Below are 144,179 nucleotides of genomic sequence, written 5' to 3'. Positions count from 1 at the left end.
GGGTTTATCCCAGCATCAAGCAATCACTATAAAAGCTGACTAGACAATATACCTAAAGGGCAGTTCAAAAGAATTCAAAGGAACTGCTCAAAAGTGGAATATTATGCAAAACAAGGGTCTGAGCTAGTAAAAAGGTTTGAAGAAAAGGGTTATGATATGAGTTTAATTAATAAGGACTTTGAAGAGGTGTGGAAGATGAATACATTGGACCTTCTTAAGTACAAGGCAGAAAAAGGAATACATTCAGGAGGAGATATTAAACATGAAGTGGGAAATAAAAACAAATATGACTCAGAAATTAGGTTTATAACACAGTATAGTAGCTCAGCTAAAAAACGCAAATGTATTTTAACGAAACATTGGCATATACTCTCTACCAACTCACAGTATTTCAGCCCATTTTGATGAGATACACAATAGAGATTTTGGGGATCTCAGTTTTTTGGGCATTTGTATTGTAATGCCAGATTGCAGCCATCCCATATAGGAGGGTACTTATGAGTGTATATATGAGTGATTATATACACTACACGCTTAGAAGAACTTGCATTTAGTGGTACATTGCCAAGGTTTGATTTGCTGTATTTTACATATGGAATGAATATCTGTATCACTGTGTCATATATGAAAGTAAATATGACAACTTTTATGATGATGCAAGTATCTTCTTTCTTTGTAACATGAGAGTTTGCAGGTCTGATTATAGCATCTGGATGGACTCGAGTAAACAACATCGATTGTTACTGGAGGACGCTGGCTATTACCTAGATAAGGATTTTCTTCAATTACCTACGCAATGGGGGCATAACTTATACCTATATTATCGGTATTTTTATTTTTATTTATATATTTTTTGTCTTTTTACTATCAATATTTTCTCTGGGGTTCCCTGGTATATCATTTGTTTTATTACAGGAACTATTTTGAGACATAGATTGCCATGATATAAACTAGAGCTCCACTTCTTTTGAATTCTCCGAAATGATGATAAGGCAGTTTCCTTTCCATTCTGTATAGTGCCTACTAGTGTAAAATAGGTATCTTGTAGAGTCCATAGGTCCAAAGTAGGTTTTCGTATAAATATTGTCTTAGTGTAAATATGGAGGTCATCATTAAGAAGTCTACAGTTAAAGAAAACAATGGGGTATGAGTATTTTACAGATTAAGAATAAAAGAATCTTGGACAGGTAGAAATGCCAGCTGGGGCCATCCAATTGGTAACCAGTTGTCATTTCAGTCTCTGCCTTGGATCCCTCCTTCCTGTGGTTCTCACACAACAGTGGTCCAACAGACGTCTCCAAGCATGGTAAATATAATGACCTTACTATAAAGAGCAAGTGCAGTGGTTGTATAATCGCCTAATATCTTTGATAATAATTAGGGCGTCATCTGAGGTTATGTGTGTTTTCAAAGTCAACTTTTACCATTCTGAAAACTGGATGTTACAAGTAGGTTTATAAAATCAGAGCTGATTTTATAATATGAGAAGATTATTGTTTTATTTATTGAGTGTAGCAATCGTTGATAAACTAGGTAATAAATTACGTGAAATATTTAATTAGCATTTAAGATGATGGATATAAGGATATAATAAAGAGATCTTATGCTAAGCTGATCTTACAATTCTTTTGTGCTTTCTTTGAACATATATATTATGATTTATTTTAATTTATGCATTTTTTTGCATGGAAAGTGCAAAGGTTTTTGGTGCAGATCTATAATTCTGTGATGTGTGCAGCATTCCTGCCTGATATAATTAACCAAGAAATAAACATTTGTGATTCTCTTTAAATTCTTCTTGGATCTACATTGGATGGGGGAATCTTTCTTGCTAGCAACTTTAAAACCTGCAGAATTTCTCAGTTCTCTCCTATTCCTATTCCTTGATATCCCAAGACCATGCTGCAGCTCTCAGCTGCTCAACCAGAATGATGTCACATCATTGTGATGTCATCAAGTTGTTTTTATTTCTCCAAATTTTAGTTGTTGCCATTCTGATAACTTGTAGGATTATAAAAATGTTTGAACTGTTTGCTCTAGATTAGACTCTGTTAATATATTATATAATGTATTAGATAACAAAATAGATGAATAATGTTTAAGGAGAACAGCTGACTCATTATGATGGAAATGGTGTCTGTGTTTTTAGATATACGTATTAGTTCTTTACATTTTGTCTTCTCTCTTCATCATCTTTATTTTATCCAACCTACTTATTCAATCCAGAAGTTTTGAAGAACAATAAAAACAAGAACTTCAACAATTTGTTATCAGAAGTATAATATTTAATTACATGTAATGCAGTGTTCAAATTGGATTTTAGATTCATTTTAACACTATATAGTATAATATAAGACATATTAAATTATGTAAAGCTATTCACCCTGTGTCCCCCACCTCTCCCTCCTGTCTCCTTTGTGTACTTACATTTTCCCTCATATCTCCATAGTATTATAATAAAACTTTCCAAAAATATCTCCCTTATATTTTCCATGTTACACTTTATCTTTCCCTTATCTGTTTCTTTTCTCTGTTCCTACATGCCCCTATTCCAGGTATCCCAGTCTCTCCCTCCCTACCTGTTGTCCCCTGTGCCTCACATCCTGCTTCTCTCACTCCTCCCTCCTTGATCCTCTCTATCTATCCCTGTTCCTGCTTCTGTTATTCCCTTTTACTAGTTAATTCACACTTTTGCCCTTCCAAAATCACTCAGTAGCCACCTTCAACACACTGCACCCTCCTCCAACACACTGCACCCTCCTCCATCACACTGCACCCTCCTCCATTGCTCTGCACGCTCATTCATCACAATGTGCCCCCTCCATATTACACTGTGCCCCCTTCATGTCTCTCCCTGTGCCCCCTCTATGTCTCTCCCTGTGCCCCCTCCATATCACTCTCTGTGCCCCCTCCATATCACTCTCTGTGTCCCCTCTATATCTCTCTCTGTGTGCCCCCTCCATATCTCTCTCTGTGCCCCCATAAATCATTCTGTCCCTCTCCCTTCTATACTTACCTTTTTATGTACCTTCTTTCTTTTGTTGTCTTCTCTTTTCTTCTCTGCCTTCTGTGTTCTTTTTTTCAGTGGTGCATCCGGCTGCTCTTCTGGTTCCTCTCTGCTCCCTGCTTGTCTCACTGACTGTCAGGTGTGACATCCCGACAGTCAGAATTGAGCAGAGAGGAGCCAGAAGAGCAGCCAGATACAGCACATGCAGGAAGGCAGGCCGAGCGGAGCACCTCTCAGGCTGGCGCTCCCCCTCCTTGCCTATCTCGCTTACTGCTGTCAAGGCTGAAGAAGTGGGGCGGAAAAGTTCAGTTATGACATACCGGCACATACCGCCCCACTTTGTGTACTGATGTAATGGCAATTATTGTTTGGCAAGTAGGTATGGGTAACTGTTCTTAAAAGATGCATTTTAATATGCTGTATAGAAGAGCTTTATTAAATTTATTCAATTGAATTGAACTAGATGATATAATGTTCTATATTACCTATATTGTGTGACATCAACTATAGCCTGCCAGTGTTACTACTGTTATACTTATTGAATAAGGTTATCCATCTGTAAACAATAAAAACATGTCCTCTTAGATTGTTATGCACAAAACTATTTATTATTCTATTATATATAAAAATCATAACTTTATGATAGATTTTTATTAATTGTACATAACTATGTCTAACAGTATAATTCTATTCGTACTTTTGCAGTCAGTTAGAGAAATAATAAACATGCAGCACAATCTACAGGTGCCAGATATGCCTGGAATATTGCTATGCAGGAAATTTGAATGACAAAAGCAATCAGAACACTCCAGGCAGCGTGTCCAAGTAGCCAGTGAAGAAGATCCTAAAAACTTCAAATTGCTTATCATAGCCGACTACAGGACCCTGCAGGCAAAGCAAGCTAGAGTTTTTCAGGCAATGTTAAGAGACACAAAGAAGATAATTCTATCAAAGATTGAATACAAAGCAACAGTGCCAAAGATCGCCCTGATATTTTCCATAAAGTACTTGGCATTGACAAGGAACCAGAGAACACGAGACCTTCTCGTTGAAGCTCTAACAATTATAAAAAGCATTTTGAAAAAAAAAACAACCCAGAGAAAGATTCTATGACAAAACATGTCACCTTTACTCTCTAAAATGCTAAAGAAACAATGATAAAAGTTATTTAGATTGAAAGTTGCTTGGTTTATTCTGTTCTTGCTGTGTTTTAATGGTCTACAAACTAACAAGCTAACCACCAGCTCTATTAAAAGATGAGACTTTTGCTTTGATATCTAAAGTAAAACAGTATTTCGTTTTTTAAGAATTAATATGACACCATACTGTATTATACTGTTCTGGTGACCAATATACCACGCAAAGCCTTATTCTGATGACTATAATAAAAAATGTATTATAGTGGTGCATATTATAAAATGCAATATTTAAGTTTGGTGACAAGTATAGAACCAGGTCATTTCAATGACAAGTATACAATGCAATGCCCAGAGTGGTGACCAATACCAGGACAAGACCCATTGTGGTGATAAGTATACAATTACATGATTTATCCTGGAGACAAGTACATAATACAAGCATTCTATTGTGGTGACGAGTCTACCATGCAAACCCCATTTTGGTGACGGGTTTACCCTGCAGAATCCTATTGAATAGTGTACAATGATGAGTACCACTCTGATGACCAGCACATTACATTGAGAATCCTATAATATCTTTTAACTGCTTATGTTAATACACTACAAATATGTTAAAAAAGGCACTTTTCATACTAGAACACTTTTGAACAAATTCATAGAGAAACTGCATTTCTAGTTTGTGCCAATGTCAAAAGTACTCTTTGCATATATTTTTTTTCCAGTAAAGTTGTTATATCTAGCCCTATGTATCTTAATTATTTGCTGCATGTAAGCCCAGAGATAGTGTTGAACTGGGTCATGAAGCGCCCACCAGGAAAATCAATGGTAGAGGCCCACTTAATAGCATACATGGAGCATGGCCAGCCCGCGGAGGGCGCGACTAGCACACAGATCTAAGAATAATAATTGTAAAGAGGTCACATTGGTTTTCTCCAATCAGATCTTAGGAGGATAGTTTAGAAACAGTTCAATAAGGTCATATAACAATGTGGATAAAATGAATTACCACAGAGGGTCCTGGGAGACCTTTCCTGCTGCTTCACATGGCAGTAACTTGGACTCCTCTCTAAAAGCATGCAGAGGTTTTTTTTATGGCGCCACAGATGTCATGTGACCTAATGATGCTGCAACGCTTAATAAAAGAAGCTCTGCATGATAGATAGTATAGTAATGGTAAGGTGTATTGGGGCCCCAGGCAGTTGCACCATTCCTCCCATAAAATAATCTGCCTTTGCATGGGACACAGTGAGTGGGGCCCACTGGGAATTTCCCTGGTATCCCAGTAGTCCAGTCCTACACTGCCTGTCACCTCCACACTAATGCATGAAGCCCTATAATTCCATACTAGCATCTTGCACTTTTACACCCTTAAAGTCTGTGCAAAAAATTCTAGTTCCATAATAATGCATGGCACCCCTTCACTTATCATGTTAAAACTCTGCACTCCCAACTAACTCACTGGCAGTAAAATCCGTTGATCATAATGCAGTCATGTATTGTACAGCCATCAAATAAACACACTAAAACAATTTATGTTGAATCCTCCCCTGTCTTTTTTTGACCCCTCATCCTCAAATGATGACAATTCTTATCTTATATACAGTTAAACTGTTTTGCCACTCTCAAAAAATAAAGAATAAATAAAGCAATAATCTTCTAATAATATAAAATCAACCCTGGCTTTTTTTTTTTATAAAGCTACCTGTAACATCCAATTATCAGAATGGCATAAACTTGGCAATGGAAGAGGCACAAATAAACTTTGATGACATGACGGTTATGAATTCTTTGACTGGTTTATGCTAGGGATGTGCACCGGCGACTTTTGAGGTCTCCTGTTTTGTGTTTTGGATCCGGATTTTCGCGATGTTTTGGGTTCGGATTTGTTTCGCAAAACACCTGCCGAAAGGTTTTGGTTCGGATTTAAGGTTTTGGATTCTGATTTTTTTTGAAAAAAACCTAAAAAGTGTAAAAATCAAGTTTTTGGGCTTATTTTCACTCCTACGCTATTATTAACCTCAATAACATTCAATAACAATTATTTCCACTAATTTAAAGGCTATTCTGAACACCTAACACCTCACAATATTTTATTTTTTTTAGTACAAAACGTTGCAACGAGGTATCTTTCTGGACTGCGTAGAGGAGTGTTCCCCACAATATAATTAAAAACCCATCAACTGGTCTGAATTACACCCAAAAATAGTATCTGGACTGCGTAGAGTAGTGGGCACTGGGCACCACAATAAAATATAAAGAAAACCTTCAACAGGTCTGAATTACACCCAAAAATAGTATCTGAACTGCGTAGAGGACTGGCCACTGGCCACCACAATATAATATATAGAAAACCTTCAACAGGTCTGCATTACACCCAAAAATAGTATCTGGACTGCGTAGAGGACTGGCCACTGGCCACCACAATATAATATATAGAAAACCTTCAACAGGTCTGAATTACACCCAAAAATAGTATCTGGACTGCGTAGAGGACTGGCCACTGGCCACCACAATATAATATATAGAAAACCTTCAACAGGTCTGCATTACACCCAAAAATAGTATCTGGACTGCGTAGAGTAGTGGGCACTGGGCACCACAATAAAATATATAGAAAACCTTCAACAGGTCTGAATTACACCCAAAAATAGTATCTGGACTGCGTAGAGGACTGGCCACTGGCCACCACAATATAATATATAGAAAACCTTCAACAGGTCTGCATTACACCCAAAAATAGTATCTGGACTGCGTAGAGTAGTGGGCACTGGGCACCACAATAAAATATATAGAAAACCTTCAACAGGTCTGAATTACACCCAAAAATAGTATCTGGACTGCGTAGAGTAGTGGGCACTGGGCACCACAATAAAATATATAGAAAACCTTCAACAGGGCAGAATTACACCCAAAAATAGTATCTGGACTGCGTAGAGGACTGGCCACTGGCCACCACAATATAATATATAGAAAACCTTCAACAGGTCTGCATTACACCCAAAAATAGTATCTGGACTGCGTAGAGGACTGGCCACTGGCCACCACAATATAATATATAGAAAACCTTCAACAGGTCTGCATTACACTGCACATACGGCTGCTCCTCCATCCTCTCCATCATATACATGTTGGAGTTTCAGCATGTCAAAACCTCTTGTTTTTGATAATGACAGTGCATTTTGAATATTTTTCGATTTGCCCCACAACACTGAATGTACTTTATCTATGATACGCATCTATCTTTCTTGACTGCGTAGTGTGGTGGCCCCAGTACACAATTTGGTACCGAGGCCACAATATAATTAAAAAACCCTCCACGGGTCAGAATTCCACCAAAAAAGGGTATGGACTGCGTAGTGTGGTGTGCCCGGAACACAATTTTTTACAGCGCCAACAATATAATTTAAAAATTGGGCATCAACTGTCACCGTTGTTTAATATCTGATACACCTAAATATAGACTGCACAGTGGAGTGGCCCCGGTAGTAAATTTGGTGCCGGGGCCACAATACCTCCTCCAACTTCCAAGTGTAGTGTTTATAAAGACAGACAGCATCGAAGTGTTATTTGTTGACTTTCTTAACCCTAAAATTGTCCCTGTTGCAAATATTCGTGCAATGGAGAGTTACTTTTTCATTGAAAGACTCAAGCTTTCAAGTGTAGTGTTTATAAAATATAAACAACAATACAGTAGTTCTAGAGCACGTCAATCCCTCTTGTTTTAAATTATGACAGGGCATTTTACTTTTGGTTTAATTTCCTGAATTTGTTTAAATTTGGTTTTACTTTTTGAACATGGCAAACGACTGTTGATTGGTCATATAATGCAAAAAAAAAAGTTCCAAGATGGAATTGTCCTTGGGCCCTCCCACCCACCCTTATGTTGTTGAAATAGGACATGCACACTTTAACAAACCAATCATTTCAGCGACAGGGCCTACCAAACAACTTTGGCTGAAATGATTGGTTTGTTTGGGCCCCCACACCAAAAACATCATTTTTTCAACGTTGTGAGGAAGCAACCTCCTTCGCCGCTTACTGACCAGGTTCCCAGCTGCACTAAAAACTATTTCCGAGTACACACTGGAGGGGGGACAACTCAGTTAAAAAATAGAGCCAGTTTGTACAGGGGCTTCCAAACTGCCTTTTGGAGTTCTACCACGTCACTACCTCTAGTTAATTTTGATTGCAAGGCTTGTAAATATAAATACTTTGAAGATAAAAAAAGCAGGCTGCACAGACTGTAGAGCTAGAAAGTGTAATTAAATGGACCACGTTACTTTGGTGGCTATCTATACCCCCCCCCCCCGCCCTACACTTGTAGTTGAATATAAATAAAGCAGCCTGCATAGACTGTAGAACTAGAAATTCAAATATACAAAGAAATGGACAAAGGCAGTTTGGTATCTGTCTGCATCAGATCCCCTCTCCACTAGGAGTAAAACAGAAAACTATTCAGCCGTTATATAATCTAGAATATAAATAGAAATTGAGAAAGGCAATTTGGTATCTGTCTGCATCATAATCATCAACATCCTCCTCAGCGCCAGCTACATCAATATCCTCCTCCCGGTGTACAACATTCACACCTTCATTAGCCAAATCTGTAACTGGACTGTGGGTGATCCTTCCAGCATATGCAGAGGGCGTGCTGCAAATGCTGGATGGAGTCACCTCTTCCCGTACAGTGATGGGAAGGTCAGGGTTCACAACCAACAACACCCTTGGACTCGCCTTGGGGATTTGTGATGTCATCTGTTTAGAAGGCAGAGTTCTTTGCTGTTTTGTTGTTGTTGCTGACAGCATAACTCTCTTAAATTTTTTGTAGGGGGGGGAGGAGGAGGGCTTAGATCCTTGGGTGAAGCTGGACCACTAGTCATGAACACGGGCCAGGGCCTAAGCCGTTCCTTGCCACTACGTGTCGTAAATGGCATATTGCCAACTTTACGTTTCTCCTCAGCTGATTTTAAGTTTCTCTTTTTGCTATTTTTTGAGAACTTGGGCTTTTTGGATTTTACATGCCCTGTACTAGGAGATTGGGCATCGGGCTTGCCAGACGACGTTGATGGCATTTCATCGTCTATGTCATGACTAGTGGCAGCAGCTTCAGCATTAGGAGGAAGTGGGTCTTGATCTTTCCCTACTTTATCCTCCAAATTTTGGTTTTCCATTATATGTAGCACAAGAGAGCGTACCCCTAAGCCACACACACTCGGCAAAGCCTTTAAAAATTATATGCGGCACAGGAGAGTAGCACTGGACTTATACTGCTGAATCAGTGAACTTTGTAATAGCAGTACCACTGGACTTATACACTGCTGAATCAGTGAACTTTGTAATAGCAGTACCACTGGACTTATACTGCTGAATCAGTGAACTTTGTAATAGCAGTACCACTGGACTTATACTGCTGAATCAGTGAACTTGGTAATATTGCAGTACCAATGGGCTTATACTGCAGGATTGGTTTTGCAAATTTTGTTGTAATTAATTTTTTTTTAAATTATTTTTTTGTATTTTTTTTTTAAACTTTTTTTTAGTTTTTTAAACACTTGGGAATAATGGGGAAATAACTATGCCCTTAGAAGCACAGAGCACAGGACACAGCACCACTGGACTGAACAGGACACAGCACAGGACCCAGCAGCACCACTGAACTCAAAATTGACAGAGCACAGCACACAACACCACTGGACTGATACTGCAGAATGTGTGAACTTTGTAATATTGCAGTACCACTGAACTTTTACTGCTGAATGTGTGAACTTGGTAATATTGCAGTACCAATTGACTTATACTGCTGGATTGTTTTTGCAAATTTGGTTATAATTATTATTTTTTTTAATTTTTAATTTTTATTTTTTTTATAACTTTTTTTTCATTTTTTAAAAACTTGGGAATAATGGGGAAATAACTATGCCCTTAGAAGCACAGAGCACAGGACACAGCACCACTGGACTAAACAGGACACAGTACAGGACCCAGCAGCACTACTGAACTCAGCAGGACAGAGCACAGGACACAGCACCACTGGACTGATACTGCAGAATGTGTGAACTTTGTAATATTACAGTACCACTGGACTTTTACTGCTGAATGTGTGAACTTGGTAATATTGCAGTATCAATGGGCTTATACTGCAGGATTGGTTGTGCAAATTTTGTTGTAATTAAAAAAAAATTAAATTAGTTTTTTGTATTTTTTTAAATAACTTTTTTTTAATTTTTTAAACACTTGGGAATATTGGGGAAATAACTATGCCCTTAGAGAAGCACAGAGCACAGGACACAGCACCACTGGACTGAACAGGACACAGCACAGGACCCAGCAGCACCACTGAACTCAGAAGGACAGAGCACAGGACACAGCACCAATGGACTGAGCACAGCACTGCACAGCACAGAACTGAACAGCACGAGATATAGCAGGACAGAGGACCACCTAACACATCCTCCCTCTACCCTGATCAGTGCCCGAGTGAAGATGGCGGCGACTAGCGGGGAATTTATAGGATCCGAGTATCGCGAGATCCGACAACGGGATTATGAGTCATAGCCTCGGTTTCAGATTTGAATTTGGCGCCAATACCCGGATCTGTCTCGGAACCGACTCGGATCGGCAACGTTCGGGTGGGCTCGGATTTCAGAAATCCGAGTGCGCTCATCTCTAGTTTATGCAACCTCTTCACTTGAACACTATAGAGGGGTCCTGATACCCACTTTGACTAGAGACCTCTGCTGGACCGCTGCTGTGACAATGTGTAAGAGCCACACTAAGGAAGACTTGTTGGCTATTTTCTTAATATATGGCATCAGTTGACATTTCTACTTGCGCATTAGGCTCTTTATGTAACACTTAGGGGTTCATTTAGCATTGAAGATATGCCAGGAAATGCATTTCCGTACTGCACATGTGCACCAAAAATGCACACACATACATCCATATCGAGATTGTTGCATTGTTAATTTGCATCTCCTTGCTCCCTAAGAGGAGAAATAGGGAGGGGTGGCAAACGGTAAACTGAGTACAGTAAGGGCACGTTCAGGTAATTCATCATAACTAGACAAGGACACATCCAGATATACCTTTTAGGAGGTAGGTACTGGATTGCTGGTGCAATGATTATGATTGTTGTCAGCTACACTAGCTATTCACTTCTCATTAACAGATTGCATACTGACCTCTTTAGATGTTAGTAAGTAATCCATAAGCATTGCGGCTATATTAAATCAAGTAGCAGCCATATATTCTGATTACTTATTTGACATTTCTCTTTGGCTCTTGTATATATGACACTTTATTACCTTTATAGCCGGGAAAATCCACAATACCATAATGTTTATTAAAAAATATATATGGTTAAAACTAGAGATGGTCACTGACCCCCGTTTTTTGGTTTTGGATTCGGTTTTGGGTCTGGATTACCGTCGTGTTTTGGTTTTGGTTTTGGTTTTGCAAAACCGCCATTGCGTGTTTTGGTTTTGGTTTTGGTTTTGTTTGGTTTTGTTTTGCTATTTTTTTGGAAAATCCATGTTTTTGGGCCTAAATTAACCCAATTTAGTGCTCCAACTGTTTTAGAGACAAGTAATCTAATTGTTGAGGTAATAAATAATCCAAAAAAACAGTTTAATTCTTCGTTGGTAGGCCTATTCTACACATAAAACAGATTGTCTCCCTCTCCATCTATGCATATTGGCAATGCAGCCATCGTCTTTGAATGTATATTACACCCTACACTTATAGTTAAATATGTAAAGAAATGGAAAAAGCCAGTTTGGTTTCTGTCTCTATAGGCCCCCCTCTACTTGTATAAAATACCCAAAAATGCAGCCATTATAGACTGTACAATATTATGAAAAATGGACAAAGCCAGTTTAGGGTCACTCTGTCTATGACACCCTACCCTTAAGGATAAATTGCCCTAACAGCAGCCTTTCAATATGGAAATGCCACAAGTCCCTTTCCTCTTTGGGGGTAGATTGCACCCTACACTTACATAGAAAGTTTTAAAAAGATGTTATCGGCATCATCTTCAGCTTAATCCTCACCCTCATCAGTGTGTACGTCATCATCACAGACTATCAATTCATCGCTGCTTGAATCCGCCATTAGAGAACAGTCAGTGCTTGGATGTCTTGGATGGTGAAGGCCTTCCTCGTGGAAGATGTAGTTCATTTTTATAAACATCATTTTCTCCACATTTTTGGGAAGTAACCTTCTACGGCGATCACTGACTAAGTTCCCTGCTGTGCTGAACACTCGTTCAGAGTACACACTGGAGGGTGGGCAGCTTAGGTATTGCAAAGCAAGTTTGTACATGGGTTTCCAAATGGCCTGCTTTTCTTCCCAGTAAGGAAAGGGACTGTCTGACATTTCCATATTAACTACCTCTTGGAAGTAATCCTCCACCATCCTTTGCATGTTTATACTCGTATTGGATGGAGTTATGGGCAAAGTGACACATTTTTTTGAAAAATCCTTCAAACCAGCCCAGATGTTAAATTGTTCTGGTCTGCCCCCTGTGTCTTCCCTGCTTCTTTTTTGGAAATTTAATTTTTTACGAGCAGCAGCTTGAGAAAGTGAAGGAGGACACATCGTCAAGCCGAGGCCTAGTTCAGCGGCCAACTTGCTGAGCAATAGCTCCTTGCAAAAGTTCACATCTCGCTCATTTACAAGTAAAGACTCAATGTAGGTTTTAAACCTTGGATCAAGCACAGTGGCCAAAACGGACTGATCCGAGTTCAAGATCTTAATAACTCGAGGATCATTGTGAAGCGAATTAAGTACTTGATCGACAAGGCCAACATACTTTGCTGAATTGCTTGCTTTCAGCTCCTCCTTCATTTTCTCAAGCTGCTTTTCCAATAGTCTAATTAAAGGAATGACTTGGCTCAAACTAGCAGAGTCTGCACTCACCTCACACGTCACAACTTCAAATGGTTTCAGCACCTTGCACAGCACTGAAAGGATTCCCCACTGTGCAAGAGTGAAATACATCCCCCCTCCTTTCCCAATGTCATGGCTTGTGCAATATGCTTGGATGGCTTTGCGCTGTTTCTCCATCCTCTGAAGCATGTACAGGGTGGAATTCCACCGAGTTACCACCTCTTGCTTAAGTTGGTGGCAGGGCAAGTTAAACTGCTCTTGGAGCTGCTGTAATCTCCTACATGCTGTGGCTGAATGCCTGAAATGGCCTGAAATTTTACGGGCCACCGAAAGCATCTCCTGCACCTCACGGTTATTTCGTAGGAAGCTCTGCACCACCAAGTTGATGGTGTCAGCAAAATAGGGAATATGTTGGAAATCACCCAGCTGTAATGCTCGCACTATATTGTTGGCGTTATCTGAAATGACATACCCTGGGGAGAGTCCGAGTGGTATAAGCCATGCATCAATCACATCTCTCAGTTTGCGTAACAAATTGTCAGCCGTATGCCTGTTAGTGAAGCAGGTGATACAAAGAGTGGCCTGTCTGTGACAAATGGTACGTAGTGGTGTACATGCTGCTGCTGTTCCTGCTGGTGAAGGTGAATGACCAACCCAGTGGGCTGTCACAGTCATATAGTCTTTGGTTTGGCCACTTCCACTTGTCCACATATCTGTGGTTAAGTGAACAGTGGGCAGAATGGCATTTTTCAGCGCAATCTCTACATTTTTACACACTTTTTGGTATAGTTGTGGAATAGCTTTACGGGAGAAATGGTGTCGCGATGGAATTCTGTAACGCGGACACAAAACCTCAATTAACTGTGAAAAACCAGCTGCGTTTATTGTGGAGATTGGACGCAGATCTAACACTAACATTGCAGCCATGGCGTCTGTGATTCGCTTGGCGACTGGGTGACTGCTGTCATATTTGCTTTCCCTCGCAAATGATTGTTTCACAGTTAATTGCTGAAATGTAGGACTGCTCATTTTATTAACCTGCCTCTGGGATGACGATTCACCCCCAGCAGCAGCAACAGCAGCAGCAGGACTAACGCTTTCTTCAGAGGAATCAATAATAGTGCCGGAGTCATCCAGCCTTAAGTGGGATGCCGGGCTAACTCCGAGCGCTACTGAGGATATTGATGAGGATGGTGTGGTGGGTGTATTTTGTAGCCGTCGGTATGTCGGTGAGCGGAGGGTCTTAGCTGATGAGGGAGTGCTTGTATTCTTTTGGGAAGAACTTTCAGCTTTTCCCAACACTTTGCCTTGAACTCTTGTTAAATGGCGTAACATAGACGAGGTTCCAAGATGGTTAAGGTCCCTCCCTCGACTGACTGTGGCTTGACATACAATACAAATGGCTATACAATTGTTGTCTGGATTTGGGTAGAAATAATTCCACACATAAGAAGTGGATTTTTTTGTTTTATGCCCAGGCATGACAATGGCCTTTTTCTTGTCACGTGCCAGAACTGCTGCCACTGGTGCAGGACTTACACAAACAACCTCATCCTCATCAACATCCTCATTAGCGCCCTCGTCGCCTACACAAATCTCCCCCTCATCCTCTTCTAATTCCAAAGTGGCATCCTCAATTTGGGTATCACCGGCTACACTCGGGCTATTAAGGCACACATCAGCAGAATGCTCACGATTAGACATCCCACTGTTGGATGGACTCTCCACAGGAATTGTTGTCATTTGTGAATCAGAGCAAATATTCTCCTGTAATGCCTCACTGTTATCTTGCAGCTCGGCTTTGACGCGTAACAGTAGTTGTGCACCAATTGTAGGCTGGGTAAATTTTTGGGATCTGCCACTAATAGCCAAAGGTGAAGGCCTCATTCTCTCTTTGCCACTGCGTGTGTAGAATGGCATGCTTGCAATTTTTTTTTTATCGTCACTTAACTTTTGCTCAGTTACACTTCTTTTTCGCTTCAATACAGTAAATTTTTTTTTGGTTTTTGTTTTTTGCACTAATTTGAAAACACTCTATTGTTTGACATCGCCTTGGCCAGATGACGTACTGGGAACACTAACATCAGGACTGGTGACAGAACCTGGTTGCTCATTCAGATCATATGTGGACTGCTTTGAATCCATTCTGAGCGCAAACCACTGGGGAGTGCTAAAAATTATTTGGTAGATACTGCTGACAGATATGACTTTTGACAGCCAGAAATATTAATGCACAATAAGGGAGGACACCCCAAAAGCACTGAGGAGTGCTAAAAATTATTTAGTAAATACTGCTGACAGATATGACTTTTGACAGCCAGAAATATTAATGCACAATTAGGGAGGACACCCCAAAAGCACTGAGGAGTGCTAAAAATTATTTAGTAGATACTGCTGACAGATATGACTTTTGACAGCCAGAAATTTTAATGCACAATTAGGGAGGACACCCCAAAAGCACTGAGGAGTGCTAAAAATTATTTAGTAGATACTGCTGACAGATATGACTTTTGACAGCCAGAAATATTAATGCACAATTAGGGAGGACACCCCAAAAGCACTGAGGAGTGCTAAAAATTATTTAGTAGATACTGCTGACAGATATGACTTTTGACAGCCAGAAATATTTATGCACAATTAGCGCTGGGGAGTGCCAAATATTAAGAAAAAATAATAAACCTCTATCCTCCTCTCTGCACTAGCGATTTTGGTTAGAGCAATTGCAAGAACAATATTGTATTCTCTGTCCCTGCTCTAATCAGCGTATGACTACACCCTGCTCTCTCCCTCTGTCAAATGGCGATGGATTGCTGTGGAGGCGTGTATTTATAAAGTTGAAGTATCGCGAGAACCGAGCCCCGAGATCCGACGACGTCACAATGACGTTTGGCCTCGATTTGGATTCGGAACGGGCGAGAGAGTACCAAGCTGCTCAGCTCGGTACTCGGATACCCAAAGTTCGGGTGGGTTCGGTTCTCGGAGAACCGGACCCGCCCATCTCTAGTTAAAACGCAATGTCTACTTTATTTTTATTCATATCTATTATAGTTTTTGTGGGAAGAACAAAATACTGAATTACTTATATTAAAATTAGAAATGTATTTAAACAAAGCAATTACAAATGCAATAAAGATATCAAATAATATTTAAACTAAACAAGACAGATGAACAGTAAATACATATTATTTGATAATTAGTAAACTAAAATAGGCTGAAAGAGCAAGTCTTATAAAGATATGGCCAGATCCCAGAGGAGGATAACAATACTGAATATAAGATATTTAAATATTCACACATAAAACAAGAGATGAGCAGAGGAGGACAGAAGTGTTGCTTTAATAAAAAGGGGTTTTATTACACAGAGCTCTTCTCACTCATTACTAAGCCAAATAACCCAAGGCAGCAATTACTCTTCAGCCAGCATAAACCTCGCTGAGCAAATGGTAGTTGGGCTAGGGCGGGAATAGCAGATATGACGGGACAGAGAGGAGAGGGAGGAGCCAGCTCCACCTACTGACATCACCACACACCGCCTGCCAATCAGTAACATCCACTACATCACTGTTCCTCATTGTGTGTACGCATGGCCTCATATTAATAGCCAATAAAAAAAATACATTTTTGTTTTGTGTTTCTACCGATCAGGAATGTTTTAATGAAATAATGAATTCATGCTTCAATACTAATTTTGTGTCTACATGATTGGTGTTTTAATACATTTACTAAAGTCAATAAACTTAATTTATTTAGTTTTGATTTTTTTTTGTTTAGATTGTTATTGGTTGTCCATATGTATAGTGATTAGTGCTGCATGCAGGTAAACAGAATGCAAAGTAGATATTGTCCTTTACAGGACAGCTGCCAGCTGGTATAATATACATTGGAATTATTCTCTGCATTTCTCATATACATAGTACTTGCTACCTTACATATTACTTTTTTAATGTAGTTTAATTAACTGTAGTATCTCAAAATACATGCACAAACTCGGGGCATGGTGATTGCGGACACTTTATCTTCTTCATTTGCCAGAAGTGTCAGATGGTGAGTCCAGACTTGGACCTGGTAAATCTCTGCTTGCCACTGCCAGCCAGTGTCGCTGGGGAGCTGAGTTGATGAAACTGCCAGATTTACTAAAGGCTAGTAAAAGGCTAAAAATCACAATACTACAAACCACCACTTTACAAATCTCCATCCTGATTTTTAACATGATCAAAATACAAACAGACAGATTTACTAAGCTGCTGTTTGACAAACTGCCATAAAAGAGCCAGCAAAACAGTTAGAATAAAAGAGGTGTTGTTTGAGCTATTTTGACATTAAGAATATAGCATGAGGCACTATTGACTTATGAATTATGGGAACAATCATTATTTATTTATTTAGTGGCAAAATGTATTTAAAATTAACTTAAGGGGGCACATAATATTTTTCATTATGTTAAGGGGCAATATTATTGTATTATTATATTATGGGGGCAATATGTGTGCGTCATGAATAATTATTGCCCTCATTAGCAATCAAATAGTATTGCCCTCTTAATATAATTGTATATTCATATTGGTCCCATAATATAATACATTATTATTGGCCCCTTAATATAATGGGAAATAAACTTTGCACCATAAGCTAATTAAGAATTGATTATGCCCCTTAATCAAAAATTTCAATATAATTCATAAATCAGTGGTGTCTCCACTAATGTTCTGAATAGCTTAAACACCAATGTTTGAGTTATCTAGCCATTCAGGAACAAGCATTAAAATATCTGTCATTTTTATAGTGGTTTTATTAAACCGGTGGTTTGGTAGTTGATCTAGCTGTTTTCAGTCCGCCACACATCGCCAGGCATATAGCATCCCAGCCTCAAACTGTTCTATAATAAAATTGTATTAGGTGGTGGTTTTAAACTGCCACCTAAAACAATTTTTAATAAATCTATCCCTTAGTTTCTCACATATCGAATTCCTGTGGAGGTGTGAAACAGACGTTGTTATTTCTTTAGTTGATATTTTAACCCTACCCATTGTTTCTTTGACATCTTTTTAATATATAGTGGTAGGTTAATTGGCTGCTATCAAAATTGACCCTAGACTGTGTTTCTGTCTGTCTGTGTGTGTTAGGGAATTTAGACTGTAAAATCCAATGGGGCAGGGACTGATGTGAGTGAGTTCTCTGTACATCGCTGCAGAATTAGTGGCGCTATATAAATAAATAAATAATAATGATGATGATGATGATGATATTTGTCTGCTCACAAACTTAGCACTAACTTTTTACTTGAGTGTTTTTTTACATCTAATTAATTAAGCATAGTTTAATTCAAGAAATAAGTCAAAGCATGAGCAGATAAATATCACCTCGATAGATGAGTCATGTTGATTACGCATGGAAGAAAACAGCTTTCCTGAAATTAGTGCACTACTGTACCTCAGAGGAAGCCTTGCCAGCTACCCTTTAAAGATCCTGCTCTGGACTCTGATTCGTTGGCAATCCACTAACCATTTCAAATCATGTCCCTTATCTTTGAATCATTGGTATGGTCAACCAGAACTGTTATCCTATTGCCCCTAAGGAAAATGCAGTTATTATCTGTTACAGTAAACTTCTTTGAAAACCTTGTGAATGCCATCAGATTTGCTGCATGCTCTGAAAATATGTTTATGGTAGTTTCAATCATGTGCTCGGAAGGCATTTTTTTACACCTTGCAATCAACAAAATTGAAGTTTAAAAAAAAGCAGTTTTTTTTTTAGGAAAATTAAATGAAAATAACAAACCTACACTACCATGGTTGGATAAATGTGCTTTGTGAAAGTCCTTTTTTCTTTCATAGCTGTGAGTCTTTTTGAAGAAGTCTCTATCAACTTTGCACCCCTGTACATTGTATATTTATATATAATTTTGTAAATGTTGCCGTGCTGTAATTTTATCAAACTACAATATGTCATTCACGTATATGTGTGTCAGTTGTAAATATGCTTGGAAAATAGAGTCTTTCAATGTGAATTTCTGCAACTCCAGAATTATAAACATTCTTGAATTACACCCCAAGTGCAGAGTGAGGTGACATTATTATTATTCTTTATTTAAAAGGCACCACAACACAGGATAAAGGGCTTAATTCATTAAGGAAAGTAAAGCAAAAAAAATAGTACATTTTCTCCTGGACAAACCATCAATGCAAGGGGTGCAAAGTAGTTAATTATTTTGCACATAAATTAAATACTGGCTGTTTTTTCATGTAGCACAAAAATGCTTCATAGCTTTATTTTTACACTGAAATTTAAAGTTGATCTAGGACTTGCCCTACCCCAACTATAAATCAGTCCCCACATTTTAAATTTATGTTCCCCTCCAATGCAACATATTTTTGTCAAGGTGCAAAGTTAATCCTTTTTTTGCTTTCCTTTCCTTAATGAATCAGGCCAATAGACTCTCCCCCAGAGCTGTACCATCAACCACCGTAACATCACCATAATATACCACTTTCAACCATCATCCTTGATGCAACCAAACCTCTGATCTCCTTCCTAGACATGTGCAACATTCTCCTGATTTCGACCAAACACTTATTAGGTCCATCAAGGCTTTCTGATGACTACACTGGCCTCCCAACCCCACAAAAATGTCCTAATTTTTAAACTCAAGATACTTACATTCTTTAATAGCCTCCTCCTCTGGCTCCTCCTCCTGGGCGTCCTTCTGCGCCTCCTCTAGCTCCTCCTCTGGGGGTCTATTCCTGGGATTCCTTCTGGGCCCCCTCCAGCTCCTCCTCCTACTCCTTCTCCTGGGTCTTCTCCTGGGATTGCTCCTGGCCTCCTCAGCTCCTCCTCCCGCCCCTCCTCCTCGGATTCTTCCTGGGCCTCCTCTTGGGATTTCTCCCGGGATTCCTCCCTGGCCTCCTCCCTGTTTCACAGTTACATAGAGATAGTCAGATAATGTTAGACTACATTGTGAAATATGCATCTCCACACATAGACAATTGAGTGGCTTAAAAATGTAAAAACATCTACACCACTTACAGATGGACTTAACCAATGGATGAACTTGGGAAATCTCAATCACATGGTGATTTAGTAACATCATTATTACTGGATACAGTTTATGACAAAATAATTGACAGGTAAAGCAGACATATTACACATGGTATTTGTCTAAGGCTTTGTCAAATTAAGCCTATTAGCAGTTAGAGCATTGCATAAAACTAATCTAACACTTGAGCTATCAACTCTATTGAAAAATTGTGATTAATATAGAACTCACTTCTTTGGATCTCAGGCCTAAGATCCTGTAATAACTGCAACTGCTGCTTCTGCAAACAGCACAATAGAACACCTCCTGTTCTAGCGCAGTCTTATTTGCCATTGATAAAAAAGCTTATTCTCATTCGTATTGTACCGATACAAATCATCCATAACACTGGTTAGGATACCGTGCTTGCTTTGTGCGAATGTTGCACCTGCAAACAGAGGCAGCGAAACATCACGTCTTGGGAGATGGACATCCTGGTACAGCTGGTGGTGGCACTCTACCAACTGACAGCTCTCCGCCACCAGGATCTGGGAAGACATTGTCATGCAGGTCAATGCCATGGCTCCAATACATCGCACAATACAAGAGATTAAAAACCAGTATTTTTAAAAAAAAATTGGTCCAATAATTCATATTTTAGTATCTGCAACCCTAGTACAGGTCATGTTATTTTAACCATCTTTTTAAAATGTTTATAAGCATTTTTAGATTGTAGGAAAGTGCATTGTTAAATTTATATCTTACTTGTGGAAAAATCTGCAGCTACAAATGTTCATGTTCCATTTTTGGGTTAGCCTAAAATGCACTAGGAAAATGTTTGTTATTGTATATCTAACTTAAAATAATAAAAAATAAAAAAAATAGCCATATGACTATTGTAACAAAATTTCTTTTCTCTTTTCACTCAGCTGATAAGGCTTTAAGAGGTGCCTTAAAAATAAATTAAGCGACCAGCGCAGGCATGCGCAAAGAACAGGTGGAGGGTCCCAGCACACCTACAGCTCACTCCCCTGGACACCATGGCATTGACCTGCATTGACGAGCAGAGAGTGCAAAAGGTGGGCTGCATATACAAAGGCTGCAGCCCACCCCTATTAGAACCTCTTACTCCAATAGGTACATTGTAAATATTATACACTGAATCAGAGAATTCCATAATTGCCTTGAAAAAAATCACCCCCCCAACATCATCAGTCTTATTGATACATTTTACAAAAGATACATGACAAATCCTTGTCACTTCTCCTGCAACATAGTCATCCTAGTGTACATTCATTACACAGTGTATTACATAAATAAATATTTACTTTAAAAATCATATCAGGACCCAAATGATGCATATTTAATAATTCTCCCCTCATATGTGGTGGTTGGTACAGTGACATTTACTTTTGGCCCCCAAAATAGGAGATAATATTATAAAATTAGTATTCAACTACATGGTTTGCCAAACTTTGTCATTGTTTGACATAGTGTAAATGTCGGTATGCTTTGTAATACATATACATTTGTCTATATACTCTTTTTACAGGTCAGGAGGAGGAGGAGGAAAAAGACACCCATAAAGCAGTGGTAGAGGAAGCCCGTGATGTGGAGGAGCCTCAGAGGGAGGAAGCAGGGGTCATTTGGCAGCAGACACTTGTTCACTTATACAAGCACCAACACCACTCCAACGCACAAATTAGAAGCACTACCTAGGAAATCAGCACTACTGTCACCCATCTAGAACACACTTTGGACACAAATCCCACAACCATTAGTTCCACATTCACTGATATCCATAACATGTTTTCCTGCTTCATTGAAGCTGCTTTCCAAACATCTCACTTCAAACCTTCCTACGCAAATGTCCCAAGTTTCCTCTCCTTCCCAATTATCATAATTGCTTACTCCAATTCCCCACTTTTCACCTGCTCTCCCACTACCCTCTCCAATGCAAATCCAATATTCTGTCCCCAATCCATCTCTGCCCCCAGCCCACTCTGCATCCCCACCTACCACATCTCTGCCCCCCAGCCTACTCTGCATCCCAACCTACCACATCTCTGCCCCCAGCCCACTCTGCATCCCCACCTACCACATCTCTGCCCCCAGCCCACTCTGCATCCCCACCTGCTACATCTCTGCCCCCAACCGACTCTGCATCCCCACCTACCACATTTCTGCCCCCAGCCCACTCTGTATCCCCACCTGCCATATCTCTGCCCCCAGCCTACTCTCCATCCCCACCTGCAACATCTCTGCCCCCAGCCCACTCTGTATCCCCACCTGCCACATCTCTGCCCCCGGCCTACTCTCCATCCCCACCTGCCACATCTCTGCCCCTGCCTCCCTATGGCTAACCCCCCGGCCCCTTCTGCTTTCCCCCGGCCTCCTATGGCTACCCTTCAGCCCCCTACGGCTACCCCCTGACCCCTATGGCTACCCTCCCAGACCCCTATGACTACCCCCAGCCCCTTCTGCCTACCCCCTGGCCCCTTCTGCCTACCCACCAGCAACAGCTTTCCCTCCAGACCCTTCGCACTCCCTTTGCCACACCCTTTAGGCCCTTCAGAACACCCTCCAGGCCCTTCAGGAAAGCCTTGGTCACTTTGTGCTGACCCAATACCTCTGCTTCTTCTCCAGAGCCTTCCACATCATGGTTAGCCAGAAGCCAGGAAAAAAAGAACACACAATTGCGTGGAATACCGATGCCTATTTGTACCAATACGCATACATAGGTATTGGGTTAATATAAATATCTTTAGAGGCGTTCAGATATATGGGTTTGCGACAATTTACTAATATAATTTTTAATTTGTTTCCAGTTTTTTAACTGTTCTGTATTCATGGTACTATATTATAACCTTATGTCCAATTGGTTTTATTTAGTGCATGCTATAGCTAGGGCAATCTGAACTTAACTGCATGTTTATATGTAAACATATATTTGTGTTTAATTTTTAAACTGGTTTATTCATTTTTGTCATGAGTGCTTTGATGATTGGGTTCCATAACCCTATGTATAAGAGGACGATTTGAATAATTTTTAATTTTTATTGTTCTGATTTCTGGTCATGTGACCTGATCGGATTATAAATTAACTTGCCAGTGTAACAATTACCATTCCTCTGATGAAACCGGACTGCCCGGAGAAACGCGTCAGAATTGGCTACCTTGTATCAGCTGACTAGCTGACAAACTGACCCCGCCTATCTACCCCGGGGTACTGTGTGCTGGTCTGTTGTTTGTATCTCTCCTTCAATTACGGAGACAACGGGCACTTTCTTCTAATATACCAACTGTGGAGGACTTCTTAAAATCATTGGAGACCTGATGAGCTAAGTATCGCTATGCTCAATACAATATAAGCATTGTCTTGATACCCTGTACTAATACGCTTACATAGCTGCTGCCGCTTGGTCCCGCTGTGGCCGGTCTGTGGTGTCTGCACGATTCAAACTGCACTTTAGCGTTGGATAAATAAGTCTAATCCATTACAGGCTCCTAATCAGGAATTTAAAGGTTCCCTACCAGGAAATTGAAGACTCATGGGTGTATGGCTATATACCTAAACTTTCTACTAATATTCGATTTGCCTTCGTGTTATCATACACTTTGAACTGTCATTTTCTACTTTACATGTCAGTATTTAAACCAGAAGCGTTCCTGCCCAGTTTGGTTTATTATTTTTTACATGCTCATTTTTTGAGCTGAACTAACAACTTTGTTCGTTTGTGCTTGACCATATTTGCATAATCTTTATATGCTATGCTTAATAGCGTTATGTGGTTCTATGTCACTATATTTTGCACAATAATATTGGTTTGCCTATTAACCGGTTTGAATATTGTAATTTGATTGGTCCGGATCACAGCTTGGTTTAAATTTTCTCTTTACAGATTGATACCGCTATATATTGGCCAATTTTTCATTACTGGTGCACCAGTTTATATGATAAGTAATTGTATAATAGGTTGGCGATATCTTACTCATTTAATAATCTATGTATGTATGCTAGTCAGTTGTGCTATTTTTATAACTAGGCCCTTTGGCCTCAATTTGTATAATAAATCATTTTTACAGTTGAATCAGCGCTATCCTCTACTTTTTCCACATTATTTGTATTTAGTTAGTACCAGATATCTAACCAGAGGCAGCAGCGGCCAACTGTAATTAATACGGTTCTATATAGATTACCTAGCGCCCAGTTTTATTTTGACTTAAAAATAGATGTCTAATACATATTGTCTGTGTTGAGCTGCCTATACTGTTTAAGGAGGGGTGGCATGGAGGAAAAAATAAATAAATAAGAATACTGTAATTTTGTGAAGGTACAAAAAATACATACAAGCATCTTACAAAAAAAGGTACGCAATTTTAAAAAAAATAAATTATAGACATATATTTATATACACAGGCAAGCCGATAAATATACCCCAAAAATGAATCAGCAGAATGCCAATGTAGTGAAGCATGTGAAAAACTTGTCGACAGGCACATAAATGTAAGAATACAGTTTTGACAAAGACAAAAACAAAAAAAGCATGCAGTGCAAGACACATAAAACATACCTCTCAAGACAAATAAGCTAGGTAATAAGATTATTGGTATAATCTTCCACAATTCATTATCCACTCTAAACTCCCAACAATGTGCATCATTGAGTCTTTTAATATATGACAGAATTGTATGCAGGTGTATGGTTTGCTCTGGCATTAGATGACGAGCTCTATTTATCCAATGCTGTCAACATTGGTTTGGACTTAGACTAAACCCTGAGCTGGTGTAAGAGATATGACAGAAAGACTAGTTACATTCACGGCCCTAGAACCATGGTTTCGTGCGCTTGAGTTTGGCACACCCCTGTTTAGCAGCAAATATGGCAACATGCCTCTTTACCACCCAGTCCACTCCCCAAAATCGTATACTGTCGTAAATGCCCCTTACGCTCACTTTCGCATGGACATTGCTTGCATATACGTGTGTATCTCTTTGTTTCTCGGCTGTAACTACCGGTTGTGAGCAAGCACAGAATGGTTTTGAACAAGATACGCTCAAAATCAGCAGATACATGACTTGATGAATCAGGCCATTCATGTTGAAGCCGTTGTCCTCAAACCTGTGACTACCCACCAGATGTGGAAAGCCACCATAGTTTGCCAAAATCTAATGTGTTCACTGCTTGAGACCGACAATGCAACAGCTGGTAACAACAACAGAAGGTGCTGGCACTCCGCCTGCCTGAATTACTTCTCTAACAGAGGGTATATATATATATATATATATATATATATATATATATATATATATATATATATATATATATATATATATATATATATATATGTGCCAGAACAGAAGCAGTAAAAGTAAAAAATATTGGGGAAAAAACCATTTAATAATACAGGATATATCTGCTCACCTAGGATTTTCAATTAAACCCAGCATTTATATTCTTCCAAAGTACATAAAACCTTAGTTGACCCTCTGAACAGACACATAGTTTCAGGGAGGGAATGCTAATGTCAACCACTTTCCTACTTTATAGATTATTTGCTACAGACCATGGTCCTGAAAAAAAACATGTTACTTATGAGACATTATTGACATTTTGAATCAACGTTCAGACATTGACTGTTACTGGATAAAAAATATTTTTTGTAATAAGAATTTATTCTATCTCCAACTACAGGTGAGAACGATGGGGTCTAATGTGATCCCATTATATGACAATTTGTTTATGTTTGTGTCTGCTATGTTTTTAGGTTTGTATTTGACTGTGTTTTCTAAATACATTTTGTTCTGTTAAATACATAGCTGATCTTTTTTATTTGGACTGGCAGTGATCTCCTTGTGAATCTGTAGACTAACTAAATGGGCTAAATCATTAGGCTGGCATTGTCCTAAACATATAGTAAACTTAACTGTGATATCGACAAACTATTTTTTACATCAGTTTTTAGAAAAGTGACAAAAACGGTACTCTATGAGCACAAAGTCTTCACCCCCATACCTCTGAAAATTGAACTTCCATACTCACATCTTTTAAGGGAGACACCAATCACCTCTGACACTACAGAATTAAGGGGTACATTAAGAGATGTTGGTAATAGATTTCTTTGAAGGGGTTACAATTACTGAAATACATAGAGACATGGCTTCTACAGCAAATACTATTTTTGTACTGAAGTACTGCCAATTTTGAGTCCTGATCACATACTTGGTATCTGAGATATATAAAAGGTGCAGGTGGGCTTCACTTGGTCCTTTTTCTGCTTCCCACCAGCCATATGGTTTCCAGGGATGCTTCCGAGCAACTGGATGGGCCACAAGGGAGTCATTCCTAAATGATCACATGATGTGAAACATAGGTCTGCATCCATTTACTGGGGTTAGCAGTTATGATCAGCATTGGGTGTAATCATGATCATTGCACAGCAAATGTCCCTAAGTCAGGTGCCACTTGCAGTACTGGTTGCTAAGTGACTGCAACCAGCATTGCTTAAACCGGCGGTTCCCAAACTGTGCGCTGCGGCTCCCAGGGGTGCCGCGGCGCTGTCACTGAGGTGCTGCAGGCCAGCCATAAAAAAAAAGAAAGAGCACATAAACTTACCAATCCGCCAGGCACCGGGACCCAGCAGCCTCCTCTCTCCCGCAGCTTATCACTGAATATCGACGTCAGTGACAGCTGCGGGAGAGAGGAGGCTGCTGGGTCACGGCGCCCGGCGGATTGGTAAGTTTATGTGCTCTTTCTTGTTTTTTTTATGGCTGGGAGAAGCGGAGGAGGACAGTGGGCAGCGGAGGAGAACATAGGGAAGCGGAGGAGGACAGCGAGAAGCGGAGGAGGACATAGGGAAGCGGAGGAGGACAGAGGGCAGCAGAGGAGGACAGCGGGCAGCAGAGGAGGACAGAGGGCAGCAGAGGGGGACAGCGGGCAGCAGAGGAGGACAGAGGGCAGCAGAGGGGGACAGCGGGCAGCAGAGGGGGACAGTGGGCAGCAGAGGAGGACAGCGGGAAGCAGAGGAGGACAGCGGAAAGCAGAGGAGGACAGCGGGAAGCAGAGGGGGACAGAGGGCAGCAGAGGAGGACAGCGGGCAGCTGAGGAGGACAGCGGGCAGCAGAGGGGGACAGCGGGCAGAAGAGGGGGACAGTGGGCAGCAGAGGGGGACAGCGGGCAGCACAGGAGGACAGCGGGAAGCAGAGGACAGCGGAAAGCAGAGGAGGACAGCGGGAAGCAGAGGGGGACAGAGGGCAGAAGAGGAGGACAGCGGGCAGCAGAGTAGGACAGAGGGCAGCAGAGGGGGACAGCAGGCAGCAGAGGAGGACAGAGGGCAGCAGAGGGGGACAGCGGGCAGCAGAGGGGGACAGCGGGCAGCAGAGGAGGACAGCGGGAAGCAGAGGAGGACAGCGGAAAGCAGAGGAGGACAGCGGGAAGCAGAGGGGGACAGTGGGCAGCAGAGGGGGACAGCGGGCAGCAGAGGAGGACAGCGGGAAGCATAGGACAGCGGAAAGCAGAGGAGGACAGCGGGAAGCAGAGGGGGACAGAGGGCAGAAGAGGAGGACAGCGGGCAGCAGAGGAGGACAGAGGGCAGCAGAGGGGGACAGAGGGCAGCAGAGGGGGACAGAGGGCAGCAGAGGGGGACAGCAGGCAGCAGAGGAGGACAGAGGGCAACAGAGGGGGGATAGAGGGCAGCAGAGGGGGACAGCGAGGCAGCAGAGGGGGACAGCAGGGAAGCAGTGGGGGGCAGTGTGCAGCAGAGGGGGGCAGCGGGCAGCAGAGGGGGGCAGCGGGCAGCAGAGTGACAGAGGGCTGCAGAGGGGGCATAGTGCCTGGATGCAGAGGGGGCAGAGTGCCTGGATGCAGAGGGGGCAGTGTGACAGAGGGCAGAGGAGAGTGACAGAGGGCAGCGGAGGGGTACAGCGTGACAGAGGGCAGAGGAGGGGGACAGCGTGACAGAGGAGGGGGGCAGCGTGACAGAGGGCAGAGGAGGGGGACAGCATGAGAGGGGGCAGAGTGATTGGATGCAGAGGGGGAAGTGTGACAGAGGGCAGAGGAGGGGGAAAGTGTGACAGAGGAGTGGGACAGAGGGCAGAGGAAGGTGACAGAGGGTAGATGAGGGGTACAGCGTGACAGAGGGCAGAGGAGGAGGACAGCGTGACAGAGGGCAGAGGAGGAGGACAGCGTGACAGAGGAGGGGGACAGTATGACAGAGGGCAGTGAGAGGGGACAGCGTGAGAGATGGCAGAGGTGGCAACATCAGAGGGGGCAGAGTGACTGGATGCAGAGGGGGCAGTGTGTCTAGATGTAGAGGGGGCATTTTTGCATACAACTAAATAAGTATTTCTGTCCTGACCTAAATACTTATTACATTTTTTTGACCCAACTACTTCTAAAACAGGACTGCTCAGTAATTATTTTGGAGGGGTGCCTTGAAAAAATTTGGAGACTCTAAGGGTGCCGTGAACTGCAAAAGTTTGGGAACCACTGGCTTAAACTGATGTCTACTGGTCTCTTAACAACAGTCCACAATTTATTTAGAGGAGTTGCTAATTGCTTAGGTTAAGAGGCGCACTCATTAGGTGGATCATGTGATCAGGAGTCTTGTCTTCCAGACCTCACTTCATTGGCTTTCCAGACTTTATTAGGCTTCATCTCCTGTAACTTATGTTGGTGATTGTTTGTTCTCACCCAGTGTGCTGAACCTGTGCTAAGTGTGTTTTTCTGTTGTGACCCAAATTGTGAATTGGATCTGCTTCTCTCTTCTGCCCCTGACCTTGGATTGTTTATTGGACTCTGTCTTTGTACACTGGCAGCCCTTGACTTCAGATTTTTTCACTAGATTCTGCTTCTGTACACTTCCAGCCACTGACCCTTTACAATTTATTCCACTTTCCTCTCACCTCTAATAGATAGCAATTCATCAGATATCTGTTCTTGTTTCCTATTGCCTCCAACTGTGTTCTGTCCATCTTTAAACCTGCAATACTCAGACATACTAAGCCTTACTACTACGAGTCAAGCTTTGAGGGCCAAGTATTCACGAGTATATTGCATCTAATTAAAAAGGGGACTGTTTTAGCTGAAGACCTCGTGAAATGGTTCTAGGTGTCTCATTATCTCAACATGTACTTGCATAACATTAGCTTTGGCAATCATTTTCCATTAAAGCTGCAGTGTTTCTGAAGGAAGATGTTTTCTGTAATTCTGTTCTCCTTGACTCAGCCAATTTAATCCTCTGATCTCTGCCTGACCAGACTTTGCATGGATTTGACTATAGTAGCTTCTCAGCTTGCCTTGCATATGCCTGCAAGTTTTGCTGCCTGCCCTGACCTATGTCTAAATTTGACCACTGGATATTAACCTGTCGAGTCTCAGTGCCTCTGTCTTTGCTGACCTGTTCCCAAATCTGAACTCGTTCTTAGATACATTCCCTGAACCTGGCTTAGTTTTGTCTGGGCTCCTGTAGACCATCTTCTCCGGTTGCACATACTTTATTAAGTTAATAGTAAGTGTTTCAGGACTGTAACTTGTTCCTATTGACCTTGTTTCAGTCTTCTTATTTTTATCAACACAAAACCTGTGGATAACAGCCTACAGCTGTGTGCTGCGGGGTAACTGTATAGCATTAACTTCACAAACTATTATCAAATTTCACATTGCAGTCTTTATTAAAGATACTAACCAAGAAGGAATGATTGATGATGATGACAAAGAATAACAATCTTCCTCCTTATATTTGAAATCTCTATCATTGTCTGTGTACTTTATGTATTGTCTGTACACAGAAATCTAATATATTTTTTTATTTTTTTTAAAGGTAATATTATTAGAGTTTTTTCAAAACAAACAGTGAATTTGACACATACCAAGAGATAAACATTGTGTATACATATAAAAACTCCAAAATGCTTACTCTCAATAAAAAGAAAGGCTTGGAGTCATTATCTATAATCAGGTATGATATACATAAGAAGGAAAAATGTTGTTTGTTTAAGTTTTTAAAAGGGAGGGGGGAGACAAACAAAAGGGAGGGGAATGCTTTAAGGGAGGGAAGGGGTGAGGGGGAATGTTCTACTCATTGCTTTATGCATCAGATTACATGGAAAAAGAGCGTGAACCCTGGTAAATTTATGAAGGGCAAATTAAATTAGTCCTTTCCACTTCTCATATGCGTAAAGACCCTTCTTAGACCTAGTGGGGATATAAATCAAAACGACAGATACTTGTCAAACGGTTGACAGGGGAGGCTCAGCGTCATAGTAACTCGTCCAGGAAGACCATGTTTTTTGAAAGTTCACAGGTTTGTCTTTGAGAAAAGCTGTGATGCTTTCCATCCTATAGATTGACCATACTTTATTTATAGTGGCTGAGAGCGAGGGGGGAGAGTTATTTTTCCATAGGGTGGCAATTAAACATTTAGAGGCATTTAACGTATGATTGATTAGCTTTTGTGTAAAGCAACCAGTGTCCGGGATCTGTCTAGGAAGAAGTGAGTATAGTGGGGACTCGGGCACTTCAACCTGTGTAATATCCTTAATGAGATTATGAATTTGTTGCCAATAGGGTCGCAATTTAGGGCAACACCACCAAACGTGCAACAGGGTACCCCGCAGACCGAAACCTCTCCAACATCGGTCGCTAGATGCCAGGAAGATAGTGTGGAGACGAGAGGGGACCAAATACCACCTGTAGAAGATCTTGTAAGAGTTTTCTTTTATTCTAACTGATATGGATGATTTAGCTATGTTAGTTCTCACCTTTGACCATTCTTTGGTAGTCAAGGTCTCCCCGGTGTCCCTCTCCCAGACAAGCTCATAAGGGTCTTTTTCGGGCTGGCCAAAGTTATTGATCAATTGATACAAGGTGGAAATTAAGCCCCTCGTTGTCGAGAAATCTAATATATTTTTTATGTATCATACATTGTGGTGTAACCTGGTTATGCAGATATGATTTTTCTTTGTGCTTCCTGCTGTGTTCTGCTATTCGAAATATGAGGTTCATGACCAGTGTTCCTAGCTTACACACCACCTGCAGTGGCGCACGCAGGGGGGGTTTCTGGGTCTCCAGAAACCCCTCCCCTCCGCTAAGAAAGTGCCCCACATAGCGGCACTGTACTATACAGCAGCCGCGGCGCTGTCAAAGAAGCGTCCGCCGCGGTACAGTGCTGCCAAAATGGAGCTGCTGCGCATGCAGAAAACCCCCCCTAACAATCCTGCGTGCGCCCCTGACCTGAGGCCCTCCACTTCCTAATCCGTTCTGTTTTGTTCATATAGGTTTTGGCCTTCCTCAAAATTATTTGAAGACAGTGGGCAACCATACCTACCCACTCCGCCTTGTATCACCTTGCAACTCTATAGCCAAATCCAGCCAGATACTAAAGGCTACATGAAAAAAACAAATACATGTATAGTACTGGTCATTTCTGGTCAAATGATTATCAGGTTTGTTTGTATGCAGGCAGGTGTTAAAATACTGGGGAAATGTTTAGCTCTGTTCGCCCTGCCAGCTGATGTGAGTCAGCACGTAAGTCAGCACTATACGTCACCCCTGGTCTTCCTAGTACCTCAATGTGGGATGAATAAATCACCTACAAAAGGGGGTGAAAGACACACCTCTTATAATATATATATATAATAATAGCAGATATGCAACATATCCAACAATACCAAATCACTCATCACACTGAGACCTACACACTCCTATCACACCTACCAGCTGTTAGGCTATTTGATAAGCTTTTAGAACCCAGCTAGAAGAGGTCTTCACCTTTAGCAGCCACCTTTCCCATAGAACTAAAGGCATTCAGAGGTACTCGGATGCCCCCAGGACTTAACTCTAAGGTAGTAAAAGCTTATCACAGTGCAGGGTAGGGAACTGGAATACTGGACACATAAACCTGGGACAAGCCTAGGTCATGGGTCCGTGGCAAGCAGGAAGTATCCACAGGTACAGGGAAGCTGGTCAGCAAATTGTGATATACACTGAACGCTATAACCGACAGGGAAGCTAAGACCACCCTGCTTTATATATAGAAGTTAGCCAATCAGAGGGTAGGAACACACAGGAATAATAAGCCACCATGGCCTGCCTGCTTAATTAATTATATCAGCACACCTCCTATTGCCCGAGAAGGCTGAAGGTAATTATGCTTATCGCATACGCGCTTGGCTGCCCATCTGCCGGGACGTGGCTTTTTCACTAAGAGCGTCCCGGCCATTTCCACGTGACAAGTAGGACGAAAAACCGTAAGAGACGTGGACCACCGCGGCTCGTGACACCAGCATCTGTCACATCCATGCACAATCTCGGCTGTTGAACCACACTCTTCATTCCTCTACCACTATGGTAGGGGCTGAGCTCATTGTACTCCTGCTTTTGTCTGGGCCACAAAAAAGCACAGTAAACAGAGGTTTTAATGTCTGCACAGTAGTGACTCCTAGCCAGCACAGTCCTGAAGAGAGAACCCCACCATCTTCCTGTGTCTGCGTCTTTTAAAACCTCCCTCTCTCCCACAGTGGTGTGTCTCCAGATGGGCATTTCCCTAGCCCACAACCCCACCTCAGATTGGGTTTTCATTTAGCAGGCACTGCCTGTGGACCTCCCCTAGTTTTCAGCTCACTAGCAGACACCTTCTGGTGTGTGGCTCTAGCAAGTCAGTTAAAGCAGGATTTTGACTCAGTGGCATTTGCTGGCAGGGTGGCAAATTTTATTATTGCTGGGGAGCGAGATCAGCAGCCTATTAGAAAATATTTAAAGGAAACAAATTCAGATAGTCCAGTGACCCAGCCCAAGGTAGCCCACTATTGGACCGGCCCAGGGAGCAGATGCCCCCCAGCCCGGCCAGCCCCTGCTCAGTGAGACACCTGCAATCTAAAGCACGGTTTGGAAGAGAAGGGGTCTCCAGCAATCTAAACCTTTAGTTTCAATGTCCTGCCACTCCCATCTCACCACAACAAGCATAGATAATGGAAAAAAATATATGATAAAACAAGGGCAATTCTGTTATCCTATGCCTGGGCCTATGTGGCTTTTTCACAAATTCAAACCTGGGAGCCAGCCAATTAGTATTCATGTGTGCTGCATGCTCAGAAGCACAACGGAGAGTTCTAACAAAGGTTGAAACTGGAAAAGTGGTCACAGGTGAACAGTCTCTGTCATGGCCTAGCAACAGGGAGAGTGCTCCCAAATGAACCGTGAGCATTCTGAAACAGTGTAATTATCCTGTAGCATAGTCATACACTGCCTAACTATATTATAACCTCACATAATTACATTATAATTAAAGTGTACTCAATAATTCACTTTTCTAATATATAATTAACTACATCTTATAACATTAATTAGACAATTTCTTGTATATATCTACATACACCATTACACCGAGTCATGTATAATTTTCCTAACATATTTTGTTCACATGGAAGTGTTATCATTCTTTAATGGTCATTTCAGCATTTGAAAAAAAGTTTGTGAACAAATTAAAACCCAAGTGTACGAGTACTGTATCACCCTTATACTAAAAATATATTATTGTGTTTATTGATTAAAAACTATATACATAATCACAAGTGGGGAATTGTAGCTAAATGGATATGTTAGTTATTAGTTTCTTCAAATTTGTGTCCTGTATTTGAAAGCCACAAAAGCTGTCTGTGCTCAGCCTTCTGGAGTCAGTAGAACCTTCCGTGTACGTTTCAGGGGATAGGATTAATTTGTCTCTTCAGATGACAGTTAAGTTAGACCCAGGACCAACTGCTAGCGTAGGACTTCTCCTGCCACCCCACATTGCAAATGATTCTTCCTCACACTTCTTTCTGCCCTATTCAAACAAACGTAGACAAAGTGGAAGAGAAAATATGAGCTAGACTGTGATTGGCTCCTCTGCATTCCACAGATTTCGTCATGGCAGTGCGATTATGTAATACAGAGTTTATCACGGATTGCGGTGTAACATGGTAATGTGGACATGTCTTCTCTTTGTCCACCCTTCTGTGTTCTTGTGCACCCATCTGGAATGTGAGGCTAATGACCAGTGTTCGAAGCCTACAGAGCACCTAAGGTCCCAATTTCCTAGTCAGTTCTTTTTTCTTTAATTAAGAAATCCTTACAGAGATAGTTAACTAGGGTTAGACTTTACTTAATCTGGCAGTCAGTCAGAGCACTCTTATTGCCTGAGTAGATAAACACATTAATCATAGATCATTCACTGTGAAATTCTTTCTGCAGTCACTAAATGAAAGTGATCTGATAGTGGGAGAAGGTCTAAATAGTATCATGATGGGCTGGGTCCGGAGCCTTGGGTTAATAAGATCTATAAGGGTTTTTTTTTTATAAATGTGAATAAAAGATCAAATTGACTCAAAGCAGAGACACCCCTGACTGTCAAGACACTAACTTCATTTAAGATTTAGAAGTTACATAGGTTATTTATTTATATGTTACTATATGATGTTTTCCTGTACTTTGAAATAAATATTTGCCCAACCTGCTGAAAACCTGTCAGAATCTGATAAATCAGATAGTCAACTGGCTACTGAAGTGGTATTATTTAACCCAACAGTCATTTTAGAGGCATTCTGTACTATAGATGAGAAGGGACACCAGCCTCAAGCATTTTATCTGCTTAAATGTGCCTAGCACAGGGGAATGTACTGTATATGTCACTGTAAACGTGCTCAGTTTCCTGGAATGTGAAAAGTCACCATGTGCGTAGCCTTTCTCCAACACATGAGTAGTAATGAGTAAAAGGTTATGCTATATATGACAACAGCTCAGTAGCAGACATCAAAAGAAGTAGGTTATCCATACGCACAAATAACATCATAATTATAAACTGAGCTTGCCATGCTTTGTGAGATTAATTATCAAACAAGAATGAGGTTTGTCCAACACCTGCTTTTAAACACCAGGTAGTTATTCATACATCAGAAAATATAACTATGGTTTAATTCAATTAGAATGTTTATTTAAGTAAGTCATTGGGAACGATCCACTTACCACAGTGTATTTACTTTAGTCACCTCCTATATGCTTCTCTCGTGTATTTGTCCTACCCCTGAAAATGATGTACTTGTCACTGATTGACAACAAAATATGGTAATTTGTCTTATACGTGTAAACACATTTACTCCTGGCCTGGAAAACCTGTTTTCAAATATTTCAAGAATTTAATATTTCTACACTCCACTTATTAAGCCATATCATTCAGGAATAAAACAAAGTGCTTGGTGACGTCAGCAGGGCACGCATTCTGAGCGTAACTAGAGCTCAGAATTTCACGCCCGTATTTTGGCTTTGTAGGGGGTCGACTTCATCAAGCGATGGATCTCAAGATGCGTGGCCTGTACAAGTGCAGGGCTACTGTACTATAAAGGCGCTGTAGGTATGTATGTACCTGTCAGCTTCTGCTGATCCGGTGGATCGGCCGGCATTACATCTGGCGGATCCGCTGGCTCTTTCCTGTGTTAAAAAATATATTTAAAACAAAAAATGGTGTCCCCCCCCCTAATGTTATTAACCCTTGGGCTGACAGGTTAGTGCTGGTATCGGCAAAATTGGTGGAGACCCCACACTTTCCCCCCCCCCAATTACCATGAAACCAGCACAAGTCTGGCAGCACTAGGGTTAATATAATTAAGAGGGGGGACCTCATTCTTTTTTTAATTTTTTTTAATTTTTTTAATATTTTACAGAACCGGCAGGTCGGTCCGCTGTAATGATGGCCAACCCGCCGGCTGTAGAGCTTGCTACAGCCGTGGCAGTGTTTGGCATACCCACACTATACATTGCCTATGGCCACACGCATATAGCCTGAGCATAACACGCACCTCTGTGGTCAGCCCAATGCTGTTCTTCATCATGAATACATTTTCTCCAAACTAAAATAACAATATAATTTACATTAACATATATTCAAATAAAGTCTAAAACCGGAACACAAAGTTCTTTTGTGATATCACATATCTACTTTTTCACAACTGCACCCAGTATAACAAGAAAACACAAGGATATGTGAGCCAAGATGGTAGCATTTTTAGGTGTGCAAAAGTTTGCACTGGTTGATAAGAAGAGTTGGGTAGAATGAGGTAGTTGCTTGCACAAGTGTGCCTAGTTTAGCACTGCAGTTAAAAAATGAGATTTCATTTTGAGAGGTGCAAATATTAAAATAAGATAAAGGGATGAAAGGTGCATTTACTAAAGCATTCCCTACTATGTGGAAGGGAGCACAATTTCTTTAACCCCTGCAAATTACTTAAATTTTCACTCTTGACCGTTAATTGCAATTCTGCAGGAATAAGCATTTCTAGGTGTAGCCTCTGTGTTGCCGGGTGCCTCAACACACCTGGAGGTGATTACACACCTGTCTCATGTATTTTAATGTCTTGTAAACTAAAGGCCTGAAACCTGATAAATAGGGGTCGGTTTACAGCAAATAGTTTATTCCTCTTAAAGTGTGACAGCTTGCTCTAGCAATCCTGCAGCTCTCCCTACTACTGACAGCATTGGTGACTAATCTGGCAGCCTTTTCTGCAAGTGTTGCAGCTTTGTTTGTCAGTGTTGCAGCTTACTCTTGAGACCTGTAGTTCTGTCTAGGGGATGTTAAGCCCTACTCATCTCCTGTTGTCTCTACGTGCTTTGTGACCCTTCTGCTCTTCCTCCTGTCTCTAGGACTCAAGCACACAGTACTCACAATAACTGTGTATGTGTTTCTTCCTCTCTAGCAGGTTCAGCAGCTGTGAAGGCATTTGTTTCTGTGGCTCATCAGGGAATGAGTCAACCTGACAATGGCCATTGTTACTTCATCCTCTGCCACTCTCTGCATTTTCCTTCTGTTCCCTATGTTTTGGCACCGAAAGGCATGATTTTGGTGGGCTCTGACATCACATCCTGAGTGCTGGAAGCTTTATGGTCATGCTGGGAACTATAGTCAATGTCATTTTAATCCCTGTAAACAGAACGCTGCCTTGAAGTTTTTTTTAAAAAAAAAACTTACTTAGAGTCTTTTGCAGTCAGCTGTGCTTTCAAACCAAACTTTAAGCTGGGGACACTCCTTAGGATAAATCAATGCTTCTGTCAATTGTATACCAAAAATCCTTGAAGTAAGACACATCCTGCTTTACAGTAAGACTTTATAACTGGAACATCCACTCAGTTATGCATGAGTTATGCATTATGACACATGAGAAGTCTAAAACCTCTGTGTGGGCTGTACATAAGAGTTTATAGCAAAGTCAGCAGTATATATTTTTCCATAAAAAAATAACAAATTCAAATATTATTTTACTGTAATAAATCTGTTATTTAGTATTTATTATGCATTTCTTTATTTAATTTCTTGAAAGTAATTCTTAATTTTGTTTTAATTACAGGTAACTGCACTCAAAAAACTTATGCTGGGTACTAAAGTTGTACTAACTGTTTACTTAAGATAGAATGTCTTCCTAAGTGGAAAATAAGTGAAAACATTGAGAGTAGGAAATTTTAGTGGGTTAGGTGACGTTTGAAGGTCGGTGAATACTGTGGTGTTATGTATTATGAGGTTCAGAACACTGGTTATAAAAAGAACAGACCTGAACATATCACACAGGATACTGTGCAAGAGAAATGATTGAGCACAGATTACAAATGCTGAATAAAAACAGAACCTTGAGAATAACACCTAGCACGCTGAACAAGAAGAATGGTACTGTGCAATAATGTCTATATTCAGATAAAAAATCCTGATAATAAAATGAAGCTTACAGAACAAGAGGTGTGGTACTGTGCAAATAGGAGTTAAACTTGAAGCCTCACAGTGCTGAGTCATTGGATTCTCCATGAGTTTGTGTTGGATTTTACCCGGTGCTCTGCTTTAAACCCACATGACAAAGACATACAGGTAGGCTAATTGGCTTCTGCTGAAATATTCTTTGTAAAGCGCTGCATAATATAAAGGCGTTAAATAAATGTCAATAAATACACTAGTATGCAAACGTTTGGAATCACTAAGACATTTCTTAGTTTTTGAAATAATTCATACTTGTTTTTAATCAAGGTACGATTACATTGATTTAAAAATATAGTTAAGACATGACTAATGTTGCAAATGACTATTACTGTCACATATGGCTGCAAAGTCCCGTTTTCAGCAGCCATTACTCCATACTGGCCAACTCTCACGGAATGTCCGGGAGACTCACGAAATGTCCCGGACTCCAGGGAGAGCTGACAATTCTCCCACATCTGCTCACTTCCTAGTGAAGTGGGCAGATTTTTTAGCCTCCATGATGTGATTTTCCAGGAATCGCATCATTTTGAAACACCCCCATGGTAAAATGACTCATTTGCCTTACTACGTCATGGGGTGGGGTCAAAATGATGTGATTCATTGTGCCCTGCCCCCTTACACCCACCTCCCCCCTGAGACTCCCTGGGGGCCAATCTCTAAAGGTTGGCAACTATGCATTACTCCAGTGTCCATGTCTGGGTTATAATTAGAGATGGTCACTGACCCCCGTGTTTTGGTTTTGGATTCGGTTTTGGATCTGGATTACCGTCGTGTTTTGGTTTTGGTTTTGGTTTTGCAAAACCGCCATTGCGTGTTTTGGTTTTGGTTTTGGTTTTGTTTGGTTTTGTTTTGCTATTTTTTGGGAAAATCCATGTTTTTGGGCCTAAATTAACCCAATTTAGTGCTCCAACTGTTTTAGAGACAAGTAATCTAATTGTTGAGGTAATAAATCATCCAAAAAAACAGTTTAATTCTTCGTTGGTAGGCCTATTCTACACACAAAACAGATTGTCTTCCTCTCCATCTATGCATATTGGCAATGCAGCCATCGTCTTTGAATGTATATTACACCCTACACTTATAGTTAAATATGTAAAGAAATGGAAAAAGCCAGTTTGCTTTCTGTCTCTCAAGGCCCCCCTCCACTTGTATAAAATAGCAAAAAATTCAGCCATTATAGACTGTACAATATTAATTGACATGGAGAAAGCCAGTTTGGTTTCTGTCTCTCTAGGCCCCCCTCCACTTGTATAAAATACTAAAAAATTCAGCCATTATAGACTGTACAATATTAATTGACATGGAGAAAGACAGTTTGGGGTCACTCTGTCTCTCTAGGCCCCCCTCCACTTGTATAAAATACCAAAAAATTCAGCCATTATAGACTGTACAATATTAATTGACATGGAGAAAGCCAGTTTGGTTTCTGTCTCTCTAGCCCCCCCTCCACTTGTATAAAATACTAAAAAATTCAGCCATTATAGACTGTACAATATAAATTGAAATGGACAAAGGCAGTTTGGTATCTGTCTGCATCAGATCCTCTCTCCACTAGGAGTAAAATAGAAAACTATTCAGCCGTTATATAATCTAGAATATAAATAGAAATTGAGAAAGGCAATTTGGTATCTGTCTGCATCATAATCATCAACATCATCATTAGCGCCCTCGTCGCCTACACAAATCTCCCCCTCATCCTCTTCTAATTCCAAAGTGGCATCCTCAATTTGGGTATCACCGGCTACACTCGGGCTATTAAGGCACACATCAGCAGAATGCTCACGATTAGACATCCCACTGTTGGATGGACTCTCCACAGGGATTGTTGTCATTTGTGAATCAGAGCAAATATTCTCCTGTAATGCCTCACTGGTATCTTGCAGCTCAGCTTTGACGCGTAACAGTAGTTGTGCACCAATTGTAGGCTGGGTAACTTTTTGGGATCTGCCACTAATAGCCAAAGGTGAAGGCCTCATTCTCTCTTTGCCACTGCGTGTGTAGAATGGCATGCTTGCAATTTTTTTTTTATCGTCACTTAACTTTTGCTCAGTTACACTTCGTTTTCGCTTCAATACAGTAAATTTTTTTTTGGTTTTTGTTTTTTGCACTAATTTGAAAACACTCTGTTGTTTGACATCGCCTTGGCCAGATGACGTACTGGGAACACTAACATCAGGACTGGTGACAGAACCTGGTTGCTCATTTAGATCATATGTGGACTGCTTTGAATCCATTGCGTAGATACTGCTGACAGATATGACTTTTGACAGCCAGAAATATTAATGCACAATTAGGGAGGACACCCCAAAAACACAGAGGAGTGCTAAAATTTATTGAGTAGATACTGCTGACAGATATGACTTTTGACAGCCAGAAATATTAATGCACAATTAGGGAGGACACCCCAAAAACACAGAGGAGTGCTAAAATTTATTGAGTAGATACTGCTGACAGATATGACTTTTGACAGCCAGAAATATTAATGCACAATTAGAGAGGACACCCCAAAAACACTGAGGAGTGCTTAAAATTATTGAGTAGATACTGCTGACAGATATGACTTTTGACAGCCAGAAATATTAATGCACAATTAGAGAGGACACCCCAAAAACACTGAGGAGTGCTTAAAATTATTGAGTAGATACTGCTGACAGATATGACTTTTGACAGCCAGAAATATTAATGCACAATTAGAGAGGACACCCCAAAAACACTGAGGAGTGCTAACATTTATTGAGTAGATACTGCTGACAGATATGACTTTTGACAGCCAGAAATATTAATGCACAATTAGAGAGGACACCCCAAAAACACTGAGGAGTGCTTAAAATTATTGAGTAGATACTGCTGACAGATATGACTTTTGACAGCCAGAAATATTAATGCACAATTAGAGAGGACACCCCAAAAACACTGAGGAGTGCTAACATTTATTGAGTAGATACTGCTGACAGATATGACTTTTGACAGCCAGAAATATTAATGCACAATTAGGGAGGACACCCCAAAAACACAGAGGAGTGCTAAAATTTATTGAGTAGATACTGCTGACAGATATGACTTTTGACAGCCAGAAATATTAATGCACAATTAGAGAGGACACCCCAAAAACACTGAGGAGTGCTTAAAATTATTGAGTAGATACTGCTGACAGATATGACTTTTGACAGCCTGAAATATTAATGCACAATTAGGGAGGACACCCCAAAAACACAGAGGAGTGCTAAAATTTATTGAGTAGATACTGCTGACAGATATGACTTTTGACAGCCAGAAATATTAATGCACAATTAGAGAGGACACCCCAAAAACACTGAGGAGTGCTTAAAATTATTGAGTAGATACTGCTGACAGATATGACTTTTGACAGCCAGAAATATTAATGCACAATTAGAGAGGACACCCCAAAAACACTGAGGAGTGCTTAAAATTATTGAGTAGATACTGCTGACAGATATGACTTTTGACAGCCAGAAATATTAATGCACAATTAGAGAGGACACCCCAAAAACACTGAGGAGTGCTAACATTTATTGAGTAGATACTGCTGACAGATATGACTTTTGACAGCCAGAAATATTAATGCACAATTATGGGGGACAACCCAAAAGCGCTGGGGAGTGCCAAATATGAAGAAAAAATAATAAACCTCTATCCTCCTCTCTGCACTAGCGATTTTGGTTAGAGCAATTGCAAGAACAATATTGTATTCTTTCTCTGTCCCTGCTCTAATTAGCCTATGACTACACCCTGCTCTCTCCCTCTGTCAAATGGCGATGGATTGCTGTGGAGGCGTGTATTTATAAAGTTGAAGTATCGCGAGAACCGAGTCCCGAGATCCGACGACGTCACAATGACGTTCGGCCTCGATTTGGATTCGGAATTGGCGGGAGAGTACCGAGCTGCTCAGCTCGGTACTCGGATACCCAAAGTTCGGGTGGGTTCGGTTCTCGGAGAACCGGACCCGCCCATCTCTAGTTATAATATAGTCAAAACAAAACAGCTTTCTCAAGAAACACATCAGTCTATTGTTATTGTGAGAAATGAAGGCTATTCCGTGTGTCATACTGGCAAGAAACTGAAGATCTCATGCAAAAGTGTCCAGAATATCTTGAGAGAAAAGGGAAAACTGGATCTAACCAGGATAGTAAAAGAAGTTCCAGCTGCACAAGAGGAGAAGTAGATCAGAGTCTGCAGTTTGAGAAAAAGATGACTTACAGGTTCTTAAATAGTACACGTCATCTGCAACAGTAAAAAAAACGACTCAGTGATGCTGGTCTTAAAGTTGCAAAGAAAAATACATATTTGAAACTGGCTGTCACGAACACCCAGCCTGTCCCAGATACAGCAATCTGAACATCTGACCGTGACTGGTGTCACCTTAGTTAATTAACAATGAATACACCTTGTCTGCCACCACAAGGGATTTATTATGGTGTCCTTGCGTTCACCAGAACCACTTATTAATGTGTCACACTTAAATCACATACATATGTAGCATGAGCCTACCTGGGGGTAAATGTATCAATATGCGGGTTCTTCAACACCCGCGTGTTCAGCCTCTTCCGCGATTAAATTTCAAGCGGCGCTGCATTGTAAAGGGTTAACTTCCCTTTACAATGCAGCGCCGCTTGAAATTTAATCGCGGAAGAGGCTGAACACGCGGGTGTTGAAGAACCCGCATATTGATACATTTATCCCCTGGGCTTCATAAGTTCACAAAGAATCACGGAGAGTAACTAAGATAAAATATGTTTAATCTGAAAAATATTTTATAAGACTTATTTACAATAAGGTAATAAACAGACAATAGGGTGCACAAATGAGTTTCAGAAAATAAAATAGGAAATAAAACCAGAATCCCTACTTTCAAGTTCAGGAATTGTCGTGTGAGGAGTACACATTGAGAAGAATGTCACATTTCAGTTGTGGTAGACCCTCTTCAAAGAAATGGACACTGTACTATTGGTACAAGGGATTTTTAAACCATTTCTTGCTGGCTCTTCACCCCCCATAGGAATTTCATTTTTCACCTAAGTTAGATCGATGCCCAAAATGACACAGGGCTTTCGACTAAATTATGGATGTCCGTCACCTGGCATTTTCACATGACCTGAGTGCTCACCTCTGCTCGTTTGGCCTGGCTAACTCCTCTGCATACACAAACTACTCTTAGATTTTATCTGTCGGCCTGGCTACTTTCATAAGACCATTGACACTTGCCTAGATCAGACTCAGGAAAGTTAATAAAGTCAACAGAAAATAACAATCAGTCATTAGATATACTACATAATTGCCACACTGGCAAATAGGAAAAGAAAGGTTAAAATGTGCAGTAGAGCACAGACATTGAAATTGCGGAAGACTGAAAAGGATTATTATGGACCAATATAGTACAAATTTGTGGTGTTGGTTCGAAGATGAGAACATATGTGAGATGTATCATAAATGGAAGAATGCTGGAGGAGTGCTTGATGCCTTCTAACAAGCATGGCAGAGGAAATGTAATGATATGGCTGTTTTGGTGCTGGTAAGGTGGGAGATTACACAGAGTGTAAAGAATAATGAACCAGAAAGGTTCCTCTCTATTTTACAACATCCTGCCATTACCTGTGGACAGCACTTGATTGGGGCAAATTTCATCATGCAGCAGAACATAAATCCTAACAGGGGCGTATTGGTCATAGGCCTTACCAGGTCCCCTTCCCCAGGACCAGCCAACTTCCTTTGAGTGGCTGCGGATCTGCTGTCCTACCTCCTATGTGCGGCCTATCACAGAAGAACTAGATATCCCATGGGAAGCGCACCATGTGACTGGTACAGTCCCATGTGAGCAGAGAAGTGCCGCTGGAAGCTGCTGAAAGGTAAGTGCAAGCACAGCGGCTCAGAGTGCGCTGTTGACAATGTGTGTGTGTGTGTGAGGACAGCGGAGGCTGTTGGCAATGTTGTGTGATAGCAGCGGGGGGGGGGGGTGTTGGCAATTGTGTGTGTGAGGGTAGCAGGGAGGGCTGATGGCAATGTTGTGTGAGTGAGAGCAGCAGAGGTGTGTGTGTGTATGTGTGTGAGGGCAGTGGGGGAGCTGATAGCAATGGTGTGTGTGTGTGTGTGTGTGTGTGAGGGCAGCGGGGGGGCGGCTGCTGGCAATGTTGTGGATGTGTAAGGGCAGCAGGGGTGGCTGATGGCAATGTTGTGTGATTGAGCGCAGCAGGGAGAACTGATGGCAATGTTGTGCGTGTGTGGGAAGCGGGGGGGGGGAAGGGAGGCTGATGGCAATGATATGTGTTGGCAAAGAGGGCTTATGGTAATAGGGTGTGTTAAGAGAGCTTGTAGCAATGGTGTGTGTTCGCAAAAGGTGCCTGTGGCAATGGTGTGTGTTGGCAAAGGGGGCTTGTGGCATTGTAATATGGGTGTGAGGTAGGTTTTGACTAATGGGTGTGATTTTGTTTGTGGGGTGATGGTGGGGCAATTTAATTTAATAGCAGGGCCTATTAATTTATGATGAGGTAGTTTGGGGGCTATTAATGGGTGGCAGGTAGGCTATTAATTTAATGGAAGACTGTGGGTTGGCGCTAATTATTTAATGGTGGGTGTCAATAATTTATTTGTGCGGTTATTGTGGTGCTATTTAATTTAATAGTGGGCCTATAAATTTAAGGTGAGGTGATGGGACCTTTAATTTAACGGTGGGGGGGGGGGGTGGGGTGGGGCTATTAATTGAATATGGGGCTTAGTTTGGGAAAGAGGGCTATTTATTAAATGTGAATATGAATTATTTAATGCCGGCATGGACATGGAAAATATATTAAACATAATGCTATTAATGTATTGTTGGGGCTGTTTGGGGGAGGGAAATAGGTATATTTATTAAATGTGAATACTAGTATTTTAATGTTGAGACTGGAGGGAAGCCTATTTATTAAATGTGGGTGCTATTGATTTAACACCGGAGCTCGTTAAAGTTTTCTGAATTTCATGTACTCATTTTTTTCCAAATAGGGCTCCCAGCATTCCAGGATTCAGACAAGCAGCAACTGATCAATAGACACCAACAACCACAGGTGGGGAAAGCAACAGGTAGGGGATAGCAGGACAGTCTATTTTTCTATATTGGTAGTTCCTCTGCACCATGTTATTAAATAAACATGAATATGTATATTGTAATGACATTTTCTGCTACTGGGTTGCTATTGTTAAATTTAGTTGCTCATTTTATCCTACTTTCTATGTATTAGTGTACCCATCACTCATACACAGAGGAGGTTACCATTATGTTGGTGAACCAATAATCATACCTCCCAACCAGGCGCGGGCTGGGAGAGGGATGGCCGGGGGGCACACAGGCGGCCGCATCATATGACAGGGGATGCGGCCGCGTTGACGCGGCCGCATCCCCTGTCATGTGATGTGGCCGTCTGTGCGCTGACACGGCCGCATCTGATGTCATCAGATGCGGCCGCGGGGGGGAAACTATGTTTTTTGCATCCGGGGGGCGGCCGGCCGGCCTATCCCCCGGCCCTAATAGCCGTCTGACCCCCCCTGCCCCCCAGGCCAGCCCGCCCCTGCTCCCAACTGTCCCAATTTCAGGGGGATAGTCCTGATTTAGAGCTCTCTCATGAGTGGGAATGTTGGGGAAAGGGTGGTATGTAATAGGCAGTCTAGCACTTTAAAGCCCTCTAGAGGCATAGTCAACTTTGGACTAATCCCGCCTCCTTTTGTGTTTGCCCTGCCTACAGTTGATTTGGTCCCACCCACATGAGGCCACTTCCAGATTTTTTTCCAGGGCCACTTTATGTTCTCAAGGAGCCCCTGGATCATAAGCTTATTTCTAAGCTGTGTAAAAATTATTTGATAATGGGAACTGGAGTACTGTCTTTGATGTACTGGCTGGCACATCACCAACTCTCAACTCTGCCCAACAAGCCAATCACACCTCTGGGAAGAGCTACAGAAGCCGTGGATACAAATTTCACCTGCATAGCTTTAAAAGCTGACAGCTAGAATGCCAAACCGCTGCAGAGCTGGAATTGCTACCAATGGAGGATTCTTTGATTAATGTAACACTTGAAAAATAAAACAGTTCATATTTTGATCAAAACATTTAAGCTTGAAACCCTCATCATGGATTCTCATATTGACAAGTCCTACAAAACAACACATAAATGCAGTTAAAATCAAATGGACCCACCTCTCAGATGTGGGGGCTGACATGCAACAAATGACTGGTTTATTGAGGACACTTGATGTTGGGTTGCATGCTTAAATGTTTGATCAAAATAAGAATGAATTATTATTATTTGAGATGTGCGCTGACCCTCGTGTTTCAGTTTCTGCATCAGTGTCCAGATGAGATTGAAGGAAGTGTATTTCTAAGGACATGTTGAAGCCCAATTTCATATAAAATAGCAGCAGGTTACTTACAAGTTCTTTATAGTTATCTGTTCTGTTGTTCCCCAAAAAGTTGGTTGCTACATTTTTAAATACATGCCTAGCCATTTTCTTATCACCCTGGATGATCTGGTCAAAATTTTCGTCCTGGAGAAGCTCTCATATCTGTGGGCCAATGAAAACGTTCATTTGGCCGACTAAGTCTAAGGAATTTGTCCTTGAGGTAGCTGAATGTTAACTTTCAAATTGTGTCACACAGAAAACAACATGTGTGGCACTGACAGATGCTTTGCTCTCACAGGAGCAGAAACAACACATGGAAACAGGAAATAGTGTGACTCAGCAGAAAATGGCTCCGGCGTTGCCACACAAACTATGACATGGAGACAAATATCCCCAAAACTAAGCAAAACATGCTCGGAGTGAATGCACTTTATCATGAAATAAAGAGCTAGTAATCCATTTTAACTGTCCTATTCCTAATTAGCATATTACAATTAGTCAAAATAGATGGATTTCATTGCAGAAACATTTTGGCTCATCACCAATATACTTAAAATGAGTAATGTTCTCCTGTGTACAACACTTATATTGATCAGGGAACACAGAACCGAATATTGTATTGTCACTTAACACTTAAAAAGCTTTTGACCCACCTTCGATCATCTGTTCGAAACCCTTCGTAGATTTGGGTTCCCTGATGAATTTGTGAATACCTTATAAAAAAATGGTTATCTGTCTCATCTGTCCTGTAACCAAAAGAAGATCTGGCAAGGTTGCCCGTTGTCACCGTTTTTTGCGATTGCTTTAGAACCCTTGGCAATTGCTTAAAGGGCCAATAAGACATATAAAGGCATCAAGGTCAGTAACTTGGAAAACTAACTGGTGTTATTCGCTGATAACATCTTATTGCTGGCCTCTGACCCTGAGCATTGCATTCCTGCTATACTAGACATAGTTCAGTTGTTTGAATCATTCACTGGTTATAACATTAATGCTGATAAATCGGAAGCCCTCTCCCTCACTAGTCAAAAGCTATCTTACACTGTCCACTGCATACTATCTTAATTAAAATTTGTGAAAGATAAACTTACATATTTAGGTATAGATAGCCCATGCAATTTAGCAGACATATATAAATGTAACTATATCCCCATAATAAATAATTTTACCACTACTTTTAAAAAGGGGAAAAACTTGAATCTCTCCCTGCTTGACATAGGAAGCCAAGGATAGACAATACAAAACTACAATTAGATAAGAAACAAGGAGGAACTGGTCTTCCTGATATTATGTCTTTCGCTCGCTCTGCCTTATTTCAGTATATCTCAGGTTGACTTTTGCAGCAGAATTTTTACATTAGCAAAGATATAGGGGTATATTTACTAACCTGTGGGTTTGAAAAAGTGGAGATGTTGCCTATAGCAACCACTCAGATTCTAGCTGTCATTTTGTAGAATGTACTAAATAAATGATAACTAGAATCTGATCTCCACTTTTTCAAACCCGCAGGTTAGTAAATATACCCCATAGAGTTGGAGCTTTTTGGCCATTTTTCCGTAGCAGCTCTGTTGCACTTACCCAAAAACTTTTTTCCTCCTGCAGTGGATTGCAATGTTCTCTTTCACTTTTCATGCATAACTTGCTAGTAACAGGAAGACGGAACAAAATCATTTGGTCACTATATATACTTTGGGTAATCCTGCCTGTGAACCTGGCCTATCCAACAGACTAATTTTAGATTGGAGATGCAAAGGTATCATGAGATGTGTTTGACCCTGGGGGCTCCTTATACTTCTTCCAGCAGCTTTCCAGGAAATATTCATTAGACAATGAACAATTTTACATGTACTTACAGGTTTGTCATTTTATCATCACTGTAACGCAAAATAAAGCAAAATGGCAGATAATTTATTGCATTGCTTAAAAACTAACAAATGTTCAATTACATATATTGAAATGTTCAATTACATATATATAATTGTGCATATTCAATTACGATTGAGGCCACGATTGCGCGCGGCCGCACGGACCCCAGTACCGCAACATCGTGGATTTCTGTGCTCACTCCTATGCGGTGCGCACAGAAATCTACGAAAGTTAAACTGCCTTCTAATAATATAAAACCTGTCTTGACAATTTTTATATTAATGGTTCCTACAAAAGCAAGCTTGCCGAAATTGACGTCTTCTTCACCTTCCTTACTAAATGATGTAAAGCCAGAATTATTTGAAATCCTTTTCTTCGATAGAAGGTAGCATTTCCAGATATTGAACAAGAGGTACTTAAATTCTAGTCCAATTGGAGACCATATATAGACATATCGACCAATGAAAAGCAGATCTTCAGGTGTTTGAATCGGCTAATTGGTTTCTTTACTAACTTGGTGCAGACACTTAACTTCTCAATTCTCATTGCTATAGACCTCTATGTATTTATAAACTATGCTCTTTTATTCTCATTTCCGATGTATACTACATGGAATAGTTTAGTTTGTTTATTGTACTGCATTAGTATACAACAAGATGGTGAATTCCCTACCGGGGTGTTGAGATCACTGGACACTCATTCCAGCAGATGTTGTTGCTGATAAGACGGCTGTCGCAATAATTATTGCCACCATCTGTTTGTATACTGTGACATTTATATCCATTTTCTAATAGGAAGCCTGGCACACATATGCTGGATATATATTTGTTTAATTGTCCGAGTGTGTATTTTACTTATTAAAAAATTGAAGGATTTTTAAAGCAATAAAACACTAGGGGGTAAATGTATGAACCTCCGGATTCTTCAACTCCGGCGAGTTCAGCGTCTTCAGCGCTTAAATTTAAAGCGGCGCTGCCTTGTAAAGTGAAACTTCCCTTTACAAGGCAGCGCCGCTTTAAATTTAAGCGCTGAAGACGCTGAACTCGCCGGAGTTGAAGAATCCGGAGGTTCATACATTTACCCCTAGATCTGCCTCCAGTTGTTTCCATATACGTCTATTAATGTAGAATCTGAGTGAGGAAGGAAAAGTAAACCTTTGGTGACATCAATTTATAAAGGTCTTGAATAAGGCCTAACTACTAGAATATTGATAGTAAGTGTATGACCACAAGGAGGCAGCACCTTTTGGGGCACAGACATCATCACTTGGAATAAATTGGAATTGTGGAAAAAGCATTTAGAATAAACAATGGATTTATTTTGACACTTTTTTCATTTCTTATTTTTTTATTTACTTGTTTTTTCACTAAATAGGTTAAAAGATATCACATGGATGATATGTTTATAATGGAATTATGTTTTATATAGTTTTTACTTCACATGTTTACACTTTGGAATTAAGGAGAAAATCAAGAAGAGAAAAAGTCAAAGAACTACAGTGAAAATTCAAATATTAACATTTTTCTCATTTTACCTATGCTTTAGGGATTATTTTATTTTAGAAATTTATGTGTGATTTCCAAAGGGAATTTGTGCTGCAGTTGATTTGGATGATGTGAACTATTGGGCTATTTGAGCTTAACTTAAATTTTTATTAATGTTCTTGGTCTGTTATGAAAAAATTAAAAGAAAATCCCTCCTTCCCCATTCTGGAACACAAAAACAAAATGCATTGAACAATTCTGTTTCTCCAGCCCTACACTATATCAGGTTAGATTAAACTAGGGTGGCTAGACAAATAATTCCAGGTCCCTCTACATCAGGGCAATCCTGTGATAAGGGGATACAAAATCTCATTTCTTCCATTTTCTATTCCCACTACAACCTTTTACAATATATCTATACATGTAGCAACTGAACCTACTTTTAAATACACCCTTGACAAGAATACTATACACACACAGTACTCAATAAGTATATGCAATACCTATAGTGGCCACACGATGTCATCAGAAACAAACTGTTTACAAGACATGTACAAAGTAATAACAGTCTAATCTATCACTGTAACAGTATCAAACTGGGATGTAGCAAATTGTATTTAAAGAGGAACTGTAACATATAGATGAATGTATTTTCTACAAAAGTAAGTTGTTTTTTTTTAAAAAAAATTGTGCTCCAGTTGTCTGAGAGCGAGTGTGGCTTTTAGGCACATGCAGAGTCTCGGCTTGCGAGTCATGCAGTATATAGTGTTATACTAAACCCTAGGCGGCTTTTATTGTACATTATAGTTCCCCCGCTTTGCGAGCTCTTGTGCAGCATAGGAACTAGCGGGACGCAGCATGCTGCTAGACTCTACAGTCATGGCAGTGTATTTGTTTACAGTATGCAGTCTCCAGGGCTACAATCTCACATTTGCTTTATCCTTACAAGTGTAATAGGCACTATGAAAAAAAAATATTTTCTAAAAAGTGACAGGTCTGCTATAAAACATAACCACCAAGAAAAGCTAACGTTCTGTGCCGTATTAGCAGCACGGTGGCTAACTGGTTAGCACTTCTGCCTTACAGCACTGGGGTCATGAGTTCAATTTCTGACCATGGCCTTATCTGTGAGGAGTTTGTATGTTCTCCCCATGTTTGCGTGGATTTCCTCCGGTCAGGGCCCGACTCTTCTTGGCTTCCTGGTGGCTGGTTCCTCCGCGGAACCAGCCACCTCTGTTGCACGCTCCCCTGCTCCCTCCCCCTTAAGAGCTCTGCACACTGTTCCATTCAATCTGGACACAGTTTCCAGATTTTTTTTTCTGAAGGTGGGAGGGGATAGCGGGGATGCCGCGATTTTCGCGGGGAGGGGGGGTTTCGGGGTGCCGTGATTTTCGCGGTTAGTGTTCGTGGGGTGCCGAGTGTGAGAGAGCGCAGTGTATGGTATTTATGCTGAGAGCTGGAGGGAGGGGTGTGGATGTCATGCAGGTGAGAGCAGCTGAGAGTGGAAGGGCAGGTCTGTGGCTTTGTGACCTCTTTTGTTTAAGCCTGACTTTTGTTTCCTCTATTTGCCTTATTATTTTTTCTAGCATTGCTCCTTTGTTTCATGTTGAGCTGCTATGTAAACAATTTTGAACAATAACAGATATAAATGTACATAGTTACTTTCTTCAGCTCAAAAAACATATGCCTTATAGGATATTGATGGATATATATATATATATATATATATATATATATGGAAGGGGGTGTAGAGAGAGGGGTGAGAAAGCCAGGGGAGTAGGGGGTGCTGGGAGAGGGGTGAGAGCCAGCGGAGTAGGGGGTGCTGGGAGAGGGGTGAGAGAGCCAGGAGGGAAGGGGGTGCAGAGAGAGGGGTGAGAGCCAGGGGAGTAGGGGGTGCTGGGAGAGGGGTGAGAGCCAGCGGAGTAGGGGGTGCTGGGAGAGGGGTGAGAGCCAGCGGAGTAGGGGGTGCTGGGAGAGGGGTGAGAGAGCCAGGGGGGAAGGAGGTGCAGAGAGAGGGGTGAGAGAGCTGGGAGAGGGGTGAGAGCCAGGGGGGAAGGGGGTGCAGAGAGAGGGGTGAGAGCCAGCGGAGTAGGGGGTGCTGGGAGAGGGGTGAGAGAGCCAGGGGGGAAGGAGGTGCAGAGAGAGGGGTGAGAGAGCTGGGAGAGGGGTGAGAGCCAGGGGGGAAGAGGGTGCAGAGAGAGGGGTGAGAGAGCCAGGGGGGAAGGGGGTGCAGGAAGACATGTGAAGGCCATGGGGGTAGAGGGTGCAGGAAGACGTATGAGAGAGCCAGGGGAGAAGATGGGTTAGGTGAGAGGGACAAAGGAGAAGATGGTGCAGGGGCATAGGTAAAAGAAAGTGTAAAGGGAGAGACATCTTAAGAATGGGAATGTCAGGGATGCAACCATCATGAAACACAGGTAGTAATGAAGAATGGGGACAAGTGTTAAAAAAAATTTCCACTACGCTCTGTTCCTGCTCCCGACTGCCCATGTGAGCTGACAGCGGCAGATCCCTCCTCGCCCAGCGCACCCAGTAGGAGAACAGAACACAGGATACCATGATCAGGTAAGTTCATATATTTTCTCGTGTGCAATGTGTTTTTAACCATCCTTTCTTGAACTGGGGGCACTACTGTGTATCCAATGACGTTTAAAACACTATGTATTGCTCATTATTGCGCTGTAATGTTTCTTGCATATTTATGTGTACAAAGATTTTTAATTAAGAGGAAAAAACACTGATTGTCATAATTTTTTTCTGTGATTGTGTCAATATATCTATTGATGCCAGTTGCTGTAATGTGGGAGAAGATGCTGTAATGTGGGGGTGATGCCGGTTGCTGTAATGTGGGGGGTGATGCCTGTTGCTGTAATGTGGGGGGTGATGCCGGTTGCTGTAATATGGGGGGTGATGCCAGTTGCTGTAATGTGGGTGGGTATTGATGTAGTATGAGTGTGTGTGGGGGGTTATTTATTGATGTAATTGGGGTGCTAACAATGCAATATTGAGGGTCATTAGGAGAAATAAATACCCCCCCACACACACACACTCACACTACATCATATTGTACAGCACCAGCAACGCGCACTGCGCCAGCATCAGTGTGCAACAATATAAAACATGTGGGCCTGTGTGCTTTAAATGCCAGGGCTGATTTTTAGACCCAGTCCGGCCCTGCCTCCAGTTTGCTCCCACACTCCAAAAACATACTGGTAGGTTAATTGGCTACTAACAAAATTTACCCTAGTGTGTGTGCGTGTGTGTGTTAGGGAATTTAGACTGTAAGCCCCAATGGGACAGGGACTGATGTGAGTGAGTTCTCTGTACAGAACAGTGGAATTATTGGCACTATATATATAAATAAATGGTAATAATAATAATAAACATAAATACTTGAGAACTGTCAAAAATTGCATTATCTAAATAAGTATGAAAAATGTAATATAAAATAATGAGTGCCTGTTTTTGAGGAGCTGCCTGCTGCATAAATTTGTATGTTTTTTATCTATATTGTGTATGAGGTACACATATACACATAAGAATTGTCACAATATTGGTGGTTTATATAAGAGCACTAAGCGCCTTTTGCTTATTATTTTTTCCTAAAATAATGTTCATTTAAAAAATATATTTTTAAAAGACGCTGTTATTTGCAGCTTAAAGATAATAATGTCTGTAAAATCATTTTGGGAAAACAAACCCAATTAAACAAAATGACTATTCAATGCTCTTTTTAAGGCACGATTCAAGGTGAAGACTTAAAAATATACTTGTATAGATATACAAGGGGTTTTGTAGCGTAGTGATCACTGATAACTGCAGCTTGGTACTTTTAAAGAGTCAATTACAGAAAAAGCTTAATTGTCCAATCGCAGGAGAATTTATATGATAGACATAGTTTAGTTATGTTATTTATCTCACTGCACAAACTAAGTGTAATCTCAGGTGGTTGTGTCTGCCACCTCTTTTCCTACTCTCTCTATATTTGTATCCTTTCAGACCTGACCATGCCCCCAATGATGTCATACCCCACCGCCTATGATATCATAAATCTGTTTCCATTAGACCATCCCCCACATAATATAGCTAGGTAAAGTCTTATAACAAGAACCGTTTACATCCCTTTGCTTCTACATTAGAAAAATACAATGAGAAAATAAATATATATAGGGTTAGTCTGTTTTTCACTAACAAAGTGCAGGATGTATACTCCACAGTCAGGGCTGTATTTAGTTCCCTGGAGCCCCATAGGCACACAAGCTGCGGCAATCGCTAAGCCTGACCCATCAATTCTCCAAATTTGCATGCCCACGTGAACTTTTACAGACATAGGGGGTATGTAATAAGAAAAAGGTCAAGAAACCTCAATATAGACAGACATATCAGATATCGGCAAGTTACTCTAAACATTTTTCTCCAAATTTAATGATCAGGGGCAAACAATAATTCTTTGTTTTTGCTTACCTATGACTGCTGTATTACCTATGTCTGTCTATATATGTACTACACTCCCTTAGATTGTACGCTCCTTTGAGCAGGGTCTTCTCTCCTCCTGTCTCCACCACTTTTAACTCTGCTCTCCAGCTACCTAGCCTTCCTCCTCGATGACACCCTTCCCCCGTCCCCTCTCGCTCCCTCCTCTTCCCCCTGGGGGTCTTACTCTTTTCCGTGCCCTCCTTCCTAGGTGCCACTGTTGGCAGACCTACCCCTCTCCCCTCCCCCACCTCTCTAGCTGTGCCCTGAGCTCACTGAGTTACTGTGATTATTGTTTACTGTTCTGTGCTGTCTCACCTCGTATTGTAATTTTGTTTGTCCCTGTAAGGCGCTACGGACACCTAGTGGCGCCCTATAAATAAAAATTATTAATAATAATAAAATACACTAATTTACTATAGCACTAGAGACTCAAGTACCAACTAGTCTACAGGCTACAGCAGTTGTGGCAGGGCAACAAAACAGCTAAATCCAAATATATTACACTGCCTGTTCTCTTCATATAATAACTTTCATTACTGGGTATAGTCAGAGGGGAGGTAAGGTCTGGTGGGGGAACCTAAATTCACAGATTGAGAGGCACACTTAGGACACCCATAAAGACTTGCTGCCTCTAAACATAGTCTTATGTGTCTGGGCTTAAATCTGCCCTTGTCGCCAGAACAAATTGAAGAAATTATATTCTGCATGATAGTTCACAAGCTAGTCTGAAAACAAAGGGTAATCCAAATTTGCAATAGATTAATATGTCCATGTTTTATAGTAATAATCTGTGTATTGTTTGAAGTAATATGCAACATCTTACACAAAAACATAAAAGAAGCACATCATAAACCCCCAGCACACTGCTGTCAAACAGTAAAAAGACCGCTATTTAAATAAAATGCAGAAGTCTTAGTTACACACAGTTGCAAATATATCATACACTTTATGATACTCCTGCTAATAATAGGATGGTTCCTTACATAGAGATTGATTGACCAACTTAATGTATCACTCACACAATGCGGACATCTAATCTTTCAGGTTAAAGAACACATTCTGCCAACTCATTATACATATATGTGATTTGCACGCAAAATTATATGTATTTAACAATGACAAACAAAATCTATGCTAAAGTGATAGAGGAAAAGTCTGAGAGAGACATCCTCCAGTTCTATGTTATGCTTGTCATGCCTTGGTACTGACCTAAAGCCAGGTGGGCAGAAGAAATGTTCTCCAGCTGCCAGACACATCACCATAGGAACAAATGACCTGTAAGTATATTACACTTGCCTAATGGGGCAAAGATTGACATCAAAGTAACTAACAGCATCCAATGGGGGCAGAGAGGTTAGTTACTGAATAATTGCATATCTGTCATGATAAGCGCTGCCAAGTGTAACACACTGTCAAAATCTCTTGGTCATCATAAACATCTTCTTTATAATAACAATTTCCACTTTACTCAAAGCGGACTACCAGTTTAATGGATGGGATTCACCTAAACCTCCCCTTCTGGCTTTGATCTGTTCTCGAGGTACAAGAGTGCCTTTCCCATTTCCTTAGATAAAGATATGAAGAGAGGTCTCTGGAGACACAGACACTGCTCTGTAAGTTTATCTCATGGCTGCAGTCTCTCCCCACATTATCACATGCATTTGCAAGTCCAGAGTGCCATTGTCTTGAACAAAATGCCAGTATCAAGGGATTGACAAGTCTATGCCATTGCCTGGCAATCTATCTGAGCTACAGATTGGTTTATCTGAATAATCAGTGTCTGAGAGAGATTCTCTCTAAATTATACTCATTCCACTCAGGCACAGTACCTGTCGGCAATTAAAGGGATGAGTTAGCAAACCTGACATTATTTCTTGCTTTGTTTTCTTAGCAAAAATAGACCTTCAGTATTGCTGTTCTCCATATGTGTATGTTAGGACCAGTGCTGCACTTACTTGGTGCATGTATCAAACTTTTTTTAAGCTGAAAATGAGAGATGCTTGAGCTGTTTGAGGTTACTCATGAGTTGTGTCTGGCTATTTGCAGTTTATTGAACTGAAATAAAATGACAACTAGAAGCTGAATGCATCTGATGTCCAATGAATGTTGTACAAGTAAGTAGAGCGTGTTTGTGACAGGATGGGCTGCCTATGCCACCCTGTCTGTTGAAATGCTTGGGAACAGTTTGGCTTGCTTTGCCACCGTCCTCTTTTTGTTATCCCAACTGCGCCCTCTAACTGCAGTAGGAGGGGCTTAAGTTTCTACCACTACTGGACTCCTTAGCGGCATCCAGAACCGCGTCCTTCTGGGTAACTGTTGTTGCTAGTGTACCCCCTTGCTGGTATACCTTGGCTGGTACCCCTGACCTCTTGCCTTCAGATCAGGGTTGCTGTGGATGGTACCTCTAGCCTATCACACTGGTCAGAGCTGCAGGTAGCAGGCAAAGCGTTGGTCCTGGAAAGCTGGGTCCAAACCTCAGAAGAGCCAGAAGCGGATTAGATTTGGGTCTAATCTGTAGGTCACAGGAATTAGGCGTCAAAGCAAGTTCCTTATGCAGTGATGTTTATTAGCTCAGGAAGTCCTAAAAAGGACAGTTACAGCCACTAGTTTAAGGCACTAGCGACATCCAGAAAGGTACAGATAGAATGATACATTTTAGTACAAACCAGTGCTGTTTTTATACACATTCTTACACACAAAGGGGGTAATGTCGCCCCCTTATCCTCCCTGGCCCCAACACGTCTGAGTTATTTTTAGTATCAGGATGCAGTATGTATCCCAAAACATGGATTTGAGTGCAATGCAAAGTGAACAAAATTTACACTAATCTGCTATATCCCAAAACCTTCTGTGTGCATCATTCGGACAGGATCTGAGATGCAGGATAACAAACCACACAGAGAGACAGCGCCCCCCCCCATCCTGCTGTATATAAAGGCTAAACACACAGTTTGGCCACTGAGATGAAAAGGTCTAATTATCATAAGGGACTTTCTTTAGAAAAGTTATACAAATCCAATCATGACATCCTGTCTTAAAAGTTACAAATCAATACCTCAGAATTGAATGTATTTCCTATACAGAAATATAACACAATATAATAAAATAAGTACATTTCTAATACACAGGATCAAGAATCAGTACATTTGCAATTATATAAATTTGCACACTGTGTTGATAAATTAAATATATTATTGCAATAAGTTATTTATAAGTGATCCAGCGACAGTGTTGAACATTTTTGTAGAATGTGACCATAATGAACGTCAAACTCATTTGAAGAACGTCGAATAGTCTTGGAAAGAGTTGAAACTTTTCCAACAGCCTCAAACCTGCTTGAACTGAAGCAACATTTTGAGAATCTCCTGAAATTCGTCACACTTTTGCATAGATTTAATGAGATTCGAAATTTTAAAAATGGTTCCAGCATCTCTACTGAAAACAGACAGCCCTGTGAAACTTACTCAGTTCATATAAGCATTCCAATATTTTTTAAGCCACATACTCGGATATTCATATATGGATATTAGCATCAGATTAGAGTTGATGTCTCCTCTAGCTTTTGTCCCACATTGCATAACAGTATTCAAATACAGTTTGTTTTGAGTTATGTATTGTTCAACCTGAGAGAATTACAAGATAGTATCATCTGCATAAAGGAGAATGAAAGCAGTTTTGCAAACTATGGTTAACATATTGATGAAGACAGAAAATAATAATGGCATCAGAACCATGAGGGCGTTTAGAGTAGGATCCTGAGATAGACACAAAATCTGCCTCAAAATCCACTTTAGTGCTTTCCTATACCTGAGTACTTAATGTTACTTAGCGGTAGGGTGCGATCTACAGTGTCAAAAGCTTTTGCAACATCTAGTACTGGTAAACTGTTCATGCTCTATATCACACTGAATTTCACTGCAGATTTTTAGTAGGGCAGAAACCAGAATGAAGTGGACTGATGAGAGTTGTAATTTTGCAGAAGTTTTTGAGCTGGGAATTAACATTTTTTTTCATGACTTTAGATTAAATCAAGTAGTAACAAGATGGCACTATTGCCACCACTTTTAAAGACTGGGATGAAGCTAGCAGTTTTCCATGCCTTATGAATTTGACCAGGTGACAAAATTGTGTTAAAAAAGGAGGTAATAGAAGAGAGCAACAACAGGGGCACAAAGGCATATAAACATTTAATGCAATATATCCCATATAGCCCATATAAGTTGTGTAGTTGATTAAACTGAGAGCTATTGTGCAATCTCTTCACATACTAGATTGAATTCATGAGTATATTCTGGAGCAAGAATATCAGTGCACTCAATCAGTGAAACTGAGTTATGGTGATGGTTATGCCTGGCCAGAAAAGAAGTAGTATATCCCACAACATATTCATGAAATACATTAGCAATAGCAGTGGTGTCAGACAACATCTAACAATCCTTTATGATAACACCTCAATCATTTATGATACTAGTTGGCTTCTGATAACTAGATGGTTAAATAAATTATTAATGACCTTGCAGAATTTTGCAGGATTTACAGTATTTTGATAAAAAAAATAAAAAGCTCAGAGTAGTATTTGGTTGTGACTAGTCTTGGTTGCCTAGGACTTGTATACCATATGGGTCTGTAGTCAACAATATCATGAATAGCACCAGTTAGTTTAGACCTATTCAGCAATGTATCTCTAATTTGGTAGAATAAAATGAGATCTTAAGTAACCCAGGGAAGATGAGTTCCACATGCACAGATTACACACTTCTGAGTAAGGGTGTCACATCGTTTTAAAGACTCAGATTAAAAAATTCAAACGCAGAATCTGAGTCAGCTATTTAGTTGTTTCTATATCAGAGAAAGTTATTCAGGTCATTAAGGAAGTGTCAGGATTCCTAGCATGAACTCCAGAGAGATTGATAATGTAAGAGTAAAGTGTCTTTATTAGGCAGAGATTCACAGGCTGAGAATGGTGCAGTATAATGGCAAAATAAGTTAAGGCATGCAGATACAACAGCAGGACTGGCAATATAGCTGAATAACTCAGGAGGTCACAATTGGTATAACAGTTCATAGAGGCAGTACAGAGTAGCTGGATAGCAGACCTAGAGAAGCAGAGAAGACTGTAAACACAGGATGAACCATGGTGCCAGGATACCTGGTAGACTCAGGAGGCACAAGGCACTGGATGAATCAGAGATGGCAGGATACCTAGTTTACTCAGGAGGCATGAGGTACTTGATATCCAGAGATGGCAGGATACCTGGTTTACTCAGGTGGCATGAGATACCCAATGAACCACGGTAGACAAAATTCAAGGTCTTGCCAGGAGGCGCAAGGCACTGGATCAATCTGTGGGTGTCAGAATAGAGGAGGGTCAAAGAAGCCAAAGGGTCAAAAGCCAGGAGAGCAGCGAAGGTACCAGGGAATGAGCTGGAGCGTAGTCTAGAATGGTGTCTGGGTCTGGGTCAGAAGATAAGTAGCATAGCCAAAAAACATGCAGGGGTCAATACCAGGATGTCAGACTGGTTCAGGACACAGGATCCTCTGGAGAATCAGCAACAGCAGGCAGGATAACAATGAACAGCCACAGGTTACTGGGAGAGGCAGTCTTATAAATGCAGTGAAACAGGTGTGGGTGCTGATGAAGGAGGGAGGTTAACTCCTACTAGTGAGATGGAATGTACAATGGTAGGACAGCAGCACCTCTGGTGGTAGGGCGGTACTGCAGGCCAGATTCACATTAGGGCAAAGTCCAAGCATAGTTCTAGCAGTCAGGAGCTGCAGGAGGTAAGCAGCATCCTCATGGAAGATGCTGCAGTGCAACGGGAGGCAGATTATGACAGGAAGTTATGACAGAGGCTGGCATTTTTTAATGTTCTAGTGTAAAGGATTTTTGGACTTGCTTTTAGAAGTTTCATTTTACATACACAAATCACTAGTCCAAGGTCACCAAAAATGTCAGGCAAAATTACAGAACTATAAATTTGGTTAGGTCAGGGTGATATGATACATGATATCTTAAAGTAAATGATTGGATGGATTAAGGTTGGTCCCCCAATACCAGGTAGACAGTAATTGAAGTAAGTGAATGATATAGTCCTGTGAATAATTATGTAATCCATTGTAAACAGTACTGTTAAATCACTTTGTGAGTTCATGTACCAAGGTGCACATCAAGTACAAAATAATTAAGCAGTTTTCACATAACAACATTGATATATTTAGTCACAAATTATCTCTTTTTAAATATGCACCTTTATAACCTGTATATTTAAAATTTAACATCCTACGTAAATCAGTGACAGTAACCTTAAATTCACCTTTTCTTTCTTTACTTTTGGAGTTCAGAGAGCAAAAGTCACTGTAAATTCTCTTCAACTGTCTTCAAATATTTACATTTTACAAATGTGTTTGTGAGTCTTTTTGGAAGTATGTATGCAGGACCTATGGTTTTATTATCTTGAATGTTTGTGACTTAGGGTTTTTGGCATAAAGGGTATTTCTGTAATTTGGAGCACAATGAATAAAATAAAAACATATAAATAAATATAAAAATTACCCTTGTTTTCCTCATTCTATTGCTGGCATTCCACTCCCCACTAAGGTGTTTAGCAGTGCTCCTCAAATTGTCTGTATGTATCATAAAGAACAGGGCCAATCTGAGAATTAAACAGCCCTGATATACAAACCACACCTGTCCAAATTGTTATGCTTACTCACAGTCAAATATTTTTCAGAACTTATATATATATATATATTTGGAACCTTTATCGAATTGGCAGCAGCCATAGTATTTGCTTGCTACGGGACATGTCAATCTAGATGGCTCTTTAGAGCACTGGCCTACCTGGCATTTGGGCAAATTTCCGAATGGTCAACCTATACCCGATGATGGTATCATGTGCATACCTCTCAGTCTGTATGAAATTGGCTGAGTGGTATGTGCAAAAAGGAGCATTGACATAGTGTTAAGGTTTACAGACACATTTGAGGTGGCACCTCAAAGTACCAAGGGGCTTGAGCGGGGGTGTAACTAACATTCACAGACCCTATATCAAAGTTTCCAATATTTCCGCCTCCAAAGGATTTTTTAGCATTCAATGGCACCCACTCAGCATACATAGTGGATCTCTGTTTGGGCTTTCAGTTCTACTGTTTAGATAATTACATTTGAACTGTAGGGTTTCTCTGGATATGCAATGCCCCCTGTGCCTGCAAGAAAGAGCAGAGCAAGAACCTCCATAGCGGTAAGTAATTCTTATCGCTCTTTATATGCATGGCTGTGTCCAGCTCACTGCCTGGCCTCATAGCAGCTGCATGGGATGCTATTTCAGTAGTTATGCCCCTGGGTCCAGGCTGCTACCACGTCTGCTTACCTGTGACAACAGAAGTGCACGGCGTACTTTCTTTAATCTCTGCTGTTACTCACCACACCACTGATATCTGTGACCCTCTCTCCTACCCTGACTGCTTTCTGTTTTGGGATTGGACCCCAGCATTAAGAGTCCTGTGGTGCAGGGCATCCACTTCTACCTTGAAACATCTACTTGACTGTATGGAGATTTTGGGCCCATTCAGATCATGGTTGTACATGTCTCTGATTATAAAGATACTCATAGTGCTATGAACATCTCTATGATCAGAGACAATGATGCTCATATGCAATGGGGGGACATCTGTACAACAGGCTGAGCTGTATCTGCAATGACTTGAAACTCTGTGCAATGTGAAGTTTTGTGCCTGTAAATTGGGGCTCTCAGTGCAATGGATGGGGGTGTCTATGCAATAAGGTGTGTCTATGTGCAATATGTCTGGGTTCTATGTGCATTATAGGGGATATTATATGCAATAGGGTGGGGCGTTGCTATGATGGGGATCTCTGTGCAGTAGGTGAAAGAGCATGTGCCATAAGGGGGTGTCTATGCAATATTGAGGTGACCATGCCTTAGTGTGTTCAGTGCAAAGGGGGAGAATTTGTACAAATGCAGTGTCTTACAGATGGTATGTGACCCTTCACAGAAATAATGTATAGCTGTGTTTTGCCCATTCAGTAGGGTTATAGCCGTCATTTTAGTTTTGCCATGCCTGTTGTGCTATTTGCATACATATGTTGTTTAGGAAGCACTGGGCTAATTGGCAACTGAGTTACATCCATCTGCGTATGTAGGGAGATTTATTTAGAGCAAAATATTATTATTATTATTATTATTATCATTTATTTGTTAGGCGCCACAAGGTATCCGCAGCGCCGCACACAGTATTAACAGTAGACTATACAGGGAGAAACCATACAGAACATGAACAAAAAGTACCAATACTTCAGAAACTCCGGCCAGTCATATGCAGTAAAGACGGAGCGGAAGAACAGGTATGGAGACAGGAGGGGAGGAGGCCCTGCTCATATGAGCTTAAATCCTAAGGGAGGGTAGACAGACCAGGCACAAGAGGAGCCAGTTGAGGCAAGAGGAGAGAAGGGAGGACGAGCTAAAGGAAGGAGATGGGGGTTAAGTAGATGGTTGGTAGGCTTTGAGGAAGAGGTGAGTTTTGAGTGCACGTTTGAAGGAGCACAAATTGTATTGACATCTAAATCAGTAGCAAGTTTAGATGTATTTTTGTAGTTTTTATACATTTGTATTAGGTACTGCAGCCATTTGTTTATTCAGCAATAAGTTCAGAGCTCATGGAATAACTTTTTGAATCAACCTATGTTGAGCGAATCATTATGGTACATGTCTATGATGAGCAGCTTGTATTTGAATAATAAGTAATTTGTTAAAAAAAAATAATAAATAAAAAAAATAAACTGGCTGCTGCTCTGGGTTGCACATGATGAACCACATCTAGGGGGTATTCAATTGTCAGTGAGTTGTATTTTTTGACTGTGTCATTTTAACGCTGTTTAATGCTGTTTTTTATTATTTTCGAGCGGGTTAACTTTACCCGCAATTCGATTCCATTTTTAATGCTACGTTTTTTTCATGAAAACGGTCCTCTCGCGCTCCAGTAGAAGGTCTATTGAAAGTATAGGGTGTGCGAGAGGCAGCCGCGTTAAAAGCTATTCACTTGTTTTTTAACGCGGTGGGTAAAACAGGAAAATATGCTGTTTTTCTCGCACCTCTTTGGGGTGTGTTAAAAATAAAAACCTCTGAAAAGTATTTGAAATCATGTAAAAATGTTGAAAAAAAAGTTAAACTTATGTTTATCACTAATGCCTAACTTGTGTAAGTTGCTTTTCTTGTGAAAAAGTAATGAAATAAAAAAATAAAAATAAATAAAAAATAAAATCACTAATTAATTATATTTATGTATGTTTTTGGTACAAATATGAATGTAGTAATGTGTTTTGACATGGCATAGATGATTGTGTGGTAAAAAAAAAAGTTGAATTAAAAAATATGCTAAAGAAAGTACTGTAATGTAGATATTATCATGTGTAATGCAATCTAATGTATGGAAATGTATGCAAAACCTTTCTTTTGTGTTATACATGACTGCGTTAAAACTCCCCTTCTCTCCCCTAAAATCGCGCAAACACAATGATTAACGCGCAGGGGCAGCGTTCCCTCTTTTTCAATTGAATTGCACGAATTTTCCCGTTGCTCTAACTCAAAACGAACGCTATTGCCGTCAAAAACCCGAGATTTTTTTTTAAGACAGCTGGGAAAAGAAACAACTCGCTAACAATTGAATACCCCCCCTAGAGTTAGGAATAAATCCAGCTAGAATGTACAATTTTGTACTGTGGCAAAACCATGATTAAAACATGTGGACAGATATAGAGGGGCATCATCCTTGCTCAAATTTAAATTGTAGTGTAAAATTAACATTGCACAGAATTTTGGTGCTTCATGTAAAAGCAGCCTGTATTTTCCTTGCATGCACAAAAAATAACATTCGGCCAGCTGCACCGGAACATGGTTTGTCCTGGTGCAAAGTTGAACAATTTAGTTGAATTTGGTCCAACTTCTGAATTGGACCCAATATGCTCTGAGGTCAGTCTGACCTATACAAACCTGAACAATTGATCTTATAATGGTGACACATGAGCATGTTAGATGACAATGTCCTGCTATATTATCTGACACTAGTATATAAAGATAAGAAATTTGACTTGAAAAGAATTTTGTAGCTGTCTGTTAATGCTATGCCAAGATATTTATTTTATCTTTTGTCTGCAATGATTAAGAAGTGTTTTCTTTAACTTGTAGATTCTTAGTTTTCATTGAGAGGTTTTACTAGTGTTATTTAGTAACAAAAATCTGTATGCAGTTTACCTTTTTTTTATTCAGTAAGCACCTCTTTCGGGATTGTTAAAATTGGTTGGAAAAGATTGGAAAGATCATTCACATGTGGTTGGGAATTTTCCTCGTTTTACAGTATTTCAACACTTTTATATCTGGCAATGACCTTAAAATGTTTAGTGGGGCCCCTAATGCAAAGCAAAAGATACAGTATATGGGAGCTAGGATCAGCCTAGGTATATACTTCTTGTTACAGTATTTAAAAAAGCCTTGGACAATAAATAGAAAATGGAAACATGTATGTTGTGCCAATGAATCATTATCTATCATTGTAATTTTCCACCCTGTTCCATTTTCTACATTCTTTAATCGATTTCTGTTTATCTCTTTCCCTTTCTGTTTCTCCCAGTCCATTAGTATCTCTCCCTGTCTTATTTCTTACCATGCTGGATCTGTTTCTTCTCATACTCAATGTTTGATTGGCTGGTGAGTTCAGGAACTTCACCATGCTGCTTCCTGCACCTTATAAATACAGCTGTGCTGGTGTGGGACGCAGTGTGATAAAATGCTTGTGTTGTTAGGCTCTTCCAGTCTTCATTTTTCAATTTTAACTTAGGAATCAGATTTATTTGGTTTTATTTGTCATTAAAACCCTCAGTTGGGTTTTTCTGTTAAAATTAAAACCCCCATGTGTAATACACATCAATGAACATTGCCCATTATTGATTTTGCAAATAATATTTATATAATTGGTGAAGTTTAACCTCAGAAAGCAGCAAATATATGTTATATCCTGCACTCTTCATGGTCATGCTACCATACTTGCAAGCCCAGCTATCAGCCAATCTACTGCCATTTCTTCTGCACGCCTCAAGGCATTGGGAAGTGTGTGTTTTAAAACGCACGTAAATCGGGTATATATGCCCAAATTCAACAAGGAGCGGATCTGAAGACACGGGTGTTGATGAATACGGGTGTAGTTCTGCTCTGCTGAGTGTTTTTTTAATGAATTGAATACATTTATTAGGATGTTATGAATGTCTACTGTGCAAAAAATACATATTTATAGTTGCTTCTGACTGCAAATACATGTCTTAGCATATATAAACAGCCGTCTTCACTTAGACTAGACCTGGGGCAAACAATATGGCTAAAAAACAAGTAACTGAAAAATGCAGAAGATCTTAAATCGGATGCTGCTTTGTGCACTCGAGATTGGCACACCCTTACTGTACAATGACTACAGGCAAACGCCCCTTCTCCATCCTGTTCCCTCTCTGAAATCATAGGTTGTAGTAAGTGTTGTTTGTGCTTGATGATGAATTGAACGTGGCTGCGTTCCGTGGCGTATTGTCCTGTTCTGAGCACACTAGAGTAATTGTGCGGATTATATGCACAAAATTGCCTTTTAAGTGCCTTAGTGAATCAGGCCCATTATTTATAGATTATTTTACTTGCATTTCATGCTGATATAGAATGTAGTTACAATTTACATCTGCTTCCAATGTAAGGTTCTGGGTTACAATTCTTGAATTATGTGATAACAAACTTGCACAACATCCTCAATTTGCTGCCACTCTTGAGATCTTGCATGATTCTTGCAGCTTTGGTCCAACTCAACTGATATGTTTTGGATCGCCGCATTATCTTTGATGCTATGCAACACTAATGTATGGTTTCATTTTTCTGAATGTAACCAACCCATCATCAAATGACACTTTCACTGTTTTCCAAACAATCATCTGATTAGCTGATCTCTCAAAGTACCATTATGCTTGTCAAACCATAATGTCTGTGCCCCCTTAGACTAATTGTACTACCCACAACACACATATGGCCTTTGAATGCTCTCAACAATCTCTGCAGAAATTCATTATTACCTTCATTATTCTCATCTAACATTGATCCTTGGGTCAAAGACCAACTGCTATTAGCGATTATGTTTCCAGATGTCTTCAACCTAACCCTGATCAACCTTTATAAAAATTTAACCTCCAGTACTGATGTCCTGCCTGTGTTCCCAAACACCACATTATCTCCAATTACCACCTGATTAACCATTATATTTCCAACAAACTTCGAAATAAACTTTTGCACCCCTCTATACAAAGTTTATCCTTACTGTTCCGAGCTTGCTTCTAACGCTCCTCCCCCTGTAACCTATGATGGCCCAACTCCTCTAATATACTTGAAAAAGAAGGCATTATCACATGCTTATTTTCATATAACTTAATGCCATATAAATCACCATATTGGTATCACTGTACTTAGCATGACTATGTGGGGCAATGCAGATACTGTGGTATAGTCTGGGATTCTCAAGTTGGCCTTACACAGATATTGACAATGCAGTATATTGATGATTTCATGTATGTATGACTTTACATGATTTAGTACACTATAAATGTTGGACATACACTACAGAACAGTGGTATTAATTGTGGAATTTTATTTTCTCATGTCATCAAAAATAATATTTTTAAAATCACTTGCTTGCTACCACGAAGTGGCCCAGGAGCCATAGACAGATATAGAAATATATAGAGATATAGATATATAAAGCTATAGACAGAGAGATAGCTGTATACATAGTAACTTTCTGACACTTGAAATACAGAATGAAAAAAATAGTCTTTATAATTTATTTGCTATAATTTGTTTTAAATTAAATATCAATAAAATATTTAGCAACAAAAATAAAATATAATTTTTCAAAATATTTAATAATAATCAACTTTTCCCTATTAAGCATGTCTCCTTAGTTACAGTCGTTGTGTATCTGATTATACATTGTTGTGAAACTACTTATCTTCCTAAAAATGCTTAATCTTTAATTAAATCTCACATAGTACAGTCAAGTGAAATAATAATCAATGAGATCCTATGCATTGCTAGGGAATGGGACTACACATCTTCCTGCCACATAAACAGCCTTGATGTTCCTGTCGTCACCTGCAACAAACACAAATTGATGTGGACAAATAATTAAAAACAATATAAAAAATATAATATTCCCTACTATATATTATAAGTGAATTAGCGTTTAAAATGAAATTATAAACATGTTTTTAATTCATATCCCCAGAATTAATAAAACAATGATGTGGAAACATTTTTGTTCTCTTCTTATGGAAAAACAATCATATATTAAAGTTATTTGTGCCGTATCCATTTGTGAGCTGGAAATGTCAGGAGACGTGTATCAAGCGTATTGACTAAATTTGTCTAATTAACCTCCTTTGAAGTTGTGAATGCTGCAGTGTGTGACGCTCCTGTTATGGTCATCGATTTGATATACTGTAATGGGTGTCTGTGCCACCTGTATTTGTACTAAGCTGACAGATACCATTGGAGTGTCTTTGTTAGGACTGCTGGCATTACTGCTAAATGGCAAGAAATATCAGTGGATCAAAGCCCATGGAATTATTGTGTACACTGTATAGAATTTTATGAATTAATGGTCAAGGTTACTAAGAATATAATTTTATGGCCAGACATCCTGATAATGTTGGATTGTAACAACTTTGTAAGAATTTAGGTTAAACCACATCCAACATGCCCCAATTATGAGATATTATATTAACATAGTTGTGGTTTCATTAAAATGTATTAATTAAGAACAAAGTGAATGCGGGTAGTAAAATCTCAGGGCCGCTAAGCAGATCATAGTTACTTCTGCTATTATACAGAATGCAGCAATCAGATAAAGTGCCAGCCATTGGGTGATACTAAATATAAGCTCAGAAAAATATTTGGCTGTAAGTGTGGCAATGTGGGATGATTAGGTTTATATGCCAGAACTGCTTTTTAGTTCCAGTGGTCCCTGTTCTGAAACAGAATATTAAGAATGTTAGTGCTGCTTTCTTCACTCACTCACACACACACATATATATATATATATATATATATATATATATATATATATATAGTCTGACAAGTATGGAGGCAAGTTGTTCACCTTCATAAAGGGTAATAAGAAAAAACAAAAAGTGGAGAAGCAACCTGTGTATCACATTTCTCAATATAATATAGTATTAGGGTTGGATTTGGCATTAGTCACAGTAGGCATGTGCCTAGGGGCTGATGTAGCTTCTTCCTTGCACAGTATATACTGTATGTCAAACATTTTGTGAAGAAAAATGAATTGAAGGAATGAGAAAAATCAATTAATGTGAGTTTAACTTACCTGAGGAACATGATTTGTCTTAAAGAGGGATTAATTGTGTAGTCTGTGTAAGTATGTTCAGCTCTCGTAGATAGACTATGGCATGGTCTACATAAAAGTGGTGTGGCCAGTTTGGGGGAGGGTGTAGAGCACCAAAGATTATATGTCTTCAAGTCTAGCCCTGTGTTATATTGACCAAATCCCTCACTTCTTAGATTGTAGGAAATTAGCATTGTATCTTTTTACTTTTATTCCCCTGTCCTATCTTTGTGTCTTAACCTCTTGTTTTGCATTACATCTTACTTGTAAGTAAACTGATGTATCATTATCTCCCTAATGCAAAACTTTGATATAATACTTACCTAGATAAAGGAACCTCTGTATCATTTCCTGAAAAAAAGCAAAAAGCAATATTGAACAATGTATACATAACTCCAACACTATAAGAAAACAGACATCGTAGGCATCTTAAGGCATGCACTTTGTGTGAAGCATCAGTTTGTCTGGCGATAGAAAATCTAGACACATAATCAGATATATTCAGGTAACATCTATGAACCCTTTAGTCAGGCCCGGCGCTCCCATTAGGCAAGGTTAGGCAGTTGCCTAGGGCGCCGGGTTCTGGAGGGCGCCAAAGAATAAAAATTACTTTGAAAAACTGTGCGGCGACCGCTGACCATACCTTCCACGGCCGCCACACAGCTTCTGATAAATCCACGGGGAGGGGGAAGGGGGCTATGGATAACACCACCGCCGCCTCTCCGCTCCGTCTCCTCCCCTCCACTCACTGACTGTCGGGGATGACATCATCATCACGGCCCAACAGTGTCAGTAAGTGGAGGGGAGGAGACGGAGCAGAGAGGAGCAGCTTTATGGCGGCAAGTAAAGGTAAGGAAAGACGTGGGGAGGGGGGGGCGCAGATTTTGAAAGTGTGCCTGGGGGGGCGCGGATTGTGAAAGTGTGCCTGGGGGGGGGGGCGCGGGTTGTGAAAGTGTGCCTGGGGGGGGCGCGGATTGTGAAGGTGTGCCTGGGGGGGGGGGGCGCAGGTTGTGAAAGTGTGCCTGGGGGGGGCGCGGATTGTGAAAGTGTGCCTGGGGGGGGTGTGGATTGTGAAATTGTGCCTGGGGGGGCGTGGATTGTGAAAGTGTGCCTGGGGGGGTGCAGATTGTGAAAATGTGTCGGGGGGGCGCGGATTGTGAAAGTGTGCCTGGGGGGGGGGGGGGGCGCGGTTGTGAAAGTGTGCCTGGGGGGGGGCGCATGTGAAAATGTGCCTAGGGCGCCAAGGACCCTAGCACCGGCCCTGCCTTTAGTACATTTGAAAAGAAAACAAATTATGGGGGTTAAGGATTAAGCAAACTTCATAACCAGAGTGTCTTGGTTCTGTTTCAAAAACCAAATTCATGCACAAAAAAAATAGTTTGAAATACAAGCTAATATTTCAACGATACCTCTTTAGAGATTTGAGAAAATACTTCAAACGGACTGTCTTTGGCTTCAGGGTTGATTACCAATGCATCAAATTCTTTGTTAACTTCAAAGTTTCCAGTTATATGATCAATATTCAAAGCTGTGAAGAAATGAAGAAGATTAGTATCTTATATTTTACAATTTCAAAACAAAGATGAGTACTATAATGTTATTTTGCACAATGTAGTTCATTTAATTTTATATGCACATCATATAGATATGCTTGTAAAAAACTGTATGCACTCAATATTAAAAGAGCGCTTGATTACTTTCATCTAACACAAAAAGAGAAATTATCCGAGTCCAACTGACTCCATCTGATTGATTTGTTAAATCAGCTGTTTGATCCAGCTGATTTCCAGTGGGCTATATTTTGATTGGATAATAGTTAGAGATTTTGATTGGGTAGCAGGGATTTGAATATACCTGATTTTTAAGTTGAATTAAGTGCCTTCAAAGAAACTGCAATCATGCAGGAGCGCATCAGGCTATTAATCCTTTTCGGGGGTCTTCATAAGCTGTGTATGAATTATACACCTTTCACAAGATTTTCTCAGACTTGCAATATTATATTGAGTAGTTTCTACTAAAGTTGTTTCACTGCTGACTGACTGTGTTTACCTGGGATTCTCATTTCACACTCTCATTCACCAGTTTAATTCTCAAAGTGTAGCAGCTGCTAAAGTGACTGCTGAATACATCCATTGGAGCTCCGCTATCTGCAGGATCTAGAGTAGTGTTTGTCAAACCCAGTCCTCAGGACCCCTAACAGGGCAAGTGAAATAATTATACCACCTGTGGATCTGTTACAATGTGTCAGCCACCTGTGCTAAAGCAAGGAAATATGGAAAACATACACTGTTAGTGGTCCTGAGGACCAGGTTTAAGAAACACTGATCTAGAGCAATGAGGTTGGCTTCATTACCAATCAATGTATTGAAGTTCAGCTATTTTGGATTTGTGTTTTAAATTTTAACCTGGAATCAATTTAACATTACTAAACACAGTCATTATAGTTCCTTTACATCAGACCCAGGGGTTAAATTTATTAAAGAAAGTTGCTTTAACCAACGTTTTTTGGTGGTTTTCTCTGCGGTTTCAAAATTTCCACATTTACTGAAGGTCAAACCACCAGTAAAAAAAATAGTTTGAAATACAAGCACAGTTTAATAAACCACCACTTTACAAATCGCCATTCCTGATTTTTAACATGATCAAAATATAAACCGTCAGATTTACTAAGCTGCTATTTGACAAACTGCTAGAAAAGTGCCAGTAAAACAGCCAAAATAAAGGAGGTGGTTGTGAGAGGCTGAACTGCATGCTGTCTGAGCTATAATGACATTCTGAACATAAGAGGAGGCACCATTGACTTATGAAACAAGGAGGGCAATCATTATTTATTGATTATGGGGACAAAATTAATTTATAATTAACTTATGGGGTAACATTTTATTTTTCATTATATTATGGGGGTAATATTGTTGTATTATTATATTAATGGCAATAATAAATATATCATATTTGGCCAAGTAATGACAATATAAATGTTGATTATCCATATTATATTTTATTCATACAAAATAGATTAGTGGACTGGAGTGCCACCTTTATATACTTAGACCTCACTCTGGTATTTTTGTCCATTAGATTACTTTATATTGAAGAGCACCTCCTCAAAGATATATTTGACATAATGTCATTACTCATTTTCTGATTAGGTCAGTCCTGTTCCTTGTGCGATAATTACTCCCTCTCTTTATGCAATTGCGGTACTTTGACAACATTTTTAATATAGGGCTGAGCCAAAACTCTTCGATTCTTTTTTAACATTCCTTTATGCTATATTATTACAGATAGGTGTCTCTTTCTTTTATTAAATGTATTATTTAAACTTATTACTGAGATTAACGGTAAAGAACAGCTCTTTTGAAGGTTTTGAGCGCTATCCATGCCCCCTGAAGTGTATCAGGTTGTCAATCGCTGCCTTAGCGAGTACCACACAATTAAGCCTAAAGTACTTTAAAAATCAAAACTAAAATGCAAATTGTTTTATATGAACAAACTACTGGTAACATTCATAAAAGTGAAAAATGTTGACTGCTTGCAATTGTTGGACGTCAGTTTTTCAAACAGTCGGGACTATAACTCTGTCGGGAATGACAGCTTTGTGGTCAACATGTCGGGGTAAGTGTTGTCAGCATTTTGGTCATCGATATAGTGACTACCACCGGACTCACACAGAGTGCATCAAAATGCATGATAGGATATACAAGGGAGTCAGACAGTAGACAGACATGGAACAATGGGTAGAGAGAACCCTGCCCGTGAGAGCTTACATTCTAGAGGGAGGGGAGGAAAATAGTTGAATCAAATGTTTATTTGCAGGCTACTGGTCAGCTATAACTGCTGGTCAATGAGGATTATAGAAAAAAACAACCATGACTTACATGACAATTGTACAAACAATTTAAAGTTTCTTAAGTAATTTCATGTTATGCTAGCTTTGGTCTGGTCAGGTGTACTGACCTTCACTTCCCCCAAGAGTTGCAAGCCGGAATGCCTCCTTATAACTTAATACATTGTAATCAAGTTCCATTTCCATTGTGCCATTTTTAGCATGACCGCTTACTTCATTTGGAGCCATCTTCCCCTTCTGGTTGGTGTTTATTTTGTTAGTCTCCCTTTTTATTTTTTCCATGAAAATAATTTTTGACGTTTCTATAGCTTTCCGGATAGCATCAATTAGGGATATGGAATATCCTCCTGCCACATCTATTGAGAAAAACGCAGTTCATTTTTCAAATCCATTCAAGAATACTTCTTATTGCATAGTTATTCATAAGAACTAACAGCCATATATAGCAACATACACTAAGTTAAAGATATATGTTCCAAAATTTCAGAGAACACTATCTTCACACAGATTCAACTTCTGATATACCACATACCGTGACACAATTAACCTTATGCAGTTTATAAGTCTACAGTATGTTCCACAGCTGTCACCCTTCCCCAAAAGATCACATAATATACATAACTTACCAGTTCCGAGTCCCATTTTAACCTTGTGCCTTAATACATTTTGGACATCAAGGTGACCACTGCACAATCTAAAGTAAATAACAAGTTGGATGTATGAACTTCATTTTATATAAGTACTCGTTGCCACAATTTTCAATTACTTCACTGTTTTTTCATTAACTTGGCTATGCTGAAATACTTTGTGCTTCTGCTAACATTCTCTCAATACTCTCTCTATCTCTATATCCATAGTTTGTTCTAGCCTAGAGCTCTCATATGTCCTGATTTTCCCAAGACGGTCCTCTTTGTTTCCATCAAAAATCTTCTACATAGAATTCTAATTTTCCCATAATTTAAAATCACCCTTGTTGTCTTTCATTAACTAAGGGGCTTAGTATAGCATTTTGCGCTTTAGGTTATGTCAAGAGATTAAAATATATAGTAAACAGTATAGTAATATTGTTGTAACCACTGAATACTGTATTACATGATTAAAACTAACAAGAAAAATAAGAAGTAAACATTTATTTTATACATTTTATTCATCTACATCTTGTAACATGCATTTTTATTATAACATTAACTTACGAAATGTTTGAATTAGGGCAATGGGATAATGCAGCTCCTTTTTCTCTAAACACATGTAGTTCTTCATCTGTGAGGTAGCAGCCATGCGCCATCACTGTCTAAAATGCAAAATATGCTCGCACTGAACAATAACAATATAGATATATAAGTACAAGGCATGTAAGCACTACCCATGTGTTTTTCACACTTATTATGCTTATGTTGGCAATTAGTAGATGTTTATTAACCTTTTACAAACTTAGCATTACAAGTCTAGTGTGGGATAAAAGGATACATTCTCATATGAAAGTTTTCTGCTTTCTTGTACAGTTACTTGTACACTGCTTTATACTGGATAAAAGTAACAATAAGGCGGCTCTTCACATGCAGATTAAGGGCTAGATTTACTAAGCTGCGGGTTTGAAAAAGTGGGGTGTTGCCTACAGCAACCAATCAGATTCTAGCTTTTATTTATTTAGTACTTTCTAAAAAATGACAGCTAGAATCTGATTGGTTGCTGTAGGCAACATCCCCACTTTTTCAAACCCGCCACTTAGTAAATCTAGCCCTAAATGTCTTTCTTTAAGAAACGCATTTGGTGCTTGTCATACTGAAGTAATTGTGGTGCATTGTGCTCCATTTGCTCCACCCACTTTCATACACTATGTAAGTACAGCAGACATGAGATAAGAGGTGTGATCAGTGCAACTTGTAACGGATGCTCAATCATGCTGCTGGTCTAAAACTAAAGGGAAGATTTAATTAGCTACAAGGTGTCTCCGAAATGTCCATGAGATACCTCGGGATAGAGATTTGACAGAAATCCCATAGAGGTGCGAGGGAAAATGAGTGGGGATTTCTGCCGTAACTGCCGGCAAGGAGCATAGCGCGTGTCCACGCACCACATCGCCAGAAATGTAATCTTCCCTTAAGGGGTAGATTTACCAAACCTTCTAAATAGGAATAATGGAGGTGTTGTCAATAGCAACCAATCAGAATGTACTAGATAAATGATTGATAGAATCTGATTGGTTGCCAGGGGCAGGTGGGCATCTGACTCCCATGCCAGTCCGATATTGGGTTACCTTGGACTGGGTCACCGGGCCACCTGCATTTTTTTTCCTTTAAAATGTTCCCAATAGGCTGCTGAGTTGAGTCTTGCCCCCTGGGCTAAAATCTGCCAGCCCTCCCCTGTTGGTTGCCATGTACAACACCTTTTCTTTTACTTTATAGGTGGTTTGATAAATCTACCCCTAAGGCTGTTATCATTAGTAATAGTATATGTATGGTAAGTTCACTTTAATTTGGCATCAAATACAGCACAGTGTACTAGGCAGACAGGAGAACTGCCGGGCTACAGGCCTGATAAATCTGTTTCTGTGGAGGCTGGGTGCAGGGAGGTTAGAGGAGTGTTTGCACACCTCTCCATTATCTGGTTACCACTTTAATACTGGTGTTAAGGAAAACAATGTAACCAGTGTGCCATGGATTAAACCGCTGTCTTTGCTGATGGTATTTACAGTGTAGCTGTCAAGCACATACAATAGTGCTGCTTTTCTCTACAACTCAAATGGACATAAGCAGGTAAAACATTTTTAATTGGTTCACCTGTGATCAAGAATCCTAGATCCATGTTAAAAGTCAAGAGGAGTTTGGTGTTTGGGTATCGAGAATCACATCGGATATCGCAGTAACAACCATTAACCAAATTCTTGAAATACCAAAAAAATCAAAACTCACTTTGTTTGTCAGAAGCTTGTTTTTATTATATACTTCAGTATAGTTTTTGTAACCTGGAAATAGTCTTAGCACCTCTTCAATTTCTGCAGTAGACTCACTGATGTGACTCTAAAATAAAATTTAGAAATATAGTCATTAATATATAGATCCTAGGTCTGTAACAGCGGATACATTATCAGCTTCCCTTTAAAAACACCTCTTAATGCTCCAGAATATGCATGAGTGTTTTTCACAAAAATGATTACATATACTGTAGTTCGGCGGTTCCCAGGGGTGCCGCGGCGCTGTCACTGGGGTGCCGCGGGCCAGCCATAGAAAAAAAAGAAAGAAAACAGAAACTTACCAATCCGCGCGGCAGCAGGACCCAGCAGCCTCCTCTCTCCTGCAGCTGTCACTGAATATCGACGTCAGTGACAAGCTGCTGCGGGAGAGAGGAGGCTGCTGGGTCCCGGCGCTGCGCGGATTGGTATGTTTCTGTTTTCTTTCTTTTTTCTATGGCTGGCACCTGGCGCGGGGCAGAGTGAGAGGGATCGTGGCAGAGGAGGGGGACAGAGGGTAGAGAAGGGGGACAGATGGCAGAGGAGGAGGACAGATAGCAGAGGAGGAGGACAGATAGCAGAGGAGGGGGACAGAGTGCAGAGGAGAGGGACAGAGAGCAGAGGAGGGGGACAGATGGCAGAGGAGGGGCACAGAGGGCAGAGGAGGGGGACAGATGGCAGAGGAGGAGGACAGAGAGCAGAGGAGGGGGACAGATGGCAGAGGAGAGGGGCAGAGAGCAGAGGTGGGGGACAGAGGGCAGAGGAGGGAGACAGAGGGCAGAGAAGGGAGACAGAGGGCAGAGGAGGGGGACAGATGGCAGAGGAGGGGGACAGAGAGCAGAGGAGGGGGACAGATGGCAGAGGAGGGGGACAGAGGGCAGAGGAGGGGGACAGAGGGCAGAGGAGGGGCACAGAGGGCAGAGGAGGGGGACAGATGGCAGAGGAGGGGGACAGAGTGCAGAGGAGGGGGACAGAGTGCAGAGGAGGGGGACAGATGGCAGAGGAGGGGCACAGAGGGCAGAGGAGGAGGACAGAGAGCAGAGGAGGGGGACAGATGGCAGAGGAGAGGTGCAGAGAGCAGAGGAGGGGGACAGAGGGCAGAGGAGGGGGACAGAGGGCAGAGAAGGGAGACAGAGGGCAGAGAAGGGGGACAGAGGGCAGAGGAGGGGGACAGATGGCAGAGGAGGGGGACAGAGAGCAGAGGAGGGGGACAGATGGCAGAGGAGGGGGACAGATGGCAGAGGAGGGGGACAGAGTGCAGAGGAGGGGGACAGAGAGCAGAGGAGGGGGACAGATGGCAGAGGGAGGGGCACAGAGGGCAGAGGAGGGGGACAGAGGGCAGAGGAGGAGGACAGAGAGCAGAGGAGGGGGACAGATGGCAGAGGAGAGGGGCAGAGAGCAGAGGAGGGGGACAGTGGGCAGAGGAGGGAGACAGAGGGCAGAGGAGGGGGACAGAGGGCAGAGGAGGGGGACAGATGGCAGAGGAGGGGGACAGAGGGCAGAGGAGGGGGACAGATGGCAGAGGAGGGGAACAGAGGGCAGAGGAGGGGGACAGATGGCAGAGGAGGAGGACAGATGGCAGAGGAGGGGGACAGAGTGCAGAGGAGGGGGACAGAGAGCAGAGGAGGGGGACAGATGGCAGAGGAGGGGCACAGAGGGCAGAGGAGGGGGACAGATGGCAGAGGAGGAGGACAGAGAGCAGAGGAGGGGGACAGATGGCAGAGGAGAGGGGCAGAGAGCAGAGGAGGGGGACAGAGGGCAGAGGAGGGAGACAGAGGGCAGAGAAGGGGGACAGAGGGCAGAGGAGGGGGACAGATGGCAGAGGAGGGGGACAGAGAGCAGAGGAGGGGGACAGATGGCAGAGGAGGGGGACAGATGGCAGAGGAGGGGGACAGAGGGCAGAGGAGGGGGACAGATGGCAGAGGAGGGGCACAGAGGGCAGAGGAGGGGGACAGATTGCAGAGGAGGGGGACAGAGAGCAGAGGAGGGGGACAGATGGCAGAGGAGGGGCACAGAGGGCAGAGGAGGGGGCAGATGGTAGAGGAGGAGGACAGAGGGCAGAGGAGGGGGACAGATGGCAGAGGAGGAGGACAGAGAGCAGAGGAGGGGGACAGATGGCAGAGGAGAGGGGCAGAGAGCAGAGGAGGGGGACAGAGGGCAGAGGAGGGAGACAGAGGGCAGAGGAGGTGGACAGAGGGCAGAGGAGGGGGGACATATGGCAGAGGAGGGGGACAGAGAGCAGAGGAGGGGGACAGATGGCAGAGGAGGGGCACAGAGGGCAGAGGAGGGGGACAGATGGCAGAGGAGGGGGACAGAGTGCAGAGGAGGGGGACAGAGAGCAGAGGAGGGGGACAGATGGCAGAGGAGGGGCACAGAGGGCAGAGGAGGGGGACAGATGGCAGAGGAGGGGCACAGAGGGCAGAGGAGGGGGACAGATTGCAGAGGAGGGGGGACAGAGAGCAGAGGAGGGGGACAGATGGCAGAGGAGGGGCACAGAGGGCAGAGGAGGGGGCAGATGGTAGAGGAGGAGGACAGAGGGCAGAGGAGGGGGACAGATGGCAGAGGAGGAGGACAGAGAGCAGAGGAGGGGGACAGATGGCAGAGGAGAGGGGCAGAGAGCAGAGGAGGGGGACAGAGGGCAGAGGAGGGAGACAGAGGGCAGAGGAGGTGGACAGAGGGCAGAGGAGGGGGACATATGGCAGAGGAGGGGGACAGAGAGCAGAGGAGGGGGACAGATGGCAGAGGAGGGGCACAGAGGGCAGAGGAGGGGGACAGATGGCAGAGGAGGGGGACAGAGTGCAGAGGAGGGGGACAGAGAGCAGAGGAGGGGGACAGATGGCAGAGGAGGGGCACAGAGGGCAGAGGAGGGGGACAGATGGCAGAGGAGGAGGACAGAGAGCAGAGGAGGGGGACAGATGGCAGAGGAGAGGGGTAGAGAGCAGAGGAGGGGGACAGTGGGCAGAGGAGGGAGACAGAGGGCAGAGGAGGGGGACAGATGGCAGAGGAGGGGGACAGAGTGCAGAGGAGGGGGACAGAGAGCAGAGGAGGGGGACAGATGGCAGAGGAGGGGGACAGAGGGCAGAGGAGGGGGACAGATGGCAGAGGAGGGGCACAGAGGGCAGAGGAGGGGGACAGATGGCAGAGGAGGGGCACAGTGGGCAGAGGAGGGGGACAGATGGCAGAGGAGGAGGACAGAGAGCAGAGGAGGGGGACAGATGGCAGAGGAGAGGGGCAGAGAGCAGAGGAGGGGGACAGAGGGCAGAGGAGGGAGACAGAGGGCAGAGGAGGTGGACAGAGGGCAGAGGAGGGGGACATATGGCAGAGGAGGGGGACAGAGAGCAGAGGAGGGGGACAGATGGCAGAGGAGGGGCACAGAGGGCAGAAGGAGGGGGACAGATGGCAGAGGAGGGGGACAGAGTGCAGAGGAGGGGGATAGAGAGCAGAGGAGGGGGACAGAGAGCAGAGGAGGGGGACAGATGGCAGAGGAGGGGCACAGAGGGCAGAGGAGGGGGACAGATGGCAGAGGAGGAGGACAGAGAGCAGAGGAGGGGGACAGATGGCAGAGGAGAGGGGCAGAGAGCAGAGGAGGGGGACAGAGGGCAGAGGAGGGAGACAGAGGGCAGAGAAGGGGGACAGAGGGCAGAGGAGGGGGACAGATGGCAGAGGAGGGGGACAGAGAGCAGAGGAGGGGGACAGATGAGAGAGGAGGGGGACAGATGGCAGAGGAGGGGGACAGAGTGCAGAGGAGGGGGACAGAGAGCAGAGGAGAGGGACAGATGGCAGAGGAGGGGCACAGAGGGCAGAGGAGGGGGACAGATGGCAGAGGAGGAGGACAGAGAGCAGAGGAGGGGGACAGATGGCAGAGGAGAGGGGCAGAGAGCAGAGGAGGGGGACAGTGGGCAGAGGAGGGAGACAGAGGGCAGAGGAGGGGGACAGAGGGCAGAGGAGGGGGACAGATGGCAGAGGAGAGGGACAGAGGGCAGAGGAGGGGGACAGATGGCAGAGGAGGGGCACAGAGGGCAGAGGAGGGGGACAGATGGCAGAGGAGGAGGACAGATGGCAGAGGAGGGGGACAGAGTGCAGAGGAGGGGGACAGAGAGCAGAGGAGGGGGACAGATGGCAGAGGAGGGGCACAGAGGGCAGAGGAGGGGGACAGATGGCCGAGGAGGAGGACAGAGAGCAGAGGAGGGGGACAGATGGCAGAGGAGAGGGGCAGAGAGCAGAGGAGGGGGACAGAGGGCAGAGGAGGGAGACAGAGGGCAGAGAAGGGGGACAGAGGGCAGAGGAGGGGGACAGATGGCAGAGGAGGGGGACAGAGAGCAGAGGAGGGGGACAGATGGCAGAGGAGGGGGACAGATGGCAGAGGAGGGGGACAGAGGGCAGAGGAGGGGGAGAGATGGCAGAGGAGGGGCACAGAGGGCAGAGGAGGGGGACAGATTGCAGAGGAGGGGGACAGAGAGCAGAGGAGGGGGACAGATGGCAGAGGAGGGGCACAGAGGGCAGAGGAGGGGGGCAGATGGTAGAGGAGGAAGACAGAGGGCAGAGGAGGGGGACAGATGGCAGAGGAGGGGGACAGAGTGCAGAGGAGGGGGACAGAGAGCAGAGGAGGGGGACAGATGGCAGAGGAGAGGGGCAGAGAGCAGAGGAGGGGGACAGAGGGCAGAGGAGGGGGACAGAGTGCAGAGGAGGGGGACAGATGGCAGAGGAGGGGCACAGTTGTCAGAGGATTGGCACAGTGGGCAGAGGAGGGGGACAGATGGCAGAGGAGGAGGACAGAGAGCAGAGGAGGGGGACAGATGGCAGAGGAGAGGGGCAGAGAGCAGAGGAGGGGGACAGAGGACAGAGGAGGGAGACAGAGGGCAGAGGAGGTGGACAGAGGGCAGAGGAGGGGGACATATGGCAGAGGAGGGGGACAGAGAGCAGAGGAGGGGGACAGATGGCAGAGGAGGGGAACAGAGGGCAGAGGAGGGGGACAGATGGCAGAGGAGGGGGACAGAGTGCAGAGGAGGGGGACAGAGAGCAGAGGAGGAGGACAGATGGCAGAGGAGGGGCACAGAGGGCAGAGGAGGGGGACAGATGGCAGAGGAGGAGGACAGAGAGCAGAGGAGGGGGACAGATGGCAGAGGAGAGGGGCAGAGAGCAGAGGAGGGGGACAGTGGGCAGAGGAGGGAGACAGAGGGCAGAGGAGGGGGACAGAGGGCAGAGGAGGGGGACAGATGGCAGAGGAGGGGGACAGATGGCAGAGGAGGGGGACAGAGGGCAGAGGAGGGGGACAGATGGCAGAGGAGGGGCACAGAGGGCAGAGGAGGGGGACAGATTGTAGAGGAGGGGGACAGAGAGCAGAGGAGGGGGACAGATGGCAGAGGAGGGGCACAGAGGGCAGAGGAGGGGGGCAGATGGTAGAGGAGGAAGACAGAGGGCAGAGGAGGGGGACAGATGGCAGAGGAGGGGGACAAAGTGCAGAGGAGGGGGACAGAGAGCAGAGGAGGGGGACAGATGGCAGAGGAGAGGGGCAGAGAGCAGAGGAGGGGGACAGAGGGCAGAGGAGGGGGACAGAGTGCAGAGGAGGGGGACAGATGGCAGAGGAGGGGCACAGTGGGCAGAGGAGGGGGACAGATGGCAGAGGAGGAGGACAGAGAGCAGAGGAGGGGGACAGATGGCAGAGGAGAGGGGCAGAGAGCAGAGGAGGGGGACAGAGGGCAGAGGAGGGAGACAGAGGGCAGAGGAGGTGGACAGAGGGCAGAGGAGGGGGACATATGGCAGAGGAGGGGGACAGAGAGCAGAGGAGGGGGACAGAGGGCAGAGGAGGGGGGCAGGTGGCAGAGGAGGGGGACAGAGTGCAGAGGAGGGGGACAGAGAGCAGAGGAGGGGGACAGATGGCAGAGGAGGGGCACAGAGGGCAGAGGAGGGGGACAGATGGCAGAGGAGGAGGACAGAGAGCAGAGGAGGGGGACAGATGGCAGAGGAGAGGGGCAGAGAGCAGAGGAGGGGGACAGTGGGCAGAGGAGGGAGACAGAGGGCAGAGGAGGGGGACAGAGGGCAGAGGAGGGGGACAGAGGGCAGAGGAGGGGGACAGATGGCAGAGGAGGGGGACAGAGGGCAGAGGAGGGGGACAGATGGCAGAGGAGGGGCACTGAGGGCAGAGGAGGGGGACAGATGGCAGAGGAGGAGGACAGATGGCAGAGGAGGGGGACAGAGTGCAGAGGAGGGGGACAGAGAGCAGAGGAGGGGGACAGATGGCAGAGGAGGGGCACAGAGGGCAGAGGAGGGGGACAGATGGCAGAGGAGGAGGACAGAGAGCAGAGGAGGGGGACAGGTGGCAGAGGAGAGGGGCAGAGAGCAGAGGAGGGGGACAGATGGCAGAGGAGGGGTACAGAGGGCAGAGGAGGGGGACAGATTGCAGAGGAGGGGGACAGAGAGCAGAGGAGGGGGACAGATGGCAGAGGAGGGGGACAGAGAGCAGAGGAGGGGGACAGATGGCAGAGGAGGGGGACAGAGGGCAGAGGAGGGGGACAGATGGCAGAGGAGGGGCACAGAGGGCAGAGGAGGGGGACAGATTGCAGAGAAGGGGGACAGAGAGCAGAGGAGGGGGACAGATGGCAGAGGAGGGGCACAGAGGGCAGAGGAAGGGGGCAGATGGTAGAGGAGGAGGACAGAGGGCAGAGGAGGGGGACAGATGGCAGAGGAGGGGGACAGAGTGCAGAGGAGGGGGACAGAGAGCAGAGGAGGGGGACAGATGGCAGAGGAGAGGGGCAGAGAGCAGAGGAGGGGGACAGAGGGCAGAGGAGGGAGACAGAGGGCAGAGGAGGGGAACAGAGAGCAGAGGAGGGGGACAGATGGCAGAGGAGGGGGACAGAAGGCAGAGGAGGGGGACAGATGGCAGAGGAGGGGCACAGAGGGCAGAGGAGGGGGACAGATGGCAGAGGAGGGGGACAGAGTGCAGAGGAGGGGGACAGAGGGCAGAGGAGGGGGACAGAGGGCAGAGGAGGGGGACAGATGGCAGAGGAGGGGGACAGAGAGCAGAGGAGGGGGACAGATGGCAGAGGACGGGGACAGAGGGCAGAGGAGGGGGACAGATGGCAGAGGAGGGGCACAGAGGGCAGAGGAGAGGGACAGATTACAGAGGAGGGGGACAGAGAGCAGAGGAGGGGGAGAGATGGCAGAGGAGGGGGACAGATGGCAGAGGAGGGGGACAGAGTGCAGAGGAGGGAGACAGAGAGCAGAGGAGGGGGACAGATGGCAAAGGAGGGACACAGAGGGCAGAGGAGGGGAACACAGAGCAGAGGAGGGGGACAGAGGGCAGAGGAGGGGGACAGATGGCAGAGGAGGGGGACAGAGAGCAGAGGAGGGGGACAGAGGGCAGAGGAGGGGGACAGAGGGCAGAGCAGGGGGACAGGGCAGAGGAGGGGGACAGAGGGCAGAGGAGGGGGACAGAGGGCAGAGGAGGGGAACAGATGGCAGAGGAGGGGGACAGAGAGCAGAGGAGGGGGACAGAGGGCAGAGGAGGGGGACAGCGTGAGAGAGGGCAGAGGAGGGTGACAGAGTGCAGAGGAGGGGGACAGCATGAGAGGGCAGAGGAGGGTGACAGCGTGAGAGAGGGCAGAGGAGGGTGACAGAGGGCAGAGGAGGGGGACAGCGTGACAGAGGGCAGAGGAGGGGACAGCATGACAGAAGGCAGAGGGGGCAACGTGACAGAGGGCAGTGTGTCTGGATGCAGAGGGGGCAGTGTGCCTGGATGCAGAGGGGGCAGTGTGCCTGGTTGCAGAGGGGGCAGTGTGCCTGGTTGCAGAGGGGGCAGTGTGCCTGGTTGCAGAGGGGGCAGTGTGCCTGGATGCGGAGGGGGCAGAGTGTCTGGATGCAGAGAGGCATTTTTGCATACAACTAAATAAGTATTTCTGTTGTGACCTAAATATTTATTACAATTTTTTGACCCAACTACTTCTAAAACAGGACTGCTCAGTAATTATTCTGGAGGGGTGCCTTGAAAAAATTTGGAGACTCTAAGGGTGCCGCGAACTGCAAAAGTTTAGGAACCACTGCTGTAGTTCATAAATGTTACCATGGGGAGCTGTGGAGAGCAGCATCTTACATTTACTATGTACATGCAGCAGTTCACACCATTGTAAGTGCAACAGAGATGGTGAGATATCTAGCAAATATTTTTACTTTTCCAACCATAAAGAAAAAAAATGTTAAATATATAAAGGATTAAAAACAAATCTGACAAAAAATGAATAATGCTAAAATAAACCAGAAATTCCCAGTAGTAATTATTAAACAAGTAGGATATATAAACCTAGTTTCACAAGGAGGTGTATTAGACACCACAGTATTGCTGTGTATCAAGACCCTCACATAACAATTTTGTGTTACTGGGGACATACTCCATCCATTATCTTACTCTCAGTTTGTGACTACTTGCTTGTCTCTCTTACCCTCCTACCATTATGAGTCTGCAACTGTCATAAGCACTGTCATCAGAAATTGTGGGGCCCATATGAAAGAAACCCACGATGTATAGCGTAGAGCATACTACAGCAACCTCATATTATGCAACATAGTAGTACGCCCAGTTCATATTATGCCACACATTAGTGCCCCAGTTCATATTATGCCACACAGTAGTGCCCCAGTTCATATTATGCCACACAGTAGTTTCACAGTTCATATTATGCCACATAGTAGTGCCACAGTTCATATTATGCCACATAGTAGTGTCACAGTTCATATTATGCCACACAGTAAAAACAGTTACAAAGCATCAATGAAATAACAATGTATTAAATTACTTTCAGAATGAACATAAGTATGACCAAAAATAAAATGCATGTCCGATAATGGTGTGTGAAACCATTTAACGAGATAAGTATACTATATCATAGAGTCTGTCAAATGTATAACATACCTGGATATGTAGCTGATGCTCATCAGCATATTTGCCAAGTTCATTCAGCAATTTTTCAGTACAGGATATTCCAAACCGAGGAGTTACAATGGGTTTAACTCTTTCATACTAAGAAAATGAAAAATATTACATTTTTAAGTTGTTTACATATGGTATGGCAAACTATGTAGAACAAATGTATGTGTGAAATCATTCCTTTTTTGTGCCACACACAGGCTAGGCAGAAAGGATATGAGAGGACTCTAAAAATCACTTTAATTAAAATATCTGTAGCATGTATAACAAGATAAATATATATTACATATATTGAAAGCTTAAACCTTGTACTGTTACTCTTATAACAGTATTAAGTGATAAGCTATTGCTAGACCTAAACAATAGTATGTTCCAAACAAGATCAATGTGTTATTTATCTTTATCTGTGTACAATCATGGCCAAAGGTTTTGAGAATGACACAAATAATATTTTTCACAAAGTCTACTGCCAAAAGGTCATGAAGAGTGATCAGATGAATTGCAATTAATTTAAAAGTCCCTCTTGGCCATGACAATGAACTTTTATCCCCCAAACAACATTTCAGCCATGACACAAAAGGACCAACTGACATCAGGTTGTTGATTTGCACGTTAACACAGGTAAGAGTGTTGACAAGGACAAGGCTGGAGATCACTCTGCCATGCTGATTGAGTTAGAATAACAGACTGGAAGCTTTAAAAAGAGGGTGGTGCTTAAAATCATTCTTCTTCCTCTGTTAATCATGGTTTTCTGCAAGGAAACGTGTGCAATCATTGCTTTGCACAAAAAGGGCTTCACAGGCAAGGATATTGCTACTAGTAAGATTGCACCTAAATCAACCATTTATCGGATCATCAAGAACTTCAAGGAGAGAGGTTCAATAGTTGTGAATAAAGCTTCAGGGCGCCCAAGAGCGTCCAGCAAGAGCCAGGAACGTCTCCTAAAGTTGATTCAGCTGCAGGATCAGGGTACCACCAGTGCAGAGCTTGCTCAGGAATGGCAGCAGGCAGGGGTGAGTGCAGCTGCACTCACAGTGAGGCAAAGACTTTTAGAAGATGGCCTGGTGTCAAGAAGGCCAGCAAAGAAGCCACTTCTCTACAGGAAAAAAATCAGTAACAGACTGATATTCTGCAAAATGTAAAGGGATTGGACTAGGGTTAAGCCATTTTCTCTCATGAATCCCCCCTTCAGATTGTTTGGGGCATCTGGAAAAACACTTGTTCGAAGAAGGAAAGGTGAGCGCTACCATCAGTCCTCTGTCATGCCAACAGTAAAGTATCCTCAGACAATTCATGTGTGGGGTTGCTTCTCAGCCAAGGGAGTGGGTTCACTCACAATTTCGCCTAAGAACACAGCCATGAATAAAGAATGATACCAAAACATTCTCCAAAAGCAACTTCTCCCAACCATCCAAAAACAGTTTGGCGACGAACAATGCCTTTTCCAGAATGATGGTGCACCTTGGCATAAGGCAAAAGTGATAACTAAGTGGCTCAGGGATCAAAACATTGAAATTTTGGGTCCATGGTGATGAATCTCCCCAGACCTAATCCCATTGAGAACTTGTGGTCAATCCTCAAGAGGCGGGTGGACAAATAAAAACACACAAATTCTGACAAACTCCAAGCATTGATTAGGCAAGAATGGGCGGCCATCAGTCAGTATGTGGCCCAGAAGTTGATTGACAGCATGCCAGTGTGAATTGTAGAGGTCTTCGAAATGAAGGGTTAACACTGCAAATATTGACTCTTTGTATAAACTTAATGTAATTGTCAATAAAAGCCTTTGACACTTATGAAATGCTTGTAATTTTACTTCAGTATAACATAGCAACATCTGACAAAAAGGTATAACAACAGTGAAGCAGAAAACTTTGTGAAAAATACTTGTGTCATTCTCAAAACTTATGTCCATGACTGCAGAGCATTTGCAGATCATTATTGTAAATTTAACTATTTTAAACAATATGATAACTAAAATGTCTTAGGAAAATAACTTTGTTTCAATATTCCATTTTTTAAGTTGTATACTCACTTTTTTATTTTTCAGGACTTCAACAAATCTAGAAAATAATAAAACACACTATAAAGAAGTGCAATTTATTTTCAAGCTATTTTCAATTGTTTGTAAGCATTCATAATAATAATGTCCAGGAAGTATTATTTACTTAATTATAGGTATGATAGCTAAGCTAAACTAAATAATGAATCATTGAAGGAACATGTGCATTTAATTTCCACATTTTGTGCAATTATTTTGTTGTTGCTTTTTAATAGGGAGTATTAACGAGTGAAAACATATTTACAATCAGACTAAAACGTTCTGTCAAATTTGATGTCAAAGGAAGATTGTCGAATAATAACTCTCAAATTAGTTTATTCAGTGGAATAACAGCATTAAAATCACGTTCACCAATTCTATGGAGGCCTAATATAATGAGAAAGTGGTTTGGTAGCTGTTCTTTGAAATATATATATATATATATATATATATATATATATATATATATATATATAGCAGGTATCCAGTGCACCAAAAGAATAGTCTTAGATGTTCATTAGATAAAATATCAGTCAAGCAAGATGGTAAATACAGACAGCCGGATTCCTTATAGCACTAGCGGTATAGAGACCGCGCGTCTTCCCTCTGTTAACCCGATCTCCACAGGTACAGAATCATCTACAAACCAAACAAGAGAGGGGCGCTTCCATAGTGCATTAGAAGTTTTCTTGTTAAAAAGCACATAAAATAAGCCAAGCACGACTTGCCAGTTCGTAACTCGAGGCCGGGTATTGATCCAATCCTCTACACATTTCGTTATAACAACTTCCTTCTGACGAAGTTGTTATAACGAAACGCGTAGAGGATTGGATCAATACCCGGCTTCGAGTTACGAACTGGTAAGTCGTGCTTGCCTTATTTTATGTGCTTTTTAACAAGAAAACTTCTGGTACGTGTGATTGTAAAATAATTTTTTACCATTAAAGTCTTATAATGCACTATGGAAGCGCCCCTCTCTTGTTTGATTTGTGTATATATATATATATATATATATATATGTACATATATATGTATAGCAATTAAACATGAGGCTTGTGTTTAATAGATTGTAAGCTTGCGAGCAGGGCCCACTTACCTCTCTGTCTGTCTGCATTACCCAGTATTTTGTTACTGTATTTGTTCCCAAATGTAAATTGCTACAGAATATGCTGACACTATATAAATAAATGTTGATGTTGATGATGATAATGATGATGCTTATACAGGATACAGTTTGGTTTCTGTTTGAAAAATAAGCCACGTGATTGTCTTTTCTTTTACATTTTTATATGAAATGTTTTTTTCAATATTTTTTAAGTCATTTTAAGTAATTCTGTGAAGCACTAATCATGATCAGACAGCTGTTACTGATGGAATTGACTAGTATTCTATGTATAGAGTGGTCTGAAGGAAAGCACATAACAACCCTCTGATGAAGTTGCAACATTAGAGATGAAATCTATAGGGCTTCCTACATTGGGGGGATTATTAATAAAGCACAGACACTCAGCCATTGCATTTTGTGTGTTCTACATCTAAACTGTGCAGCCTACATTGTTGCTGATCTACACTACAGGGAATGACGGACTGAGCTTGTGAAGACAACCTTCTAGCTGACAGTATACACTTCGCTAAAAGTCTTCATGTTCCAGATTGACCTGTTTCTCAAGTGCTCAATAGAGATGTAAACAGAGGGGAACATTTGTTCCCTAGGAACTGCCTTTACAGAAGAATCAACCACAATCTATGGGACGGTATTGTGCTCCTAAATTACATTTTGGTAAATGCTGTTAAGTCTAAAGACGACCAGTCAAGCTGCATATAATTGTTGTGACTCTCCTAGAGCCTCATATAAGATTGATTTTTTGATTGATTTTTCTATTTTAATGATTATACTGTATTTAGTTTCCTTATCAAAGGTAAGTAGATCTTTGTATTTTATCAAGTGGTTATCCTTGAACCGCTCATACACTCAGGTGGATGATAAAATGGACTGAATGACATGGATGAATTCCATTTAGACTGATTGTAGACATCTGTCGACTAGATTTTAAGGTACTGCCAGTCAATATCTGAATTACCTTAATAAGGGGCATATTCAATTGTTGGCGTTACAGCCTAAAGTAACGCGCCCCGCGCACTATTACCGTCATTACGGTAATAGTTTGCGTAAATACCGTTATTACGGTACCTTTCCCGCTAGATTTCAGTCTTGGCTCAGGGAGCTGCAAGCTGAAATCCGGCTTATTTTTACCGTAATAACGATAATACTTTTTCCGCGGTGGAAAAAGTAAATAATTGAATATGCCCCTAAGACTGTGATCAGCATTGCTGGCAATTTTCCACTAGCACAGGCAGCGAATTGTGGCTGATTGGTCTCATTTGCTTTCAAATTAGATAGCTATACAATTAAATTTATTGTATGTGAGACTTGATTTTAGGTACATAAAATGGAGTAGTGAATCACCTTATGTATCTGAAAATACACTTTTTGTTATGCAATAAGCAATTACTTTTATCCAACCTTTTAGTTTCTCTGATCGACTCTTCGGTACTTTCGATATATTTTGGATATGTATTATTTCTATCCATGCAAACTTTACCAATAAACGCTCTTTGACCATACTGACCTGTGGGATAAAAAAAAAAGAAGTATTTTAAGTTACAAAGGATTATAGCAGTACTGCGCATACAATCTATGTGATGTGCTTAACATATATATTTATTTTATATATGTCCTGCTACAAGAGCCTGGGCAACCTGTGTTCGCATCCAAGTCAACAGATGCCAACAAGCCCCTGCACTTTATAGTGAGAGCAGTGTCCAATTGATTTCTCCTTCACATTATTAGATGTAATGTTAGTTGGATCAGCTGCTATAAGACCAGTTATATTTGATATCATAGTTTTTGTGATATGGGAGATCTGATATATACCTCCCACGCTCTATCAAAGGATACATCACCTTAGGGAAATCCTTGGGACTTAGTGAGAACACTGGGTTGAATTACACCCTGTATTGCTTCAAAGCACCCAGACACGCTGGTTTTCTGTGAATGCTCCAGTCCATTGATTCATCCTCCCTTTGCCCTACTTATGCCCTACTTATTCCTAACAATAAAAACAACTATCTTCCATCTAAATGTTGAACTAAAATCTGTGTGTCTGTGTACTGAAATCCCAAAGGAGGCAGCTAAATATCTATACTTCTAGGTACATGATATAAATAGAACATGGTAACAGTTGACTAGTAACCTGATAAGTAGAAGTTGTTGGGGAGGTTTTATTGACCTTCTTTATGCTATTAACTGGGAAGAGATTTGGCAATTTGTTTTTTCTCTTTTCACAAAACCAGGCTGCATTATGCAAAGGGGTGTTATTTATATTGTAGATACTCCATTAAAAAACTGGGTTACTTTAACATTAATCATTTATGGAGAAACTATCCTATTGTGAGAAGATTATCACACCTCGTTTAGCAGAAGAGCTCTAGGATGAGATAAGATGAAGGTATTTCGGGGAAGAAAAAGCACATAATGTATCTTTACTAAATGGTGAGCTATGCAATCAGCCTTATTAACACCATCATAGAACTGGGTAAGGTACTATAAAAGGAACATAATATACAGACATATGTTAATATTTAGCTTACGCGAATACAAAGAGAATATACAAAATATAGAGTTAGAGTTCATTTAAATTTATTAGATAATTTTACATATTAGATTAAGTCAGCAGTAGAAGTTACAAATCATAGGTGTCCAGGGCCTCCTTATCATTGCTGTAGCAATTCTTTCTGTTTTACAGCCAGAAAAGAAGATCTTGCTCCCTGCCAAGTGACGACATGCCTCTGTCTTAAATTAGGGTAATACTAGCCAAACAGGCCAGGTTGAGTCTAATAAACGGCATTCTGCCATGTTAATTTTGTGAAAGGGGGGGGCATGGTGTTTGAGGGGCTACATTTTAAAATGTATTACAGTTATTAAGCTGAAATTTGGCATGTCAATGTAGAACTGCCCATGAGTGCCGCATGCCAAATTTCAGAAAAAAAGAATAAAAATTTACAAATTAGGGATAATCTAAAGTTGAAAATCTCGCCGTTTTTTTACTTCCTGTTTTGCAAAAAGTCTCTGTTTTTCCGTTTTTTTGAGGAGTGAAGGAGCCTTTTCCGGAAGCGAGGAGGAAAAAAAGTCTTGCTTGGGATAGGATGAGAAGACAGCAATGAGGAGAGAGGACATCTGGGATCCAAAATGGGATGTTCAAAAGATTGATCGGCATCTTGGGTGGAATCAAATGCCTGGGAGAGAGCATCTGTCTTTTCTTTCATATGGCCAGGTTTGTAAGTTACACGGAGGACAAAGCAAGATAATAATGTCAAGCGAGCCTGGCGCGGATTAAGGCACTGGGCCGACTGTAGGTACAGGAGATTTTTGTAAAGATGGTGACTGGATATCGGGCTCCTTCAAGAAGATAATGCCATTCTGAGCAAGTCATCTTCATGGCCAATAGCTATTTATCCCTAATCCCCAATGGTATAGTTACGCTCTGCGAGTAAGAACTTGTGGGAATAGAAAGTACAAGGTAGGAGTTTATTTGAGATGGATCTTTGCAAGAGAACCAATCCCACACCTACAGTGGAGGCATCAACCTCTAAGAATAAAGGTATGGAGGCATTCGGTTGTCTGAGAATTGGAGCCGAGGAAAACGCTTCCTTAAGAAAAGTGAAAGCCTCCAGCACCTCTGGGGACCAAAACTTGGTGTAAGCTCCCTTTCGAGTAAGGGCAGAAATGGGATTTATCTTGGTGGAATAATTCTGATAGAACTGTTTACAATAATTTGCAAAGCCCAAAAAATGCAGAAATGAGACCGGATGGAAGCGGCCAGTCCAAGATAGCTCAAATCTTCTCGGGGTCCATTTGTAGACCAGAGCCTGAGGAGATGTATCCAAGGAATGGAATAGAAGGAGCTTCAAAGGAACATTTCTGCAGTTTGCAAAAATACTGGTTCTTACGGAGTATGGAAAGGACCGCTGAGACATGGAGACGGTGATAGACAACATCTTGAGAAAAAATAAGAATGTCATTGAGGTATACTACTACACAAGAGTAGAGCAGATCCCTGAAGATCTCGTTGACAAAACTCTGAAAGACAGCGGGGGCATTACAGAGTCCGAAGCACATTACGAGATACTCATAGTGACCATCGCTGTGTTAAAGGCGGTCTTACCACTCATCGACAGCTTGAATTCTGATGAGATTGTAAGCAGGTCTAATTTGGTGAAAATCTTGGCTCCTTTAATGCAATCAAAAAGTTTAGTAATCAATGGGATGGGATAGTGATCCTTTATGGTAATCAAATTCAACCCGCAGTAAACAATGCAGGGACGCAGGGACCCATGTTTTTTCGTTGCAAAAAAGAAACCTGCTCCAGTAGGAGAAACAGAGGCTTGAATAAAGCCACGTTGTAGGTTCTTCTGGATGTAATCAGCTATGGCTTGTGTCTCTGGCAGTGTAAGAGGATAAACTTGACCCCAACGGGGAGTCTTGCCTGGAAGAATGTCAATCGGGCAATCCCAAGGGCGATAGGATGGTAGAAGCTCTGAGCGGCCTTTATCAAATATAAGAGGTTTAATCCGAGGCAAGCAACGTAAATGACAAGAGGGCCCCCAAGCCAGAATTTATGAGGAGTTCCAATCCACATGCGGAGAGTGAAGTTGGAGCAAAGTTAGTCCCAAGATAAGTGGCATGGTGGTTTGGACCAGCACGAGGAAAGAGATTTGTTCAGAGTTCAGGGCTCTGATTTGAAGTGTGATGGGTTCAGTTTGCAGACGAATAGTCCCATTGGCGAGACGAGAACCGTCAATGGTGGTGATGACGATAGGAACCTTCAAAGGAATTGTAAGCAGGGACCACTGGGAAACCAAGGAGTAAGAAATAAATTATCAGCTGCACCCGAATCCAGCAGAGCAGAGGAGTTATGAGTAAAAGAAGAATTCCGCAAGGAAGCAGGTATGGTACAAATACCCGCAGTATCCCCAGCCTGACCTCTCCAGAGCAGGTTAGGGATTGGCGTTTCCCGATCTTTTGGGACAGGAACTGAGGAAGTGACCAGATTCAGCGCAATATATACATAGGTTATTCCTACGCCTTCTCTCTCGCTCCTTTGGGGTTAAACGTGCCCGACCAAGTTGCATTGGCTCATCAGTAGGAGAGGTGTACTGGAACCAGGGCACCAATTTGACAGTTGGCTGGCGAGAGGGTTCTTTTTCAGCAGATCTTTCTCAGAGACCTACACGGTTGCACAAGGGTATCAAGGTATCCAAGGTGGATGGTAATTCCTGGGAAGCTAAGACATCCTTTACCCAGTCATTATTCCAGTGGGAAAAAAGCATGCGAAATTCAATGACAAATTGTGCTACAGGACGAGTTCCTTAACGGAGCCTAAGAATACTAGCAGCTGCAGAAGAAACGCGTCCGGGCTCATCAAAAATTCTTCAAAAAGTGTATATGAAGGCGGCACAGTCTCTAAGCAGAGGGTCATCCTTCTCCCACAGAGGAGAGGCCGAAGCTAGGACTTGTCCGATTAGCACAAATATTATGTAGGCGACCATCGTCCTTTTTGTGGGAAAATTTTGAGGCTGAAATTAAATTTGAATTGAACATTGCTTCAAGAAACCGCGACAGACCTTGAGGTCTCCGTTGAATTTGATAGGAGTTGGAAGTCGGAGCGAAGAAGTGGACACAGGAGCCTGCGAATGACTAGGTTCAGGAGTAGCCAGGATCGCCGCAGTAGACTGAGCGGCCTGTAAAGTGGCTAGGCGTGCAGCTAGTGCTTGGAGACACTGCAGCAACTGATGCTGCTTGGCTTTTTGTTGTTCCACTCTTTCTACCAGGTGTTGAAGCATATCCTTCACTGAAGGTTACCCAGCGGGATCCACACTTTGGCCGGTTCTCTCTGTCACGATCCGAAACTGAAATATAGAATCCCCAGGTCTGTCTGACTTGGCACTACTCTACCTAGACACGCGTGGAGTCTAACGGGACAGGATGTCTTCACCAGGAACGTCCGCAAGGAAGTATGGGCTTTGCAGCCACTGTCCCACAGGTCGAGGACCACAGGGAGAGCATTAGACAAGAATGTATGGAGAACACAGGAGTAGAAGAAACTCTGCAGCGAGAAAACCACAGAGAGCTGAACAAACTTGAGAAGGAGATAGCTGTGGGTGAGCAGCACTGAACATTTACTGAAGAATCACTGGAACAGTGGACTGAACATGAGGAAGTGATGTCTGAAGATGAGCAGTACTGAACAGCAACCAGGGAATCACTGGAACAGCGAGCTGAACATAAGGAGGTGTTGGTTGTGGATGAGTGGCACTGAATAGCAACCAGGGAATCACTGGAACAGCAAGCTGAACATAAGGAGGTTTTGGTTGTAGATAAGAGGCACTGAATAGCAACCAGGAAATCACTGGAACAGCAAGCTGAAACAGCAGGAGCAAAGTGAGTCACGTCTGTGCACTGTCATGGCTTATCACACAAAGAACAGACACCTGACAGCAGGTTCAGGTGCCTTAAATACCCTGCTAATGAAGAAAGGCACCAGTAGTAAAGAAGAGGAGGTTTTAAAAGAAGATCTGGTCTGCACATGCTCAGACCCAATCCAAGATGGTCTCCGCCATTGGACAGACATGGTGCTCAGCGCCAAAAGGGACCCTTGCGTGGAGCAGGTAAGTGTGCTGGGACCCGAATGCGGGCCTGGCATGTGATAATATGGCCCTACAGAGCCCCGACCTCAACATCATCGAGTCTGTCTGGGATTACATTAAGAGACAGAAGAATTTGAGAAAACCTACATCTACAGAAGAGCTGTGGTTAATTCGCCAAAATGTTTGGAAAAAGCTTCCTGCCGAGTTCCTTCAAAAGCTGTGTGCAAGTGTACCTAGAATAATTGATGCATTGATGTTGTTTTGAAGGCAAAGGCTGGTCACACCAAATATTGATTTTGATTTAGTTTTCTCTTCTGTTCATTCTGTTTGCATTTTGGTAATTGATCAAAATAAACTATTAACACTTATATTTTAGTAAGCATTCTTACTTTGCAGCATTTTTTTTAAATGAATTTAACTGAGTGTATTTACACTTTAAAAGTAATGTTCTTACTTGCCATCTCAGCCAACACAATGGAAGCATCAGTATGGATTGTAGCAAAATAGCAAGCTGTTGTTGTGCCATTTCTCAATGTTCTTTTCTTAAATAAAAATAAATAGATCAATAAGTGATCATTTGTGAGTTCTATTTCATGAAGGGTCATTATTATTATACATTTTCTTTATTGCTATCCTGTGTTAAAAGGTATGTTTAAAAATGTTTTTTTGTAGTACTTTATATTTAAAAATAAGAATAAACTACTGTAGTGCAACCATTTCCAGATAAAAAAAATGGAGATTTGCATGAATTATATTTTTTATTGTTTGTTGTTGCAATTTATTTCACTACTCTAGATCACTACAACTATATTTGAATGTTATGTGGTTTTGCAAAGAACCAATAAGTAGTAACATGTCACTAACTTAATAATATAGGCAATTTTGGAGTATGTTTGTCTACACATGTCACCAAGGGCTAGATTTACTAAACTGCGGGTTTGAAAAAGTGGGGATGTTGCCTATAGCAACCAATCAGATTCTAGCTTTCATATATTTAGTACCTTCTACAAAATGACAGCTAGAATCTGATTTTTTGCTATAGGCAACATCCCCACTTTTTCAAACTCGCAGCTTAGTAAATCTAGCCCCAAGTCTTATTACTTGTGAAATTAATTTAAAAATATAAGCTGATATGAGCTAAAATATTGCTATTTCACAGCGAATAGATAAAAAAACAAAAACTCTTGCTGCTTACTATAATATTTATTTATTACATAGGCATTCTGGATCAAGTAATTTGTATAATAAATCATGTTTTCATAACACAACACCAAGGTTCTGCACTATCACCAAAAATAAACAGATACCTGTCTTCTTGGTTTCACTAGACACTGTAGCTGTTAAAATGTCACTTTGCGCAGACTTTCTGCAGTGAAAGAGAATGGACTCCTCTTTCATTACTGCCTTTTTATATGTTTATTACATAGTGCCTTGTGCACTATGTATTTAGCATCCCACCCCCCAAAAATGTGTTCCCGTGGACACACGAGAGAGCATTTAACATAATGCTTTCTCTAAACATCACAGTCTCTCCCAGCTCTCCATACCTCAAAGCAGGAGGATAGAGGGAGCCTGTCTGGGAGAAATCATGGTGCAGTCTGTACTATATATATTTTGATATCACTCACATAAATGGAATATATTGCATTTAAGAAGACATACCACAACTGTACTGTACAGGTTCCTAGCATTTTCTAGATCTGAATATGTGTCTTCTATTGGAAATGTAGTATGTTTCAACCACTCCAAAAGAGGTCTTTCCATTCCCGATCCTATAAATGAATATTGGGGTGCATGGATGTGGGTATCGACCAGTCCTGGCATAATAAATTCACTGAAATCATAAAAGAATTTACATTAATAAAGCAAAACACACATTCTATTGTTCTGTTAATGTATACATTATCATTGGTTTCAATAAATGTGTTATAAGTGTCTGAAAGGGATACTGTCATTTTTTCCCACTCATAAATGCATTAACTTTACAATTGTTCTGAAGATATCTAACTCATTCATCAGTAATTAATTGTAAATTCCGGTATAGCTTGGCCAGGACCTTGTAAATGTTTTGTTCAGTAGTATTTAAATGTGTAATTCTGTATGAAATTAAACTTCAACATTGTTGCGAAATGAAGAGATCTTTGCCATGTACCATGATAAAGCCATAATGATAATTTACTTTGCTGACATATATTTAAACTACTGCAGGTGGACAAAACTGCAAACGTATGGATTATTGAGGCAACCAAATCTAATGAAAATCTAATGAAACTATGAGCCTACTGTATGTCACCAATATATGATTTAACTTGCCAAGTTCTGTCTGAACAATCGGTTGGCTTGCAGTTAGGTAGACATCAAGGTTATATAAAATGTCAAACGTTTCTGGCCATGGTATGAAAATTTTACATATATCTGTTGAGTTGTTATATTAGAACATCTGAATTGTTAAACGATGTAAAGTAGTCCCAGTTCGACTGAATTATTGGCTATGCCTTATATTAATTTTATCCAATATACATTTACTTAAGTGTTCTCTGGTTTGGACACTAATCTAAGATCAGAAAATAAACAAAATATACAATCTGAAATCTGACCTTTCCATGGCCCTAGTGTATCCTCCCAGTTACGCTTTATGTTTCGTTCCCTTGTTAGGGGATAATTGCAACTCATTCTTTTTTGAAGCTTTTTCTCTGTGTAAAATAGTGTTTTCTTTAAAGTTACATTTTTTATTTGTCTAGGATAGCAACTTTTTCTTGTACAAAAGAACCATACCTCCCATAAATAGCGATTTTTGAAATTGGGATATTTTAGGCCATGTCCCTAAACTATTTAGGTTACTATTGATCTAACAAATTACTTCTGCATGTCATAATGAACACATTAAAACTTCCATATCCCGCTTCAGCCCCAGGAATCAAGAATAACGAAAATCTGGGCTGTTAAAAAATATGCACTTCTTGCTCGACTGATTTCATTAAGTCCAGAATCGCACTATCGCACCGAAGCATTCTTAGGATTTCTTGGCACTAAGTTGTGCCTTGTAACTAACAATGTATCATTTCAATATGTGTGTGGTAGCAAAGTTCTAACATTGTTTTATTTATTTTTTATTAGAATGTATTCAGCATAGCCATTTCTTCCCATTATTACTTAATTATTTAACAAACATGCATTTTTGCTTTGCTTCACATGTACACAAAATGCAAAGGTTGCATTATTTGCAAAATTTTTTGGCCTGTAGGATGTAAAAATAAGAAAGAAAAAGCCTAATTCATACAAATTGACACAGATTATCACACAGCTCACACTCAGCCCTTCAGTCATGATTACACCCAATCATATGAATACCTGTGAAGTCACCATCTATAAGTACACCAAAGGTTTATGGATGCTGAATCTGAAAGTGTCTGTGTCTTGTCACGTAGCTGGGTTGTTTATATTAAGAGAGGTCCGGTGTCTCGTAGTCACAAGATATGATTATCCTGTCCCCTTGTAATGGATCAGCAGGTAATTTAGCTTCTAAGTCCTAAAGGTAAATTTACTAAACTGCGGGTTTTAAAAAGTGGAGATGTTGCCTATAGCAACCAATCAGATTCTAGTTATCATTAATTTAGTACATTCTACAAAATGACAGCTAGAATCTGATTGGTTGCTATAGGCAACATCTCCACTTTTTCAAACCCGCAGTTTTGTAAATCTACCCCTTGATTTAGATTGACACTGGCCGACCAGGGGTGCAGAGTCTAACGAGCTCCACCTTGTTCACCAAAAACCGTCGCAAGGCGGGATGGGCTTAGCTTCCGCGAACTCACAGGTCGTACATGGTTCTGTCACGAGCCGACATGCTGCTTGCAAATGCATGGCTTGCATTTCAGATTGGGTCACGGCTGTCTGACAGCCACAATGTCCCTTCTGGTCAGAGCGCCCCTGTCTCCTAGGCAATGGCTGGGACACTCCTTCTGCCCTGAAGCCACACACGACAAGCAGTCAGACTACCGTGCACGCGTGTACTATTGTCATTAATTAATTAGCAGCCAGATAAGGCTGAAGTCAGTAATAGTTTGCCACTTCTGATTGGTCTTGTTCTGTACACAAGGCAGGGAGGGCTTAGCCTCCCTGTCGGTTATAGCGCCCAGTTTTCTTTTTAGCTGACTTGCTTGTTTCGGTCTCCTGACTCCTGATTGTATAACCGCTGCTGTCCCTTGGCTTGATCTGGACCCTGTTAGTTTGCTGATTGCTCTGACCTCTGGCTAGCTACCTGAATTCTCTTGCTTGCTGCCAGCCTTGACCCTTTGCCTGTTTCTGACCACGTTATTTGTTACTGACCCCCTGACCTAATCCTGTTTCTGACAAACCATTTCCTTCTTGTCTACTGCCTCCTGTTTCCTCGCTGTGGGGATTACTCATGAGCTTACACCAAGCTAGAGTTTAAGACCTGGGGGCATCTGAGTACCTGTGAGCGTGTCAAGCTCTATGGGAATGGCGGCTGTTATAGACAAAGACCTCTATTCCTGGTTCTACAAGCTTATTATTTTAGCCGCTAGTCGTAACAGGTACAGGATCAGGATCAAGTCAGAAAAGTATGAGAACCTGTTGCTCTGACACAGCTATAGTGTCAGAGCGATTTTATATAGTCTAGGACATTTCAATTGACTGACTCCTATTTGCGGTCATGTGATGCAGCCAACACCCGGAAGTGCCAAGCACCCTGCACTGACAGCGGGTGTGAACAGTCAACACTGAAGCGAGTAAGTAATTGTGACACCCCTATGGTTTATGGCACAGCCCAATAATACAAAGAACCCTAATTGTGGTCACCCCCATGCACTATATTTCATGTAGGATAAATATATCAAGGTGTCATCCTTACATACTAGCTTTATAGGGAATATAGAGAAATAACATATCTGTGCATAAATTCATGTGTATTAGCATACAATATTCTTTTTCAGCGATCTCACAGTGATGGGGGGTGAATGTTTAAAATGTTTATCTGATGTAGAAAGCCACTTTCTAGGCTTCCCCAGCAGAACATGCAAAGTACATGAGTTTCCTGTTGTTGTTCTTATTCCTGTTTATTTTAAGAAATTGTATTTCTGTAAGTCAATTTGTTATCCTTTTTACAGATCAGAACACTGACAGAACACTGTATATGACTCTGGCCAAATGATCATCACCATTTGGACACACACCAACTGGGCATATACTTAAACCTCTAGCTATTGGGCACAGGCATTGACCTCTGACAGTTTGTCACAGATACGGTCCTTTGGAAGTTGTCTCAGGGACATCTGGTAGTGCAGTCAATACAAGGACCTGGCTGTGGCACTACAATTGTCTTGAGGAACTCTGGTAGCTCAGTCATTTTGGGGAGCTCTAGTTGAGAAGCAATGAATGGACACTTAGGCAGACAGTCTGCAACTGGATCAGGCCAAGAATGACTTGACACTCGGGCAACTAATTAGCGAGTGGTCACTTGCCCAGTGAGTAAGTGACTGGACACTGAGTCCATTCACCACTGGCATCTGTATAGGACAAGTGGCAGGATCAATAGGAATGAATTCTCTGGTGACCATGGGAGCACACTGAGCTGGGGATGAAACTGAGAATGAGCAACTGAAGGAAGGAAGTAAGGAAGACAAAAAATCCGCAAGTACGACAAGCTGCACTACCTACAGTAAACTGCACTCCCTACATGTGAGGAAAACAGAATCTCCTCCATCAGAACTAGAAACAGAAGGTGGTTGGAGGTCAGTATCCGCTATGGACTTCAATAGTAAATCCCATACTGTTTGATATGAATCATGCATATTTTTTCATTATGACCCCTCTGTGATGCTACAGTCATATGAAGCTGGAAAAGGATCTGGAACCACTGAAATGCTGATCTGAGACATCGGGACTTTACTCTGTGCTCAAGGCTATTGATATTTTAGTGAGTCTGACAAAAACAAGTCCATAGCGGAAGCAAGAAAACTGGCAGCTAAAGAAATAAATACCATTACTTCTTATGTTGTTAATGTAATGTGATACTTTTGTGCAGTGATTTACCTTGGATGATATAATAACAACATTCAACTAGGATTTGAAATTTAGCTGACCTTTAATTTTCAACATACATTGTACATGTGTAACTATTCCCTAATCAGGATTCAACACATTGGTCAGGGTTCGATAAGCCTCTGTCAAGAATGTAGAAATTTTATATATATATTGTATATTGAGATTTTAAGGAAGCCATTGGCTTATACAATGCACGTAGGTAGCACTTCTACGGTTGAGGCTCATTCTTATGCTCATTCTTATGCTCAGGAACTCTAAAGGTTTCCTGCAGAGATCTCACAACTGGTCATGCTCAGAGAAAAGGGGGTGATCCAGACAGGATCCTGAGAGTATGGTACAGTAAGATAAGAGTAACCAGAACAATTATGGTCGTGAACAAGCAGGTTAATAATTGGTAATCAAATAAATATAAGAAAAAAACCTGTTTCTCATGCACAGTAATGTGCACACAATATACTCTTAAATACAGCGCCTGTTGATGTAAGCAAATTCAAAGCCAACCTGGCTATAAAACAGTACATAGAGGAAATGCGTTGACATGACTAAGCAAAGACCCTGTGTCAGGAGCAAGGATGCCAAACCAGGTGATGCTGCTGCGCATAGCATGTTACACTCACATTGCTCATCTGAAGAAGAGTGTATTTGTGGTGCATGTTATACAGTATTTCTTTTCTGGCCCTGAGCTCTCTTGTCCTGGTTACCAATTATACATTGGTGACAATTCAGCAAAAAAGTTGTGCAAAAAGAAAAAAAAAAGCATATCTATATTTCCATTAAGCTTATAATATGAATAAAATTGCAGCTAATATGACCAATTATAAGTAACTATAACAAACAGATGTTTACCTTTTGCCAAATTCTTCAATCTTTTGTTCATCAAATCCCCACTTTTGAGCCAACCTGGTTTGTTCCTGAGCATCTTCAAAGAACAGAATCTAGGGGAAAAAAAGAGATTTGCATAAGGACACAAACACATAATACAATTCACTGGAAATCATTTGTCATGACACAGTATGACTTGCACTAAAAGTGATTGTTGCCAGTTTTCTTTGGTAAAGAAATGTTAACACTTACAAAGGGATAACTAAATCTTACATTTTAAATCTCAACATTTTCCACTGAAACAGTTCCACTCCATGACTTGGCTAAAGAGTCTAATGTGGTAAAAATCTCAGATGACATTGTCAACCAAGCTGCGATAATACTGACCCTGCCTTAATGTGTGTGAATCCATTTTTCCACAGCCCAACACTATTACAGAGTTATACAAGACAGAGGAACACCACCGTGCCAAGAAGATTTTAGTTCAATATAAACATATCTGTCATCTATCATCTCAAGTATATTATTACAAGTTTAGTACCAGAGGTTTTAATTACATTAATGTAGAGGATTCACATGTTGTTGAAGTTATTCTTCCTGCATAGACAAATCGAGAGGGATGGGGGGGTTTGTAGTGCCTAGAAACCCCCCTCTAAGCCTGGTGCACTCTAAAATTGAGGTGGCTGGACCCTGCCCCCGCTTTACACGGCTCTGCTTGAAAGGGGAGAGCTGTGAGCACCTGACAGTAGTGCATGCAGCATTGTCCATGTATATTATGGGGTTAGGAAGAGTTGGAGAGCAGCCAAGCAATGTATAAAATTATAGCCACATCCCCATGCATGCTGGTCACGCCCACTGGCGGCGTTGTGTGGAAACCCCCCTCTACAAATCCTGCATTTGCCCCAGTACTGAATACATTAAATAAAAGTAGTACAAAAGCTGCAAAATGGCTAAAACGGGTCTCAGATATGTTTGTATATCCTCATTTTCCATCCCTTGACTCATTTATATCTTATGTGCTATGAAACATAATTGTTAACTTTTACCGAATGTACTGCCCTTTATTAAAGAGGAGTGGCTGCCATGTGGTTTCCTCTGGCTATTCTAAGTAAAGTTGTTTAAATAAATAATGATTCAGTAATAAATAAAGTGGTGTTTAAAAACTGATGAAAATGCAAATGCCCATAAAAAATGAATCCTCTCTTTTTCTTTTTTTAATTATTTATTTACTTTATTTGTATTGTATAAGGGAAAAGAAAATATACAGTTAACCCAAGACTTTGTCCTTTGTACTTGTACATGGGCAGTGTAATTCCACAAACCTAACATTCATGGGGATATCAAATATGTGTACCAAATATGTGTTTTGTTGTTTATTGGACATGTGACAATCTTATATAACAAATTATTATATAAGCATCTGTAGACTCAAAGAAAGTAGGTCTGTTTCAAAATCACTTTGAGAGTTAACAAATTAATAAATAAAAACCTGTAACAAAATGAATTATATGGTAATTTGGAGGTGCTATTTTATGGCACATCACATGTAAACCAACATTTTAGAAAAGGAATCTATATAAATATGGAAAAACAAAACAATTTGGATGTTGATTTTAGCACTTGGCTGAAATAAAATTTAGTATGCTTGCAACTACATTATAGTTAGTGTGAGTACATTACTTACTGCGATTACATTCGTTAGTGTGAGGACATTTAGATTTAAAAAATATTGGCTTACATTAGAGGTGCCTTTAGATAGCACCTCCAAATTATAGAGTTTGTGGTCAGCATTGGATAGACTTTTACTTAGTACACAAAGAGCAACAATGTTGCTGCAACTTGCACGTTTTATTTCATGTTAAAATCTCAGCTTGATCTCAGTGATTTTTAACTGTAACCTTCTGAATGGAAATATATATTTAAAAAGCGATATAAACAAACACCAAACAATACACGTAAATGTCTTCTTGCTAAAGGGGCAAGCCCCCTGGAACTGCCTGACAATAACATACTGAGTTACATATCCACATCTTCAGACCAAATTTTATACACATGGGGGGAAACAGATACATGCAGCAATGAAGGAAAGTGCAGGCTTATTCCGGCTAGGCCCTGTTATCATTGGTTAGAAGATGGAAATAGAGCAATAGGCATCAGAAGTTTGCCTCTGACTAGTAAATTTGTTTACTGAACATTTAGGGGAACTCTCTGATTCATAATTGAGTCATCCAGAAGGACACTTTGACCTTAGGGACTACTTTCTTTTTCATAGAAACTCAGCTAAACATACAACCTCCAAGTCTTGAGAAGGGCTCCCTTTATTACTTATGTAACACTGTATAGAGGCCTATGGCCTCTCTCTTTGTGGGTGCTTGTATGCAACTACCACCCGGCATTTGTCTCATTCCTGCCAACGTCCTCTAAATAGTAATTGGAGTAGCCTCGCCTTGTGATGTCCTTGCAGCAAGCTGGGGATCACACTAACTAACTACACATTGACATTGCCCTAGGCTCCTAGAGTATCACCCAGCCGCAGTGCTCCGGGTGCCGACAGCCACAGATCTGACAGCTCGGCTGAAGAAAATCAGCCGCATCTTGTGATCTCCCCTATATAATGCAGGGAGGTCACATTATGACAGGCTATCCAATAAGGGAAGTAGGAGGAGAGTGCGTAGTGCGATCTCCCTCCTTCCTCTGCACGGGCTCCAGCTTCTGTGTGAGAGGTGTGACAGGTAAGTAAGGGGCATGTGAGAAGCTGATCAGCATGTAAGAAAATCTGATATCATTTGGGGATATCTGTTAGAATGTGTGAAGGTTTGATTGGCAAGTGTGGAAGTCTGATGGCATGCATGAGGAATGTGGGTAGATCTCATGGCATTTGGGGAGGCTGATGGGCATGTAAGTTCCATGTGGAAAGTCTGATGGCATGTTAGTGTCATGTGTTCAGGTCTGATGGCATGTGGGGACATCTGATGGTAGGTAGAGAGGTCTGATGGGCATTTCTGGGGCATGTGCATAGATTTGATGGCATGTGGCGAGGTCTGATGACATGTGGAAAGGCTGATGTGTATGTAAGGGTAATGTGGGGAGATCTGATGGGAATGTGAAGAGGTCTGTAGGTGATATTGGCTAATTATGACTTTTTTATCCCCACTTCAAAAGTTCCCTCCACAGTGATTGTGGATACAGAAGAACCATGAGCTACTGTGAAGAGACTGTAAGTAACCCTTTGAACCCTCGTCCATTGGACACAGCAGTCAGATAAGTGCTGTGCTGAGTTGATTATTATTCTGAACATTTTGGCAATGTTGGATATCTTCTTTTTCACTTAGCAAGATATTGTAAATTATGTTATATTTTCAATGTATGTGTGATGTGAGTGAGTTCTCTGTACAAATAAATGGTGATGATGATGATGTTCTGTATTCTTTTACAGAAACAGGTTAACCTACTGATAGCCCATAAATTGCAATATCCTTTCACACTTGTCACCACACACAGTTCCACCACACAAAACACGGCTTGGGTATTTGTTATATGACCATCCAGTGAGTGAAGTACATCATTCAGATCCGTCACGAGGAAAAGGACCCAGATGAAGTAATTTCATAGCAAACAGCCGGTACTGTCATGGGCTACTGGCAATATGATTACTTCTCGTAAAGTGGCCTCTGATAGCCAAATTTGTAATCATTCAACAATGTGTCTTTAGTTGCACTATATGCACAGTACTAATTGCTCCAAGGATCCCCATGTATGATATTTGTTAAAGAGTCAGTATGACTGTATATGGTGAGCCTAACCTCAGGGAGTGACTGGTAAGTAATGCTGGACTTTGGAAGGTTATGTGATATGCTGGATAACTGGAGCTGTACAATTTGCTAGACTTTTGAGGACTATGTTTTATCCTAACTAAACAAGAACTATATCATATTCTAGATTGGTAAATGCCAGCCAAATGAATCTGCTACACATAGCATTTTCACCATATCAACACAAATAACTTTTGAATTAAACCTCACACTATTCTACACACAACATGCTAATAGCTTACATTTTGGGATATGCTAAGTATGGTGAGTTCTATGGATTACATTGAAGACTCTCAAGTGAGCAAGTTTGTCCTTTGGTATAAGTCCAGGAAATCCTCTGTAGCTGTGAGATTAAGGAGATGATAGATCGCAAAAGACACTGATATAAATAATTTATGTGTATTTGAATTAAGACACCTCTGGCACCAAAGTCCATCCACTATTACTGCGTTATTTATATCAAGTCTGTGAAATGCCAACATAATAATAAATGTGATCGCCAGTTACCATGGGAGAGCGGAAGAGATGATGGAATAGTTTAGTGCTTTTCCTGGTACATAGCAAATTGGCAAATATTACTATGGTCTTATTTATATGGGATATGTTTGTATATAAATATTACTCAACCAACTGGAAAAAACATTAACATCTTAACACAGTTATTATTAGCTGGAAAACATTCATTCATTCATGAAGAATTTGGACTTATGATGTGCCTGGATTAACACAATAGGTAAAAATAGCTTCAAATAACTGTACTAATGCACTTTGCACCCAGAAGAGGAGTATGTATGAACATAACAAGCTGTATCAGGTTTCTGTGTATGCTGATTTTTTAGAAACTTGACCTGTTATGTCTGGATTAATAAAATAAATAGACACATGTTTTATTCCACTTGGCACCCAAATTAGATGTTTTTATGAAAATAACACAAATCATGTTATAGGGTGATACAGGTTTCTGTAATAATGGGAGTGCTCACACATTCCTTCAGCACTCAGAACTTGCAAAATGCAAATTAAACTGTTGCCAAGATGACTGATTTTCCATGCTTTAGGCCAAATGCCAGTCAATAAAACCTGACAAAATTGTTAGATATCAGTGCTATGAAATGCTGTTTGTTGTTATCTTATCGCTAAGGGGTAACGCCCATTTTTTTCTGCTAACAAATGGAAACACTGAAGTACCCCACCTTCTTAGTGCCGTAAACACTGTTTAGTATGTTGATGTCATGGTATGCAATGATGTGGTGTGGGGAAGTTTAGCCGTCCAATAATGAGCAAAGTAACTTGGGGAATAGTTTAGAATGAAAGTTAAGCCAGAAGCTGGCGAGATAAAGGTTAGTATTATGGCACAAGGTAATGATGCTGTTGGAGGGAGTACAGACAGTGAGGCTCCATTGCCTACTGTACCAGATGTGCCATCAGGAGCACCTACTGACACCAAAAGTCACTGTAGCTTCTGGGATCTATAAAATCTCAGAAGCTAATTTGAGTGACAGTTAATTAAGACACAAATTTGCACTGTTTCAATACCTTCAGTATCTACTGTTAACTTGTCATTAAAATTTAATATAGATTCCTAAGCTACATTTCTTATGCAAGTGCATGAAAATGGATGTTAAAATAAAAATCATTCTTCCAAGACAGAACACATTTGTGTTTTACATTTGTTTAACTTGCGCTGTGCTGCATTGATTTTATTTTATGCCTCTTGTTCTATTTTAGTGCATCTTATGAGTATTTCGTAGTTGATAACTAATATTTTGCCTGTAGAAAGTGTTTACAAATGTATTTACATGTGTTTGGCATGACCAAGTTAACAGCTTAGTGTTTTGTCACAGATGCATTTAGATTGAATGCACTCATAAACACATCTAAGTTTAAAATGCATACAAAAACGCAATGTTACATGAGTTTTTAAAATGAAATACAAATCCCAACTCAAACCCCAGTGTGCAAGTAGAGAAATGACAGGGTCTGAAAAGGGGAATAATTTAATATATTAACAGTGCTTGATTATAGAAAGCCCACCAATCACATTAGCTAGGGTTACATTGAAGTCTTCTTCTTTATGATCAGTGTGCATATTTATCTGTCAAACACCTTCCTGATAATTTTTCAGGTTTATAGCTCCACTAAAAAAAAAATTTTTTTCAATTTTCTTCCTAAAATATTACGCATTTTAACTCATACTTGCCTACTCTCCCAGGAATTTCTGAGAGGCTTCCTCTCGGAAGTGATGGAGGAGGGGCATAATGATGTAATTTTGCATCATTAAGTCCTGCCCCTGCTATGAAATGCTGTGAATTTTAGATCCTGTAGGAGAGGTTTAAAAAGTGGGCATGTATGTTTTAACTTACTTTATGTCTTAAGTTTATCATGGGAGTGAAAGGACATCAGGACAGTTTTTATTACGTGTGTCACTTTTGTGTGTTTGAAAATTTTATTGGATTTGTCAGTGTGCTTAGAAATGTGCGCTCTCGTAAACTGAAACTAGAAAGTGCAAAAGGCGTCCTGTTGAGTGTAGAGAGCAAAACTCTCCTGAGACAACATGGAAAAATAACAAAGGAAAATATATTGGGCGCTACAGACCACTCTTCCAAACAATATTTATCTGAATAAAGGATACGTATACCAGACCAAGAAAAGAGAGAGTGCTGTATACAGATAAAAATTATATTTTTATTACCAAATTATAAAACAATGTTAAATTGATACTGTTGTGTGAATCAGTAGGTGCAGATAAATCACAATGCATTAAAATCACCAGTGTCATAAAATCAGCTGTCGCAAACAGCAATTATTGCACATATAAGTAAATCACTTGTCACATATCTCAAATTGAGGAAATGCAAAGTTCAAAGTCCCTCCAACTGTCAGGATAGACTGTAATACCAGATAACTTCAGGGAACAAACACTTTCCAACTTCTCCTAAACTGACAAAAGATCTAAGCATCAGAACGTTTTAGCATTTGGAAATGGCCACAGCATTAGTATGTCAATATACACAAAGTTCTGGAGAAACGATGCTTATCATTTTAAGTTGCAGTGTCCAGAGAATTAATAAAGAAAGAAGATCCCAAGGTTCAGTTCTATTTCCTCTAGTGACTTTTGACTTGCTTCAGATATTACCAAACCCCAGGGTTTAAAGAAGCATCGCTCCAAATGCAAACACAACAGCGTCACCTGACGGGTTTCTCCACCCATTAGGCAGTTTAATCAGAGGTAACCTCTGACAAGCGATTTATTTATAATTGCTGTTTGTGGACAGCTGATTTTATGACACTGATTTTAATGTATTGTGATTTATCAGACATCTGCTCCTACTGATTCACACAGCGATATCCATTTAACATTGTTTCATATTTTGGTAATAAAAATATAATGTGTATTAGAGTTAGACCATTCTGATTTCACTTGGATTGTTAGTTTGTTTGAAAGGAATTGTGATGCTTAATAATTCTGGGGGGTTTCAGATCTGTAGAAAAATGATAAAGAAGTTTGACAGAGGTCTACAACTATGGTGGGATTTGGAGAACATGGTTATCAGGATGGCTATAATGAGTGTAAAGGTTTCACGAACCTTCCTACTAATTAAGTTATCAGAACCTATTGTTGACAAGAGCTTCACCCTTTCCCTTGGAACCAGATATGTTCACCTGTACTCGATTGTCCCCAGGACTTAATCTCGAGAAGTGATAACTTAACTCAGGTAAGTGAGCACCACAGAAAACTTGACAGTGGGATGCTGAGCAGAGATACGTTATCTATGGCAACAGATTGCAGGATGCACCTGGACCAGATAAGGCAGATATACTGAGTCACAATAGGATTAAGTACCAATCTCCACCAGAATAACTGCTTGGCAGTGTAGTGTTGAGGATGGGTGTAGTACCAGTAGTAGCCTGTGTGGAGTTGGAGCTAGAGAGCAACACAGTGCAAGGGAAGGTGCCAGAGCAAAATCAAGCTGAAAATCTGGAAGGAGAAACACAGCTGACACAGGTGAGTCTGATGGAGCGGATAGTGGGAAATGGTCTCACAGATGGAAAGCAGAGTAACAACAGGAATGGGCCAGTCCAGACAGCGATAGTCGGGGTCACAAGCAAAAGGTCTATCCAGGCAGCAATCACTGCTGCAGCCAAAATGAAAACAGCAATTACCTGCTGTTCCTAAAAAAAAGCCCATCCTTTACTGGGGGCTATAGTTTGCTATAAAAAAGGGAATATGTTCTACTTCCTTATGACAGAATCTGCAAATGTATCTAATACAGCATTCTGCAAGTTTTTGGCTATGGAGAAGATAAGTAAGTTAGGTTAAGGATGATAATGCTAATGAAGGTCAAGGAAATGGCACTGGGTTAATTAACTATACTAACAAGCAGATATATTTTTGGGGTTGCTATTTGCAGAGGCCAGGTTTCCTGTTTGTAATAGGAATTGGAAGCTGTAAGATTTCTCGATCCATCCTTCCATAGAGAAATTATTTTTTTGACAACCGAATCTCTTCTGGTGGCAGCACTATGTGAAGAGGTTTGTGTTATCCTGTCTGGAAAGAAAAATATGGTTTTGGCTTAGGTATTTGCCAGGGGATGAGAATACTTTATCTTGTTTTTTAATGGAGAAATACATTGAGCTCTCATTAGCTAATCGAGAGGTGTTCTATAGACTCATTGGTCTCTTCAGTGGTCAATATAAGTAAAGTACTTGGAGAATATGCACAAGATACATATATCAGAACCTAGAATATGCGGCTGAATTTAGGTCCCAAAATGGTTGCTGGCGTCTGTTGGTTTTCTTTTAAAATTATGTTTAAAAGGTGAGTGGGTGAGGTACACAGGTTACTGTCAGATCCGCCTGCTCCCATCCCCCTATAACATTGATTTTGTGAATTGTATAGATTAGGCCATTGGCCTACACTGTAGGAGTGATTCTGTTGAATAAATGGTTGGCTAATACTCCAGCACTCCTGTGAGAGCTCCTACAATTGGTTTACTATTTTCAATGTTATGCTTCTCTATTTTACTCATTTTGGCATTGACAGTTTGTGCTGTAACTTTCGCTTCAATGTAGGGAGAATGTGGCTGTGTGGACTTTCAACTTTGTTTAGCGTGTTTGGCAAATGTTTATAGTCGATACACACAAAATTCCCCAGCACATAGCAGTCAGCCAGTAAAAAAGGCTAATAAAAGCTGCCAATGGAACTGAGGTTCCAGTTCAACATATGCTGCCCCCTTCCCCCTCCACATACTCAGTACATCAGGGTGTGTCTTCCAGGGTCGGATTAATAATGGGTCTGATGGAGCTGTAGCTCCAGGCCTCAACACTGAAATAGGTACACAATCAGTGCCTGACATATTTTTTTGTATTAGATGTTGTTTAACATTTTAATTGGCCAGTAGAGTCTCTCTCATGCAGGCCTCACAGTTAGGAGAGATTATGCATGGGTGTGCTAGCTGGATTTCTGGCACAAGGCACCATACAATATTCTGTATACTGCTGCCAGCCTGCCTTGCACAGTAACAAGGCCATCCCCAACTCCCTGATTGGCCCAGCTCCCTGTCACATGGAGTAGGGTCAGCCCCTCCCTCCTACTTGTTGGCTGTTTCCTCCCTTTTCCACACCTCCCCAATGTCTGCACCTTCCCTCCTCCATGTTGGCTGCTTCCTCCTACCTCCACTTCCAATGCTATAGGCAACTCTGTACACATGTGTCTGCTAATGCATGCACTAGAAAAGTATGGGAGGCAGACAGGGGAATCCTACACTTTGCACCTCAGGGTGGACAAAGGTTAATCTTGGATTCTCTCAAAGTAATGTGAGTAAAGAGCTATTAATTTATAAGTGAGGTGATTGGGCAGGGTATGTATTGAAGGGGTTAGTAATGTAATAATTTGGTGAGGTTAGGGGCTATTTATTGCTAAGGTGATGGTAGGGGCTATTCATTTAGTGCTGTGTGCTATTTAATGGTGTTGCCTACTAATTTAGGGTGGGGTGATGGGACTATTATTTAATACTGGGAGGTTATTGAATTTGGAGCTGAGTTGGGGGCATTGAGGCCTATTAATTTAATGAGAGGCTGAGTTGGGAGGAAGGAGTCCAACTTATTAAATGTTTTTGTTTGTTTGTCAGGGGAAAGCGCGATGGCAGTCCCACACAACCACAAATTATGCAGTCGAGTTTCCCGCCTTTGGGAAAATCTCAGTGGTCAGCACACCCAAAGTGCAATGGATGAGCTTCGCCCTGGGAGAACCATCTTCATGATCTCCCCAGCCAGGTTAGTATATTCAATTATCTGTCCCTGTTACATAAAAATCTAAATTGAATCATTGCACTTGCGTTGGCACAATAAGGACATCAGCTACTATTGCCAGATACAACATACAATTGGTATATATTGACTACCATTTGGAAATGTTTTACATGCATTAGGTTGGTGCTCAAGGCACATTTTGCTTACTTCCAAGCAGGGGCTAGTTGGCAAATTTTAGCACGGAGGGCTCAGCTCAGCTCAGCAGTCTTTTAGGAACAATTTAGCCAACTATGGGATCAGCCCACCCCTCAGTCTTCTACTTCCAGGATACAAAAGAAAACTACAGACTGAAAGTACAATTGTTGATGTGGCCTTTCTTAGGTTGCATTTTGTACTTTAGATAAACTTGTTAAAATTTGCATAACATTGACAGTCATTAGATTTTATGCTTATTTTATATATTTTTTTTAACCTTTACACTGTATAGTGTCCTAGTGATATGTTGGTGTTATGATACAAGGTTTCTGATTCCATTTTTTTGGTATGTTATAATAAAGCACACACTGTGGCCTTAAAGGGAACCACATACACGACAACTATAGAGGCAACACTGCAATCATATTAATCTTTTGCGCCTTTGAGAATGTATTACACTATATTAATTTACTGTATCAGCTGATTAGGGTAAATACGCGTGTTTATTAAACATAGATGCTGTTCATTTAACGTCAGGGCTGATTTGGGGTAAAGGATGCCTAGAGTGGTCAATCATTGTTTGGCTTTCCAGGAGGTGAATAGTAACTCTCTGTATTCCAAACAGGACCCTAATAAACCAGGATCCCACCAAGCAACTGAGCTTAAGACACCAGCTGCATCAGGTAGTGAAAGCTGAAATTTTAAGCTCCACACCCATGTGGCCCTTGATCTGGTCCTGTGGACTCCTGAGATAACAGTAACTTGGGATGTGCACCGGCCACTTTTGGTGTCTCGTGTTTTGGGTTTTGGGTTCGGATTTGTTTCGCAAAACACCTGTCGAAAGGTTTTGGTTCGGATTTAAGGTTTTGGATTCGGATTTATTTTGAAAAAAGCATAAAAAGTTCTAAAATCAAGTTTTTGTGCTTATTTTCACTCCTACGCTATTATTAACCTCAATAACATTCAATAACAATCATTTCCACTAATTTCCAGTCTATTCTGAACACCCTCACACCTCACAATATTGTTTTTAGTCCAAAACGTTTCACCGAAGTAGCTTTCTGGACTGCATAGTGGAGTGGTCCCGTTACCCAATTTGGTACCGGGGCCACAATATATCACCCTCAACTGGTCTCAATTCCACCAAAAAAGTATCTGGACTGCGTAGTGGAGTGGTCCCCACAATATAAAAAAAAACCCTCAACTGGTCTGAATTCCACCAAAAAAGTATCTGGACTGCGTAGAGGAGTGGTCCCCAATATATAATAAAAAAAAAACAATTGTTCTGAATTCCACCAAACAAGTATCTGGACTGCGTAGTGGAGTGGTCCCCACAATATAATAAACAATCCCTCAACTGGTCTGAATTCCACCAAACAAGTATCTGGACTGCGTAGTGGAGTGGTCCCCACAATATAATAAAAAATTCCTCAACTTGTCTGAATTCCACCCAAAAAGTATCTGGACTGCGTAGTGGAGTGGTCCCCACAATATAATAAAAAAACCCTCAACTGGTCTGAATTCCACCAAACAAGTATCTGGACTGCGTAGTGGAGTGGTCCCCACAATATAATAAAAAATCCCTCAACTGGTCTGAATTCCACCCAAAAAGTATCTGGACTGCGTAGTGGAGTGGTCCCCACAATATAATAAAAAAAACCCTCAACTGGTCTGAATTCCACCAAAAAAGTATCTGGACTGCGTAGTGGAGTGGTCCCCACAATATAATAAAAAAAAACCAATTGTTCTGAATTCCACCAAACAAGTATCTGGACTGCGTAGTGGAGTGGCCTCGGTACCCAATTTGATACCGGGGCCACAATATAATAAAAAAAAAACAATTGTTCTGAATTCCACCAAACAAAGTATCTGGACTGCGTAGTGGAGTGGCTCCGGTACCCAATTTGATACCGAGGCCACAATATAATAAAAAAAACTCAATTGTTTTCAATTCCACCAAACAAGTATCTGGACTGCGTAGTGGAGTGGTCCCCACAATATAATAAACAATCCCTCAACTGGTCTGAATTCCACCAAACAAGTATCTGGACTGCGTAGTGGAGTGGTCCCCACAATATAATAAAAAATTCCTCAACTTGTCTGAATTCCACCCAAAAAGTATCTGGACTGCGTAGTGGAGTGGTCCCCACAATATAATAAAAAAACCCTCAACTGGTCTGAATTCCACTAAAAAAGTATCTGGACTGCGTAGTGGAGTGGTCCCCACAATATAATAAAAAAAAAACAATTGTTCTGAATTCCACCAAACAAGTATCTGGACTGCGCAGTGGAGTGGCCCCGGTACCCAATTTGATACCGGGGCCACAATATAATAAAAAAAAAACAATTGTTCTTTATTCCACCAAAAAAGTATCTGGACTGCGTAGTGGAGTGGCCCCGGTACCCAATTTGATAACGGGGCCACAATATAATAAAAAAAACCTCAATTGTTCTGAAATCCACCAAACAAGTATCTGGACTGCGTAGTGGAGTGGTCCCCACAATATAATAAAAAATCCCTCAACTGGTCTGAATTCCACCAAACAAGTATCTGGACTGCATAGTGGAGTGGTCCCCACAATATAATAAAAAAACCCTCAACTGGTCTGAATTCCACCAAAAAAGTATCTGAACTGCGTAGTGGAGTGGTCCCCACAATATAATAAAAAATCCCTCAACTGGTCTGAATTCCACCAAACAAGTATCTGGACTGCGTAGTGGAGTGGTCCCCACAATATAATAAAAAAACCCTCAACTGGTCTGAATTCCACCAAAAAAGTATCTGGACTGCGTAGTGGAGTGGTCCCCACAATATAATAAAAAAAAAAAAAATTGTTCTGAATTCCACCAAACAAGTATCTGGACTGCGTAGTGGAGTGGCCCCGGTACCCAATTTGATACCGGGGCCACAATATAATAATAAAACCCTCAACTGGTCTGAATTCCAGTGCACAGATGGCGGACACCGGATGGACGTCTAAAACCAACATAGCAGTTAAGGGCGCAGTTCCTCTTTTTTGTGACTGCACAAACAATTAACGTAGTACTAGAAATGGCAGTTATTTAGTTTTTTTTTTAAATTGAGAAAGAAAGAAGGTAGTAATAGAAATGGCAGTTATTCGAATCCCCAGGAGAGTCTAAGTGGGGTGAGCCACAGAAAGATTATTTCCCTCAGTTTCTCTAACAGGTTGTCAGTGTTGTGCCTCCTCTTAAAACCTGTGATACATAACTACACACACTCGGCAAAGCTTTTACAAATTTTCTGCGGCACAGGAGAGTACCACTGGACTGTACTTTAATAGCAGTACCTATTATTTTTGGGTACAGCAACAGTGAATGATCGTAGTTAGACTTTTAAATAGCAGTACAAGCTAGATTTTTTAACATTTTGTAATATTTTTTTCCAATTATTTTTGGAAAAAAAATTTTTTATTTTTTTTATTTTTTTTTAAATTAATTTTTATAGTTTTTTTTAGAAATTTAAATTTGTTTTTTTAGAACTTTTGGATAACTTGGAAATAACAATGCCCTTAGCAGAACAGACCACAGGACACAGGAAATACAGATAGAAAGAAGGTAGCAATAGAAATGGCAGTTCCTCTTTTTTGGAACTGCACAAACAGTGATGAAAATGAAGGTGGAGCTGGTGGCATGTCACGGTCCTCTTCAGAGGACAATCTCCTGACCAGCAGGTATTTGCACCGCTGTAGACTTGTGTCCGCCGGAAACAGAAACACAACATACGCTTTAAACCATGGATCGAGAACGGTGGCCAGAATGTATTCCTCTGACTTTAAAAGACTGACCACCCTCGGATCCTGGCAAAGCGTACGAAGGGCTTCATCCACAAGAGCTACATGCTTGGTGGAATCGCAATGGTGTACCAGCTCCTCCCTCACTTTCTCCAGCTGCTTCTGCAAAAGCCTGATCAGGGGAATCACCTGACTCAAGCTGGCAGTGTCGGAACTGACTTCTCGTGTGGCAAGTTCAAATGGCTGCAGAACCTTGCACAACACGGAAATCATTCTCCAGTGCGCTTGACTCAGGCGCATCCCCACTCCTTTTCCTATGTCGTAGGTGGCTGTGTAGGCTTGAATGGCCTTTTGATGCTCCTCCATCCTCTGCAGCATATAGAGGGTGGAGTTCTAGCACGTCACTACCTCTTGTTAATTTAGATTGCAAGGCTTGTAAATACTTTGAAGATAAAAAAAAAGCAGGCTGCACAGACTGTCGAGCTAGAGAGTGAAATTAAATGGACCACGTTACTTTGGTGGCTAGCTATGCCCCCCCTCCCCCCCCCCGCCCTACACTTGTAGTTGAATATAAAAAAAGCAGCCTGCATAGACTGTAGAACTAGAAATTCAAATATACAAAGACTGTTTGGTATCTGTCTGCATCAGATCCCCTCTTTACTAGGAGTAAAATAGAAAACTATTCAGCCGTTATATAATCTAGAATATAAATAGAAATTGAGAAAGGCAATTTGGTATCTGTCTGCATCATAATCATCAACATCCACCACAGCGCCAGCTACATCAATATCCTCCTCCCGGTGTACAACATTCACACCTTCATTAGCCAAATCTGTAACTGGACTGTGGGTGATCCTTCCAGCATATGCAGAGGGCGTGCTGCAAATGGTGGAAGGAGCCACCTCTTCCCGTACAGTGATGGGAAGGTCAGGCTTCGCAACCACCAACACCCTTGGACTCGCCTTGGGGATTTGTGATAATTTCTCTTTAGAAGGCAGAGTTGTTTTCTGTGTTGTTGCTGACAGCATAACTCTCTTAAATTTTTTGTAGGGGGGGGAGGAGGGCTAAGATCCTTGGGTGAAGCTGAACCACTAGTCATGAACACGGGCCAGGGCCTAATCCGTTCCTTGCCACTGCGTGTTGTAAATGGCATATTGGCAACTTTACGTTTCTCCTCAGATGATTTTAAGTTTCTTTTTTTTGCTATTTTTACTGAACTTGGGCTTTTTGGATTTTACATGCCCTGTACTAGGAGATTGGGCATCGGGCTTGCCAGACGACGTTGATGGCATTTCATTGTCTATGTCATGACTAGTGGCAGCAGCTTCAGCATTAGGAGGAAGTGGGTCTTGATCTTTCCCTACTTTATCCTCCAAATTTTTGTTCTGCATTATATGTAGCACAAGAGAGTGTACCCCGAAGCCACACACACTCGGCAAAGCCTTTAAAAATTATATGCGGCACAGGAGAGTACCACTGGACTGGAGTTACACAGCAGTACCACTGGACTTATACTGCAGAATCAGTGAAATTTGTAATATGGCAGTAACAACAATGGACTTATACTGCAGAATGAGTGAACTTTGTAATATGGCAGTACCACTGGACTTATACTGCAGAATGAGTGAAATTTGTAATATTGAAGTACCAATGGACTTTTACTGCAGAATGAGTCAAGTTTGTAATATAGCAGTACCACTGGACTTATACTGCTGAATCAGTGAACTTTGTAATATTGCAGTACCACTGGACTTATACTGCTGAATCATTGAACTTTGTAATATAGCAGTACCAATGGACTTATACTGCAGAATCAGTGAACTTTGTAATATAGCAGTACCAATGGACTTATACTGCAGAATCAGTGAACTTTGTAATATTGCAGTACCACTGGACTTATACTGCAGAATGAGTGAACTTTGTAATATTGCAGTACCACTGGACTTATACTGCAGAATGAGTGAACTTTGTAATATAGCAGTACCAATGGACTTATACTGCAAAATCAGTGAAATTTGTAATATGGCAGTAACAACAATGGACTTATACTGCAGAATGAGTGAACTTTGTAATAGTGCAGTACCACTGGACTTATACTGCAGAATGAGTGAACTTTGTAATATTGCAGTACCAATGGACTTATACTGCAGAATGAGTGAACTTTGTAATATTGCAGCAGTACCGCTGGACTTATACTGCAGAATGTGTGAACTTTGTAATATTGCAGCAGTACCACTGGACTTATACTGCAGAATGAGTGAACTTTGTAATATAGCAGTACCACTGGACTTATACTGCAGAATGAGTGAACTTTGTAATATAGCAGTACCACTGGACTTATACGGCAGAATTAGTGAAATTTGTAATATGGCAGTAACAACAATGGACTTATACTGCAGAATTAGTGAACTTTGTAATATTGCAGTGCCACTGGACTTATACTGCAGAATGAGTGAACTTTGTAATATTGCAGTACTAATGGACTTATACTGCAGAATGAGTGAAGTTTGTAATATTGCAGTACCACTGGACTTATACTGCAGAATGAGTGAACTTTGTAATATTGCAGTACCACTGGACTTATACTGCAGAATGAGTGAACTTTGTAATATTGCAGTACCAATGGACTTATACTGCAGAATGAGTGAACTTTGTAATATAGTAGTACCAATGGACTTATACTGCAGGATTGGTTTGGGATATTTTTTTTTTTTTATAATTACTTTTTTTGTTATTTTTTTTTATAACTTTTTGGGAAATTTTTTATAATTTGGGAATAATGGGGAAATAACAATGCCCTTAGAAGGACAGAGCACAGGACACAGCACCACTGGACTGAACAGGACACAGCACAGGACCCAGCAGCACCACTGAACTCAGAAGGGCAGAGCACAGGACACAGCACCACTGGACTGAACAGGACACAGCACAGGACCCAGCAGCACCACTGAACTCAGAAGGACAGAGCACAGGACACAGCACCACTGGACTGAACAGGACACAGCACAGGACCCAGCAGCACCACTGAACTCAAAAGGACAGAGCACAGGACACAGCACCACTGGACTGAGCAGAACACAGAGCACAGCACAGCACACAACTGAACAGCACGAGATATAGCAGGACAGAGGACCACCTAACACACCCTCCCTCTACCCTGATCAATGCCCGAGTGAAGATGGCGGCGACTAGCGGGGAATTTATAGGATCCGAGTATCGCTAGATCCGACAGCGGGATTATGACTCAGAGCCTCGGTTTCAGTTTTGCAATTGGCGGGAATACCCGGATCTGTCTCGGATCCGGCTCGGATCCGTAACGTTCGGGTGGGCTCGGATTTCAGAAATCCGAGTGCGCTCATCTCTAACAGTAACCCTAATTGCTTTGGATATTTTTAGTAAATAAAATAACATTAAATTGCTGTCAAAAGTAATTTTTTAGTGCCACAATAAGCAGCAAAAAAAATTATACTTATCTCAGCGCTAAGTGTAATGTTTATAAATTGCCCTCAGGCAGTGATGGTTCTTAATGTGCCGTCTTCTGGAGGCTTTGGGTTATCAGCTGGTAAGTTTGCATTCAATTTAAAAAGACATGAATATATGACCCAATATATATGCGCTCACCAAATCTGAACGGTTGGGAGCGATTACAAATTCATTAAAACTGTGCATAAGTGTTCATACCTTATCAATACAGGTTCCAGAGCATAGATGTGAACAATTATCTTACACTATATCATACAATAGCTACTGCATACTTACCAACTTTCTGTTGGTGAAATCCGGGAGCCTGCAGAGGAGGTGGGCGTGACGGGGGGGCGGGGCTCCAAGTGACGTCATTTTGGACCTGCCCCCATGACGTGATGATGCAAAATGCGTCATTTGACAGCGGGGGGCGGGGCCAAACGCCGCGATTCACCGGGAATCGCGGCGTTTGGGACTTAATTCTGCCCACTTCACTAGGAAGTGGGCAGAATTATCCAGATGCGGGGGATTGCCACACTCGCCCGGGAGCCCGGGAGACTCTCGCAAAATGCGGGAGTCTCCCGGATATTTCGGGAGAGTTGGCAAGTCTGAGCTACTGTGACTAATAGTGCTTCCAATACACAAATACAAGACACAGATTTTAAAAGTCTGATAGTGAAATAAATAGCTGGTCACCCAGTACTGCTAACTATGGGCAGCAGTAACTGAAGACTTTTTCTTTTTCCTTTGTTCTGAGTTCCCGTGGGTTGCATGCATCTGTAACCAGACAGCTCCGTGGGCCTCGTTACAGGTGCCATGGTTGAGCTCTTCACAAGGTCTTCCAGATTCTTACAACTGCGGATTCCAGTTCCATATTCTGGCATAGAACCCGGTCCTAGAACTCCTTCCTTCTGGCAGTGCTACTCCGGATTCTGGCAGACTGCTAAATATACTGCGGCATTCCTTAGGCTGGATCCACACTACGGAAAATTTCTCCCAATGCGTTATCTTCAACGATTTTACCAAAGATTAAAAAAAATAAACTAAAAGAAAAAGTCCTGATCAGCATGCCGATTCATGTGTACACACTATACACTTTTTACTCTATTAACAGTAGGATCTGTGCTCTTCAGCTGTAAAGATCATGACTCTGCACACTCCATAGAGATCTATGGGCATTGCTGGACATGAGTGCAAATACACTGCAGAATTGGAACAACATTGTTCCATCGTTGAATGACATTTTTAGTCCGGTTTAAAGACCAAATTAAATGATATGACGTGCTTTGGAATGATATCATCGTTGCAGTGTACACACCAATGAGATATTGGGCCAAAAGGTTATTTATCGTGTGATTGGCCCGATACTTGGCTTAAAATCCTCTAGTGTGCACCCAGCCTTAGATGAGCAGAGGTTTTATCAAGGCCCCCATATTCATCTATACTCCTGCCTCAGCTAGACCCATATGTCCTGATATGGATCAACAAAAACAGAAGACTATGACATTTGTATGTAGAGAAGATGACTTGCTTTTTCCCTTTATATGCACCTAGTCAATGAACAGTAAGGGTGTGCCAAGCTTGGGCACATATAGCAGCGTCCAATTCAAGCTTTGGGCATCTCAAAGGTATGTGTTTTTCAGTCGTATCACTTGCACCAGATACAGGTCAGGTGTAAGTGCCAAGTGATAGTGATGACAGTCGCATATGCATGTTAGAACATGTGTTTGCAATCAAGAGCAACTGTAAAAATGAATTTTATGTACAGTGGAGATTAATAACATCTTGATTATTTCATGGGATTTTTTTTTTATTAATGGCTTATTAACAGGTGACAATAATCGCATCCTTTTTTTTCCCTGTGTTTCTCTGTGCATTGTCTTAATATTTCACATATGTATTGTACGTATCCTGCCGTGTATTGTGTCTGTCTCTATACGGCAAGTGCCTTATATGCAGAGGGTACCTAGACCCGTATTCAACATGAGATGTTTCTTCAGATTCATTTATAGTTAAAAAAGGATGTGCATATGCCCGATTTATGTGATTTTTTTTTTAAAAAAGGCACAATATGGCATGGGAAAAATATTTAATGTTCGCAAACATGCTGAGTGGTATACTGTAAAATGTAACCATTATGTTGTGTTATTGTCTGCCTCAAAAAAAAAAAAAAAAGTAAAAAAAAAAAAAAGGCACAATATTTTTATATTCTGCGCCTAATGATTCAAGCCCTGTATGTATACATTTTAGAGATGAAATAATAACTTTAAAGAGTTCAATTTATATGTATAAGGGGACTACAAATCATTCTCCAGATACTACTGCCACAGTACAAAAATGTGCCACACCCTTGCCCATTAATGCCTAAAACAAGGACCAGCACACTAGACATGAGATATGACACACAGCAACAGATACAAAAGAAACATCAGGGCCGCAGTGAGGGCGGTTGCCAATGCTGAACGAGCACAACAGCTGCCCACTATATGCAGCTCCCCCAGAGACATTAAGCCCTGTAGCACACACTGCAGGGCTGCAATTGCTCAGTGTCAGGGAGCCTTGCAAAATGAGGAAGGCACCCGGTTCCCTGCTGATGGCAGCATCGCTGATATGCCAACATGATGTCAGGACGCTGTATAAGAGGAGCCAGCACGGAAACAAAACAGACAGAGCAAGAAGAGTAGCTGAGGAGCCCTAAGGTATTTAAAATACTGTAAGGGTTAGAGATAACAGGGGGAGGGGCTGGAGAGAACAGGGGATGGGAAAGAGGGTCTGGAGAGAACAGGGGAGGGGAAAGAGGGTCTGGAGAGAACAGGGGAGGGGAAAGAGGGGCTGGAGAGAACAGGGGAGGGGAAAGAGGGGCTGGAGAGAACAGGGGAGGGGAAAGAGGGGATGGAGAGAAAAGAGAGGAACGGGGGGGTGGAGAGAACAGGGAGAGAAATGGGGGCGGGAGAGAACGGGGGGAGGGGCTGGAGAGAACAAGGGGGAGTGAGGGGCTGGAGAGAACAGGGGAGGGAGCTTAGGAGAAAAGGTAAGGGCTGAAGAGAACAGGGGTGGGTAGAGGGGCTAGAGAGAATGGAGGGGGCTGGACAGAAAAGGGGGATATGGTCTGGAGAGAACAGGGGAGGAGAGGGGGCTGGAGAGAGAACAGGGAAGGAAAGGGGGCTGGAGAGGACAGGGGAGGAGAGGGGGCTGGAGAGAGAACAGGGAAGGAGATGGGGCTGGAGAGAACTGGGGAGGAGAGGGCGCTCGGGGTTGGAGAGAAGGTAGGGGGTTTTCTTTGGAGTACATAAATATATGCTACATTAATACAATAAAAATATAAGTAATTCTTAAAAATAAATACTATATTCAAAAAGGCGGTGAAGTGTTAAATGTGGTATAAATTTGCAAGCTATTAATTTGATTGTGAAGGTGGTGGGGGATATAAGCTTTTGCATGAAATGGGAATTTCACCCCTCACTGAGCTGGTGAGGGGTGAAATTGGGCGCCAGCGCTCTGTCTCGCCCATGGCACTAAAATGTCTAGTTACGGCTCTGAGATACATTTTAATGTTTATTTAAAATAATCAATTTATAACAACAAAATTTATGATTATACAGATAATTGTACAGAATCCAGGCATATTTGTTCACTGTGCAATGTTCCCTTCAGCAGACAGCATTATTAATATTAGACTTTATTGTAGAACTAGTAATTGGTTCCCTTACACAATACATATCAATATTTTTTGGTGTTTTTTTTATTTTTACAAAAATCCAAATACATCTCAATAAAGTTAAGTTTGTGCACCAGTCGTAGCACTCATCCAGGCAATGCTCACTCTATCCATGATCTACAACATAAAATTACTTCTCAATAATGAATAATGGTATAAATGTACCATGACTACACACTACTGCACTACATGCTGCACATTTAATTAAACAAATGTTAGCATTCCTTGGTAATACACCTGTAGCACTTTCCACGCACAAACGTAGTAGAAGCATAATGGCATTCATTTAATTGCATATGCCCACAGAGAGCTTCTTTGAAGACTGTGTAAGGAAAATCTCTTTATTCAGTCATACTCTGGTAATGGTTTTCCTTTTCTAAAATGTAACAACCATCCATATAAAAATTGACCGAATCTTGTTGATTTTTATTGCTGTATATAAGTAAATACATTATTTTATAGCATTACCTATATACACACATCCTTTCATTTATATATTAAACATCAATATTTAACATATGTGCAATGTCAAATATAGTACTTACATTATACAGAATAACATTTATATAAATATATCAACATATATTTAAAAAGACTATCATATATGATGTATATGATGTATATGTTGCAATCAGGAGAGTAAACTAGGACAATAATAGGAAAACTCACTTTCCCTGCACTGTCCGTACCCAGGATGTGGTTCTCTAGCACCTCCAAGGCACATCTGTGAGTTGAATGTGCAAAAGTGCCTTTGAAGACATGTTGCACTGTATCCATAGCAGCCCAGCTGTAGCAGCAGGTGTCTATATGCAGAATAGGTCCAGGCTCTGCAGCATACAGAGCAGTCTATTGCCTTTTAATAACCTTGCTGTATAAGCATTCATACAAGGTGGAGCCTGAGCTTCCACCTCTGCACCAATAAAATCTCCATACACTGTCAGTACTGTATCCACTTTTATTCTCAAACCTCTATCAGCTACTTGTGAACCTTCCTCTGAGTCAGCCATGACTGCTCAGCAAAAAGTTACCAATCAAATGACTGCTGCATCCATTCTATCATCAGTCTATTTTCTCTCAGCAGTGTTAGCTTATTTGGCACTAAGGAAAATATAACATATTGCCATGTCCTACACAATAATTCAGTTTGGCACTCACTGTACACTAGTTTTTCAGAATGGTTTGTGAAATTAGAGAAAGATATGATGTTGCCTGAATTCAAAGAAATGTTTTGAGTGTTTTTATTTGTCATTCTTTTCATTTGTATTTTAAAACAGCAGATATACTTGACACAGACTCATATGCTGCATCCAGTTTACCTCAAATCCTGGAGGCAGAAGTACTATTAAACCAACCCTATAATTTTTTATACCAGCAATAATTTTGGATTTTTTTCATAATATTGTATGAGTTTATTTCAATTATGCTGTCACTAGTGGAGGGAGAAGTCGCTATCTTGTGAAGAGGATGGATGTGTACACACAATGGGCATGAGTCATTAAGGAGAGCAAAGCAAAAAAAGGGAGTAAGTTTGCACCTGGACAAACCATGCCATGTTACAATGCAAGCGGTACAAATTAGTTTATTATTTTGCACATAAGTTAGAATACAGGCTGTTTTTTTTTTATTTAGCATACAAATACTTGATAGCTTTATTTTTATACTGAAATTTAAAGTTGGTCTAAGACATGCCCTATCCCAACTATAAATCTGTCCCCACGTTTTAAATTTCCCTCCCCCTCCAATGCAACATGTTTTTTGCCCAGGTGCAAAATGACTCCTTTTTTATATTTTACTCTCCTTAATGACTCAGGCCCAATATGTAGAGTGTACAAAAGCAGGGGTGGCTGCAGGGCTGCCATAAGATATTGTGGGACCCATTATAAATGAAACCCGCAGTTCTCCTTGACCACACCTGCTCTCCTCAGTCCAGTGGATGCAGAGGTGTAGTGTCAAGCAATGACACCCGGACCTTCCACATGCCCCTTTACCTGCCATTCAGACCTTCCCACATGCCCCTTCCATCTCCCCAAATTTCCATTACATGGCATTCAGGTCTTCTCGCTTGCCCCTCAGACCTTCCAACATACTCCTCAGATACAACCACATGCCCCTCAGACCTTCCTACATGCTCATCAGATATAACCACATGCCCCTCAGACTTCTCATGCTCCTCAAATACAACCACATGTCCCTCAGACTTCTCATGCCCCTCAGACCTCCCAAGATGTCCTTTACCAAAGAGAGCGAGCCTGGTCCTTTGATGAACATAAATATTAGGAGGGATAGAAAGATTCTTCTATATTGCAGAGGCTGTTGGGAAGATTTTATTAGTATTAGCCCCACCAGACTGCATACTACAATTATACTAACCTTTAATGCCCACAACTCATATTAAAAATTAACACACCCACATAACATTAATCCCCCCACTTATATATCCTTCCAAAGCAGCAGAAGTCAGCCACACATACCCATATAGTGAGGGGAGGGGTAGAGCAGACAGGCTAGAGTAGGGGATGTAGGAGGAGAGGGAATGATTGGAATAGGAGAAGAGAGGTGGAAGATTGGAGACAGGACTAGAAACTAAGACAGCTCATTGGTTTCTGGTCCCAGGGGGGAAGACAGTCATAAGGAAGTAAAGCAATGACAGCAATGATGGGATATGTCCTCTTTAGGACATGGCTGGCCCCAATAGTGGTGCACAACCCCCTTTCTTCAATCTTGGGACCCCACTCAGAATGAGTGAGGGCCTCAGGAAATTATTTAAAAAAAACAAAATGCTGGCCTTGGATGGTGGACCCCCTGTTGAGTGAGGGCCTAAGACTGGTACCCCCTGGTACCCACCAGATGGAGGCCCTGGGCGACTGCATTGCTTTCTCTCTCATAAGTGCAACATGTGCTTTTCTATACTGTGCATGCACATTAAAAGTGCATATTGTTTAAGTCTGTATGCAGACTTAAAATTATCTGTCTATTACACCTCTCAACGTTTAGAGAGGCATAGAGGGGAAGGTAGGGAAAGGTCAAGCTATTGTAGCCCATATACAGGGCATTCCACTCACATTGTTATATATAGGTGTGAAAGCACTTTGTTACTGGTGTTGTGTTGTGCGGCACTTACTTGGGTTATGTTGTTGTTGTGTGGTACCCCTTTGCTGCCACCCTCCTCTTCTGCTCCAGCTATGGTGTGTGTGTGACATTTGCAACCAGGGGATCCCCTGAATACTGAGGGATTTAAACACAGTTACAGTTAATGGGCTTCTAGTGTCAGTGCAGTGCAAATGTAAATAAATATTGGGCGAGAGGCCATATCGATTTCAAAACAAAAACTTTATTACACTCCACCTTCTTCTCAAGCACATAAGAATAATGGTACAGATAAGTTTCATAGGACCACTCCAACTCCTCCAGTACACACTTAGCAGCAACAGTTCTGACAGTTCATATACCTGGTATTGTGGGCGTAGTTGTTTCTCATCAGTCAGAGCTTATCATGTACACAGACAGACAGTAGGCATGGACCAGAGGTTCTTGAACTCTTCTTGTGCACTCTATCCCTTACAACAGGAACCCTCCTTATCAACTTTAGCCACACTGCCTCATGCAGTAACCCCCCCCCACACACACGGTGTGGGGGTATTTTCCAAAGGGGCTCTGCTACTGTGGCTGTATGAAGTGATTCCCCACTATCCAGGGACCTCCTTTCATCCCTCTACTGAAGCTGATAACTCTCTCGGGAACAAGAATATATCAGACATTACTCATCCCAGTTATCAGGAATTCTTCCACTACACGCTTGCAGTCTCTCAATGTCCCAAGGCACTCCCCTGACTGTAGGGTCCAGCTGTACTGCTGTACAGGAAAATCTCCCTCCATTCAGGCGCACAGTAAATCACAGTCTCCCATGGCATCTGCAACTGTATTCCTCTCTATGGTACCTTTAGTAACTGGGTGATCTTTTTTTATTCACATTATTAGGGTCTAGAAATGGCACCTTGTGGCACTTGCCATGCACCCTCCTCTATATACGCCTCCTTCTTAAAGGGGGGGTCTCTGGACTCCCTATTGAGTTACCTCCACATGCTGCCTTGCGACACCGGCACACCCCCTTCTGCTGGAGACCTGGGACATCCCTCCTACCTTCCAGGTCCTGGCTACTCAAAATAGCCACCACCCTACAGGGCAGGAAGCCAGAGTCTTTATAGACTCTGGTTCCCACCTGGCTCTAATATATCAAGGCTCCCACCGATGATGTGCTGGCCCACTGGATGAGGCACTGCCCTCATTGTAGTTAGTGGGGACACAATTCGTAATGCTATAGGCATTACATAGGGATCGTTGAATTAATATTTATAGACTGGTACTTATGGCAGCTTAGCTAACAGTGCTCTCAATGAACTCTAAGACTGCAGCAAGTTGGCTGTTTACTAATCGACAGAGCAACGGCACAAACACAAACATTTTGCACATCTAGGAAAACATTGCCACACAGCAGTGGCAGAAAAGAAAAGTGGTGTAAGATGGAATTGTCCTTCAGCCCTCTCACCCACCCTTATGTTGGATTGACATAACGTGATTGATGGGCAGCAGACTAGACAAGGTTATAAAGTCGCAAATTAATGACATCGACATTATTATTATGACAACAAATAAAATGTAGACAGTATTTATTAGGTTGACAATTCAAATGTAGACAGTATTATCCCTAGATCTGTCCCTATCCATAGATCTGTCCCTATCCCTAGACCTGTCCCTATCCCTATCCCTAGACATGTCCCTATCCCTATTCCTATACCTGTCCCTAGACTTGTCCTTAACCATATCCCATAGCCCTATAATAATACTGTCAACATTTAAAGAGACTACTTAATCATACTGTCCACCATGTGAATTGGTGACCTAATAACACCATTGGCGCCTGAATTGTCCACTGTTACACAAGCTGATAGACCAAGACCAAAATGTAAAACAGTGCAAGATGGAATTATCCTTGGGAAATATGTTAAAAAGGATATGTACAGTTTAACAAACAAAGCACTTCAGTGACAAGGAGTGACACTTGTGGCTGAAGTGCTTGGTTTGTTTGGGTCTTAAGCCCAACAGTGCTGTCAATGAACTCTACAGTGGCAAGTCATGCACCAGTGGAAGCAGTTCTTGCCAGTAATAAGAAGGCCAAAAAATCTCTTATGTGTGGAATTATTTTTACCCAAATCCTGACAACAGTTGGCTAGCCATTTGTAGCATTTGTAAAGCCACAGTCAGTAGAGGTAGAGACCTTGACCATCTAGGAACCTCATCCATGTTACGCCATTTGAAGTGAATTCATGGCAAGCTTTTTGGAAAATCGGACACTTATGCTAAAAAAAATAGCAACAAGCAATCCAGTATCAGCTAGATTCTAGCACCTGCTATCTACATCGCCAACACCTTCATCATCAATATTCTCACTAGTGATCAAAGTTAGTCCTGCTTCCAAGTTCCTAAGGCTAGCTGACTCCTTCGCTATCCAGGAATCCTCAAAAGATTCCTTGAGCGTTAGGCCCGCTGCTGCTGCTCCTGCTGCTGGGTGTGGATCTTCTTCCCAGAATCAGACCAAGAAGAAGACTATTAGTAGTTTAAAACAAAAATTGACTGTTTAACAATCCTTTACAAGAGGAAGCAAGTATGACAGCTGTCACCCAGTCGCACATCGGATAACAGTCACCATGGTGTCTATGCTAGTATTAGATCTGTGTCCTATATCCGCCATTATTGCAGCAGTTTTTAGACATTTACATAAAAGGTCCTGTATCGCCATTACCGAATTCCATCTCAACTCCATTTTACTAGACAAGCAATTCCTCACCTGTACTAGGAGATTACAAAAAAGAAAATTAATGAGCTACAAAATGCCATTCTACCCACTGTACATTTAACCACAGATATGTGGACAAGCGGAACTGGGCAAATTAAAGATTATATGACTGTGACAGCTCACTGGGTTGCTGAATTGCCTTCAGAAGCAGGCATAGCAGCAGCATCTTACAAACAACGCCAGATCTTTCAGAGGCAGGCTACTCTGTGTATCACGGGCTTCACTAAGAGGCATACCGCTGACAGTCAGTTTGAAAAATTAAGGCATGTCAATGCAACATGACTTATCCCACTTGGACTCTCCTCAGGATATGTGATTTCTTATATCCCTACCAAAATTGTTAGAGCATTACAGCAGAGAGAATTCCATCACATTCCCTGTTTTGCTCACACAATCAACTTGATGGTACAGAGCTTTTTGAAAAATGACAGTGACATGCAGGAGATGCTATCTTTTTGGGTCATTTTCGGCATTCTGTAACAGCATGTAGGAAATTGCAGCAGCTGCAAGAAGAATAGAATTTGAGGAGGGGTGTACTTTAGTCCAGCGCAGTGGAGAATACTTTTGTGTTATTCTAGATGCTGAAACCACTCAAAGTGGTCACCTATGAATGGAGTTCAGACACTGCTAGCTTGAGTCAAGTGATTCCCCTAATTAGACTTTTGGAAAGGCAGCTAGAGAAACTGAAGGAGGAGATAAAACAAAGCAATTCCGCTAAATGTGTCGGACTTGTAGGTCAAGTATTTTATTTCCTTCGCCAGAATCTAAGAGTTATCAACATCTTGAAATCGGATCATTACATTTTGGCAATTGTGCATGATCCTATGTTTAAGAGCTATGTTTTCTCTTTCTTTCCAACTGACCCAGATCTCAAGAGATGCAATGAGCTCCTGGTGAGCTAGTTGACAGCTCAAGTGGTACATAACACAACAACGTTTCATCCTTCAGTTTCTCAGGCAACTGCTGTTAGGGAAAAACTTGCAAAATAAGAATTGCAAAAAAATCATGGCAGCTCTGCAGTAAAATGAACTACAAATTCCATGAGGAAGGCCTTTACCGGCAATTACATCAAAGAACAAAGACTTCTGTAATGGTGGATTTCAGTGGGGATGAATTAATATTGTGGGACGATAATGTACACACTGATGAGGGTGAGGATGATGACAGTGTATATTACAGGTGGTGGGATCTAGCTAAGAGAAGAGAGCTAGCTGGTTCTGTACTGCTTGTTGTTATTTTGGGTAGAATGGCATGTTCACAATTTTATGTTTTTCTAGAGTAAACTTTTTCTTTATTAGAGAGGTGTTTTTTTCTTTACCAGTGTAAAAGCTTGTTTCTTGGATTTCAGTTTCCCTGACTTAAACCCACTATTCCCTTGAGCATAGGCTTTAGTAGATGACGTAGAAGGACTAGTAACATCATGACTGGTGCTAGCAGCTGGTTGGGGCTGTTGCATCTGTACTATTTTTATCAATAAAATTTTTCCAATGCGATCGCTGTGGTTCCAAAGTACAAATTTTTTTATTAGCAACGCTTAAAAAGGCAATGTTTGGTATACATACATGTGCAACAATTGGCACCAACTCAAGCTTCAAACAGAATGCTCTGGTCTTCAAAAACCAGAGCTCACAGTTATACAAAGTACTGTTGTAAATGTAATGACATCACAGAGACAGTTATAATTGTAAAGTCAATCATTGGTTGAAGGGTCTTGTACTCTCAGATACTCAACATTGGTGAATTCCTCTGGTCATTGTGCTTAGGAAAGCCAGGTATCCTTACTTCAGATTCCCATCTCTAGACTCGTTTAAATTGGTTCATAATGATACTTGAGTGCTTGCTATTTGGGTGTACAGAAATTATATTATTCATAACTAGCGTTCGCTAAGTGCGAGTGCTACATAAATAGCACCGGAAGCATTCTCATTAGATTGTAAGCAGAGTGATACCAGGCACGATATAATTCGGATGTTGGAAACTTTGTTCACCACAATATACTTTAGATGAAAAGATTATAAGATATATGAAACACACTTCAATTTTATAGCAAAAGTTACGGTGCGTATGATTTGCGCAACAACTGGTCGTAACGTACAGAAATTATTAATTTATCCCCTTTATCCAATTATTTATCTCTAACAGTGATCCTGGTCTTCTGTCGACTGATCATGATCCATAGCGATGGCACTGAGCAACGGCCCAGGAGACTGGAGAGTGACAATAACACTGCTTCCCATTCTGTTTCTGTGTGTGAGCAATGGCACTATACAATATCACTGGAGACTGAAGAGTGACAAGAACACTGCCACTCTTTCTGTTTCTGTGTGAGCAATAGCACCGAGCAATGGCACTGGAAAGTGACAAGAACACTTCTATCCCTTCTATTTCTGTGTGTGCAATGGCACTGGAGACTGGAGAGTGAGAGGAACACTGCTACCTCTTCTGTTTCTGTGTAAACAATGGCATAGAGCAATGGCACTGGGGAGTGACAAAAACATTTCCACCCTTCCCGTTTCTGTGTGAGCAATGGTACAGAGCAATGGCACTGGAGACTGACATGAACACCCCTCCTGTTTCTGTGTGAGCAATGGCCCAGAGCAATGGCACTGGAGAGTGACAAGAACACTTCGACCTTTCCCGTTTCTGTGTGAACAATGGCAGGGAGCAATGTTACTGGAGACTGAGAAGAACACTGCCACCTCTACTGCTTCTGTGTGAGCAATGGCACCAGATCTCCAGGGAGAAAGGTACTTATGGAATCCAAAACCCGTGAGATCCAACAATTTATCCCCTTTATCCAATTATTTATCTCTAACAGTGATCCTGGTCTTCTGTCGACTGATCATGATCCATAGCGATGGCACTGAGCAACGGCCCAGGAGACTGGAGAGTGACAATAACACTGCTTCCCATTCTGTTTCTGTGTGTGAGCAATGGCACTATACAATATCACTGGAGACTGAAGAGTGACAAGAACACTGCCACTCTTTCTGTTTCTGTGTGAGCAATAGCACCGAGCAATGGCACTGGAAAGTGACAAGAACACTTCTATCCCTTCTATTTCTGTGTGTGCAATGGCACTGGAGACTGGAGAGTGAGAGGAACACTGCTACCTCTTCTGTTTCTGTGTAAACAATGGCATAGAGCAATGGCACTGGGGAGTGACAAAAACATTTCCACCCTTCCCGTTTCTGTGTGAGCAATGGTACAGAGCAATGGCACTGGAGACTGACATGAACACCCCTCCTGTTTCTGTGTGAGCAATGGCCCAGAGCAATGGCACTGGAGAGTGACAAGAACACTTCGACCTTTCCCGTTTCTGTGTGAACAATGGCAGGGAGCAATGTTACTGGAGACTGAGAAGAACACTGCCACCTCTACTGCTTCTGTGTGAGCAATGGCACCAGATCTCCAGGGAGAAAGGTACTTATGGAATCCAAAACCCGTGAGATCCAACAATTTATCCCCTTTATCCAATTATTTATCTCTAACAGTGATCCTGGTCTTCTGTCGACTGATCATGATCCATAGCGATGGCACTGAGCAACGGCCCAGGAGACTGGAGAGTGACAATAACACTGCTTCCCATTCTGTTTCTGTGTGTGAGCAATGGCACTATACAATATCACTGGAGACTGAAGAGTGACAAGAACACTGCCACTCTTTCTGTTTCTGTGTGAGCAATAGCACCGAGCAATGGCACTGGAAAGTGACAAGAACACTTCTATCCCTTCTATTTCTGTGTGTGCAATGGCACTGGAGACTGGAGAGTGAGAGGAACACTGCTACCTCTTCTGTTTCTGTGTAAACAATGGCATAGAGCAATGGCACTGGGGAGTGACAAAAACATTTCCACCCTTCCCGTTTCTGTGTGAGCAATGGTACAGAGCAATGGCACTGGAGACTGACATGAACACCCCTCCTGTTTCTGTGTGAGCAATGGCCCAGAGCAATGGCACTGGAGAGTGACAAGAACACTTCGACCTTTCCCGTTTCTGTGTGAACAATGGCAGGGAGCAATGTTACTGGAGACTGAGAAGAACACTGCCACCTCTACTGCTTCTGTGTGAGCAATGGCACCAGATCTCCAGGGAGAAAGGTACTTATGGAATCCAAAACCCGTGAGATCCAACAATACACTGATGATGTTTTGCCTAGATTTCAGTTCAGAGGAAGCAGAAAAGCTGGCTCGGTACTCAGATTGGGGATGTTCGGGGTGGCTCAAAAAACCAAGCCTGAGCATCCCTATTTACTATGCATTTACATTAACCTGCATGAAACAGTCTTTAGCCATACACTTCCATAACACAGTACATAACCTAACATTCAAATAGTCACACATTATAACTGTTCCATTCAAACCTAACAAGCAATTAGTTACCCATTATAAATATCACAAGCTTTTATCCTTAACTCAAACAGCTCACAAACAGTGTAACCACAACAATTCCATTCAAATACACTACTATATAAAACTCCCATAAACAAATATACACTTACACAAACCTTACATTTATACATTTTAACTATATTCCATTCAGTCCATTCAAAGTGCCATTATATTCCATTTTCCATTCTAGCCATCCTCTATTTAAATTGTCTTCCAGGCCACATCACACATACAGACTTCCATTGCATTCGGCAGGGAGCAGGGCAGGAATAGGTCCTTTCTGCCTTGTGTTACAGGATATCAAAAACCTTTTTCCTGGGTGGAGTTACCTTGTCACTGGAAGTGCTCACAGCATAGAGCCTGCCTTAGCAGCCAAAACTTGCTTTTCTAATTAGGGTGTGGGGAGGGGAGCTTATGTGCAGAGTCAATGTCCTCATTCAAATATGGCTGAATATGGCTGAATTATAAAATGAAATGTAAAATAATAGGCTATATATACTCTACTTCACCCTGTAATTGTTCATACCTGGTGTGTAACTTGTGTGCATCCTCTGTCCCCACTGACCTCCGTCTCACTGGAACAGCACACAGTCAGGAGTCAGCAGCATCCACCCCATTCAGCAACAGACAGCATTGCCATTCGCTGCCTGTTGCTCTCCAATGACCCAGACCCCCCCTTAGTAAACAACGAAGTTGGCAGCAGACAGCCGCCCTCTGCAAACCCCAGATTTACATTGCTTCATGAATCGGGTCCATAGCGTCACAAAAGTCGAATAACTGGCATTTGCCCTGCAATCTAACATACTGGTAAAATTATTTAGTTGGTATATCTATTGCTGCTTGAACTTTAGTGAATTGAGGAATGAGGGTGGAGTGGGAGATATCATTTAGATAGCGAATGCCTCGGGAGTGCCATGGGGAGAACCTCCAGGGAGTTGAACTGGGAAATTATCGGAGGGATGCGTGGAGAAGCCATATCCCCTAGATGAGGAATCCCAGATTGCTAAGGAGTGTGTGACCATTGGATGAGTCAGGACCCATTTTGGGCGAAAAGCCTGTGGGAGCCAGAGGAGGGAATCAGGGGTGAGTAGGCCCAGACCTTCAGCCTCAAGAGACATCCAGACCCTAGAGGCCATATGACCACACCATAAAACACATTAAGCAAAATGGGCAGATAGATAATAATGTTTAAATGTTGGGATACTGAGACCACCGCCCTGAGAGGACCTCTGAAGGACACGCAGCCCCACTCAGGGCATTTGCCCACCCAGACAAATTTGGAGGTAATATGTGGGAGCAATTTGAACACATAGGGAGAGATCCAAATGGGGAGGGTCTGAAACAGGTACAACAACTGCAGAAGTCTATTCATTTTCACCACGTTGATGCAAACCAATCCATGAAATGAAATGACAAGACCAGGGCTAGAGATCAGATTTAATTTGGGAAAGGGTGTGAAGGAAGTTGGCTTGGAAAAGCAGATGATGGCGCCTAGTCAAAAAAACACCTAAATATTTGAGTTTCTGTAGGCACCAATTGAAGGGGAGTTGTTGTTCTAAAAGGGATTTTTCCGGTTGTGCGATGTAGAAGTCCAGAGTCTCAGTTTTGTCTGGATTTATTTTGTACCCCGAGAAGTTACCATAGGTGTCTAGCTTAGAAAGAAGGGGAGGAGGGGACAAGATGAGTTGGGTAATACCCCATAGGACATTGTCCCCATACAAAACCACATTGGGCTCTGTCTTGCCAATTCAGATACATGAAATTAGTGATGGAAAATCTAGTTTATTTTGGAGATTCATTATGATCTAGTTCACTCAAAAGATTAGTTCAAAAGATTTCTTAATTTAGTTAATTCAGTTCAGTTAGTTCAGTTCGTTCATCTAGTTCATTAAGTTCACTGGCTCTGGAACACTGGTGAGAGAAGTAATTGGAAACATAGATCTAGGTTATTACACAAACAGTTGGCATGTCTACTAATAACTCATTGGATGAGTTATAGTCCTGTTAAAATGATCAGATATGTTTAATATGTCTGATCATTTTAATATTTTAAAAACGACAATCACTTATACAAAAAACTAGTAGTGACATGTTCAGCTCTGCAAAGTTAATTACATTTTCATTTTAAATTTTTACTTCCATAATATGCAAATAAGAAAGACCAAAATTCAGAGTAGTATAAAGTCACTTTTTTTGCGTTTAAAATATAATAGTAATTAGAAAAAAACTTCGTTTTACTCTTTATCTCTCTTGAAGGTTTCATATATCTCCCCCTATATATGTTGGAGCAAACAGAACTATAGTATATAGCATGCAGCACTCAGTACTTTGTCCTGAGCTGACATGGAAGGTATCCTGTGACTTGTGAGCTAAATGATCTAAATGAACTAAATGATCGATAACCGCCATTTAATGTCTTTTATCAAAGTGTGGCACATCCCGAGGCATAAGCATAAATTGAACCTGTATAAATCTATACATTCACCCATTTTCAGGCAACCCAGCATACCAAACTGGCATGCCACTTTGTAACATCAGAATGAAAAGGATTATATTCAGTGGGACAATTACTTTTATAAAACAACAAGGAAACCTCTGAGATATGTACAAGCCACATATCAATTTCACTTTATTGGCTCTTGCAGACTACCTTTTCTCCTGGACCAACACTATGCTAAAAAAACAACAAGGCTCTTCTCTGGACTAGCTTGGAATAAACCCTTGGACAATATTCTACTGATCCCCCCCCCCAAATGCAATATTTTACATTACAATTCCTAACAACCCCCTTGTAGACTATACCACAATAAATGCAGGCTTTTTCTTAATGGTTAACTCACTTTTGTGGAATTGGAAGCGGATATCTTACTTAAATCCCTAAGTACCGCCATCAAACTACTTCCTGGAGCCACATACATGGAGCTGTTCTTAAATACTTTTCATACCTCTTACTCAAACATAGATACATTATAGGCCTCTTGGATAGCTCAAGCTCCCCAAATGTGGTGGGGCTTCAATGGACTTTTTCACTGTTTTTGGGCATGCCCTTTTATAAGAGCCTTCTGAATGGGCAATCTTAGGTTTCCTACCACACAATGGGAGAATCTCTAGGGGAAGTTAGAAATGGACATTGGCGATGTCAGCAGCAGCCAGAAAAAACAACCTCCACATTTGGATCCAGAATTCCCTCCTACACTTGTTAGGGAGAAACTATTCTTTCTCGTGAGAAGGGATTTGCTGGAGACATCTCTCCAAAAAGAAAAGCAGACCCAAAAATTATTTGAAACTTAACTGAGTTATATTAATACATTATCAAGTGCTTTAAGAGAATAAATAGGGAGGTGCTTCCATCAGACCGTTTGGTATGAAAGTTGCATATTTCAACAAGACTCTCCAATTTATATGTGATCACCTTCTATCCCGCTCTCTCTGTGTCTCAAGATGTGACTCATAAGTAGAGATGCTCACTGACACGGGTTTTGGTTTTGGATCTGTATTAGCTTCGTGTTTTGGTTTTTGTTTTGGCAAAACTGCCCTCGTGCATTTTGCTTTTGGTTTTGGATTTTTTAGAAAAAAACCCAAAATATGCTAAAATCACATAATTTTGCTCTTTTTTGTTCCTACATTATTATTAACCTCAATAACACTTATTTTAAGTCATTTGCAGTCAATTTTGACCGCCTCACAGGTCAGAATATTATTTTCATACACTTACAAACAAAGACAGCCGCGACCTGGCTGTATGGTAAGCGATAGAGCAATGACACAAACACACGGCAGTTCCTAGCACATCTAGGACACATTGGCACACAGCAGTGGCAGAAAAGAAAAATGGGGGTCCGCCCTCCCTTCCACACCTTGCTATGTTGGATCTTAAAAAGGAATTCAAAACTTGTGGGATCCGAGATCCAATGACGTTTTACCTCGTTTTCAATTCCGAGGGCACGCGACAGAGCATTAGTTTAGTTTATGGCCCAAAACCTAGATCAAGGGGTATATTTACTAAACTGCAGGTTCGACAATATGGAGATTTTGCCGACCATTTAGATTCAAGTTGTAATTATTGTAGTAAATTCTACAAAATGACAGCTAGAATCTGATTGAAAAAGTGGAGATGTTGCCTATAGCATGCAGTTTAGTAAATATAACCCCAAGCCTCCAATAAAGTGTTTACATTTGGTTTGTCTGCAAACATTGAAATAGGTAAATAAAATAAGAACAATTATTTTCAGTAGTAAATTAATTTAATGAAGAATATAATGGAATAATCATTTAAAATGCCCTTTTTATCCATTAATTAAAATGATACTTGATTGGTTTTGTCATGGAATGATAAAGCCTCCCAAGGAGCAACTTTAGCATGGATCCCTGGCAGCAACCAGCTTAAAACTACGCAAAATTGTTTCCCCTGATCTAAACCCAGCCCCTTCCCTTTTTAGTCCATGCTACATTATTGATGACATGGATGATGCTAATGGTGTTGTTGCATTCTGTCAGAATGAGATCTCCGTACCCAAAAAGTTTCCCAGCAAGTTTGGGTGCATATTGATTTATAGCAGTAAAGCACGGTATTTTTCTGCAATTCTATTCATGTTACCATGCAGTGCACTTAATAAACAGGATACAGAAATACATAGAAACTTCTGTTGGGATGTTTTCACTCATTCTCCAATTGATCTAGCATACTTGTAAGCAGAACAGACTCTTTTTAGTGGAGAGACATGTCAATGTCCTTGATTTCTATCATTTATATATATATATATATATATATATATATATATATATATACATATAAGAAGAATTTTTTTTGCTTGTTTGTAGGTGAATATCTTCGACACCCTTACACCGATTTGGATGAAACCAATGCGAGGTGGTCCAGTTGGATCCCAGTCAGATTTAGGGACCTGATCAGACCTCCCGTTGGTGCCAGAACTTTGACCCACAGAGCCTGTTCTGAGCCTTCAACTGGATGGATTTTGACGAAAATTTCAAAAGACTTTTAACATTGGATCCCATTGGACATTGGACATACTAGAGGGTGTAGGTCTCTGTCGGACCTCCCATTGGTGTATTCTGGCGAACTTTGACCTTGGGAGCCTGTTATGGGCCCTCCACTGGATGGTTTTGAATTGTTTACTTTCGGACACCCTTGCAACGATTGAAATGAAACCAATTAAAGGTGGTCCAGTTGGATCTTGGGTAGGTTTTTAGTGGGTTAGGGTCTCAGTCGGACCTCCCATTAATGTACACTGGGCAGAACTTTGACCCAGGGAGCCTGTTCTGAGCCTTCTATTTGAAGGCTTCGCAAACTGGTAACATTGGATCCCAGAAGACATACCAGGGGGTTGAGATCCCAGTCAGACCTTCCGTTGGTGTACCCTGGCCAGAACTTTGACCCGGGGAGCCTGTTCTGGGTCTTCTACTGGATAGCTTTGGATAACATTTAATATAAAAACAAAAAAGACACTGGGCAGCCACCTAATGGGTGTGTTGGGTGACAACCAACTTCTGAGCCACATACTGACTGATGGCCACCCATTCTTGCCTAATCAATGCTTGGAGTTTGTCAGAATTTGTGAGTTTTTGTTTGTCCACCCACCTCTTGAGGATTGACCACAAGTTCTCAATTGGATTCAGGTCTGGGGAGTTTCCTGGCCATGGACCCAAAATGTCGATGTTTTGATCTCCGAGACACTTAGTTATCACTTTTGCCTTATGGAAAGGTTCTCCATCATGCTGGAAAAGGCATTGTACGTCACCAAACTGTTCTTGGATGGTTGGGAGAAGTTGCTCTTGGAGGATGTTTGGTACCATTCTTTATTCACGGCTGTGTTCTTAGGCAGAATTGTGAGTGAGCCCACTCTCTTGGCTGAGAATCAACCTCACACATGCATGGTCTCAGGATGCTTTACTGTTGGCTTAAAACAGGACTAATGGTAATGCTCACCTTTTCTTCTCTGGACAAGCATTTTTCCAGATGCCCCAAACAATCTAAAAAGGGATTCATGAGAGAAAATGACTTTACTCCAGTCCTTAGCAATCCAATCCCTGTACCTACTGCAGAATATCAGTCTGTCCCTGATGTTTTTCCTGGAGAGAATTTGCTTCTTTGCTGGCCTTTTTGACACCGGGCCATCCTCCAAGAGTCTTCACCTCACTGTGTGTTCAGATGCACTCAAACCTGCCTGCTGCCATTCCTGAGCAAGCTCTGCACTGGTGGTGCCCCGATCCTGCAGCTGAATCAACTTTAGGAGACAGTCCTGGCCCTTGCTGGACGTTCTTGGGCGCCCTGAAGCCTTCTTCACAACTATTGAACCTCTCTACTTGAAGTTCTTGATGATCAGACAAATGCTTGATTTAGGTGCAAAATTACTGGCAGAAATATCCTTGCCAGTGAAGCCCTTTTTGTGCAAAGCAATGATGACTGCATGTGTTTCCTTGCAGATGACCATGGTTAACAGAGGAAGAACAATGATTTCAAGCACCACTTTCCTTTTAAAGCTTCCAGTCTGTTATTCTAACTCAATCAGCATGACAGAGTGATCTCCAGCCTTGTCGTCCTCGTCAACACTGTCACCTGTGTTAACAAGAAAATCACTGACCTGATGTCAGCTGGTCATTTTGTGGCAGGGCTGAAATGCAGTGGAAATATTGCTTTTGGGATAAAGTTCATTGTCATGGCAAAGAGGTACTTTAAATTTAATTGCAATTCATCTGATCACTCTTAATGACATTCTGGAGTATATGCAAATAAAATCAGAGGCAGCAGACTTTGTGAAAAATAATTTTTGTTTTGACCTCCATGCTTGTGCTTTTGTTTGCTCTCTTGCTAAATAACTGACTTACAGACCTGATAGCCTCTATTTTACTAAGTACTGTAAATTCTAATGCGGTGTAATGTGTTTACCCTACTATGTACCCCCCCTTCCCCTTTCTTTTTTTTGGCCTTCCCTTCCACACTTTTTTTTCCTGTATCCTTGTATTCTGGAAAAAAAAAAATACTCAAAACTTTTGGCTGTATGATAGTCACAAACATGAATTCTGAGGTGCTCATTTCTATTAGTGGGCGGATTTTCTTCATGTAAGAGCAGAATGAGGGGCTTCCAGGTGCCTCATCTACACCGAACAAGAAACACTCCACTGAGATCCTCCTTTTAAATGAAGCAAAAGTTTGCACTCCCCACAACACGTTCATTTTACATGTTAAGGTGTGCACTTAATCATAATAAATAAAATTAGCCCATGATGTCAATAGACGCCATTTACTCTGCAGGCCTACAGTTTTACGGTTTCATACATGATCCTTTTTCTTTACAAAGGGGATAAACTGTAAGTGTCTTGTGACATCATTCTTCAAATGTTTATTTCAATTATTTTACTACAATCCATATGCCAACATATACTGTGTCTACTTTTAGTGCCTACTTAAAGATGTTGGGTTCTGGAAAATGGCAATAAATCAATCTTTCTCCTTAAATTTCAATAATTAAAATGATCGACTATCACATATTAAATAATAAGGGTGAGCTCTTAGAACTTCACTAACACCTGGCAAAAGGTCCACCCCAGCTGAAGACCCGGCAGCTGCAGTCTTTCTTGGGACTTCTCTGTTTCTCTTACTGTCTCAACCAAAACCAGGGACAGAGGTGTGAGCTGGAGGATCAATCAGAAATTGCAACAAAGATCAGAACCAGCATGTGTTGTGAGGATTCTAGGGAGACACTAGGGGATAGCAATTGCTAGGAGTAGAGGCATTTTATTTATAAAGTGTTAAAACTTCAAATGTAAAAATACAGTTATTCTTTTCTCTTTTATCTTCTGTTGTGTTTTCTGATCTGCAACTTATCGTCTTGAAACACATTTGAGTGCAAACAAATCTGTCATTCTATGTATGTATTCTGATGTACTTTAAATACATATAATTGTTAAGCAATTCTTATTCTCGTGCTAATGTTGTAATCAGTGATGCACATTTTATGACTCAACAATAGCAAGGTATTATTAGCCTAAATTTCTGCACTTGTATTGCCTTGATCAACTCATATGTGTCTGTTGTCAGTAATGAGCCTAACTATGTTTTTGAGATGCAATTGCTATGTGTAGAAGCTATTATTATTTTTGCACTAAGTGTACAAATATCACAGTTTGAAAACACTGTTATCTCTGGTCTTGTGCCTGGCTAACTGCTGCCTAGTGCCTGAATATGTGCCCACGGGCCATGTGCCTGACTTTGGTGACAGTGGCAAGAAGAAAACGTATGTAACACATACTTAACTGGTACACACAGGAAACAGATTTCTCTGCCACTTCCTTCTTTTCCAAGTCTTCCAGATGGCGGAGCCTCTTCTCCTCCTGTTTGGATCGGTGCTTGCTTGAAGAAGCTCTGTCCTCTTCAAGCTGCGGCATCGGTCCTCTTCTTTCTTTGCTTTTTCTTCTTTTCTTCTGTTCTTGGCCATGCTGCTCCTCAAGTCCTCTTTTCTCTACATCATGTACTGGTCTGATCAGTCCAGTGCAGGGGACAGAGCTTAGCGACGTGGTGAGCCGTGAATGGCTTGCCCCTGGTGCCAAATTCAAATGGCGGGAGCGGAACCCTGGTTTGACCACTGATTGGCTGACAGGACATCTGAACAGATTCGATGTCATCGGGGAGAACTGTCTGAAGGCAGAACTTACCAGCGCTTGTTCAGTGATCACGTCATGGGTTCTGCATCAGGGGAAAAACCAGTCTACTGAACAATTTGTGAGAAATTCAGACAATTATCCATCAGCTGTTATCTCCAGTTTTTAAGTGGACAATGTAAGTACATTAAGTATGGAGCTCTCTACATAATTAGTCTCTTTGTCTTATTCCCTTGACACATATTGACTAACCCCTTTTCAAAGCTCATAATGTTTCCTAAACTGTTTTTCTTACTTTCCTTCTATGGCAGTATTTTAAAATTTCACCTTCCCTTACACTTCCTGCTTCACACACCTTTATCTATATTGCCCCCTCACTATCCACTTCCCACTAATTACCACTCATTAAGGATGGGTGCACACTACAGTGTTTTTATCCAATTATCGGGTCAAACAGCCCAAAAACTGACCATTCGGGCCAGATATCACAGTAGTGTGTACACTTACACAATGACAGATAGTCGGTCCCAAGCACCGATTTTCGGTTCATTTGGTTGGTCAGTAAACCTAATAATCTCGTACCAACCGCCTTCTGATCCTGCAGTGTTTATTAAATCAACCAATTCTTCAATTAAGTGCCGATAGTTCCTCCAACAGCAATTTCTTTCTGGCCGTGTGTATGTAAATTTCTGATCTTCATACTTCTCCCACATGGTGCGGTCTCAGAACGTCAGTCAAATGTGATTATAATGGAGGAGCAACAGTAAACCTGTTCAGAATGTTCCATATGACATGAATGTGTTCCTATGTGCAAGTATATTCAACATGTATTCTTACCACATAAGAAAATACATATCTCAATACAGTTTCATGTATTGCCAGAAGTGACATGTGACCTTATATTTAATTTGTAATTATTATGTGTAATTACGATTAAAATAAAATTACATAATATTCTTATTCTGTGTATTTATTTTACATATTAAATGTATGGAACTGTGTTAAAGTTATGGTTGTGCAGGAAGCAATTTATATATATGTGTATTGCATATGTCTCCTTGCATAATTATACACCTGTTGCCAACCTGTGTAGAGCAAAAGCACACAGCTGTGTATTGTATAGATGTGTATTGCATTTGTCTCCTAGGATAATTTCTACTTACTATTATACACAAAGATGTGTAATAGAATGAATGGTTATGATGTATTTCCTTTTCCTGAATCTGACTTTGTGTGAGTTTTTTGCTGGTGGTGTTCAACCCTGTATTTAAATGTATACGGCATACCGCGGCAGGGAGCCCATATATCATTTTAGTGTGCACAGAATCACAACCTTTTGAGCCAACGTTATGTCTGACCAAAATTGGTTCACTCCCGCAAAAATCGTTTAAAACGTGTATAGTGTGTAAGCAAAAACCAACCGACTGATCAGAACTTAAGTCATAGATAACACATCGGTCGGAAATTTCTGTAGTGTGTAACCAGACTAACTCTTTTCCTAAAAGGAAAAAAATACCCAGCGCTGGTTGCAATAATATAAAATATAAACCTTGTGTTATGAGCGTTTTGTCGCTATCCAATAACGATTGTCGAATCTCGATTTGTGTTTCCAACGCACAAAGATTTATTCTCAAAAAGTAGCAGAATATATTCAAGCGAAATAATAACAAGTACAGCCGTTACTTATCGCAGGCGCTCTGGATCCAGTGTACAGTCATTCAGGTCTGAAGTCTGTGGTCAAGGTGACTGACCACTACATGAGAGCTACTGCTTATATGCAAACAGAGATACAGTGAAACAATGCAGGTGGTATAGCTTGCTTCTATTGGTCCAGGCATCAGGAGGGTCCAGGGGGTTACACATCATAGGCTGATTCAATCTAAGGAATCCAAAGGTGGGGGTCTCTCCAGGGGATGAGCTCTGTTCTTCCAGCCAAACTGCTCTGTCCTTCCCGCCACACTCCAATTACAATCAGTCCATTTGCATTTGACAGTTAATATCATATTAAAGGTTTATTCCCTAACATCGATAACTAGAGTATGCAATGTGCGATCTCTTCACCGAATGCACCGAACAGCTGCTGATGTAAAGGGGATTAATATGATATTAGACATGACACATTTCTTTTAACCTGAACCATATGTATCACTAAAATGCATATAACTTATAATATTACACATAAACACTACTATATTTCGACATAAATAACTATGTGTTGCAACTACCATTAATGTGTACTATTTTACAAATGTGTGTGTTGGTGCGAATGTATGTAAAAGCGTAAATACTGTCGTTGCCACATGTTGCGGCTGTGTACACCCTTCCACGCCGTAGAGTGCCATACGCATTTTTTCAGACAAAGACAACCAAGTTTGCTCGATTTTAATTGAAATTACTTTATCCAATTTACTGACTTCGACACTTGGTTATACAATAATAGCAGGATATATAAATAACTGATACACACACCTGCAGCCAGCCAATATTGGCGAGTATAAAAAGGAAAAATATTGGCGCTTCTCTTCTACAAGTAAACCTGCTGCTAAAGAAAAATCTGTATACAAAAAATCTATATATACTTCAGCGCATAGTATACTATAATGTAGACAATATAACTTGGACGAGTAGTGGTCTCATCAAATACTACACAAAGCTAGCAAAAAAACAGATTGCAGCGCTGGTGTGTTCAATGTATTTAATTTATTAAGAAATACATAAAATAAATATATCGTATAGATAAAATATTTGCGTGGTTAGAGCTCGAAAATAGGAGCCTTAGATCTCATTGAAATGCTCCAACGATTGTTGTACAAATCAATAGAGAGTATGTAGTCAGACTATAGTTCCAAAATAATTAATCATCAGATGTAGGCTGATTTAAGCACAATCCTGGGAATGTTCAACCAATATTATTCTCATGAGAGTTAAAATATTACTCAGAGTAATACAAAGCAAGTGTATACAGAAACATCAGCGGAAAAAGATCAGTTGAAGCTATCGTGCTCCTAGCACGTAAAGTGCAAAAAAGATAGTCTTGCAGTCCGCAGATGCAAAACACGGTACCTTGCTGGAACTATAAGGTCATAATCAAACTCTCGTATACAGAATCATCCTGTGTTGCTATAATTCAAAAAATCCTGTGGAGAAAACTTTACTTTCCAGATCCGATCACTGCAGTGATTAATATTAGCGTGTATACACAGAGGATCTCGACAACAGCAGATGTATTCAAAAGCCCTTTCACGTCTGTTAAGTTAAGAGAAGGAGGTTCTCCATTTATTGGGCTGTGAGGAGTGAACATTGG

General features: G+C 41.6%; 1 protein-coding gene and 1 non-coding gene across 2 annotated transcripts; both read right to left on the bottom strand.

Annotated features, from left to right (window-relative positions):
• Positions 1-66,710: 66,710 nt before the first annotated feature.
• GDA (guanine deaminase) lies at positions 66,711-122,851 on the bottom strand. The gene is made up of 14 exons (XM_075191733.1): positions 122,682-122,851; positions 100,846-100,934; positions 95,596-95,767; positions 94,388-94,475; positions 88,751-88,856; positions 86,221-86,248; positions 84,171-84,278; positions 75,228-75,335; positions 73,509-73,606; positions 72,942-73,009; positions 72,426-72,671; positions 69,878-69,996; positions 68,792-68,819; positions 66,711-67,216 (listed from the first exon to the last, which is right to left on the bottom strand). Exons 1-14 carry the CDS (start codon positions 122,787-122,789, stop codon positions 67,146-67,148), a joined length of 1,437 nt encoding a protein of 478 aa, XP_075047834.1. The 5' UTR covers positions 122,790-122,851; the 3' UTR covers positions 66,711-67,145.
• LOC142137178 (U1 spliceosomal RNA) lies at positions 110,762-110,917 on the bottom strand. The gene has a single exon (XR_012687838.1). It is a non-coding gene; the product is annotated as a U1 spliceosomal RNA (small nuclear RNA).
• Positions 122,852-144,179: the final 21,328 nt, after the last annotated feature.

Source organism: Mixophyes fleayi, chromosome 1 (assembly GCF_038048845.1).
Source record: "Mixophyes fleayi isolate aMixFle1 chromosome 1, aMixFle1.hap1, whole genome shotgun sequence".
Classification (NCBI taxonomy): domain Eukaryota; kingdom Metazoa; phylum Chordata; class Amphibia; order Anura; family Limnodynastidae; genus Mixophyes; species Mixophyes fleayi.
This window is presented reverse-complemented; position numbering and strand designations above follow the sequence as displayed.

What these genes read in the sequence shown, in the direction of transcription:
- GDA (XM_075191733.1), bottom strand. Translation starts at nt 122,789, where the DNA reads ATGGATACAGTGCAACATGTCTTCAAAGGCACTTTTGCACATTCAACT. An exon ending in AGCATCAGCTACATATCCAG is followed by an intron (nt 75,336 to 84,170) that starts GTATGTTATACA and finishes ATTTTATTTTAG; the next exon opens with AGTCACATCAGTGAGTCTAC. An exon ending in TTTCTCAAATCTCTAAAGAG is followed by an intron (nt 68,820 to 69,877) that starts GTATCGTTGAAA and finishes GCTTTTTTTCAG; the next exon opens with GAAATGATACAGAGGTTCCT.